Source organism: Wyeomyia smithii, chromosome 3, assembly GCF_029784165.1.
Source record: "Wyeomyia smithii strain HCP4-BCI-WySm-NY-G18 chromosome 3, ASM2978416v1, whole genome shotgun sequence".
Taxonomy (NCBI): Eukaryota; Metazoa; Arthropoda; class Insecta; order Diptera; family Culicidae; genus Wyeomyia; species Wyeomyia smithii.
The window spans coordinates 268026508-268170686 of NC_073696.1; the positions used below are offsets into that span (position 1 = coordinate 268026508).

The 144179-nt window shown below is 40.6% G+C and overlaps 3 protein-coding genes across 3 annotated transcripts; 1 reads left to right on the top strand and 2 right to left on the bottom strand.

Moving 5' to 3' along the window:
- Positions 1-13537: 13537 nt before the first annotated feature.
- On the top strand, positions 13538-31454 carry LOC129729275 (uncharacterized). Its single transcript, XM_055687787.1, has 4 exons — positions 13538-13652; positions 14308-14402; positions 16676-24203; positions 24391-31454. Exons 3-4 carry the CDS (start codon positions 16689-16691, stop codon positions 24949-24951), a joined length of 8076 nt encoding a protein of 2691 aa, XP_055543762.1. The 5' UTR covers positions 13538-13652; positions 14308-14402; positions 16676-16688; the 3' UTR covers positions 24952-31454.
- Positions 31455-32159: 705 nt separating this feature from the next.
- On the bottom strand, positions 32160-67902 carry LOC129729276 (uncharacterized). The gene is made up of 4 exons (XM_055687788.1): positions 67144-67902; positions 53287-53409; positions 32914-33054; positions 32160-32321 (listed from the first exon to the last, which is right to left on the bottom strand). The coding sequence occupies exons 1-4, from the start codon at positions 67900-67902 to the stop codon at positions 32160-32162; spliced, it is 1185 nt and encodes a 394-aa protein (XP_055543763.1).
- Positions 67903-67907: 5 nt separating this feature from the next.
- Positions 67908-70141, bottom strand: LOC129729277 (uncharacterized). Its single transcript, XM_055687789.1, has 4 exons — positions 70066-70141; positions 69795-69954; positions 69602-69752; positions 67908-69371 (listed from the first exon to the last, which is right to left on the bottom strand). Exons 1-4 carry the CDS (start codon positions 70139-70141, stop codon positions 67908-67910), a joined length of 1851 nt encoding a protein of 616 aa, XP_055543764.1.
- Between the last annotated feature and the right edge of the window lie 74038 nt (positions 70142-144179).

Consider the following 144179-nt stretch of genomic DNA (forward strand, 5'->3'; position numbering starts at 1 on the left):
CTTATCCTACACATGCAAAATGTGCCAAAAACAATATCGATAACGAATTCTCTCAACTAATCTAGATGATCGAGACCGCTATTAGCCCTAAGGCTAAGCGTGCGATATTCTGTGTGGGCGAGTGAATGTAAATATCACGGGACGGCAGAATGATTTTTTGCAGTAGAACTTCGTCTTTGCGAAGGCTTCTGAGACACCCTCTCTCTGCAAATCGTAGCATCGTAAAGATAGCTTCGTGGAAAAATCTCAAAACAAAATTGATAAGGTCTAATTATGGCCGGGTGACCGGAAAATATCGTCTAGTATCGTACTGTCTTTTGGAAAGAAAGCGTTGCATTATTATTTCAAAACACCCAATTGGAGAGTAGATTCGTGCCAGAAACTCGAATGAATGTTGTGGATTGAACAATAAGTACGTTCAAATTCTCAGTTTGGAAGCATTATAACGCTTCCGATAACAGGAACAAATTTTTATGAAGTTTCATTTATTGGCATCATCACTATAAATGGAAATGTTCGTATTATTAAACTTTCAACCGTTACAACTTTTGTTTTCAACACCAAGGCTATTAGTTTAGTTAGGATAAATGCCACACATTTCGAAGCACTGTCAACTTTAATTTATTTTTTCTTTTTGCATCTTTGGTTCGACAAATTTCATTGGTTTGAAACACATAGCATTACTTCCGGATTTTGTTTATATCAGCTAATTGTAGACAAACAGCAATTTTTCTCTAACACACCTCTTTAACGATAAACCGCTCATGAATACAATGTGTTTTTCCGCCTTTCTGTACCCCGATGCTAAAGGGGGGGCTTAAGCGCCACTCTGCTTAGAGAGACCACCCACCACGATGATTGCCCTTAGGGGAGGGTTCCTTTTTATTCCTATACTAGGGAGAGGAAAGCAGTTGGCCGACTCCAACACCTATCGCGCTACTCCGAAAAATCAGAAAAATCACGTCAGATGACCTTGCGCACACATTAAACCCCGTGCCTTTAAGCAACGGTTGAAATACTCGCTAGACAAACCGGGAGAATTGTTATCATCACGGGAAAGGCCCTACACTCAAACCAGTCTAAGAATCGGAGAGATCGTGGCTGATTTCAGGGTCAAAAATCAACACAAAAAAATAACTAGGCAGGACTACGTCGACCGAGCCACATGGAAACCTCTCACAAGACACTACGGGGAATAGCGCACTATATTAGCCAAAAGTCATAAGTTTGGTTTCACAATTATATGAGATTTATTCAGCATTCCCTAATTTAGTGTCAAACATTAGACTTAATCATTTTCTTCGCTAGGTCTAGTCTTTCTTCTCCCTTTCCTTTTCCATTTAAACTATCTATTTGCTCTCCCTAGTGTGCGATCTTACTTTCTTCCATTCACGATTAACAAATTTATCGCACAATTCTCTAGGGTCTTGGCCCTTCTCTTCGGTCATATGCGCATAGACAATTTCTAGGTTGTGTACTCACTCGCTGCTGCCTACCACTCTCGATGGATTTTATCTTCCACTTCATTGGTTGGTCAATTGCCTGCTAGGGCCAACATGGGGTCCCCCACGTTGCTTATCGGCTCGGCTGCAACTGCTGCTGCTGCTGTGAGGATAAAGTTAATCCTTTCTTTCTCCCTCTCTTGGTTCTGCTTTTAGCGCGCTGCGCGCGCCTGCTGATTGGCGTTGGATGCTGTGCTGTCGAAACCGGGCTGGCTTAGCTTATCCTTCTCGTCTGAATGCTCTCTCTTACCAGGGCGCACGATTAAGGTAGCGACCCTCTTCCGGCCTTGTGAATCGCCGGGCGGATTCTCTGGTCCTGGCGTTGGCTCTATAGCGGTTGCTGGTCGGAACTGGTATTTAGTGGTGCGGTTGCGGCAAATCTATTGAAGAGATAATAGGCCACACGTGGCACTGTGAAGCGACCGCTTTTTTCGGTTAGAATTTGCGGCTTACCTTTGAATCGCACAGATGCATACACTATTCGCACACACTAGCTACCCTATCTGAATGGGTATAGCTTGCCTATCTAAGAAAAAGCAATTTAGCGATCTTGTTCGAAAGTTTTATGCGGTTAACACTTTATACCTTTTCACGTACACGACCGAACTAATTACAAATCACTCCTACCACCTCCACTAGCCAGACTAAAATGAAGTGTAGGGGTCTAAGAGTCCTCAGATATAGCGTTCTTCGGTAACTACGTTACCGGAACCTGCTTTGCGGATATCTAATCGCGCTGAAAGCACGAAAGTCAAAATTGGGCGAAGATCATCTTCTTCCCGCGATCAGCTATCATCTATCCCAACTGTCCCAGCCCAAAGGATAGAGAGGAAAAGATTCTCTCTCCCACCGCTTAGGTCGATAGACTTTCTCGGCTGGGTCAATCATCGCATCAGCAGCATCGGTGGAGAAAGGCAATTAGCGCACTTGAGCACCGGGGATCTCATTATTGGAATATTATGCCAATTACTATTCTGACTGTGGCTTTGCTTGCGGTGATTGAATAAACCTAATTTAAACCACCTAGCGGTCAGACTCAGCCTTTCTCATTCAGACTTATTATTTGTAAAAAAAAGATTTAAATGAATGCTTAAATCCAATAAAGGTATATTCACTCTTTGGGTTTTAAAATATTGATGTTGTAATTGAAGTATAAAATATGAAATTTGACGTAATGTTAGCGCTTAAGAAATAGCGAAATAAAAGAAATCACTCTTAATTTCGAACAATTCAATCACGAGCGATACCGGGAACGTTCAAATAGTACGACACCACATCTAAATCATGTTGAGGCCATATATATTGATCAAAGCAGGTATAGTGTTGAATAGTCTTTGAATTTCTTTTCTTTCCATAACTGTTGAACAGCATATCAAATTGTTCTGAAGTTTGTTGTTTGTAATTTTGAGAGATGACTCGTTTGTATGACACTAGTTATGTTCAAATAAGTCGTGTATTACTTGAGATAATAGACTTTCGTTGTTTTAACAATTTAACACATAACGGTTGCTTAAGTTCGATTATAATTAAATGAAAAAGGAACGTATAGGGCAGCCAAACTTTGAAACCACGTGTTCAATCATAATTCATCAGTTAACCCTTAACTAGCCCGTTCATCTGATATCAATATTGTTCAAATCGGTTGTGTAGTTTTTAAGATAATGAAGTTTCGTGATTTTCACATTTCGATACATTACAGACGAAGTTACAGTCCGATTACAGCAAAATTCAATAGGGTGTTATGAGGCAGCTACACCTTTCATTTGACACTAATTTTGTGGAAATCGGTTCAATCATCTATGAGAAAAGTGAGTGAGTCCAAGTAGTCTTCGGAATATGTTTCTTTTCATAGCTGGATTTCACATTTTCAAACATAACAGGCAAAGTAATAATCCGTTTGCAAAAAAATCAATAGGGTCTTATCGGGCAACAAGACCTTCCATATGACACAGATTTTATGAAAATCGGTTCAGCCATTTCTGAGAAACATGAGAGAGATTAAATAATCTCCAGAACACGTTTCTTTCCATAACTTCTGAACCACATATTCAATCTTCATAAAATTCAAAAGTTAAGAGTTTATCAGGTAGCCCGTTCATTTAGAACCAATTTAAAATCGGTTGTGTAGTTTCTTAGATATTGATGTTTCGTGATTTTTACATTTTGATACATAGCCTCTAAACTAGAAATCAGATTACAATAAAATTTAATAGGGTCTTATAGGATAACTAGACCTTTCATTTGCAATTAATTTCATTGAAATCGGTACAGCCATCTCTGAGAAAATCGAGTGAGATTGGGAGAGCGTTACACACTCACATATACAGAAAATACTCAGCTCGTCGGACTAAGTCGAGTGATATACGACATTCAGCCCTTTTGAGCACTTTTATACCTTTAGTTTTTGCAGTGATTGCTATACCTTTCTAAGAGAAAGGCAATAGGAGAAAGGCAATTATTGAAATGATAGAAATGACTTTTTATTTCAACTTCAATCCTGAGCAAAGCCGCAAACATTGAAATAGTACAAAATAAAATTTAAATGATGTTGAGGCCACATATTTTGATCATAGCTATAGTTTTGAACAGTCTGCGGGTTACGTTTCTTTCTATATCTTCCAAACCCACATGTTTAAACATTATGAAATTCATTGTTTGAGGGTTTAAAAGCCCATTAATTTGAATTCAATTATGTTCATAGCTTCTGAGATATAAGAGCGATTTTCACATTCTGACGCAACGCCAAAACTAAAAGTTTACAATTACAATGAAATTCAATAGCAACCTATGCGGCAAATAGACCCTTCATTTGACACCAAGATAGAAAGAATCGGTAAAACCATCTCTGAGAAAAGTGAGTGCGAAAAAAAAGGTGCACATACACACGTACACACCCACACACAAACATATACACCTATACATGCATACATGCAGAAAATGCTCGATTCACATTTCACATTTCACATTTTTATAAACAACGGACAAAGTTACGATCCGATTGCGATGAAATTCAATAGCAACTTATGGGGCAACTAGACCTTTCATTTGACACTAATTTTGTGAAAATTGATTCAGCCATCTCTGAGAAAAATGAGTGAGTTTAAACAACCTCAGGATAACTGTTCTTTACATAAGTTTTGAACCATTTGTTCAATCATAACGAAATTTAAGAGTTAAGGGTTTTGAAAACAGCCCGATCATTTGAAAACAGTTTTATTGAAATCGGTTATGTGGTTTCTGAGATATTGATGTTTCGTGATTTTTACATGTTGATACATAACCTCTGAGCTAATAATCCGATTACAATGAAATTCAATAACAACCAATGGCGCAACTAGACCTTTCATTTGCAATTAATTTCATGAAAATCGGTCCAGCCATTTCTGAGAAAAGTGGGTGAGAAAAAAAAGTTGCACATACACACACACACATACACACATATACATACATACATACAGAAAATGCTCAGTTCGTCGAAAGGGGTCGAGTGGTATATGACATTTGGCCATTGGGAGCACTTTTAAACCTTTGGTTTTTCCAGTGTTTGCTATACCTTTCTAGGAGAAAGGCAAAACGGTTTATTTGGAAAACCGTTTTTAAATATTTAAAGTGGAACTTTATTCGAAGCATGCAAATATTTAGTAACTAACTAACTTATAAACAATAATTAATACAAATTCTTTGTACATGTACTCGCTACATTCTAACAATAATTTGAAAAAGAAAACAGGTAATTGATTTGATGAAATGGCATTTGTTGGCAATAATGAGATATAACAGACAGAAAAATTAAAGACAACGTGGTTTGCCCTTTATTGCACTATTAGTTGATGTGAATCGATTCAAAGATAAGAAAATTAAGAGAATATATTGCACATGAGCCATTTCGATAAGAAATTCGACACTTGTTGCCGCTTATTCTATCACTCCGATACTTTTAAAGAATTTTGAATTTTTCGTTCGTGTGAGTTTTATACTCTTACGCACAAAATGTATGCATTCATAGGACAAAAAGATGGAGTTTGCTTGTGTGACTACAATCAGGGGTGGATTAACGCGAAGGCGAAGCAGGTGGTCGCCTGCTCGTCGATCATCGAGGGGCGCCAAGAATTAAAACTCGAATCATAATAATATTATTGAAGTTCGGCAGGTTTAGTTGACTATTGTTTTTAGACTGGTATTCCAAAAGATTAGCTAGTTAATGAAAAATTGTAGAATAACATTGGACTTGGACTCGAACGGGCAAATTCTAAGGCAAACGTTAATGAGGGATGAACAGTTTATCGACAAATCGATCTCAATGATTGCATGTCTTCATTGCTTAGCAATGTCTACTATGCCTTGCTTAGCAATGTCTACTATGCCACCCCCTTTTGATTGTGGAGCCAAACTGTTCGTCGCAGGACTTTGAATCAGCGCCTTCGTGAAGATGTCCGCTAACAGCTTTACGGTTTAAATTGATTCCGTTTGTAGGCATTCAGCTGCGATGTGGTCGTATATAAAATGGTGTTCGATGTCAGGTTTAGAGCTATCCCTATGAAACTACGGTTGTCCTCATAGATCGTCACCGGTCGCACAATCTTAACACCAACATCATCCAGATATCCGGCTTATCAAACCACTCCAGCATTCCGCGTCGAACACTCGGCAGAAACGGACGTGCAAAGTGGTCGTTCTATTACAATCGGGTCCGTGTGTACGAATAGCCAAACAAAAGAGTGTATTATTCAAGGCCATCAGTTGACAGTCGAGTCCGTGTCGCTGTGCTGAGTGATCTCACACCCGGCTCACTGCTGGTGGCTGTATTGGTGCTGCTGGCTGCTTTGGGTGCAGCTTCGAACGATCGGACAACCACTGCTGGAAGGAAGAAGTAAAGAGGTACGTGTTCTTGTCGGCGCTAGTGCGCTACATTTAGCGCAATGGATATAGATCCCTCGTCTCCCGTGCCACCATCCCCGAACCCCCCTGACCCTGACCCTTCTGTTACCCCCTCCCCTGTTCATTCTCCAGTCCCCACTCGCCCCAGGCTTTACCCGGACGGATCTCAACAGGGCAGCTATACTGTTTATTTTCGTCCAAAGGCAGGAGTGAATTCAAAGCGTTTAAACATACTGCAAATTGCTAAAGACCTGACGAAGGGGTACAAGGCCGTGACCGAAATTTCCAAGGTCCGACCTAACAAGCTCCGTGTCGTGGTCAGCGATCTGGCACAGGCCAATGCTATCGCTTGCTCTGAGCTCTTCACACGCAAGTATCGCGTCTACATACCCGCACGAGACGTGGAGATCGACGGTGTCATAACCGATTCGAGTCTGTCTGTCGAGTGTATCCTAAAAAGCGCAACCGGTTGCTTCAAAAATACCGAAACACAGGCGAAGATTTTGGATTGTAAGCAATTGCGGTCCATGTCTCTCGTCGGCGGTAAAAAAGTTTACACTCCGTCAGACTCGTTTCGCGCTACGTTTGCCGGATCTGCACTCCCTAGCCACGTCTCGATCGACCGGGTTCGTCTGCCTGTGCGATTGTATGTACCCCGTGTTATGAATTGCACCAATTGCAAGCAGTTAGGCCACACAGCCGCCTACTGCTGCAATAAGGCACGATGTAGCAAGTGTGGGGAGACTCATGCGGAAGATTCTTGCAGTGTTAATGCTGAAAAATGTATTCACTGTGGGGAAAACCAGCATGAGCTCTCCACATGCCCGGTGTACATGCAGCGCAGAGATAAAATCAAGCGGTCACTTAAGGAGCGTTCAAAGCGTTCTAGGAAGAGGAAAAATGTTTCTTCTCCTAGACTTCCCCGTAAAGGTCCCAAGATTTCCCAAAGTGTAATGAAAAGTACGAACAGTGCTGCGGAAAAACCGAAGCAAACTCCTCCTGGGCTTGCAAATTTAAAGTCCCAGGAGGAGTTCCCAGCACTGCCAGGAACATCTAAAACCCCAGTTGTTCCTTTTGCACATCCAGTTGATGAAACAAACTCTGGATTAGTGAAATTTTCTGACATTGTGGACTGGATTTTTGAAAATTTCAATGTACCCGATCCAATTAAAAATTTTCTTACAGCATTCCTCCCAACAGTTTGATCATTTTTGAAGCAGTTGACTGCCCAATGGCCCCTCCTTGCAGCGATTGTATCCTTCGATGCCTAATTCAACTGCGTATATGAAGGATTCTATCTCTGTCTTACAGTGGAATTGTAGAAGTATTTTACCAAAAATGGATTCGTTTAAAGTTTTGATAAATAAAAACAAATGCGATGCATTTTCCCTTTGTGAAACTTGGCTTACTTCAAATATTGATCTCAACTTCCATGATTTTAATATTATTCGCCTTGATCGAGACACCCCATATGGAGGAGTACTTTTAGGGATTAAAAAGTGCTATTCTTTCTATCGTATTAACCTCCCCTCGATTCCAGGCATCGAAGTTGTCGCATGTCAAATGACAATACAAGGTAAAGAGCTTTGTATTGCCTCAATATATATTCCTCCCAGAGCACAGGTTGGGCAACGGCTGCTCTTTGATTTAATAGAACTTCTTCCCTCGCCACGTTTGATTTTGGGAGACTTCAACTCTCATGGCGTGGCTTGGGATTCCCCATACAATGATAACCGCTCCTCTTTAATCTATAACCTTTGCGATGACTTCGACATGACTATTTTAAACAACGGTGAAATGACACGTATCCCGAAACCTCCAGCGCGCCCAAGCGCTTTGGATCTATCCTTATGTTCGACGTCGCTACGGTTGGATTGCACATGGAAGGTAATCCTCGATCCTCACGGTAGCGACCATCTGCCTATTCTTATTTCAATTAATAACGGGTGAACTCGCATGCGACCAATTGACATTCCGTATGACCTCACACGGAATGTCGATTGGAAGTTATACGAGGAAATGATTTCAAAAGCGGTCGAGTCGATTCAACATCATCCACCACTTGAAGAATACAACCTCCTCGCGGGCTTGATTCTCGACGCCGCGTTGCAAGCCCAAACGAAGAAATATCCCGGCGTAACGATTAAAGAACGGCCTCCCACTCCGTGGTGGGACCAAGAGTGCTCCGATGTCTACACGCAAAGATCCGACGCGTTTTTGGCCTACCAGAAGGGAGGTATACCTGGGGACTATTTACTGTATTCGGAGCTTGATACCAAGCTTAAAATCTTGGCTAAAGCAAAGAAACGCGGATATTGGCGTCGATTCGTGAACGAGACGTCGAGGGAGACATCGATGAGCACTCTTTGGAACACAGCCCGAAGAATGCGGAATCGCGTAACGGTCAACGAAAGCGAGGAGTCTTCAAGTCGGTAGATATTTGATTTTGCCCGGAAAGTATGTCCGGACTCTGTTCCTGAGCAAAACATTGTTCGCGATGCGTCTCCGGGCTACGACGCGATAGAATCTCCTTTTACTATGGCATAATTTTCAGTTGCCCTCCTGTCCTGTAACAATAACGCGCCTGGGTTAGATAGAATCAAATTCAACTTGTTGAAGAATCTACCCGGCAATGTCAAGAGGCGCTTGTTGAACTTTTTCAATAAGTTCCTGGAGCAAAACATTGTACCGCAGGATTGGAGGCAAGTGAAGGTGATCGCCATCCAAAAACCAGGGAAACCAGCTTCTGATCACAACTCTTTTAGGCCGATTGCAATGCTATCCTGTATCCGGAAATTGATGGAAAAAATGATACTCCGTCGTTTAGACCACTGGGTCGAATCAAATGGTCTACTATCAGATACTCAATTTGGCTTCCGCCGTGCCAAAGGGACGAATGATTGTCTTGCGTTGCTTTCAACAGATATTCAGCTGGCGTATGCTCGCAAAGAACAAATGGCGTCTGCGTTCTTGGACATTAAGGGGGCTTTTGATTCCGTTTCTATTGACATTCTTTCGGGTAAACTTCACCGACAAGGATTTTCTCCAATTTTGAACAATTTTTTGCACAATTTGTTGTCCGAAAAGCACATGCATTTTACGCACGGCGATTTGGCAACTTTTCGCATTAGCTACATGGGTCTTCCCCAGGGCTCATGTTTAAGCCCCCTTCTTTACAACTTTTATGTAAATGACATCGACGAATGTCTGGCAAATTCATGCACGATAAGACAAATTGCAGACGACAGTGTAATCTCTGTTACAGGAGCCAAAGCTGCCGATTTGCAAGGACCATTGCAAGATACCTTGGACAATTTGTCTGCTTGGGCTTTACAGCTAGGTATCGAATTCTCTCCGGAGAAGACTGAGATAGTAGTTTTTTCTAGGAAGCATGAACCTGCTCAGCTTCAAACACAATTAATGGGTAAAACGATTTCTCAGGTTTTGGTACACAAATATCTTGGTGTCTGGTTCGACTCTAAAGGCACCTGGGGTTGTCACGTGAGGTATCTGATGAAAAAATGTCAACAAAGAGTGAATTTTCTTCGTACAATAACCGGACAATGGTGGGGAGCCCACCCAGGAGACCTTATAAGGCTTTACCAAACAACGATACTGTCTGTTATTGAGTACGGGTGTTTCTGCTTCCGCTCCGCAGCAAACACACATTTGATCAAACTGGAGCGAATACAATATCGTTGTTTGCGTATCGCCTTGGGTTGCATGCAATCGACCCATACGATGAGTTTGGAGATCTTAGCTGGAGTACTACCATTGAAAAACCGCTTCTGGAGCCTGTCTTCTCGTATTCTTATCAAATGTGAGGTCTTGAACCGTCCCGTGATCGAAAATTTTGAAAGGTTAATCGAACTTAATTCTCAAACCCGTTTTATGACATTGTATTTCAATCACATGTCCCAAAATATTAACCCTTCTTCGAATATTCCAAATCGTGTCGACTTATCAAATACTTCTGATTCTACTGTGTTTTTTGATACATCCATGATTGAAGAAACTCGTGGAATCCCGGATCATTTACGCGTGCAGCAGATCCCTAAAATTTTTTCCAATAAATATCGAAACATCAACTGCGACAATATGTACTACACTGACGGATCACTTCTTGATGGGTCCACTGGCTTCGGTATCTTCAATAACAATTTAACCGTCTCCCATAAGCTCGATAATCCTGCTTCTGTTTACGTCGCAGAATTAGCTGCAATTCAGTACACCCTAGGGATTATCGGAAAAATGCCCACGGACCATTATTTCATCTTTACGGACAGTCTCAGTTCCATTGAGGCTCTCCGATCGTTGAAAGATGTTAAGCACTCTCCGTATTTCCTGGGGATATACGGGAACATCTGAGTGCTTTATCCGAAAAATCGTTTCAGATTACCTTAGCGTGGGTCCCTTCTCACTGCTCGATACCGGGCGATGAGAAAGCGGACTCTTTAGCTAAGGTGGGCGCAACAAACGGTGATATTTATGAAAGACCAATTGCCTTTAATGAATTTTTCTCATTTGTACGTCAGAATACGATCATCAGTTGGCAAAATTCTTGGACCAAGGGGGAACTGGGAAGGTGGTAACATTCCATAATCCCCAAGGTATCGACGAACCCGTGGTTCAAGGGGTTGGATGTAGGTCGGGATTTCATTTGCGTGATGTCCCGGCTTATGTCCAATCACTATATATTTGACGCGCATCTCCGTCGTGTTGGGCTCGGGGAGAGTGGTATCTGTGCCTGTGGTGAAGGTTATCACGACATAGAGCACGTTGTTTGGTCATGCCCTGTACACCGTGACGCCAGGTCTAGATTTATAGCTTCCCTGCAGGCCGAAGGTAGGCAGCCGGCTGTTCCTGCTCGTGATGTCTTGGCGAGCCGTGACCTATCCTACATGTCCCTTATATACGTTTTCCTGAAATCCATCCACGCCCCAGTTTAGTCCTATCCCCTTCCGCCTACATCCAACCAAACGACAAGAACACGTTAAGACCCCGGAACCGGAAACAGCAATCAGACCCGCACGATACTCTCAAGGCCCGATGGAAACAACCCAATATGCCAGTCCGTAATATCTTGGCCCAGCAGCGGAACAAAATTAATATGCTGCTTACCTATGGCAATGAAAACCATCAAACAGCAAACCTGTGCTTTTAATGCAAAATATTCTAGCTTTAAGTTAGATTTAGTTTCAGCTCGTAGTCGGCAGCGAGGATAAAAAATTTGCTTTTAGTTATTAAGATACTTTAGAAAGTAAGCTACCAGAGAATTGGCGCCGTTAAACATTGAATTGTATTTGTGCCGTGTCAAATAAACTATAGATGAAGAAAAAAAAAAAACCACTCCAGTTACATCAGCGCTTAATGCCATGTGCTTGTTGCTTGACCCCGGAACTGTGGCCGTAAACTTTGAACAAGAAGCCACTTACTGATTTGCGAACCAGTGAGTCCGTCTCAGTGTAAGGGAAACAATCTTCGTTAAATTTGGCGTCTCTTACAATAACGATTTTGCTCGCCAGTTTGTCCCTAAGCTGGTATTCGGTATTCGGAGTGTAGCCAACCAATACCATTTCTCGGCTTTTGGGCTCTAATATCGTTTCTCTGCTGGTTCAGGATACATGTCATAGCGTCCGAAAATCCGTATCCTGTCAAAGTCAAGTTTTGCGTTCATTTGCTTCTCCGCAAGATTTACGTTTCCAGCTAAAGCCACGTCGTAGACAGCATCTTCGTAGCTTTTGAATTAGACAGCATTGAACGTAGCCTCTCAATCATCAGCGTCTGATTGAAGCGTTCAGTTATCCTGTAATAGTTGAGGCTTATTTGAAAAATGTTTGCGGCCTTGGTCCACGGTGAGACTTTTATTTGCTACTAAGCTAACGGCTCCCAGCGCTGCTTAGTCAAAGCACATGAATCACAGAATCCAATCGAATCCAACTTCTTTACAAAACCAAAGGTCATCTCGTGTTTTGCAAGGTTGTTCATTGCTTGTTGACTTGCATGAGACATACGACGATACCACAACTTACTTATCTCGGCTACGCTGTTATTGGCTTGCCCAAAAGAAACTACTTCCAATATCAGCACCTACATATTGCCTTGTAGGTACACCCACCGATCAGGTCACCGTGTTATTTTGTCCTGGTCTTCGCGAACAGGGAGTAGTAGTTCGTAATAGTGCTAATTGCTTTCTTATGTCGTTTTCGTTCTTTCGGTGTAGCTACACCGCGGACTACACTTTGTCCTATAACTGTTTTTCCGTCATTTTTCAGTAAATTGGCAAATTTTTCGTACAGTAGCAGACAGAAGACAATGGCGATAATGACCAAAACAAAACCAAGTGATAGCTACCTCTGGTATAAAGAACACCATTGCAACTGCTCGGAAAGTGTTTTTTTTCAGCTGCAAAGTGTATTTCTTCTATTATTTTATTCTATATTATTTTAAAGCCTGCCACATTTAAGCCGCCGTTTGATTTTGCCGAGCAAACTCGAATTTTCATCCGTTGTGAATCCAACAAGAATTGACTTGACCTTGTAGTCGGTTTCATTCCACTTCTTGAGAGCATCGTCTGCCGCTGAAGCTGGTTTTGTGTGCACAGATGAACCTTCAACTGCATCCAAATGATGCTCGACTAGGAAACACTAATTTTCATAATCCGCTCCGGTTAGCTGCGGGATGCGTTCTTTCGAATTGCCCATAACCTTTAGGATAACTTCAGACTTTGATTCGGACAAACAAAGACGACATTAAACAAATGTTAACGAACAAGGAATATTTTATTAAAAAACGATTTTACGTCTTTTCAAAAGCGCTTCTTAACTTCTCAAGAACTGCCTGGCAGTGCCTACTACTCAAAAAATGCTCATAACATAAACTTAACAATGCTGACCAGGGGGGTGCCAAATCGATTTTCGCCTGAAGCTCAAAATACCCTTCGCTCGCCCCTGGCTACAATTTGAAATGAAAGTCACACACTGTATCAAAGTATACGAAAAGTTCCAGATAAGCCAGGGTTTGGTGGTGAGAAAATCATTATCGAAAATGTGTGCCACGTATTTAAAGCGGTTATCTTATAACACCCGTGAAGATTAGAAGTGCACACCGAAAGTCGACTCACTGTTCAATCAGTCTTCCATTTTGAAAACTGTCGTCGGAAAGTGAAGGTGATCCTACGATTTCAAGTGCACACGTAATGAAAAATCAAACGAATATACATTAGTAACAGAAAGTGAAAATCTAATGAAATAATAAGAGGTATCAGATCAGGTATAGACATGTGGCAATTGCAAAACTCCAATATTATTCATTTACCGTTTAAAACGATATTAGTGTGAAAAGTGTAGTCTATATTTGAATTATATCGGTGCACCGGTACAATTATATAAAAGACAGTTAGACACATACTAAGGTCTTTTTTATGCGGCATGTTTTCAATGGTTTTTGATTCCAATTAGTAACCATTGACTGATTTGGCCTAACCTTTTTATTATATTTTCTGATGAAAATCAGATCGATTTGCAAGTGTAAATAACACTGCTATTGGTTCTTTTTCGAAAGTATTAAGCAGAAATGATTAAAGCCGTGAAAACAGACTTTGGGTTCTATAGAATAATCGAATTTTTTGAACGATTGAAGGTGAAAACAGTTTTGAAGATAATAGAAAACATCTTTTGATTATTATATTGTGTTAGTTATTCTAATCAGGTTTTCTTTCTCAATAGTCGTTCATTCTAGAAACAAACTAGAGGACTAGAAAACCTTGTGATTACTAAGCAGAGCCAAACAAAACCATTTACAAATCTGTTTTAAATGTCGAATGTACCGCTGATACATTGTATCAGTTAAACGTTAATCTTATCATGACGTTGACAATCAATGGTGCATAACTATATACAGTTTGTTTTTTATTTTTATTTTTCAGTTCAAAACCTGCCGTGTAAAATCCAGATAAAAATCATTGGTGTTAACTCAGTGAACAATACGACCGAAAACGTTTCATATATTTGTACAATACGAGTAAGTAGACAAAAACTAAAAAAAACTAAAAATAACTGTAGTAGAAAATAAACCGATGATAATATAGTGAGGGACTCTTTTAGGTAGATTTGTCGCTAAAGTGACAACGCTGAATAATTATATTCAACTGGCAAGTCCTACTAATTCACGCAAAAGTTCAAGCCTTACGCAGCCATTGTGTCCTCTCAGTTTACACATTTTCTGCGTTATTAACGCACAAATAAATATGTGGAAAACATAACGCATTAACTGCACAAGGAATACATAGACATTATTCAAATCCAAATGTGTATCACTACTACACGGCAAGGCAAATCGTCGTGCGCCGTTATTCACGTACAACCAGAGCCTCAGGCCTTTGTCATACTATACGCCAACGCGAGCGATCGAGCGAGAAACCAGCCGTAGATTAATGAACAGCCGCATGTAGAGCTGTTTATTGACCCACGGCAAGCTTTTCGCCCGATAACTCGCGTTGGCGATTAGCATGACAAAGGCCTCACACTACTGAGCAAAGCGACGCACTTACTTGAAGAGAGCAGCAAATCGTGCTGAAATATTTCGCCAGAGAGATGGCAAACTGGTTTGATCTTTTTCACACGAAAGGACAATACGCGCAAACACAAAAGAAATCACTGCAAAAGAAAGTAGACAACGGTGTTTACTATGCATCTCGAAACTGAAAAAAAAATAATCCAGCCGTACGTCACGCATGTTTGCTCTTCGAATTATATCGAATTGATCTCAGCAGTGTACTCCGCGCGGCTTTCTGCTATGCATTCTCTCTAGCGTGATTCACCACTCTTCTCACGCTCAGCTGTGGTGTAAGCAAGGTTGCCACATTTATACCTGTATTTTTTTTTTGACAAAATCTGTTTCTCTGTATCTCGGGCCGATAAATCTGTATCGAGAAAACTAAGAATGTTGGATGGAAAAATTCTTGCTTTCAAAATATATGTAAACATATTAGTGTTTTTTTTCCATTGCTTTATCTCTTTTTTTGGTCTTAAACTTGCATTAAGTAAGGCGATAATTAAATGTATTAACTGATGATTATTCATTTTTCTCTACGTGATGTTTCTACATGTTTTTGATTAATTAATCTGCATCGATACCAACATAAACAGTAAGCCGATAAATCTACAGAATTAACGGCTACAGTCGACAAACAGATAAACAGTAACATCATAGTTAAACGCAAAATTTAACATATCCAATGTCTACTCTTATTATTATTGCTTGAATGTTGTTTATGAATGATCTGGTTCTTGAAAATGAATTGATGCGGTGATATAGCAATAAACTTATAAGGACCTCGATTATTAGCAACCAATCCTTATACACTGCATCAACTAAAGCAGGCTTCTGGAAAACGTTACCAATACCACCACAAACCATTATGACGATACCAACACAGATGAAATCGTTCTAAGCGAAGTGGTTCGGAGAAGTCAAATACATTCAAAATACGCTAGAGCATCAAAGGCGTTATGCCCAACGCACATGCGTTGTACTGGTTTCATGATAGATCATTAAATGCTCTAAGAAAGCTTATAAATAATCTGGTTACACACACTATAACTTTTGCGTTTGCAAACCTAATTTTTTTCTCAACAAGTTACTATTCAAAAGTGATCCATAATTTTGTATTTGATGAGTTGTAATAAAATAAATATATTCTCTAAGAAATATTTATAAAACATGGAAACAAATACTCAATCAATTGAAAGATTACATATTTCTGTAACTGAAAACCATTTATAGATTACTTACATACAATAAAATTGGCCAGAAATGATTTTTTTAAATTAATACATCATTTTAAGTGATCCATAAGTGTGGGGAGACTGCAATAATTATAAATTATTGCAAGTGATTCGGTTAAAAGTAAATTTTTTTTATTAAATAAACGCAGGTAGTTGAATCGGAACTCAATTTTCTACATGTTGATGTTACACGATTTGTATAGATTACCAATCAAATCGAAAAATTCAGGTTGAAAAAACAAATCAATTTTATTCAATTTTCCCCCGATGGATTTTTTTAAAACCGGTTGATTTTGAAAGGTATAGACCCAAACTAACTTTTGGTGAAAGAAAATCCGAGGTACATTAAAGTATGATAATCCGGCATTTCGGACACACCGTGCGTCGTATCTCAGTTTCTTATTATTTTTATTAACTTTAGTAGTGACTTTTTCATCAATAGAAGTTTTCGTAGGTCAAATCAATTCAGTAAAAAGGAATCTACAATTGTTTCAAATCTTCTTACAGAACAGCTGAAACGATGACTGACTCATACAAAAACTTGAATGATGATGATGAGGCAAAGAAACGTCCGGGAACATCAGAAGGAAGGGATGGCTTTTCGTATGAAATTGCAATACTAACACTCGTGTTGCATCGAGCAAAACAGAAAGAAATAAATTCATTCCACATGGCTTCCAACATGGATGGGGTTGGGGCCTTTGACGATTTGGTATTCATCGATTATTCTGAACCACGTTGGGGCCTATTTCTGCAAGCCAAACACAAGGGGAAATCAATTACCCAGGACGCGCTTTTGGAAAAAACAGGTGATTTTAGCATTTGTAAATATTTCGATAGTTATCAAACAATTAAGAAAATCAAAAAGTTTAGAGACATAAATGTGACTTGCGTTTTGTACAGCACCGGTGGTGTTGCTTACAAAAATATTGAAATGAAAAACAACATAAGTCAACCATCGATTCCTATAAATCGAGGATACAGTTTAGATGATTTAATCTCCAAATTTGAAATTGAAGGAAATAAAGCCAAACCTGAAAAGTTTCAGTTAAGTAATGACGTGAATAGTAAGTACGTAAATAGTTTATTGCAAATTACTGTTGAAAATCTGGCAAACAAACTGATAGAGCTGGCTTCGAACAAAACTGGCTCGCTAGCCGGAGATTTGGTGGACTATCAATTTCTATTAGCCAAAGAGGTGATAGATGTTAATACAAGAAAAATTAAACCCTCGTTTTTCGAGAAAAAAGTGGAATTTTGGTCCGTATTCAGGGAGACTATGAGAAAAAAAGTAGCGAAAGAATTACTTGCAAATTTAGAACCTATAGAAAAAATTGCAATACTTAAAGAAATAACCAAAACGCCAACAAGTGAATCCATTAGTAAGGCAATTGAACTTTTTATCAAATATATTCCAAAGAAAAAAAGGTTAGAAATAATAACAGGGTGGCAGAAGTGGCCCGAACAGTTTCAAAAGCAAGTTAAAGAAATTGAAAGTTGTTTAGAAACTTTGGAAGTTGAAAAAGAAATAATTGACGAGGCAATTAAGTTGGCCTGCATGAATCAATTAAAATCACTGGAGTTTAAAAATTTTCCTGCAAGTTTTGGCAGGATTGATAGTGTTTCGTTACACGATAACAAACAATTAGAAGAATTGGCAGCACAGTTTAGGAAAGCTTTCCGAAGCGATAACAGTACTGAAGTACGGCTTTCTCAATTGCAAATCAAGTTAGAAAGACTTTTCGGGTTGGTTGGCAGTTTGCTGATTTTTGACAGCGAAAGCAAAACTTTCAAATTCAATTATGATTCAGAGCTGTGGAAACCGTTTTCCACGAATTTAAACCAAGCTAAAAGCATTCGATTCGTGAATGATGTTGCCGGTTTAACATTGATCAATGCAAATGATAGAAAACTTGTGAACGAATTTCTTGACAATATGTGGTTTTACGTTAAACAACCTAAAGTAAATCAGTTAAAGGATCTGTTGAAATTAGAGATATCTAAAAACTGTTGCGGAGTCACTAATCTTCGCTTGAGTTCAGAAGATGATACAATTTTCCGCTACGTTTACAACCAGACTGAACTATGGTGGACGAATCCTGAGGGAGGATGGTTATCCAATGAACACCAATATTTCGAAGAGGCAATTTTAACTGTTTTGGATGGCCTTTTTAACGAAAAACATCAAAAGTTCAAAGCACTAGAATTTAGAAGCGATGTTGTTGATGGTTTCAAATTTGTAGATTTGACGGGCGGAGCTGTTAACATTGTGACAGATCACCCTCTTATTACCAGCTCTAAATTATCTCATTATTATGGGAAGAAACAGGTTCACTACCTTATCGACTGGGAAATCGTAAAATCTCCCGAGTGCGCCGAGAACTTGAAAAAGGTGATTAAAAGTTATGGTCTCAATCCGGGCAACAAATCCCCAATAATAATAGTCGTTTCAAATAACAAAGTTGATTTTTCATTGGATTGCTCGTCATTTAAAAACTGCATTCTGATAAGTCCGAATAAAATAATATCATATATTTTTACTGATACTTGCAATGGTATGACAGACCTGACGCGTGATTCACAAGAACAAATTTTAGCGAAAGAAACTATAACCTTTCAAGGTGTGCCAATTCGTTTGAATGATCTAATAACCACTGAAAAGCTACGAGAGGCAATTGATGCAACAACGCTCTCCAAGTTACTTTTCGAGCATAAAATAATTAAAATAGGCAAAACACCAGGGTCTTTTACTGCCGAGGGTGTCGAGGATTACTATGTTCAACGCATTTTGCAACGCCATGGAACTTTTCTAATGGAAACTCTGAGAGATGGTTCGGAATTTTTCATCACTGAATCAAGCAATTTTGAAGAAAAGCATTCCACACCAGATTCAGATGTTGTGATAATTTCTGATAGTGATGAAGCTTTTAAGACTCTATGTAGTAAATTCAACAAACGAAATATTCACTGGGTGAAAAAAACAAGTGGTAAATTGCAATGGCAGAAATCGTGTGGCTCCTTGAGAAAGCTTCGCAACATTGTTTCAAACTTTATTCAAGATTTTGAAGTAAATTATTTTAAGCCGCCCTCGGTAGAGCTGCTAGTAGCAGAACCTGGAATGGGAAAATCAACGATTTTCTCCTTCATAGCAAATGAAACAAAACAGAAAAATCCCACTTTCTGGGTATCAAATGTGTGCCTTCATGATCATTCGGGAGTTTTTTCTAAATGGTTACAAACTCGAAATACTGAGAACCAATCAGCTCAAGAATTTTTGTTTGATGCATTAAAAAAGAAAAGGAAAGAAAACAATTTGGATGGGCCGGCTATACTAGAAAGAGAAATATTCTATCATTTATATGAGACGAAACAGATCATTATATTTCTTGACGGGTACGATGAAATCAGTCCCAACTATGAGAAACAAGTGTCAGCCTTGATTAGTATGTTGAAAAAACAGAACATGAAAAGCTTGTGGATTTCAACTCGGCCGAATTTCAAGACTAAGTTAGAAGAAGAGTTGAACGTTTTTTCTTTAAAATTGAAACCATTTGAGGAAGAAGATCAAAAAGAATTTCTGAAAACGTACTGGAAAGTCAATATCAAAAACGAGTTGAGTGAAAAACGTTTGGTTGAATTCTGTTCTAGAATTTTATCACAATTTTCTCACACAATTGGTGATCAGCCAACACAATTTTGTGGTATTCCTCTACAGCTACGAATGATTGCTGAAATATTTACTGGAAAGTGTAAAAAATGTTGTGATTCATCTTGTCGTGAAACAGTTGAAAAAATGATGGGCAATATCGAAACCACAATGAGTTTGATCGATCTTTACGATGAGTTCTTTAGAATTAAATTCGAAGTTGTACAATACCAAGAAAAGAACCGCATGGATCTCGAGTCGATATACGTGAAGCAAATAGTGAAAGATCAAGCTCCTGGTGTATTACAAACTCATCGAATATTGGCAGTTTTTACAATTTTACATGAAGAAATGCGAGAAAAGTTTCTCTCGCCGGACGAAATCTTGCAAGGTAATCAGTTATTGGAAACGGTCTCTGACTCACGCGAAAAGACCGGAATTGTTTATCGAATCGTAAATGGTCAGCCTGTTTTTGTTCACCAAACCTTCGCTGAATATTTTTTCATTGATTGTTTTTGGCAAAAATTGATGACAGTTGAATTTGAATCGGAAGCCTTAGTTGATGACTTAATATGTAATGGTAGAGTTCAAGTTTGCCGCTTTTTACTGCAAAAAGTCCACAAAGAACGAACGGTTCACGAAAATCCGTTGAAACCTGAATCATTGATACGATTCTGTAAGGCTGTTGTTCAAATGCGTATCTCGCATCATGAATGCCCAGCGTTATTGGAAAAATATGAACTACACAGTCAAAGCTCTGATATGATGATATTACTTAAAGTTGTTGACTCATCCATTGTTTTATTGAAAGAAAAAAACTGTGGCTCTAGTGCAATTGTTTCTTATCTTTTGCCTGAAGACCGGGAAATTCTTTTCTGTGCTTCGATATCAAATAATTTAATAAATTTAGTTAAGTGTTTGAAGGATGCTTTTTCGCCTTGGAACATAAATGATACTTACATATGGGATACTCTCAACAATGAACAATACAAGAAAAACGATTTTATGGATGACTTTGACGATTTCGATCGTCTAACTGCTTTACATGTTGCTGCGGAGAAAGGCTATATAGAACTGGTTGAACATTTAATCGAAGTTGGAGCGGATGTTAATGTCATTTCAAATGATCGTTCAACACCGTTGCAAATGGCTTTGGATTACAGACAGATGGAAATAGTCGAACTGTTGGTTAAAAACGGGGCGAATGTTGATATTCCCGATTGGAACGGAGAAACTGCACTGATGCTGTCATTGCAAACGAATCTATATGATACAGCGGAAAATTTGATAGTTCATAGTGACAATATTGAGAGTACAGATTCACGAGGATTAACAGCATTTCATTATGCTGCAAGAGAGGGCCATGCTGGAATATTCGCAAAACTGGTTGCAGCAAGTGCAAATGTGGACGCTACTACTGAAAACGGGGAAACAGCATTAATGATTGCTTCTAGTTTTGGGCATAGTGATGCGGTAGATGCTTTACTAGAACGAACCAATAATATTAATACCGCAAACTCAAGAGGATGGACGGCATTACATTATGCTGCAAAACAAGGAAAAGTTGAAACAATCAAAAAACTGTTGACAACAGGAGCAAATGTGGACGCTATTACTAAGAATGGGAAAACCGCATTATTGGTTGCTTTCGAATTTGGGCACAGTGATGCGGTAGATGCTTTAATAGAACGAGATAAAAATATCAATGCCGCAGACTCAGAAGGATGGACGGCATTACATTATGTTGCAAAACAAGGAAAAGTTGAAACAATCAAAAAACTGTTGACAACAGAAGCAAATGTGGACGCTATTACTAAGAATGGGAAAACCGCATTATTGGTTGCTTCCGAATTTGGGCACAGTGATGCGGTAGATGCTTTAATAGAACGAGATAAAAATATCAATGCCGCAGACTCAGAAGGATGGACGGCATTACATTATGTTGCAAAACAAGGAAAAGTTGAAACAATCAAAAAACTGTTGACAACAGAAGCAAATGTGGACGCTATTACTAAGAATGGGAAAACTGCATTATTGGTTGCTTTCGAATTTGGGCACAGTGATGCGGTAGATGCTTTAATAGAACGAGATAAAAATATCAATGCCGCAGACTCAGAAGGATGGACGGCATTACATTATGTTGCAAAACAAGGAAAAGTTGAAACAATCAAAAAACTGTTGACAACAGAAGCAAATGTGGACGCTATTACTAAGAATGGGAAAACCGCATTATTGGTTGCTTTCGAATTTGGGCACAGTGATGCGGTAGATGCTTTAATAGAACGAGATAAAAATATCAATGCCGCAGACTCAGAAGGATGGACGGCATTACATTATGTTGCAATACAAGGAAAAGTTGAAACAATCAAAAAACTGTTGACAACAGGAGCAAATGTGGACGCTACTACTAAGAACGGGGACACACCATTAATCGTAGCTGTCAAATCTCGGTGTAGTGATGCTTTGCTGATAGATGCTTTGTTAGAACGAGATAAAAATATCAATGCCACAAACTCAGAAGGATGGACGGCATTACATTATGCTGCAGAACAAGGAAAAGTTGAAACAATCAAAAAACTGTTGACAACAGGAGCAAATGTGGACGCTACTACTAAGAACGGGGACACACCATTAATCGTAGCTGTCAAATCTCGGTGTAGTGATGCTTTGCTGATAGATGCTTTGTTAGAACAAACCAATAATATTGATGCTGCGAACTCAGAAGGATGGACGGCATTACATTATGCTGCAGATCAAGGAAAAGTTGAAACAATCAAAAAACTGTTGACAACAGGAGCAAATGTGGACGCTACTACTAAGAACGGGGACACACCATTAATCGTTGCTGCCAAAGCTCTGTATAGTGATGCTTTGCTGATAGATGCTTTGTTAGAACGAGATAAAAATATCAATGCCACAAACTCAGAAGGATGGACGGCATTACATTATGCTGCAGATCAAGGAAAATTTGAAACAATCAAAAAACTGTTGACAACAGGAGCAAATGTGGACGCTACTACTAAGAACGGGGACACACCATTAATCGTAGCTGTCAAATCTTGGTGTAGAAATGCTTTGCTGATAGATGCTTTGTTAGAACAAACCAATAATATTGATGCTGCGAACTCAGAAGGATGGACGGCATTACATTATGCTGCTAAAGAAGGAAAAATTGAAACTATTAAAACACTGTTGACAGCTGGCGCAAATGTGGACGCTACTACTGAGGACGGTGACACAGCATTAATGATTGCTTCCGAATTTGGGCGTATTAACGTGGTACATACTTTACTAGAACGAGATGAAAATATTAATGCCACAAACTCAAAAGGATGGACGGCATTACATTATGCTGCAGAACAAGGAAGAGTTAGAACAATCCAAAAATTGTTGACAACAGGAGCAAATGTGGACGCTACGGCTAATAACGGGGACACACCATTAATCGTTGCTGCCAAATCTTGGTGTAGTGCTTCTTTGCCGATAGATGCTTTGTTAGAACGAACCAATAATGTTAATGCTGCAAACTCAGAAGGATGGACGGCATTACATTATACTGCAAAAGCAGGAAATGTTAAAACAATCAAAAAACTGTTGACAACAAGAGCAAATGTGGACGCTGTTACTGAGAATGGGGACACAGCATTAATGGTTGCTACCAAATTTGGGCGTAGTAACGTGATACATACTTTACTAGCACGAGATAAAAATATAAATGCTGCAAACTCAGAAGGATGGACGGCATTACATTATGCCGCAAAAGCAGGAAATGTTAAAACAGTCAGAAAACTGTTGACAGCAGGAGCAAATGTGGACGCTACTACTGAGAACGGTGACACAGCATTAATGATTGCTTCCGAATTTGGGCGTAGTAACGTGGTACATACTTTACTAGAACGAGATGAAAATATTAATGCCACAAACTCAAAAGGATGGACGGCATTACATTATGCTGCAGAACAAGGAAAAGTTAAAACAATCCAAAAATTGTTGACAACAGGAGCGAATGTGGACGCTACGACTAATAACGGGGACACACCATTAATCGTTGCTGCCAAATCTTGGTGTAGTGCTTCTTTGCTGATAGATGCTTTGTTAGAACGAACCAATAATATTAATGCTGCAAACTCAGAAGGATGGACGGCATTACATTATGCTGCAAAAGCAGGAAATGTTAAAACAATCAAAAAACTGTTGACAACAAGAGCAAATGTGGACGCTGTTACTGAGAACGGGGACACAGCATTAATGGTTGCTTCCAAATTTGGGCGTAGTAACGTGATACATACTTTACTAGCACGAGACAAAAATATAAATGCTGCAAACTCAGAAGGATGGACGGCATTACATTATGCCGCAAAAGCAGGAAATGTTAAAACAGAAAACTGTTGACAGCAGGAGCAAATGAGGACGCTACTACTAAGAACGGGGACACATCAATAATCGTTGCTACCGAATCTTCGTGTAGTGTTGCTTTGCATCTAGATGCTTTGTTAGAACAAACCAATAATGTTAATGCTGCAAACTTAATAAGATGGACGGAATTACATTATGCTGCAAGAGAAGGAAAAGTTAAAACAATCAAAACACAGTTGACAACGAGGCAAATGTGGACGCTACTACTAATAACGGGGGCACACTATCAATCTTTGCTACCAAAGCTTGGTATAGTAATGCTTTGCTGATAGATGCTTTGTTAGAACGAACCAATAATATTAATGCCGCAAACTCAGAAGGATGGACGGCATTACATTATGCTGCAAAAGCAGGAAATGTTAAAACAATCAAAAAACTGTTGACAAGAGGAGCAAATGTGGACGCTGCTACTGAGAATGGGGTCACAGCATTAATGGTTGCTTCCGAATTTTTGCAACCTGACGTGGTACAGACTTTACTAGAACGAGATAATAATATTAATGACGCAAACTCAAGAGGATGCACAGCATTTCATTATGCTGCAAAAGCTGGATATGTTGAAATAATCGAACCACTGTTAACAGCAGCAGCGAATGTTAATGCTACTACTGAGAGCGGAGCAACAGCTTACGAGATTGCCTCAAGAAGTAATCATTCTGAAGTTGCACGATTACTGCTAACAAGAGCATCTCTTTTCAACACTGCAGACTCAAACAACTGAATTGCCAAAATAGTTCCAAAGATAAGGAGCCTTCCCACTCTGGATATCCTCGCTTCTGTGTTGGATATATTCAAAAGCTAAGCTTTGAATCGAAAAATCTTTATTCGAACTCAAATCACAACAGTATGAAATTTAAATTGGGTCCCTGTTTCACTCATCGATGGATTCCAACAGTATTGATCAATATCTCATAAGAACATGAGCGGAACAGAATCCGAACACAGCTTATTGGAGTCTAGCAATTTGAAAATGTTATTAGATTAACTTTTTAAAACTCCTCGAAAAAAAATTATTGCACGTCTCTATCGAAAATATATATAATATATGGGTCATTCCATGTCAAGTGATCAGGCAAATGCAACGACCCTCTCCGATTCGCTTCAAATGAATAAAATAACTTGTTTTAGGTCGAAACTGAAATATTCAGAGTTTTGGGTCAATCGGACAAATGTTTTGGAAAAACATTATATCTCAGACACCGTAAGAGCTACAGATAATCTAAGACACTTTATTTAAAGGTTTTTAAATTTACAATCGAATGGCATCATAAGATTTTGCAAACAGTGTTGCCAATGTTGGTATTTTCACGTTTAAAAACTAAAACTTCGTTTATCTCAAAACACCCCCAATTTTTTTTTTAAATCTGATGTCACCAATGTGTTTAACGGAAAATTTTACATAAGAATCACCTATCCACAAAATGCAATATGTGCCGTTGTGAAGATATTCAACTTTTAAGATAACGAGTTCGTTAAATTCACACAACAAATGTGACCAAATGTTGAAACGCACTCGAAACAAAATCACTATTTCACATCTCAAGTGTGGGTTTCTCATGACCTTTTTTATGGTTTATTCCTGTGTTTTCATAACGTGGTTTCTGTCAAAACATACGCAGGTTGATTTGAGTTTTCACGACAGTGAAAAAAATTGTGTTTAATAGGTTGGAGTTTAAATAGTAAGTGTACAGCTGAAAATCACAATCGATCGCACTTAACATCACGAGAATGGCTATTGTTCAAAGTTTGGTGTTCAACGTTTGCAAACTATATGTGGAAGCCATGAAAAACAGTTTGGCCAATATTTCGCAGCTAAACAGAAACAATGCTGCAATCCGCTGAATTGCCATGGCGGTGCTCGTAAGAAAAATTTAAAAATCAATTCGTCATGTTTTCATGACAGGTTTCATGAAAACAATCAGGAAATAGTAGAAGGTCGAAAAACATGCATCCAATGTGATGCAGCACTGAGAGCGGAGGTTGTAAGGATTAATTCGCAAGATAGAATAATGGATCAAGAAATAGGGGTAGCAATCGGTGAAAATAGTATACCTCGGCACAAGTAATGTTACAAGCATTATAGTTAGCATTCATTATTTCCTTGTTATAGACACTGGTGAGTTGGATCATTAAGCTGAGAATTGAAAACTCCGCATGAGCTGAGTAAAAGGATTTTCACACTATATTTTTTACAACATGAAAATGTTGGAAATGAAGTGATTAGCTCACTTCTGCGATGTTATTATTGTTTTGTTTTATTTGAAATTGTTTTGAACCTGTTTTAATCGTTTTTTTTTTGCATAGTAAAGACACAGCTGTTTGCCTTAACACGGTTTTGTAATCTCCTGTTAGTGAGTCGAAGGTCAAACGATCGAATAAATACAGTGGAGAAAAACTGCTCAAGGCATCCAAAGCTTTAAAAAATCTTTTGAGGCTGTTTCAAGTCAGCAAAATGAAGGTTTAGAAAGTACTGGAGAGGAAATGGTTCGACAACTCAAAGAAAAATTTCAAATTTGTAATAAAACGAGCTATGAAATCCGCCAGTTGTTAGTGCTGCCAGGTTCGATTCAGTTAAATCTGTTCCAGGGATCCAAGAAATTCATTCGGCGACACCTTAAGCTGACGTCACCATTGTCAAGCTCTGATCGGGTATCTATTTCAATTCAACTCCAAAAGTTGAACAAAGGCGTCACGTACTACAAAAATCAAACGTTAATTTCTGATAAACCTGTTAAGTAATTAAAATTAGTGAAACGCACGTTGTACTTTAATGGCTGTTAATTCAGGTTCCATCAAGTAGAATATGAGAAACCAGTTTTTTAAAATTTGGAGCGGTGATTTAGTTTGGGATGCGTTTTAATAAGGCTTATCGCATTTGTAGGCGTATTGTTGGAATTTAACGAACTCGTTATTTTAAAAGTTAAATATCTCCGCAACGGCGCATATTGCATTTTGTGGATAGGTGATTCTTATGTAAAATTTTCTGCTGAACACATTGGTGACATCAAATTTAAAAAAATTTGGGGGTGTTTTGAGATAAACAAAGTTTAAGTTTTTAAACGTGGAAATATCAATATTTGCAACACTGTTTGTAAATTCTGATGATGCCATTCAATTGTAAATTTAATAACATTTAAAAAGAGTGTCTAATATTGTCTGTTGCTCTTACGGCCTCTGAGATATGATGTTTTTCCAAAACATGGAAAATGATTTTTTGTCAAAAAATAAAAAAATGGAGGGCCCCGCAATTGGAGGGGGGTTGTCCGATTGACCCAAAACTCTGGATTTTTCAGTTTCGACTTAAAAAAAGTCATTTTATTCATTTTGAAGCGAATCGGAGAGGGTCGTTGCATTTGCCTGATCACTTGACATGGAATGACCCATATATTGATTAAACTTTGCACCATTTCGATTAGCATGGGTCATATCTACAAACATTACTAATCTGAACAGTTCCATAAAAAATGTCCAAGTTAAATTTTTTTTCTTTAATTGTCATTTTTGATTTGACGGAAATTTTGAATAGACGTTTCTATGGGCAAAAAATGCCATGTTATGCTATTAGTTTAATTTATTGCCGACTTTTTTAATGCTTTCAATCTTATCTGAGTTTGGTTGAACACCCCGGTTTGCGACTATGTGGCCCAAAAGTCGAGCTGCAATTTGAGATCAACTTTTTCTAAAGCTTTTAGATTTTGTTTTGTCTAAATTGAATGTTATTTAGTTCCGGCAAGAGGAAAAGCCAAGAAGGAATCATTTTTACAATCATCAGGTTTCAATCTAACCCTTTGTAAAACAGGTGTACAGTTTCCTAATGATTGATTTACAAATTCTTATTTTTCCCCTAAATATCTGATATCTGTACATACAGATTACAGGTTTTTGCAAAAACATACAGATTCTTACGAATTTTTTACTAAACTTACAGATTTTTGTATTGGAAATCTGTGAAAGATTTTTCGAAATTCAAAATCGGGTTGAAATGTGGCATATCTGATCACAGGCACCAACAGAGTCGTCCAAAGGCAAAGAAAATAACACTGCTTCGGCCTATCCCTTGTGCCATCCAAATCAAACGAAAAACTTACAAGCAAAATGTCACCAACACTACTGCTTATCTTTTGATTCCCGTCTCTTTTCTGAACTATTGTGTAAGTGCAAGAAGCGTCACACGGGAGAGCAACGGTCATCCTGCACTCGCGCTTCTCTTGCTTTTCTATTGCGCTCACAGACACAAATTTATGGCAAGCGCTCGCCCGTCGCCACGGAAAAACTGGCTTCTCCCATGCACTATCACGGATTTTAACATTGGCGTCACATTCACCGGTAGTATGAAACCGCCCAATTTCGTATAACCCTTTTCTCCACCTTTTGCACTTAATGAAACTGCGATTATGCGCCGGGAAGAATAGACAAATAAAATGCGATTGACATTATGGCACTGTTTTAACCGTAGGCACGACTTTGCTGCAACTCTCAAACATCGAACTCTCTAACAGCCAACACAAATTGAATGTCGTTGTCCTTTAGGCCGCAGTCGCGGATGCATCACGAAACAGACTCATAATCTGCGAAGGCACACCGAGGAAACAGTTTTTGGCATGCATATTTCAGCATTGTAGATATAATAAAACATTTGATCTTTTCAAAACAAACAAAATTAACAAAAAATAAGTGTTCCTCGATACAGATTTTTTTAACAGTTCAAGATGTTTGTTTTGCAGATTATATGATTCTGTAATAAGTGCTTCAATGAATGCCTAGAGGGTTTTGATGTAAAATTTCAAATATGTTGGTTTTTAGCCAATATGAAACAGGAACTTTTTAGCTTTGTAACGTAACGGAAAACGGACAGTTTTTTACTTCATGGGAATCCCTTACTTTTATTCAAACTAATATTTCGTCTCTTTATACTCAAAAATTACTTTAATTTGACACTAGAAGATCTAAGCTAGGTCGAATGCAACTTGAGTTGCGAGCGGGTTAAATTTGCGTTGTAACGTCGCGAGATTGATTGTTGATCTCTCCATAAAATATGCAGTTATGTCTGATAACATACCTAATGCGTAGTTTACGTCACGTCAATTTGGTGAAATGGGTTAGTGTTTTATATCATTTGACTCATTCATGAGTCATTCATGAGTGATGTTACAATCTGAAAAATGTCAACATCATGATATTTAATTGATCACGGGTTATCCGCAAGTTTTTACGCGGTTTGAAAAACAACCTTTGCACAAATTAGATTTTCCTGTTCAACCGCCTGGTCTAGCTCGATTTCTGATGTCAATTAGAAACTTTTTTCAGGTGCTGTATATACGATAATATTTCGAAATGTTGAGATTTCGAAACATATTTTACAATGACCATCATTAGGAGTTATGCGAAAATTATTTTAATGAGTACGTTTAAATACCTAGGTAACTTTTCGACTAAATGTTACGGGACCGGAAAAAGCTGAAAGCGGCATTTTTGTGTTATAATTATAATTTTTAAAAGGTATCTTAAATGTATTGGCATCCAAAACACATTTGTAAACTTATTTCTAACATACATGTTGTTGGATAACTTGCTAATTTATTCAGTCATTCTGAAAAAAATTAAAGAAAAATTAATTTAGTATGTTTTAGTATGTTGTCATATGAGACAATTCTGAGATTATTATTAACAAATACGTCACTTATGAAAAGAGCTATTCTAATTGTAACTCACATTCCTTCACTGAAGATCCTTAGATTTGAGTTTTGTCCTGCATTCTAAAACATTTAACATTGAACGTAATTTGTAACGTAGTTTATGGACAACCCATCAGCCAAGTGCATAAAGTAGAAGTAGAAATACATAGAACTAGTTTTCAAACTGTTTCTTATGAAAATGTAGAAGTAATATGCGATAAATATTGGATATCGATTGATTCATATTTTCGAGACGTTACAACAGAGCGAAAATACCCCTTGCTGAAAAATAAGCGTTGTAACGTTACGAAAAATGAAAGCTAATCAAAAAAAGTTGTTACCAGTCATAGGCACTCTAAACACGGTAAAATGTTCGATTGTTATTTGTTGTCAAATCATAAGATTCCAAACAGAGCAAAGTTTTTTGCCTTACGGAGAAAAGGCCCGACAGCTCAATTTCTCGCGCGTTGTAACGTTACGCTATATAATCACTCCCCAAGGTAGTTTGAACAAAGTAAACAAATGTCTTATAGATCATTTCTCTAAGACTCTGATTACAGCGTGATATATTGTTGCGTGACTTAGAGCGCGCTCCGTACATTCTCAAAGTATACGGAATAGAAACCCATAACAGTCCCATGTAATTCTTCTCCACTTTTGAGAAAAACCCTCAGAAACTTCTCCACATTACGTGTACTCTCGAGCAACCATAAAAAAGCTATGTTTGTTGTTGAAATGATGAAAAAATATTTTTCATTTTTATTATTTTGATTGCATCGATAGGAATGCGTTTTACTCAGCTGTACGTTTTCGGTAGTGTGACTCTTTTGCGTTTATGGGCATTAAATTTGGAGGGTGTTGAGGGATAATTTCTATAAAAATTAAACTGTGATTAAAATCTACTGCAGATACGCAGTAGTAGTGTGATATTCATCACAACTCGATAATACTATGCATAAAACTTCAGAAAATTGGTGTTCAAAATCCGTTCAGTGGCAGCAAGCATTTGTAAGCATTTGAAAATGACGGTTATAAGCATGGGCCAAACCGTTATTTCTAGATTTTAAATTTAATGCCTTGTTAGTGTATGAAAACTGTATGAAATTTCACTGGAAATATTAAAAAATTTGAGTCAATTGAGCTCAAACTTAGCTTCTGCCATTGCCATGATCACACGATGAAAAAATCCGGTTAATATTTGTCAGTCGAGCTGTAGAATTCTGGCCATTTTATTTGTTATTATTTACAATAGGAATTTTGTGCTGAAGTACGAAAAGAAGGAAAAGTGAAAAACCAAGTATATGGTAGCCATTCGAAAAATGCAGCACATTAGGTTAATGTAGAACTTGACCAATTATAGGATCGATAAGGTTAAGTTCATAGCCCTTACCCGTAGCCAAAATCATTCAAGAAGAAATAAATAATGTAGAGGTAGCCATTCTTGCAAAAAATAAATAGCATCGACTGTTGAAATAACTAATCAAATAGCTTGCATGCAATGAAAAATAAGTGTAATAAAGGTTAGATATTAAAATAAAACTCATTTGTGCAAAGGAAGTAAACGAAATCAGTTTATTTATCCGAAATGCCGTCAAAAATACTTGGTAATTTACTCTATGCCTTAAATTTTTATGATGAAGCTCACTCGATTTTGTTTGGGATTTACTTACCTTACCTAGCAGACTAGAGCCGGGGTGGCTCGTGCTGTATCAAGAAGTCGTCTCCATCCCACTCGGTTCCGGGCTGTATGGCGCCATGCTCCCAGGCGTCTTATCACTCGTATGTCACTTTCAATCTGATCAAGCCATCGTGTACGCTGTGCTCCTCTGTTTCTGGTGCCGGAGGGGTTACTGAAAAGGGTCGTTTTCACCGGGTTGTCGTCCGGCATCCTTGCGACGTGTTCGGCCCATCGCAATCTGTTAACTTTGATCAGATGTGCAATGGGGGTCTTTCCTAGCAGCGCGTGCAGCTCATGGTTCATGCGTCTACGCCATTCTCCGTCTTCAGTCTGTACTCCACCGTAGATGGTTCGCAGCACCTTCCGTTCGAAAACTCCAAGAGGACTACCGGTCTAACTAGTGTTTTGTACAGCTTCAACTTTGTACGGTGCCGCACTCGATTGGATCTCATTGTCTTACGAAGTGCAAAGAAGACACGATTTCCAGCTTGAATGAGTCTCCGGATCTCCTTGCTGGTGTTGTTGTCAGCGGTCACCAGCGATCCTAAGTACACGAGCTCTTCTACCACCTCAAGCTCATCGCCGTCTACTGTGATCCGGGGTGGCAGGCTGACATTGTTCTCTTCTTCTTTTGAGCAGTCCAATACGCTTAGCTTCCGCTTTTAGTCTGGTGTAGGTTTCCTCCACCATCGCGAAGTTTCGTGCTATGATGTCGCAGTCATCAGCGAAGCCGTTAAGCTGAACCCGTTTCGTAAAAATCGTATCACTCGTGTCGATGCCCGCTTTTCGTATAACACCTTCGAGGGCAATGTTAAAAAGCAAACAAGAGAGTCCATCACCTTGTCTCAATCCTCGGCATGACTCGAAGGGACTCAAAAGCATCCCGAGACACGCACGTAACACACCACACGGTTCCTGGTAGCCTCGATCAGCCGCGTCAGTTTATCCGGTAAGATATCCTTGTTCTCGTGCATGATCTGCCATAGTTGTTCTCGATCAACTGTATCATAGGCTGCCTTGAAGTCGATGAAAACGTGGACGCGTTGTACTCACGACATTTTTTCAAAATCTGTCGGATTGAAAAAATTTGGTCCGTGGCTGCGCGGGCTCCCATGAAACCCGCCTACTGCCCCACGAACCTCATTGTTAAAGGTGTTAGACGTTGGATTAGAACTTGAGAGAGTACTTCATATGCAGCGTTGATAAGCTTAATGCCACGATAATTGCATCACTCCAGCTTGTCGCCCTTCTTATAGATGGGGCAGACGACTCCCTTCATCCACTCTTCCGGCAGTTTTTCCTCTTCCCAGATCTTGGAAATGACCCAGACCCAGGAAATGGTCCAGCCATCCTCGAGAGAAGCTGCGCCGAGCTCCTCTGCAGTGGGTAGTGCCGCTTCAAGCTGTTGTGCGTAGACTTCGGCAGCTTGCGGGTCCCGTAGCGGCTTGATGTTGAGCCGCGGAGATCGGCTCTGTCGACAGTTTTGAGCGCATACAAACCGCCACTAAGTAGTGGTCCGAGTCAATGTCCGCACCTCGGTAGGTGCGTATGTTTGTCTTCCCTTCCGATTTGAGCGTTCATATCCCCGATGACGATCTTGATGTCCCGCTGCGAGCAGCCGTCGTAGACGTCCTCCAGCTGCGTAAAGAAGGCTTCCTTTTCACCATCGGGTCTTCCTTCATGTGGGCAGTACACATTGATGATGGAGTAATTGTAGAACCGGCCTTTAATTCTCAATACACACATCCTGTCGCTGATCGCCTGCCACTTGATCACACGACTTTGCATCTTGTCCAACACAATGAAGCCGGTACCCCGCTAATTTGTTGTGCCGCCGCTCTGGTAGTACTGGACCCTGCGGTCACACATCCTCCGTACAGTTTCTCTTTTCCGACAAAGTTCCTGCAGCGTTATGATGCCGAAGTGACGGGGTTCCAACTGATCCAGTAGGATCCTGTCACCACCCGGGATGTTCAGCGATCTACAATTCCATGTTCCGAGCTTCCAATCAATGTCCTTTTTTCGTCGCCTAGGTCGTTGCCGATTGATCCGATCCGTTTCCTCTTCTTGATTATTCGTAGTAAAGTGTTTTTGCCATGCTACCTTACTAAGGTGGCGATGGCTAGTCTCGCGACGGGGCTGCCGTCTTAGATTTAGCTGGCGAGACACCACTCCGGGTCAGACGCTGTTGTACGCCGCCCCTAACATGGGGAAACAGCCTCGTACTTTTCCCCTTACCAGTCAGCATACGACTAAAATTTTCACCGGGGGTTGGTCACCCGATCTCCGCTAAGGTTACTCGTATTCCGGTCGGCACCTCGTTGGGAAAGGAGTAGCTGGACAGAGGTGAATGACCACAATAGGGTCTCAAGTGACACGTGTCCAACCATTTACCAACCATTGTTTGGGATTCAATAGTTTTTGTTGTTATGGTGGTTTAGAAGCTACAGAGGTCTGATTTTTTTTGTTCTCGCTTATTTTCCGTCGGTTTATTTCCGCCACTGTTGTTTGTGGGTGGGTTGATTTCCGATTGGTGTAGGTCCCAGTTGAGGTTGTAGGTTGATTGTTGTGTACACCCTTGGGACACCCGTATGCGACCGTGATCGGTTGGAGACTGATCTCACCGTCATTGGTGAATCGCGCGATAATTCTTCTCGGTGATATAGGTCGATAAAACGATATCGATCTGCACTCCGACAGCATCCTGGACTGTGTAGAGTAGAACTGTGGCTGCATACGTTGCATAGTACCTTCCTATATCCACATCCACCCTGAAGTGACAGGAACTTCTGAAATAAATAAACAAAGACCTTTTCTTGCATTGGATGGAGATACTTAGCCGTGATTGTTCTAATTGCTTGTCATGTGAGCCGAATTTTCGGTTTTTGTAGAAGGTTAGATTGCAGAGGCCGTTGCAGATACCCAGTTGCAGCTTTTAGAAGGTTCTACCTTGCAGTTGAGACAAGTATTCTATCCGCCAACGCTTCCACAAGTACTGAAGCTGCTGTTGTATGAGTTGCCAACGACTCAAGCGATTGAGTTTCACGTCCACTAACTCTATGTGCACTGCCTTGCGACGTATGCTTTGATCGGGGGTCGCTTCCGCCCATCGTGAAAATTCACGGGTCCAAAATAGTCCACACCGGTTTTGGAGAATGGCCTAGCTACTGTTACGTGCACAGTTGTTGTTTTAGTAACGTTGGTTTTGCTCTAAAGCATCGCTAACATTGGTCGACCACCTTTCTAGCTGTTTTTCTTTCGCCCAGTGGCCAGGATCGTGACCGAATTGTGCTGAGAAGCAGCTGAGGGCCTGCATGCAATAATGTTTCGTGATAGTGTCTAAAAAGTATGGTAGTAAGTTCATGTAAGTTGGGTGTCTTCTGTCATAAGTCTCTTGCGAGTGCACTGACCTTCCACCTACTTGTAAAACTCCGTTTCAATCAATCGTAGGATCAAACCAACGTAAATTGGACTTGCGAGAAACTGCCTTGTGGTTAGTTAACGCCTTTAATTCTTCCGTAGACGTTTCTTATTGGATTCGCTGAATTATAACCGCCTCTGCCATCCTGAGTTTTACAGTAGCGGGAAATCTATTTGGCTTTGAATTGACCCTTTTTACATAAATTGCTATCAAACGTAACCAATATGGAGATATCATCTAACTACTCAGAGCTGTGCAAAAAATCTTCGTATGTCTCGCAGATTTTGCACGTCACCAATATTTGAGAGGAGTAAGAGACGAACGAAAGAGAGATTTTCTGTCTGAGAGACAGAGATCAGGTGCTACTCGTTTCTTTGCGAGCAAAGCACACGTCGTTGGGAGACTGTATATTAATTTCTAAAGAGACTAGTAATGCGCTATTCCCATTGCCTCCGGGCCGTGTCCGTGTTCTCTCCGGGATTTTTATGCATTCACACTGCTCCCGATCGCATCTACTCGAGTGCCTTCCGTGCACTCTCCGGGCAACACAAAATATCGTCGGCAATGATATTTTTTCTCTCGCACGGCGGCAACTCGGCGCTGCCCCGGTCTCGGTACCGACGATATTTCATGTTGCTCGGAGAGTGCACGGAAGGCAATCCGGTAGATGCGTGTATGTTGTAGAGACATTTTTCGCGTGGAGTCATCAACATTTCTCAGCCAGAGCACGGCGCAGGCACGGTTCAAACACGAAGCAGTGTGAATGCGTGGAAATCCCGGAGAAAACACGGACACGGCCTGGAGGCAATAGGAATAGTGCTCAAAGAATACTGCGACATGAGAACTGCACTTTCTCGTCTCTTTGGAAACGAATATACAGTGCGATCCGAGCTGCTCTTACTCGTCTTTTTAGGAATTAAAATGTGCAGTCTCTCAACGCACAGCGGCAGGTCTCTGAAGAAAAGTCGTAAAAAAACCTAAAATACTGGATCCGTCAGCTGAATTATTTCTGGGAATTTCTATTCCGAATCACCCTTGTCGAAGCCTGACCTACCCCGAGTACTGCAATCAGTGCAGTAAAATTTCGTGTCACTCATTTGAAAATGTTAAATATAAGCGAATCGGTAAATCCTAGCAACCATCCCTTCAACGTGATGTTCACTCATAGAAACCTTGATTTGACAGGCTAAATTAATTCATTCAGCAACAGCAGCAACACGCCTACTCTTATCAACTCATTCGAGTGACCACACTTTTTTTTTCGAGATATCGCACAATCTCAGCAACCATTTTATTTCCTGTAGGTTGAAATCAGCAGCATTTCATTTGAGTCCGGCATTTGTGTTTCAGTTGATTTTCGCGAGTGGAAAAGGTTGTAATATGTATTCCAGGATGGACACGTGGAATGTGTCTGGCCCCTAAGTGGTATCCGCGTATCCCTTGGCGATACCCCTTGAAGACTTTAAAGTACTCCCTTGGGTACACGTACCCCCGGTTGAGACCCGCTGGTCTGGCAGAATCTCTTGCTCCCTGTATTCTAACTGCATGTTGTTGATCATTTTCCGTAGTTCTGGTAGATGGTGCTCTTTCCGCCATATTCCGATGTCGATTTTCACGTTATTGCGCCGTCTTTGAAGCTCTCGATGTTGACTCTGCCATCTACTGAAGACGTCTTCTACGGTGTTGTTCAGTCTCCGTTTCTTTTGTTATTGTAGCTCTCTCCGCCATTTCTTAGAATCTTTTATCCCACTGTACCATAGATTCGGATGCTCTAGACGCTTCAACTTCTTCACGAAAAAAAAACTAAGTATTTTATTGTTGCCTTATTATACATACACACATACTAATTATCAATATAAATATAATATATACCTTAATGTTTATTTAACAGAATCGCTTCATCTACGTCTTTAATTTACAGGTACTACAGATTTTACTAACTTACAATGAACTCAAATTACACTGAAATTACAAAATAAATATCCTGAGCTCACCTCTGATAGTGAGAATCGATGCTTGCTATGTCTTCTCGTTATACTTTTTTGTGCAAATAATATCAATTTTATCCTCATGGTTTGCATGCATTTATAAATAATTTGAAGATAAGGATACTATCTTCACATTTTCCTCAAGTTTCGAACCACTTTTAATGCTGAAAAACAGCCCTCATCATACCAAACGTTCGGGCACCTCTTTTCGACCTTGGGGAGTCAACTCTGTCTAACATCAGGGAGTATTTGAATATTTTCTTCTGATTTTCACAGCGTTTCAGATACCAGAGGTCGCCATCTTGAATTTAAAAAAACGCGTTAGACACTCGTTGTCATTTTCTGAACATAGTTCTTTTTCTAGAAATATCTACATCATTTGAACATTTCATTCAGTTTTACACCGATTGGCAGAAAGCAGAAATCGCGAAACTGATTTCAAAATAACGTTTTAAAATAGTCAAGCATTCTTCTCTATTCAGGCAAGCTTTCTAGAAAATGTAAGTCGTCATGTGGGATTCAAAAATTGGCGCCGGACATGAATTTTTTTTTATTCTGGACGTCATCTCGATACCAAAAATATACATATTGCAGAGCATATATTTATTTATTTATTTATTTATTTTTTTAATTATAGTGACTTTAACCGTTAGTCATTCGTCACTTAGAGCATATAATTGTTTTTCGCGAAATTCTGAAACCAGGAGTCGCCATCTTGAATTCGGAAATGTCGTTGGACTCTTATTTCTGGTTTCTTAGGGTCATCTTGGTTCCGGAAATACCAATGTTAAAAGGTTTGTAAACGTTTTCCACAGTTTTATACGGCTTCCCAGAAATCGAAAGTCGCCATCTTTGTTTTAGAAAAACATCAGACATCATATCCTTAAACAACAAAGCTATCGTACTCATTCAAAAAGTTCCCATAATGCGCTGAAAGACCTGACTTTCTTATCAATTAAGACCCCCTCCCTCCTTGATAGTTGCCCCTCTCCGTTTACGACATAATGTTCTAGTCTTTTAAAATCAATTTCTGGCCTCCAGACATTACCAAAGGCCTGAAAATACATCGATCCATTCAAAAAGTTCTTATAATGCATGAAGAAACTAGATTTTCTCTAACAATTAACACCCCTTCCTCATCTGGAGGTTGTCCCTCCCTCCTCCCAATATTTCTTTGACCACTTTCTTTGTACAAAAAACACGTATGCCAAGATTGGTTGAAATCGGTTCAGGCATTCGAGAGTTATGCTGGAACGTACATCCATACATACTAGGGTGGGGAATCGTTATATGGAAAAAACGAAACTTGATAGCAGAAAGCCAGAACCAAGTTTTTTTTTGTTCTATTTTTGGCCCCAAACAATCCTGAATTTATTGGAAGTCGATTGGTTTTGTCTCCGCTTGGCACATTGCATTTTAAATTCATAGGAGATTTGTATGAAAAAACCAACTTTTTTGCATTTTCCATTCTAAAGAGCTCAACATGGCTCAAACCATAGGTTTCATGACTTCAAATGGTAGGTTTTTTGATGCCCAACAACTTGGCCGAAGACACTAAAGAGCTAGGGTTCGCCAAAAAAAAAAATCATTTTTTCTGCCAACACTGCCAGTGTACCGGCATCAGTCAGATTTCCATCAGAAGTAACCTCTGAAACACGTTGTAGATTCTATTTACGCCTAGAATATTGACCTAAATTTGTTTGCTTGGTCTAGCTGAGTGTATAAACTCGTTACGACAGGTTACTTCTGAAGGCAATTCTACTGACACCGGTACATTGGTAATGTTGGCAGAAAACAAGATTTTCTGCATTTAAATCGACATACTCAACTTTGAACAGCTACAGCTCTTTTTAGGGACATCCTAGCTCTTCAGTGTCTTCTGCAAAGTTGTTAGGCATCTAAAATACTATTCTTTAACATAATGTAGTGCATTATTAGAGCATTATTGAGCTTTCTAGAAAGGTAAATGCAAAAAAGTGGGTTTTCCCATATAAATTTTCATACAAATTTGAAATGCAATGCGCCAAGCGGAGACAAAACCAATCGACTCCCGGTAAGTTTAGGGTTGTGTGGGGCCCCAAAAGGAACCAAAAAAACTTGGCTCTAGAAAATCGATCACTTTTCCCCACATTAATACATACAAACAAAACTTGTCTTCTATATAAATAGGTTCATAGATTCATGGAATAGTCCAATTTCTTTTACAAAATTCTTAAATCCAATTCATCGAAATAGACACACTATAGCGCTTATTAACAGAATTGCAGAAATGTTCGCAGCTTTGCTCTCTAACGCCCAATTGAAAAGTTTATTTTTCAAGCGAATGCATAGTCTCTTCTCACAGAGAAAGAAAAAACGATCAAGTGTCATTTTACTCATTCACAGTCTGTGTGCGAAACACCGTGCTTGCAAAGTGTTCTGGTGTTCATTTCGTCATGACGAAGCCAGCGCTTTGACAGAGCATTTGACAACTTTTCTTTCCGATGTGGCAATACTAGCTGACCCAACCCTCTGGTGATGACCTGGCCCCTGGTGGGTACTCGCTGTGGTTGGCTTGGGCAAACAAATCTTCTCGTTCTACCTGTCTGCTTTTCTCATATGCGGGTCATGCAAGCTTTGAGGTTAGTATGCAGAAAGTGTGTGATTTGCTCTCAAATGTTGACTCAATTTCACTTTTCCGTATCACTGTGTATGTGAGTTTGTTCGTGTGCGTAACCCGTTGCTCAGATTCTTGTTCGAAGCTTGACCCAAATGTTTGGAATGTAATTGCAATACTCCTAGATCTGGTTAATGCTTACTGGGGCAGGTGCTAGCCAAGAATTTGCTACATTTTGAAGCCTCCAGGATGTTTTGTGTTTGCTTTGGAACGAGTGGCTTCCGGTAGATTCTTTGATGGACCTGACACCATGTTAGGATGATTTCCAAGCCTTACGAAACAATCTAATTGTCATTGTGTAGAAGAACATCAATCTGCTCGGTTTTTACGAGCATAATGTTTCGTCTGTCCTTTAGAGTGTCACACAAGACGGATGTTCAGGTTAGATTTGTAGGTTCTGGTTGTCAGACACTGAAAAAGTGTACTTTTTTTCGATAAAAAATTAGTTAAAGCTAACATTCGTTGGGGAAATATTTTGCCGTTGAACAAATTAACTACAGAATAACAAAACTTGGTTTATTTTTCAGATTGCCGCAAAAAATGATTTTTTTTTCACCAGTGAAAAACGAACCGAGGCCTACTTTTGATACTGCACCTGAATGCACCAAAAGGTGCAACCAAAGCTGCAAGTCCGGACGGACAGTGTAGGCATTTTTTTTCCTTTTTTGAATGCCTTCTTAGTTAAGCGTTTTTGCTTCTGGTTCTGGTGCTGATACTATGGAAGCTTGGCCGAAAAACGGTGCGTTTTTCCGACCCGGTATGATTTATGATTGTAATTGAATTTTCAATTATTTCACCCAACTTCGCGCTAGAACAGGTTCTGGGTTAGGTTTCTACCTGACTGGTACACTCTAAAGAGCGCAAATTTTAGAGCCGACGGTTTACAGTTGATAAATCGTTGAGGACAATCTGTGAAGTTTAGAATTCCTATATTCACATTGTAGTCAGCACCGGAATGGAACACTGAAAATTACCGTGATTTTCTATCTACAGAGCGGAACCACCAACAAAACGGTCCGATAGGTAATGGTCATACGGCAACCAATAATAATACCGCATTAAATATATAGAATTTGCTGGCGAATTTGAGGGATTGGTTTCGTGGTGCGGAAACTATTATGGCTTTGTTCGGTGCACCAAGAAACAAATGCCTGCTGCACACTAACGAATCGACCGGAAGAAGTCGTTTTGAGTCTGAGCAATTCCCATGCTTTTGCCTGCAACCTGACGCGAGGCGATACAAGTGTGCGGGTTCCTACATGTTTGAATGCAAATAATTCACCTGCGGTTGATGTAATTGTTCGGTTCATTTGTGTCATTATTTTGCAGGCTGTTTACGAAATCTACTGGAAGAACCACGTGTACCGCGAGTGGTGACATAGAAAAACGATATTTTCTCTGAATTTGTTTGTGAGTGTATGCGGAATTAAAATGAAATCGATTTATCGGAACCGAAACGGTGAGGTGGAAGATACAGGAAGATACTTTCATTCTTACATTCAACTTGAGTTATCTACCACCCTCGATTGATGCTGGTTTTTACCGATGCCGTGTTCGACTGTATGTACCCCCTCCCTACGATGCTTCCATTGCTTCAAATTTGGACACAAAAAAGAAAATTGCAGAGGAAACCGTATTTGTCCAGAATGTGCTGAATTGTTCCACGACAACACCCCTTGTGTTCACCTAAAGAAATGTATCTGCTGCCGCGGAGACCATAGCGCATGGTCTAAAGATTTTCCCATGTATGTGGATGAGGTAGAAATTCAACGGATTAAAGTAGCTGAACGAGTATCGGCGAAACAAGCCCGAGAGAAAAGACGACTTCAAGCTCCCTTGCCAGTTTTCACCACAATCAAACCGCATTTCAGTTTTGCCAGCGCAGTGGCATCTGGACAACAACCATCAACCACGATACCGATCACAGACAAGTACCAACGAACTCAATCGATGCCAGCTACTGAGTTACCCAAGACACAAACCGACCAAGTACGAAAGCAACGAAACGGACCCGAAACAAAAAGCGACGAGTCGAACAGAACCAAAGTAAATCCCAGAGCGAACTTCGAACCAAAGGATCAAACCAGAAAAAACAATCAGATGAGTACTCAAATAATAATTAACAATAATGAAAACAGTACGATTAACACAGAAAAAAATGATATCAGAACAGATAATACCAGTTTACAAAATCTTTCCCAAGTAGTTAAAATGTCAATATTTTCAGACCAAAGTGATGAATTCCTAGATTTAGATGATATTAAATTTATTTAAATATTTTTTCAGGATGCTTGGATCATTGTACCTTACTTTACTTTACTTTTTTGGCTAACGGACCGTTCACCGGTTCAGGGCCGAACGAATTAGAGATGTCCAGCTTCTTATGTCTTGTGCAGCCGTTCTCCAGTCTCCCCGTACACCAGCAGATCGTGCATCTTCTTCCACCGCGCACATCCACGGCGTGCGAGGCCTACCACGGAGTCGAAGGCCTCTTCCTGGTTCTCTACTGAAGATAGTTTTGGCGGCTCTCTCGTCAGGCATCCTGGCTACATGTCCAGCCCACTGCAGCCTGCCCCGCTGTATTACCTTCACTATATCAGCATGTTTGTATACCTGGTACAACTCGTGATTCATGCGTCTGCGCCACACTCCGTCTTCCAGTTTACCGCCAAGTATCGATCGCAGAACTTTACGCTCAAAAACTCCGAGCACTCGTCGATCAGCTTCCTTCAGCGTCCATGCTTCATGTCCGTAAAGGGCCACCGGGAGTATCAGCGTCAGCTAGTTTTGTGCGAGTTTGCAAACTACGGGACCTTAGCTGGTTACGCAGTCCGTAGAAAGCTCTGTTCGCAGCTGCAACTCGTTGTTTCACTTCACGGCTCACATCGTTGTCACATGTCACAAGCGTACCAAGATAAACGAACTCGTCAACCACTTCAAATCGTTCCCCATCTATCTCCACCTCAGCACCAACACCACGAGGACTCCCACGCTCTCTGCCAGCTACCATGTACTTCGTTTTGGCAGAGTTAATGACAAGTCCCAATCTCGCTGCTTCTCTCTTAAAAGGTACGAAGGCCTCCTCCACGGCCTTACGGTTGATACCGATGATATCGACGTCGTCCGCAAAGCCAAGAAGCATGTGAGATTTTGTGATGATCGTACCGTTTCTTTCGACGTTTGCTCTTCGTACTGCACCCTCAAGAGCAATGTTAAACAGTAGGTTGGAGAGCGCATCCCCCTGCTTCAGTCCATCCAACGTTACGAACGCGGCTGATGTCTCGCCAGCTATCCGCACGCACGATTTTGATCCCTCCAGTGTCATACGACTCAGCTTTATTAGTTTCGCAGGGAAACCGTGTTCCAGCATGATTTGCCACAGCTCGTTTCTTTTCACTGAGTCGTATGCCGCCCTGAAGTCCACAAAAAGATAGTGAGTCGATAAGTTGTACTCCCGGAACTTATCGAGGATCTGTCGCAGGGTGAAAATTTGATCCGTCGTGGAACGCCCTTGTCGGAAACCAGCCTGGTATTCGCCAACAGAAGATTCCGCTAGCGGTCTCAATCTGAAGAACAGGATACGGGAGAGCACTTTATATGCGGAGTTGAGCAACGTTATCCCTCGATAGTTGCCACAGTCCAATCGATGGCCCTTCTTATAGATAGGGCATATGAGGCCTTCCAACCAGTCGTTCGGCATTTGTTCGTCCGCCCAGATTCTTAGTATTATCTTGTGGACCGCATAGTACAGCCGCTCGCTTCCCGCTTTTAGAAGTTCGGCCGGGATACCGTCCTTCCCAGCGGCCTTGCCGTTTTTCAGCTCACTAATCGCCTTTTTCACCTCCTCCTGTGTTGGTGGCTCCACAGCTTGTTCGTCACTCATAATCGTCATCCTGTTCCTGCTCTGCTCATCCGGCTCCTCACCGTTTAATAGCGCCTGAAAATGCTCCTTCCACCTGGCTGCAACCGTCGGTTTATCAGTAAGCAGGTTGCCGTCCTTGTCATTACACATGACCGGCACCGGGAAATTCCTGCTTCTGACTCTGTTGACAGTTCTATAGAATCTCTGCACGTCGTTTTGAGCATAGCTGTCCTCTGCGCTGGCGAGCACCTGCTCCTCGTACTCGCGCTTCTTCCGACGGTGGGTTCTATTTTCAGCAGCTCTTGCCACCCTGTACCTCTCTCTGTTCTGACGCGTAGCCACAGTGAGCATGCGGCTCCTGGCACGGTTCTTCTCATCTGTCGCTCTCTGGCACTCGGCATCGAACCAGCCGTTAGGCTGCCTTCCACGCGTCGTACCTACCACCTCTCTCGCAGTTGTTTCGATGGCGCCGTGAATACTGCTCCACAGCCCATTTATGTCTTCCACTCCTTCCTCCTGCTGTTCTGCGATCCGTTGATCCAGCTCTCTGGCGTATTCTGCTGCCACGCCATCAGCTTTCAACCGCTGAATGTTGAAACGCGTCGTCCTCTCTGTGCGAGATTTCAGCACGTTCGACAACCGTGCGCGGATCTTACAAACGACGAGATAATGGTCAGAGTCAATGTTTGGTCCCCGAAAAGACCTAACATCAGTAACATCCGAAAAGTGCCGACCGTCAATCAGTACGTGATCGATCAGGGAGCAGGCTTCTCCATTTGGATGCCTCCAGGTGTGTTTCCGAATATTCAAACGTGGAAAATAGGAGCTACATATGGCCATTCCTCTGGCCGCGGCAAAGTTTATCAGCCTCAGGCCGTTTTCATTGGTTGACGAGTGGAGGCTATGCCTTCCAATGATCGGACGGAAGAATTCCTCCCTCCCAACCTGTGCATTTGCGTCTCCGATGACGACTTTTACGTCGTGTTTCGGGCACTCGTCATAGATTCGCTCAAGCTTGTCATAGAACTCATCTTTGACTTCATCGGATTTGTCGTTTGTCGGTGCGTAGGTGTTGATTAAACTGTAGTTGAAGAATTTGCCCTTAATCCTCAACACGCATATACGGTCATCTACGGGCCTCCACCGGATGACTCTTGTTTTCTGATTTCCCAGCACTACGAAACCGACGCCCCGTTCCGCTGCTTTGCCGCCACTGTAGTAGATGTGGTACTTGAAAGAAGTGCATGCAATAGGGTCTACTGCACGGAATTCTCTTTCTCCGGAATTTGGCCACCGAACCTCCTGAATCGCTGCGATTTCGACTCCCTGCCGCTGTAGTTCTCGAGCAAGCAAGCCAGCCCGCGCCGGTTCATTGAGAGATCGAAAGTTCCAAGTACCCAATTTCCAATCGTTTACCTTAATCTTTTTCCGTGTTCGTAGCCTCGGTCTTTGCCGATTGATCCGTTCCGTATTTCTAAAATCGTTGTTCGTGGTTGATGAAAGGTTTCGGTATGCTACCTTACCAGAGTCCCGATACCTACATCCTGCTGATGGGGCTGCCATCTTAGGTGTAGCTGGCGGGATACAGCATTCCATAATTCAGCCGCCCGCTCCGGGTCAGACGCTGTTGTACGCCGCCCCTATGGGGATACAGCCGCGTACGACCCCCTTCCCAGTCAGCATACGACCATAGTTTCCACCGGGGTTGGTTACCCGATCTCCGCTAAGGTTACTCGTATTCCGGTCGGCACCACGTGGAGGTTGGGATAGGAGTTGCTGGACAGAGGTGAATGGCCACATTAGGGTCTCAAGTTACACGTGTCCAGCCATTTGCCAACCGGATCATTGAACCACCCTTCCCAATTACCTATGGACCCTTGCATTATCTAGTGGAATTGTAATGGATTCTACCAGCACTTCAATGAGCTAAAACTTCTCATGAACGATTTAAATCCGTATTTGATCTGTATTCAAGAATCCCATTTCGACCATCGTAAGATTCCAACACTAAAAAAATTCAAAATTTTTTATGAAATCGACCAGTTCCACTTACGAGCGTCAGGTGGAGTGGCAATATGCGTTCAGGAGGGTTTTCATGTCAGGAAAAATAGAATTACAAACAGATTTACAAGCAGTGGCTGTAACTGTTTATTATCCAGTAGAGTTCACGTTATGCAACCTATATTTACCACCAAGTCTACAAGTTTCTAGACAAGAGTTAGAACAGCTATTTAGTCAACTTCCCTCACCATTCCTATTCCTATTCCAATTAATTATTATCAATTAATTAATTTAATCAATGATTTGAATATGAATCTTTTCAACGACTAGATAGCTACTCATTATAGCCTAACAAATAATACATTTTCTGCTATTGATTTGACCTTGGGTTGCCCCTCACTTTTCTCTGTGTTCGATTGGAAAGTTCACGTTGACCTGTGCTCTAGTGACCATTTCCCGATTATTCTTACTGCACTCAGTCGTAATCTGAGTTTTTCGAAAAGAAGTCGTTGGGTTACAAACGCAGCTGATTGGAAAAACTACCAAGATCTCATAACTCAAAATATTAATACTAACAAGCCCGAACGGTCCCAAGAGCAAATTGAGCAAAGTTCTCTCGATCCTTGATTAATGCAGCAAATGAAACAATACCAAAAACATCTTTTGCCGTTACAAAGCTTGGTGGAACTCTGAAATTTCAGAGTGTATCAAAAAAAGAAAATAGGGCTTTGCGAAGATACAACCGAATAATGACCACAGACAATGAATGTGCATATAAAAAAGCAAAGGCGAAGGCAAGACGGCTGATGAGACAATCACAGCGAAAGTCATGGCAAGAATTTGTACCAACGATATCGTTCAACACTTCACCCAAGAAGATTTGGGCCAAAATTCATAAAATTAACGGAAAAGTGATAAATAATTTCGTGGTAGCGTTAAAAATCAATGATCAACTGATCACCTCACCAGATTTGATTACCCAACAGTTAGGAAAGTCATTTGAACAATTGTCGAGTACTACAAACTATTCTGAAGGTTTTCTTGAACATAAAGCATTAGTTGAAAGTCTAGAAATATCATTCGATGAACATGAGTCAAGTGAATTAAATAAGCCATTCAGTTTTACAGAGCTTGAGTTGGCTTTAAAGAGTTGTAAAGGATCATCAACAGGACCAGATGATATTCATTACCACATGCTAAAAAACCTTCCAGCTGATGGGCTATATTATCTTTTGGAAATCTATAATAAAATTTGGCAGCAGGGTTTTTTTCCTGACCAGTGGAGAGATTCAATTATAATCCCGATCCAAAAACCTGACAAAAGCCCATTAAATCCGCTTAACTACCGAACCGAACTACCGTAAACCGAAGACTGTTGTGGTTTCTTGAATCAAAAAACATCATAGATAAAAATCAATAGGGCTTTCGAAAATACCGAAGCACAACCGACAATTTAACAACCCTTGAATCAGATATACAAGAAGCGTTTTCGAATAAAGAACACCTTGTGTGCATATTTTTGGATTTAGAAACACTTTCTGAACTCGGAGTTCGCGGAAATATGTTACATTTTATCGATAACTTTCTAAAAGATCGTATTTTTCGTGTCCTTAATGGAACCAATTACTCAGCAACATTTACCCAGGAAAATGGAATCCCTCAAGGGTCTGTTTTGAGTGTGACTTTATTCTTAACAGCTGTTAATTCAATACAACAAGTGTTTCCACCCACTGTAAAACGTATTGGTTTTGCTGATGATTTTGTTGCGTACGCGAGTGGAAAATCTTGGTCTATAATCCAAAAAAAAGCTCCAATCAACTATGCATAATCTAGAGAACTGGATTCTCCCCAGCGAAGACCAAAGTAATGCATTTTTGTAAACGCATCAATTGCAACATAAACCCGAACATAACACTTTTCAACCAACAAATCGAAGTAGTGGAGTCTCACAGATTTTTAGGATTGATTTTTAACCGGAAGCTCAGTTGAAACATGCATTTGAAAAAACTTAAATGTAACGCATCGCATTCGCTGAAAATTATTCCCACACAGATTGGGGCTCTGATAGGAAGTCATTAATAATCCTTTATAAGTCTCTTGTACTGTCCAGAATTGATTATGGATCAATAGTGTATGCAACTGCAAGACAGAGAACATTGAAACAACTGGACCCAGTACACCATTTGGGATTACGTTTGGTTACCGGAGCGTTTAGGACTAGCCCGACTGCGAGTATCCTTGCTGAAACTGGTATGATACCTTTGAGCTATCGCAGAGATCTCCAATTACTGAAATATACAACAAAAGTACTATCAATCGAAAGTCATCCACTGCGAAAACAGCTCGTTAATCAACTGACAAAACGAAACTCAAACACACAAAATTAACAAATCTTTCGCTATTAGAGTTAAAGAGTGTCACGATAAATACCAGCTACGTCTAACAAACATTTTAAATCTATCGTATCACAAATACCCACCATGGAGCGATAAACCAATCAGAGTTGATAAATCATTGACCATTTGGTCGAAAAAACATTCGCCTATGATTTTACAAAAAGAGTTCAAAAAAATATCTGAAATTTATTATGATCACTGCTTCATCTATACAGATGGTTTTAAAAATGAAACCACTGTAGGATGTGCTGTGTTTTCAGAAGAATATGTAAGCCAGAAACGTCTGTTATCAACTACATCAATTTATACTGCGGAATTGCAAGCGATTCTTGACGCTGTAAAATTCGTAAGTAAAGATGACAAATATTTTAAATACCTAATTCTATCCGACTCCCTGAGTAGCTTGGAAGATCTAGAAAACATTTACAATGACCACCCATTAGTAGTGAGACTTAACAATTAATTTGTCATCAATAATCACTCCAAGATACTTTATTTCGTTTACGCGATCAATCGTCTCACCATCAATTGCAATATTTACGTCTGGTCTGGAGTTGGCAGAAGCAATGATTAAGTACAGTCCCTCTACAATTATGGGTCAGTCAACGTGTTGTCTGAATGTTCAAAAATGGATATGAAATCGGAAAAATTATCAACTACGAATGTTTTACTATCTATCTCTGTGTTCTGATGCGTACTTTCGATCAACAATTAGTTTCACTGCAGTTGATGCGTGTAAATCGGTTGGGAAGAAAAATATCACTTACATAGCAAAATACACAATTATGGGTCATTTTTAGCATTCGAAATCATTTAGTCTATAAAATCGTCAAAATACATAACGCAAGTTATTTTACTGTTGTAAAAGCTTGATAACAAGTTATTTTATTCAGTCTTGATGCATTATCATGTGAAAGTAATAAAAACTGCCAAAATATGGACTGACCCACAATTGTGCACCGCACAATGTAACATTACTACAATTATGGGTCACTTCACTTATTGCACCCAGCAGAATTATAGTTTTGAGTGACATTTTCAACTTTAAATCATTTTAATCGTATAAATGAGGTTACAAGTAAGTTACAAAAAATACCACTGCTAATGAAAATTATTCTGTTTCGTGAGAATAGACGTATTTGCGTAAAAGTGACCCAGAATTGTAGCTTACCCATAACTGTGGAGGCACTGTACTTAGTTTTACTAATAATCAATTAGTATAGTTCAAATTAGTTTAAGATCTTGATTCAAAAGTGCCACAACGTCGTTAGGATTCTTAGCCGCAATGAACAGAACAGTATCATCAGCAAATAAATTGATATCGCAAAACCGTAGAACTCGCTTCATGTCATCAATACAAATAATGAACAAAATGGGCCCTAAAACACTTCCTTGCGGTACAGCAAGTGTATTAGCAATGGAATCCAATTCAGAATCATTAAAACGAGTCTTCTGAGTTCTAGCACACAAATAGCTTTCGAACCATTTGTATGCTGTCCCTACGATACCAAAGCGCTCCAATGTTTGTAACAATAAGGGCCTAGAAATTGTTTCAAAAGTGCGTTCTAGATCCAAAAACACCGCAAAAATAGTTTCTTTAGCCTCGATTTTTTTTTTCATTTTGCCAGAGTCACACGGTTCGCCGTTCTCTTTAAACAAGTGCGTCGATTTGCTCTCTAGTGGGAGAGTAGTTGGTGTGGCAGTGCAAAAAATTCACCTACAGACTGGTGATTCTCTGAGGAGAATAGACAAGTATGTTTACAACGAATGTGCAGAAGCTCTTAACTGTGCAATGACAGCGTGGTTTTTTAATCCGCCAGCAACGCCGGACATGCGTGGAATATGGGAGCGAATGATGCGGTCGGTGAAGGAGAGCATGGAAGCGTTGGACGATGGGCGATCCCTTACGGATGAATTGCTTAGCGGAGACTGAAGACATGATCAACTCTCGACCGTTGACGTACATGCCTCAGCCAATGGAGAAGCGATTACCCCGAACCGTTTTCTCAGAGGAACAGTAACGGTAGCTGATCAGAGAGTAGATCGTTCCGTCAATGCTGCCGAAGCCCTGCGAGACGCCTGCAAGAGGTCCCAGGACTTGGCCAACAACGCTTGTTGGAATATTTACCAACCATAAATAGTAGAGTAAAAAAAAAAATAACTGCAACCAGAAATGATACAAATAATTAATTTTAACTGAATCTTTGTTTAAAATAACTTGAATAAATTGTAACTCTAGTTTGACCTGTGCTACAAAAACACTGCTGTGAAAATTTGACTTCAACGTTCCTATCCGAACACAACCATTCGTTGCTGTTTACAATGATTTGAGTATAAATATCTTTTATTGCTATGATCCCGCACCTTTGAGTTGTCATCTTGAATCGCACCTTTGGTAGGTAACTATAGACCATTTTTCGAACTGACAGGTGTCACGGATCCTGCTGATATTGATGCTGCTTCTACGTGCGTTATGTCAGCGGTTCCGAGTTTTCTGTCAAAGTTTCATTCATGAATTGAGTGCAGAAACGTCTCGTAAAATGGTCTATAACCCATTACGGTAATAATATACGAAATCATAGTAGCCAAGTTTATTTGTTTACATCAGCGGTTCTCAACCTGGGGTACGCGTACCCCTGGGGGTACTCGAAGGCCTTCAGGGGGTACACGAAAGAAAAATCAGCAATGGCGGACAAAGCCATTTTTTTCTAAAATACTTCATTTGTTTTTCAATCTTGCTCTTAAAACATGACTGTAGCAATCAAACAAACCATAGTTCAATTTGAAACCTAAACAAGACTACCACAACATGATCTGCCACTACTCTCTCCGGCTCTGCGAAAACATTCTAAGCCAGGGGGTACAATCGATATGAAAAATATCGTCAAGGGGTACGCGAACAAAAAAAGGTTGAGATCCGCTGGTTTACATCATAGAACCAGTGCTTTGTAAAGGATCGCAAGTTGACTGTTAAAACACGAATGCGATCGCCTTCCGCAGTCAACTTGTCTGCTCGGCATAGTACAGCGATCGCCCGGAGAAAGAGCAGTCAAAGTGGAATTGAACATTTTTTTAGTTCCTAGGTGGCGGTCCTTCGCTATAGCAGCGCTCGTTTATTTCGTTCAATCTTTCATTATGTATACGTTCAAGGCACAAAGTGAATAGGGCAGTTGGTACCATTTCAACAGCTTCGCTGAGTTGCGGGACAGCGAAGACGGCACCGAAGGCGGGAAGTTAAGAATGAAATAATTTTCGGTCGCTTGCGCGGCAATTAACACATGTGATTTGCTATTTCCTAATTGTGTGCTATGCATCTGAGGTGGATGGCCTTTGAAGGTGTAAAAGAAATCATATTTTCTAATCAATATTTTGTACTGTAAAACGGGGTATCATTGATCAGCGGGGTAACATTGATCAGTTTTACTCTTCTCATGAATAGTTGAAATAAAACTGCCCCGTGATTACTTTTGCTAAATTTGAGTAAAACATCTTAGTCTTGTGTCATTCGAGATCTGAACAATATTGCATTGTTTGAAATTTTTTATTGTTTTGATAACCAAATTTTAAAATCAATTTGATCGTTATATTTCCTACTCTCAGTAAGTGCCAAAAAAACACTTTATACTAGTCGAATATTAAACATTACGTATTCATTGACACGTTTTCCAGATCCGTTATCTAATTTTCTCAATCAACTAGGAAAAAATTTATGGAAATTTATTACATTTACAGTTAATTAATTTATATATGTTAAGAAAGTCCAGTTTTATGCTCTAACCAAGACATCATCCTGGCCTACGCCGTGTTTGGAAAGGCCTTGCATATATGATCAACATACGTTTTCTGCAACGATTGCAGACTTACTTTTACTTTTTTTACGCGGTTGGTTACGCGGTCCGCGTATAAAAAACCGCGTAATTTTAGAAAATCACTTGAAAAAACTCCATTCAATAATAAGATCCGATTAAAAATAATGGCACGTAAGTAAGTATAAACTTGAAAAATGATATAAAAATGGTAACGAAACACACAAAATAAGTTTTAGTGCTTCTAAAATGAAAATTCATTGAAGAACATGACAATAACTTTTTTATAATAATTTTGCAACATGTTTAAGCTTTCGTTTCTTAAACGGAAGTAAATCGCAACGACCCTGACTCGTATCGTTGTAAAATTATTAATGTATTTTTGTTTCTTCTCCCCGAATCAACGGAAATTGCCTGTTTTTTTGATAATAACAGCAAATATATTAAAAATATGCATTATTTAGATTAATAAAACAGAATATCTTATTGTCATGAACCATACGATTGATTTTTACTTTATTGCATTTACTTATACTAAACTTATTTCGCGTAAAAATAATCGTCACTGTGCTACAGAGAATTAGAACTTCTTGAGTGATCTAGTGTAGGTTGTAGATCTTGTTGAGTATAACATTCGCCCATACTAGAAATTTTACAAACACCCTCAAATTCTGAAGTTAGGGTCAAAATACAGTTTTTTGGACCTCAGCGCATATAATATTTTTTAACTCAGTCATTTATCAACCGATTTTTAATATTTAAACAGTTTTAAAAAGGGGACAAATAGAGCTTTCAAAATATATACTTGTTTTTACTAATATCAATAAAACATGTTGAGTTATTTGAGTTTAAATATAAGTTTTTAGATTTTTCAACGCAGTTTTTCGACTTAATTTGAAATTTGCCGTCTATTTTTTTAAGAAACATACCACAATTGTACTAAAATTTTGAAAGTATATTTACTTTCGAATCAAATGAAAGTAGTTTTGTGAAAATCGGTTGGTATTTGGCTTAGTTACATATTATTTTAGAAAACCAGTATTTTTGGTTTCTATCGCTACAAATGATAAAAAAAGCAAAAACTTTTGATGTGATTTAGTGTGGGTTATAGTTTTAGTCAAGTGTTACCTGCGCGTTTACTTGAAGTTTTTCAAAAAACCCCAAATTTTGGAAAGGCGAAAAATAGAAATTTTGATATACATAAATATGTTTAAAGAGTTTACCTATATGTGATGAATAGTTCTAAAATAAATAAGATGATTTATAATTAATAAAATAAGATGATTCATATTTTTTTTAAATTTTACCTATATGTGATAAATAGTATGTTACACTCAACAAGACCTATAACCTACACTAGGTCACTTCAGAAGTTCTTGCATTTTTTTTTCATTTGTAGCACAGTGTAATCCGCGTTATGTCAAAAAAACCGCGTAAAAATAATCCGCGTTATTGTAAAAAATCGCGTGAAAAAAGTCGCGTATAAAAATACGGCGTAAAAACAGTCCCCAGTGTACTCGCGAAAAAGTGAAAAAACTAATCAATGTTACCCCGTTTTACGGTATATACCTACCTTATTGCGTTGTTGCGAGCACGAATGGTGATTTTTCTTTAAATGCTGTTTATCAATATACTCCGATAACTTATTTTGATTTTTGAATTTCATAGATTCAAGTGCACTAATGCAGTGCAGACCCTGTAACAAAACGAGACGATCAAAAGAATTGGAATTTTGTATTAAAACGTAATTGTATTTGGATACGACGGCCATGTAGCATGTACCACTTTCACTCTATGAAAAAACAACGGATACAAAAGTTGCGAGCGATTTATTAAAAATATATATATTTAAAACTTGTTCCAACCACAAATCGTATTTCTGACAACAACGCGAATGTTAAGCATCATTTCGGAATTCTCTCGCTACGCCTCAAACGTAAGAATGCTTTAGACTGATTGACTGTTTTTTCGGTCGATCATGAACATAAACGAAAAACGGAATGGTAATGCAGACAGAACATTGTACGAAGTTTCCCGAACGGCCTTGAATACCGAGGCCGTGCTCCTTTTGCGGAAACAACGCATGCAGCCCGTTGCATATTCGTGAATGTTGAAGACTGATCGACTGTTTTTTCGGACGATCATGAACGCAAACGAAAAATGGTATGTGGATGCCGGTATGACGGACATGAAAGACAAAGCGGCGGTCCTTTTGCGGAAGCAAAGGTTGCACGCAGCTCGTTCCATATTCGTTCTGCTTTAAACCGTTCTTTGAAATTGAACATGCTGCAGATACAAGTTGAAAATGAGCGAAGGATCGCACAAAAAGGAAAGCATGTCACTGAACGAGAAAACGTTCAAGCGTCTTTTTAAAAAAGGATTTTTTAAAGCTCTGCATAGAACTACAGGAATAGATTATCTCACCGCATCTCTACAACCTCACTTTTCTGACAGCTAGTGGTAACTTTGTTTGCGTTTCGGATTTTATGCTTTTTGCTGCTGTTGTGGAAATGTTGGTCAACTTATGTATAGTTAGTGGCATAACATTTAAAGGGCATTTTGATCACAATTAAAATGATCTGCTATAATTGAGAACAAAACTGCATCACCCGAAGGTAAAAAAAGTTACCAGTAGCTGTCAAACTCAGGTGCGTGACATCACCGTGCGATGGTCTAAAAGCGGTGGTTGAAACAATAACCCCTTTTTGAAACAGAAAAGATTTAGATAGGTAACAACGATCAATGAGGTAAGCATGACGTAAAACCAGCTCTAGTTACACTACTCGAAGCCTCATTTACCTAGGCTTAACCCGCCAGATTTCAGATTTTGCAACTCTGTTGCTTGGTAATTATTCACTCATTTCGCCAGATAAACACCAGTTTCTCAACAGTGCACTTACGGATCAACATGAAGCCGCCTAAAACAACCGTTTTTACCGTCAGCAAATTGATCAGATACACCATGCGCGCACTCGTCTGTATCTGTGTAAAATTCTCGGGAGAAATTATATTATCGAAACATGACTTTTGCATTTGCTGTTCGTCCTCCTCCCCCGTTAATACCCAGCATCGGCCGAATGTTGTTTCATGTGCACGGTTCTGGACCAACAAACGATAAAACGCGCCCCTCGGGGGGTTGTCTGAAAAACCTGAATCGAATTGTGCTTGTTCTGATTGATTGGATAAAATTCCGCATAATAATCCACTCGTACGTGTGCTCCACGTTATGGGACTGTTAACGGGGTTTTGTTAAGAGTTTCGGCTGAATGGTTCAAAACCAACAACCGATTGTGATGTAGTAAATCGATAATGTATTTTTCGATGTATCAATTAGAGCTCACTGTAAGATAAAACCTGTATTCTCCCAAGTGAGTAGCCCTCTTGGGTACACTTTTTATTGTGTTCACTGTTGAATATTTCACCATCAGATCTTATGGTTCCCTTGTTCACATATGAATTACAATAGCCATGCACAAAAGTGTTGAAAAGTCCTTATCTTATGCTAGAACGACGATGTCATGTCCTTTCTGCCTCCGGCGACTTTCCACTTTTCCTGACAACACCCGTGCCATCCGGGAACAGGAAGAGGAGCAGAAATTAAAGGGGCTAGTATTTTGCATGCAAAAGCCACTTAGGCGGATCCACTTGTCCTACGTCTCGGTCGTGTCGGAAGGCTACAGCAAACATCGTTGTCCAGGTGAAAATGTGCTAATTATAAAATTGCTGCTGCTGGTGACAGATTCCAGACCTAAGCATCCAACATCATAGACGGGGCGAAAAGGTCCGCCTTCATAGTTTATTCAACTAGCGCATTCTCGTCACCTTCTCGGTCCTCTTGTCTCATCTTTCACTCGTATTCAATGCAGATTTCTGCTCTAGGTTGAAAAAAAAAAAGACACGGCATGGTGAATCCAAGCATTTAGCTACCTCTTGAAAGGTGTTGATTAAAATGCACCACAGCTAGATAAGCTTTTGTAAAATTTGATCCTAATTAGTGATTTTGAGGTTTTTTTTTTCAAGCGGCGTTTCGTTAAAGTTGCTTTGATGGTTCATAAACTTTACGATATTCAAAAGAAATTATTGTAATGAATCGGACGATTGACGGATTTTTGACATTATATCTCACAGAAATGTCGTGAGTACCACGTGCCCACACATCACAACTTCATCGAATTTACGGCGGCTTATGATACAGTCGATCGAGAACAGTTATGACAGATCATGCACGACAGCGGATTTCCGGATAAACTGACTGGACTAACAAGGCCACCATGGCGTAAGTGATGTGCTACGTGCGTGTTTCGGGGATACTTTCGAGACCCTTTGAATCGCGCAGAGGGTGAGAATAGGTGATGAACTTTCCTGTTTGCTTTTTAACATCGCCCGTGAGGGTCTCGTGCCTACTCTTCACTTCGATCGAATCGAGTGCGTCGACGCATTAAGGTGACGCTGTACAAAACCCTGATAAGACCGGTAGTTCTTTACGAAATCGAGACAACAACGTTTCTCGCGGAGGATCTAAACGCCCTTGGAGTTTTCATTTATGACATTTATGACATTCATGACATTTATGACACTCATGACATTTATGACATTATAATATTTTTGTCATTTCTAACTTTTTCGACATATATCACATATATGACAAAGCAACCTCTCAGAATTCAGTTAAACTTTGGGGGTGTGCATGCTTTACTAAACCGAGCATATTTTTTTTTAGGAAACTTATCTGCTCTAAGAAACATTGGAAAAAGCTGTTTTTTTTGAACATGTTATATCTTGCTAATAACAAGAGATAGAGAATGGATGTCTTCTAGCGAATCATCTGAATTATTTCAAAATTATCTAAAAATATTCGAAAGATTAAATTTGAGATCACTAAGAAAAACTTCGTTTGAAAACAAAACACTTATTTAAAAGAGATAGGTCATCTCAGTTCATTTTTCAAATAAAATTTTCGATAGACTAAAACTCGATAAAAAACTCGACGATAGAATAAATTTCCTAAAACTTTTTGAACGATTCAAATGGGGCACTCTCGAGATAAAAACTTTATGCGACAAAAACTTTCTCGTGTCCAATACTGTTTTAATTTGAAAATGTTTCATGGACATGAAATATATGTAAGTAATATAAAAGTAAAATAAAAATTATATGAGTTTTTTGTTGAAAATATGACCCAGTATTGAAGACTCGATCTAACGTTAAAATTACTTAGTCAATCAGTAAAGAACATTTGTAAACAAAAATAACAAAAACATAAGTTTCGAGTTTTTTTTTTATTTGACATTTATTTGACACGGCACAATACAAATTAATGTTTTACGGAGCCAATTAAATCTAATGCCTTATGGTCTAAAATATCTTATAAGCTAAAGGCAAATTCTTTACCCTCGCTGCCGACTACGAGCTGAAACTATATCTAATACTAATACTAACATGTTTTTTTTTTTGTTTCGCTGTTAAATTGGCACCTTGATGCTCTTCAAGTAGCTATAAACATGTAGCATGTATGGCAAGTTTCGCTGAGCGAGAATATCACGAACTGGAACATAGGGCTGTATTCCTCGGGCCCTGAGGGTATCCAAAAGTAGAGATCTGGCGCCGCAGAATTCAGCACACACCCAAACCACGTGTTCAATGTCTTGATACCCCAATCCACAAACGCAATGATTACTGCTCGCCAGCCCAATACGCAAGAGATGTGCATCTAGCCCGTAGTGGTTGGACATAATCCGAGACATCATGCGAATGAAATCTCGTCCTACATCCAATCCTCGAAACCAAGGTTTGGTGGAAACCTTGGGGATGATGCTGTGTAGCCACTTCCCAGTTCTCCCTTATCCCACGAGGCCTGCCAGTTGACAAGTGTATTCTGACGTGGAAATTTTAAAAATTCATTGTAGGCAATTGGTCTGTTGTAAATATCACAGTTTGTTGCGCCCACCTTAGCCAAAGTATCCGCTTTCTCATTGCCCAGAATGGAACAATGAGAAGGGACCCACACTAAGGTAATCTGAGAAGATTTTTCGGATAAAGCACTCAGATGTTCCCGTATTTTCCCCAGGAAATACGGAGAGTGCCTTGCATCTTTCACCGATCGGAGAGCCTCAATAGAACTGAGACTGTCCGTAAAGATGAAGTAATGGTCCGTGGGCATTGTTTCAATAATCCCTAAGGTATACTGAATTGCAGCCAATTCTGCGACGTAAACAGAAGCAGGATTATCGAGCTTGTAGGAGGCGGTAAAATTATTGTTGAAGATACCGAAGCCAGTGGACCCGTTGAGAAGTGCTCCATCGGTATAAAACGCATTGTCGCAGTTGATGTTTTTATATTTGTTATAAAGTATTTTAGGGATCTACTGCACGCGTAAATGATCCGGGATTCCACGAGTTTCTTCCATCATGGATGTATCAAAAAACACAATAGAAACAGAAGTATCTAATAAGTTGACACGATTGGAGGTGTATGAGGAAGGATTTATACTTTGAGACATGTGATTGAAATACACAGTCATGAAACGGGTTTGAGAATTAAGTTCAACTAGCCTATCGAAATTTTAAATTACCAAGGGGTTCAAAACCTCACATTTGATGAGAATACGAGTAGTCAGATTCCAAAAGCGGTCTTTTAATGGGAGAACGCCCGCCAAAACTTCCAAACTCATCGTATGGGTCGAATGCATGCAACCTAAGGCAATACGTAAACAGCGATACTGCAATCGTTCCAGCTTGATTAAATGGGTGTTTGCAGCGGAGCGGAAGCAGAAACACCCGTACTCAAGCACCGACAATATCGTTGTTTGGTAAAGCCTTATGAGGTCTCCTGGGTGGGCGCCCCACCATGATCCAGTAATTGTCCGGAGAAAATTCACTCTTTGTTGACATTTTTTCATCAAATAGCGAACGTGACATCCCCAGGTGCCTTTCGAATCGAACCAGACACCAAGATATTTGTGTACCATAACCTGAAAAATCGTTTCACCCAACTGTAAGTGGAGCTGAGCAGGCTCACGCTTCCTAGAAAAAACTACTGTCTCAGTCTTCTCCGGAGAGAATTCGATACCTAGCTGTAAAGCCCAAGCAGACAAATTGTCCAAGGTATCTTGCAATGGTCCTTGCAAATCGGCAGCTTTGGCTCTTGTAACAGAGACCACGCTGTCGTCTGCAAGTTGTCTTATCGTGCATAAATTTGCCAGACATGCGTCAATGTCATTCACATAAAAATTGTAAAGAAGGGGGCTTAAGCATGAGCCCTGGGGAAGAATAATACGAAAAGTTGCCAAATCGCCATGCGTAAAATGCATATGCTTTTCAGACAACAAATTATGCAAAAAATTGTTCAAAATTGGTGAAAATCCTTGTCGGTGAAGTTTGCCCGAAAGAATGTCAATAGAAACGGAATCAAAAGCCCCCTTAATGTCCAAGAACACAGATGCCATTTGTTCTTTGCGAGCATAGGCTAGCTGAATATCTGTAGAAAGCAACGCAAGACAGTCATTCGTTCCTTTGGCACGGCGGAAGCCAAATTGAGTATCTGATAGTAGACCATTTGATTCGACCCACTGGTCTAAACGACGGAGTATCATTTTCTCCATCAATTTCCGGATACAGGATAGCATTGCAATCGGCCTATAAGAGTTGTGATCAGAAGCTGGTTTCCTTGGTTTTTGGATGGCGATCACCTCCACTTGCCTCCAATCCTGCGGTACAATGTTTTGCTCCAGGAACTTATTGAACAAGTTCAACAAGCGCCTCTTGGCATTGCCGGGTGGATTCTTCAACAAGTTGAATTTGATTCTATCTAACCCAGGCGCATTATTTTTACAGGACAGGAGGGCAACTGAAAGTTCTGCCATCGTAAAAGGTGATTTTATCGCGTCGTGGCCCGGAGTATCGCGAACAAAGTTTTGCGCAGGAACAGAGTCCGGACATTCTTCCCTGGCAAAATCAAATATCCACCGACTTGAAGACTCCTCGCTTTCGTTGACCGTTATACGATTTCGCATTCTTCGGGCTGTGTTCCAAAGAGTGCTCATCGATGTCTCCCTCGACGTTTCGTTTACGAACCGACGCCAATATCCACGTTTCTTTGCTCGGACCAAGCTTTTGAACTTGGTCTCAAGCTCCAAATACCGCTTAAAGTCGTCGGGTTGACCTTTCACCCAAAAGAAGGCCTTAAACGCGTCGGATTTTTCCGTGTAGACATCGGAGCACTCGTTGTCCCACCACGGAGTGGGAGGCCGTTCTTTGATCATCACGCCGGGATATTTCTTCGTTTGGGCTTGCAACGCGGCGTCGAGAATCAAGCCCGCGAGGGGGTTGTATTCTTCAAGTGGTGGGTGATGTTGAATCGACTCGACAGCTTCTGATATCATTTCCTCGTATAATTTCCAATCGATATTCCGTGTGAGGTCATACGGAATATCAACTGATCGCGTGCGAGTTGAACCATTATCAATTGAAATTTGAATAGGCAAATGATCGCTACCGTGGGGATCAAGGACTACCTTCCATATGCAATCCAACCGTAGCGATGTTGAACATAAAGATAAATCCAAAGCACTGGGGCGCGCTGGAGGTTTCGAAACGCGTGTCATATCCCCGTTGTTTAATATTGTCATGTCGAAGTCGTCGCAGAGGTTATAGATCAAAGAGGAACGGTTATCATTAGAAGGGAACCCCAAGCCACGCCGTCAATCTCAACTACGCGAGCTGGAATGTACACGTGGTACTCCCGCGTGAAGAGCTCACAAGCAGCAATCTCGTTTGCTTGCTTGAGGTCGGACACCAAAACACGCAGCTTATTCGGGCGCACTTTGGTAATTTCAGTCACGGCTGTAAACCGTGCCAGATCTTTACATATTTGCATTGTGTTTAATGCTTTCACTTTCGGCCGGAAAAATACAGCCCCAATACCAGCTTTGCCCTCCGGATACTGCTTAAGCCGATGGGGAGTTTCCTAGTAGCGACACAACGTACAGTCTGTGGCGTACGGTACCAATAGGCGATGATGCGTTCCTTTGTCTTCAATAGACGACGGCAACGAGCAGCAGTGCACACGCAATACAATGCACGGTGACCTTGAAGGCGATTAACTGGTCGGCACTATCGAGATCGAAATGAAATTGCGACCGAACACGACGTGAGCACAACTCGGAATGATGTTTCGAGTTTTGTTAAGGGGTTATATACCTTTCTGGTCGAGAAAAACGAGAGAAGTTTGAATTTATGTTTAAGTGCCTAGCACCATTTTCATTGCATCAAAGTGGTATTTTTCTGAAAGTACAGTTTATCAACAACAAGAAAATACGTTTGATTTTGAGATATACCAATTATTACTGGAGTAATGGCCGTTTCTCCGAAACGCTATTTTTTTGCAGAGGCTTGCGGTGATCCTGATAGAGAGTCAGCGGATCAACCGAAATCAAAAAACTCATATTATTTTATTTAGTTTAGAAGTGTGCCGGGTCCTTGAACGATCGCTTTTATGAGTTTTTTGTTTTCAGCGCAAACGGGAACGTTTTTCCCAAAAAATGCACGTTTTGAGCGCAAAAAGTTGCATTAAATTTTTTTTTGCGGCAAAATGTAACTGTATGTGGCAAAAAGCGGTCGTTCAAGGACCGGCGAATTTTGTAACGAAGATTTAAAAAAAAGATGAAGGAAATCGGTTCAGTAGTATTCCCGCAATCAGGATCACGGCAAAGTCATTTTCCGGAAAAAACTATTCCGAGATAATCGCGTGTAAAGTTTCAAGTTTAGCTTATGCGGCCGTGGCGAGGCGCGTTGCAAATCGCTCTAACTTTCTTCCTATTGCTCAGATCTTTATGAAAATTTGTGGAAATGTTTTCAAGATGTTGTGTTGGAAGATAATGTAATAATTTTTTTTCCGGTTTTTTTAAAACTAAAAAGGTATATAACCCCTTAAGCAAGAAAATGGCATGCATCCAATATATAGCATAGGAATTCGAACTAAAACGAATCAAACAATTAAAGCTACTAAAAATGCAGCGCATTCCAATTGAACACGTTACATTGGTATCTCACCTATATTCGCGTGTAATTAAGATGAAGCCGTCATAAGGCCTAATCAAAGCTGCATTCAGTAATTCGCACATCCCCTCGGGGTCACATTTCTGCATAATTTACACCATCAAGCTACGAATCCATTCGATTCGCTTTTTCCAATCGATCGGTTTTAATTAATCAATGAATAGCTGAAAGCTTTCAGGCATCGCGAACTGCATTATATCGGCGCAAACATTCGCCCAGTCCATTCAAATGGGATCTGCATTACTACAGGTGCTATCCAATAATGTCCAATCGACGCGAACCGAACACGAATTAGCTACTACAAAACTATTCGCACCGCAGTACCCGTAAATCCATTCCGAATGAATGAACGGCCATCGAATGAACTAAGCTGAATGGAATCGAAACTTTCATCTCGGTTACAATTACATCGAACATGGCTTCGCTAAGAGCATTCTAATTGAAGTACGTGCACCTGGAATGAAGTGCGGCTCTATGTTTTAGAAAGCCTGTTACACTAGAACTTCCTAATGGAGCAAATGCTTTGAAAACAGTTTGCCGGCTGCCGGGAAAAGCCTCTGCGGGTTGATAATTTTCACATAAACATTGGTGGACACTTTCATCCGAGCACATTCGAAATTGAATCCAGTCTTGTCCGTTGATAATTTCGCAATTGAAATGCGCTGTTTGCCAGTCTCTAAATTGTTTCATACCCCATATCGTTCGCATCATTAGAGCAAATCGTTAGACCAACAGAGCTTTTTGATAGACAGCAACATTCGTTATTAAGCAAAATATTCCTGTATGGAAAAAAGATGAAACGAAAAGAAAAGAACGAACTCATTTGTTCCACTATCCGACCAAAATCTGGCCATAAATCGTTCGACCGCCCTTGCATAGCCCAACCGGGGGCTATTTTATTCGAAGCCGGCGTCGGATTGCAGGGCAGACCCATGTCTATTCCAATCATATCCCATTTGCAGGTCCAGTGATTTTTTTCCATTTTGTACAGAGCGGGGGCAAAGTTTGACTGCCAACTTGCAGCCCTCTGCAAGTGAGAAAGAGGGGAGAGGGTAAGTATTCAAATAAAGATAAACAAATCCGATGGGGAAAATTGAAAAAGAAACAGTTTTCGATCCATTTGCCGTCCCATTTGTGATTGCAACTGACCGTTCCCAGTATGAAAAATAAAACAAAACAAAAAATTGTAAGTGAAAAGGATGGTCAGCGGTAAGCTGACGCTGAAATCCCCCGAAACTGAGTACATGATCATGCATGGATGATTTTTCGTTGGTTGTTTTTTTTTTTCGCTTTTTGCTGACTATAAAGGGAGCTGGACTGGGTACAACAAATTTGGTTCCTCCTGCCTGTACGTTTGGGAATCTTTTGGGAGTTGCAACTTTTAGATATCTCATTGGAAATGAACAGAATAAACAAGTTATGATAGACTGGAGTGATTCGGGCAGTGATTTGCAACTTGTCTGCCGTTTGAAGCTGCGAGATAGGCTGGTCAACGGGTCATTTGCCCGCTTACTCTCGAATCATTGATTTGTTTTGGTGCAATTGGCAGTAGGCAAATTTTGCTAACAGGACGACTCTAACTGCCTTTTGCGGTGCGAACCCGTGTAATTCCATCGGTTTCTGGATGTAACTTCTCAATCCTTGCTGTCAACCATACAATAGGTAGCGATCTATCGTCCATAGGAAGAAACGAGTTGACCCATTCTCAACTTGATAGGCTGTAAAGTTGCCGAATATTCCAGATGCCTTCGCTTCCATACGGTCTGGAATTTCTTCTAGACTTGTTGCCATTTAGTGAATCGATTGCAAGGGCTCTTTGTAACATGAACATCAAAACGGATTTGAGTACGGAGCTTCAACCAAAAAATAACTTCGTCGTCATTAAAATGCGACAATAGTGCCTCCATGTCGTAGTAAGGGAGTAGAGGAGTGCCAAGCACCGCCACAAATATTTCGACGTTTCGATTTTTATTAAATCATTTTCAAGGATTAGAAAGACCGCTGGGGCTGTTGAGTATCAACAAATCTTTTAGACGCAAACCGATATTTATGCGTTTTGAAAGGTATCTATTGGTTTGCTAATGGTTGGACACGTGTCACTTGAGATCCTATTGTGGTCATTCAACTGTCCAGCAACTCCTATCCCAACTTTAACGTGGTGCCGACCGGGATACACACAACCTTAGCGGAGATCGGGTAACCAACCCCGGTGGAAACTTTGGTCGTATACTGACTGGGAAGTGGGAACGTACGCGGCTGTTTCCCCATGTTAGGGGAGTCGTACAACAGCGTCTGATCCGGAGCGGGCGGCTGAATCATGAAACGCGGTGTCTTGCCAGCTACATCAAAGACGGCAGTCCCGTCGCGAGACTAGGTTTCGCTGCCCTAGTAAGGCAGCATACCGAATATTAAATACTACGAACAATCCAGATATAAATACGGAACGAAATAATCGGCATGGACCTAGGCGAACGAAAAAGGACAACGATTATTGGAAACTCGGTACTTGGAATGTAAAGACTCTACTCGAACCGGCACGTGCAAGTATCCTGGCTAGAGAGCTGCGGAAGGTGAATGTGGAGGTTGCAGCTATCCAAGAGGTGCGGTAGCCGAAATCGAGAGAACGCGAATTCCGGGCAGTAGATCCTATTGCGGACACTTCATTTAGGTACCACATCCACTAAAGCGGCGGCGTGAAAGCAGAAAGAGGAGTCGGTTTCGTGCTAATTTTTTTTTATGTGAAATATGGTTTATTTATCTTGGTTTAAAAATATTCATCAAATATTTTAAAACAATTAGTTATCCAAACTCAGCGTGAATTCCAATTCTCCTACATCGATTCTGTTATTAACGTTTGAATTAATAAAGTTGATGTATTTTACAAAAGTTTTTAAAATTTTAATTTTTTACAGTTACTGAAATGTTTTCCAAAACTGGTCGCAGTAGATCGTCGAAAGATGGTCTATACCATCCTTCTAGCAATGTCGTCATTCTTCGTTGCACGTACGCCCACGCAGCAGTCACTCGAGTGCACTCGAAGAATTTGTGTTGGATATCTTCGATGCCTATCGTGCAGTGCTGACAATTTGGACCGTTGGCCCGACCGATTACAGGCATCAGGCGGCGATGTTCCGTTTTTTCGTTGACCAGCATGTAGAGGTCGCTAAGGTAGTGAGAGGATAGTCTGCTTGAAGAAATATTCCCCCATATTCTCCTCCAGTTCATGTTGGGTCGATTTTGTTTAACTCTTGGTATTTCGGTTTGATCCAAGTAGTAGCGATGCATTTGATCGCTAGAGGGATTTTGTTGGATCTGCTGTGGAAGCAAAGGAATCTGTTGGGCGAGGATTTGGAGACACGGCAGGTCCGCCGGAGGAAGGGTATTTTGGATTAGAAGGGAATTATAATAGGGAAGGGATTCGATCTCTTTTAGGTGGCGATTGATCAGTAGCGCTTTGCATTTGATCGCCGGAAGTTGCAGTTTTAATCCACTCTGTTTTCTGTTACGCGCCAACTGGTGCATTGGAACTCGTGCTGGCAGTCCGCAAAATAGAAACGTCCCCATTTCGCTGTCAACTTTGCTGTGTGTGCACATTGTGGTGGAATCACAGACGAAAGATACCACACCTTTGACGTGATGAAAGTGTTCAGCAAGATTACTTTCTGCTGCAGGTTAAGGGTCCGCATGCTATGCAACCATAATAGTTGCGATACTCTGGATACTAAAGCATACCAGTTTAGTTTCACCATGCTTCGCACTGAGTTTGTGAAGATTACCCCAGCACTTTCACGGTGTCATTTGTCTGCAGACCCGGTACCGTCAGTGGGTTCCCATTGATCAATCTAATATCGATTGCCACCGTTTTCTGCCGATTTAACTTTGCTCCGGATACGATCTCGAAATTATCGAACAGCTGATATAGCGATTCCGTGTGGATGTAGCGATCACCGTGACGTCATCAGCGTAAGCAACGCACAAGTCTCCACCACAGACACGCTCCAAGCGCGTGAGTAGTGGATGCAGATAGAGAACAAACAACAGCATCGACAATGGGTGTGTGTTACTGTCTCTGCTATGCGACTGCTTCGTTTGAAGGTTGCGAAAAAAGTGAAAGATTGGATAGCAAAACCATCTGACAGTATGTAGATACTCACGTACTAGATGTGTGCCAATATAACAGTTCGCACAGTTGTGATACTCGGTTATACACCAAAAGGAATGCATACGTTCAATTTATTTGACTGTTTATTCAATCCTCAACATACTCCCGCCCCTACACCAGTGTTTCCTTCAAAGGGTAATAAACATAACTTTGCAAGCGATCTTTTGATTTCACCTCTTGAAGTCAAAAGTGTTGCCACCCTGACACGTCCATCCGGTCCTGGGTGAACTTGAATTACACGTCCTGTGATCCATGTACACGGCGGTAAGTTATCCTCTTTGATTAGGCACAACTGACCGATTAGCAGATCGGGTTCCTTACGAGACATTTCTTTTGAGCTTTGTTGCAGGTTGTTCAGATACTCGAGTCTCCATCGTTCCCAAAACACATGTAAGTTTTTCTGTATTTGTTCATATCTCGTTAACCGATTTGAATAGTTTTGAGAATAGTCCCTCTCTGGCATAGCATTTATTGGCCCTCCAGTTATAAAATGTCCAGGTGTTAAGGGGTTTGGCTCGCTGGGATCAGATGACATGGGTGAAATTGGTCTTGAGTTCAAACAACCCTCTATTTGTTTGAATAAAGTCAATATTTCCTCATATGTGGGTATTGTAGATCCAAGTACCCTACGCATATGATGCTTAACACCTTTGACTCCTGCTTCCCATATTCCGCCAAAAGCAGGTGATCGAGGAGGTATAAATTTCCACTCGACTCCTTTTCCCTTGCAAAACTCCTGGATGTCTGGCGCGACCTTGTAATTGAAATTCTCATTTAATGTCTTAATCTCGTTTCTGGAGCCCACAAAATTAGTAGCGTTGTCGCAATAGATAGTTCTACTCCAACCCCTTTGACCAGCAAACCTTCTTAAAGCTGCTATGAAATCGGATGTTGATAGCCCTGTTACTAGTTCTATATGAACTGCTCGAGTTCTTAGGCAAATAAATAGTGCAAAGTATACCCCGTATGTTTTTTGAGTCCGCACAAATACTTTCTTGGCGTTGAATGGTCCACCGAAGTCAATCCCACATGTCTGAAATGGTCTGCCTGGATTCACTCGTTCACTAGGAAGCTGTCCCATAACTTGATTAAGCGGTTTTGGATTGTTGCGGTAGCATTTTAAACATTCGTGTACCACTCTACGAGTTAAATTGCGACCATGAATAGGCCAATATTTCAATCTCATCGCATAAAGTAGACCTTGTGCTCCTACATGTAGATTTTCCAAATGATAATAAACGGCCAACAAATATGCTAACTTGCATTTCGATGACAAAATAATTGGGTGCTGCTGGTTAAATTCCACACCGGCCGCCTGAATGCGTCCTTCGACGCGAAGAACCTGACGATCATCTAAGAATGGTTGAAGAGTTATGAGGGTGCTAGAACTGGGCAACGATTTATTTTTCTTTAACAGTTGAATCTCGGTTGCAAAGTATATAGTTTGTGCCATTCGAACAATGCACAACTGAGCATCATCTAGCTCCTTCAACGTAAGTGGCCCTGTTTCTCTTTCAATTTGCTGTATGTGACAGTTTCGTTTGAAACGCAGACAGTATGCTACAACTCTCTGCAACTTTTCTAATTTCGAATAACGATCCAGTAATAAGTAGTTTACTTCGCAACGAGAGTCTACTTGTTGTTGCTCTTGTGTGATCATGACTCTTGATGGCCTTTGAGTCCACGTGCGATCGCGTCCTTCGAGGAATGCAGGGCCCTTCCACCAAATCGTGCTTTCCGCTAGCTTTTGTGTAGACGTTCCCCGGGATATAAGATCTGCTGGGTTCTCCTTTGACCCGACGTGATTCCAGTTTTCGATTGGTGACATATCATTTATCTTCCTAACGCGATTGCTGATGAAGGTTGGCCTTTTCTTTGTCGGATTGGATATCCAATCTAATGTGACCATCGAGTCAGTCCAGTAATAGATCCCGTGTACTTCGATCGCAAGTGCTTCCTTGGCTTTAGCCATGTGTTCTACCAGCAAAGTTGCCGCTCGTAGCTCCATGGGATGGTTGTATCTTCTGTGTTCGTCTTTTTACTGCTTGGTGCGATTCGGGATTTTGAGCACAACAGCCTGACATTGATACCTTCTTCATTGGCCGTTCTTACGTAAATAACCGCACCATAAGCACGTTTGGCTGCGTCTGCGAATCCGTGAAGTTCTACTAAGCAACCTTTGCTGTGTACGTATCTAGGAATAGAGATTCTGTTAATTTCTTCCACCTGCTTACAGAACCATTTCCATTGATTCTTAATTTGTTCTGGAAGTTCTTGATCCCATTCTAGCTTTACCGACCAAATGTCTTGCATTGTTAATTTGCCATGAAGAACGATCGGACTTAGAATCCCTAGAGGATCGAAAATTTTTTGCACCTCTGACAATACGTTTCGTTTTGTGGTTCTTGCGCTCATATTTATGTCTGCTCGAAATCCAAACATATCAGCTCTTGTATCCCAAAGCATTCCCAGAATTTTCACTATTGAAGTGCTCCCATCGTCAGGTACTATTGAAGGATCGTTAGCTTTCCATTTATGTAGCTCAAAACCTGCACTCTTCAGAATCGTGCTCATCTCGTTCTTTGTTTGAATCAACCTTTCCGGGTCATCATGTCCTGTCAATACGTCGTCCATGTAGAAGTCCGTTTTAATTACATTAGAGGCTTCTGGATACCGTTCCTCGTTCTCGATCGCCAATTGTTGTAAGCACCGAGTCGCTGCAAATGGTGCCGAGCAAGTTCCATATGTGACAGTATTTAAGCGATAGGTGTTGACTGCTTCTTCTTGTGAGAATCGCCACAATATTAGCAGCAATTGCCGATCATCTACGTGAATCAACATTTGCCTAAACATTTGTTTTACATCTCCTGTCAGTGCGTAACGATGACTTCGGAACCTTAGAAGAATGCTGAAAAGTTCTTGTTGGATTGTTGGTCCGCTCAGCAAAACGTCGTTCAACGATAGTCCGGTTGATGTACTGGCAGATGCGTTAAAAACAGTTCTCAATTTAGTAGTCTTGCTCTCAGGTTTAAGTACAGCGTGATGAGGCAAGTAAAACATAGGTTTATCATTGTCTATGTCGTCTTCTTCAATTTTTTCCATGTGCCCGGATGTTAGATAGTCCTTCATGAAGAGTGTATAATCAGTTCTTAATTTAATGTTTTTCTCGAATCGTTTTTCTAGCTTGAGCAGCCTATCTAAAGCTAAGCTCCTGGATTCTCCGAGCTGTTCGATATTTGTCTTTGTCGGTAGTCTCAACACGAATCTGCCATCCTCACTTCGTCTGGTTGTATTAACAAACAGTTCCTCGCAAAGAATTTCTTCCTCTGTCAATTCTCTAATTGAAAGGTTAACTGTTCTCTCATTCAGAAACCAGTTCACGTCATTGCCAGTGTTTACGCGTGCTACTTTACCTCCAACTATCCACCCTAGCGCAGTATTCTGTATGAACGGTAATTGCTCACTTATTTGTATGTTTCCGTTTCGTAGTATGTCAAACAGAACTGAAACTCCCAAAAGCATATCAACAGGACGACTTAAATGAAATTCAGGATCAGCCAGGTTTACATCGTTTAAATCCCAATCGTTTATGTTCACGTCGTGTGTCGGTATTGCTCCGGTTATGGCAATAGCGAAGGCATAGCGTCTAGAACTTGGTATCTGTCATTTACAAATTTTTCCAACTGTTCGTAAGTGGGTGGTTTCGCTCCGGAAGCTGCTGATTCCCATTCCCTCCTGGTAGCTGAGTCCAACTTATTCGCCATTAGATGTACTAATATGGCGTCCCACGCATCCACAGGTTGCTCCAAAATCTTCAAGCACCTTAAATGTTTCCGTGCTGAGTCAAATAATTCGCGTAATTACACTGCTGCTTCAAAGGCCACCGCCTTCAGCTCAAAAAGCTCGCGAGTGTGCTGTTGGATGAGCAACTTTGGATTATTATATCGGTCAACCAAAAGATCGTACGCAATACTGTAGTTGGTCTCGGTAGTCGGTAGCAAATCGATAAGACCCAGTGCAGCTCCTTTTAACGATAGTTTCAAATACTAGAACTTTTGTATCGTAGGCAGTGAATTTCTTCGGTGAATCAATGAATTGAATTTGTCGATCCATTCCAACCAATTTTCTCCAGTACCGCTGAAGGTCGGCAAGTCCACTAATGGAAGACGTACCGAATCTCTGCTGAAAGTACTAGTAGCTGCCGGTCTCATATCTGGATCAGCTTATCAAACGTCGCCAGACCTGTAAGATATTTAACCTCAACCTCCGCTTTTCTGCCTTCTCCGGCATCCATTGTTCGAGATTGCTTTGAGCTTGGTCATACGTCTTGTAACAGTCCTTCAACATGTCCCTCCTGGTTGCCAGAAGGGCGATCTCATTTTAAAAAATTGCCACTGTTTCGATAATCTGCGTTATGCGCGATGCCGCATGATTTCGCTGAATCACTGCTCTTTCCAGCTCAGACTGAATAATGGCATACGTCGGTTGTTCCTGAACAATCTCTTGTTCGATGTGTTTTCCACTACCCCCAGCAGCCAGCGTGTCTCCGGAATTTTCCATGATCTAGTGAAAGAGAAAGTCGACGAAATGCTAAATGTAGTGTATTGCGCGATTGATTCATTTTTTCCTTGTTGTCTATTTTATAGCTTTGTGTTTTTCGATTCGTCCACCATATTGCAAAATATGTTACAGCAATGGTGCCGTTACTGATTCGCACAGGGCTAACCTCAATTTTGAGCCGATTCCGTTTTTTGTCCAACCCACGTGTTGGACCCATTTTTTTTTATGACCCAGATGTCATTCATTTCTCTAAACCTTATGACTAATCGACTTTAAAATTATTTCTTCTGATAGCTTTCTGTGTCTAAAGCTCAAACTTGCCCGAGTTATATAATAACCCTGGCGGTGGTGAACAATGGTAGGAAAATACAACGATACGACCCTTGCGTCGTTTCAGTTGTACGAACTGAATCAGAATTCGCCGATTTTCAGCCCAGGCGCTGCGAAAGTATAACCTAAAAATCGATAAGTATAGCAGAAAAAACGACCCACGTGTCATTTCCGATGAGTCCAACCCGTGCGTTGAAAACAATATCCAGCACGGCACTTCAATACGACCCACGTGTCGTTCTCTTTGCTCAATTAACCCTGGCGTTAAAAATTGCTGGAAGGTGCTCAGTGCTGCCTACCAATTGGAAGCTTCGTTCCTAAATTTGGTTATCGTGAAAATAAATTTACCTCTTCGATAGACGATCCGGTTCGAAGGACCATAAAATGTGTGTTACTGTTTCTGCTATGCGACTGCTTCGTTTGAAGGTTGCGAAAAAAGTGAAAGATTGGATAGCAAAACCATCTGACAGTATGTAGATACTCACGTACTAGATGTGTGCCAATATAACAGTTCGCACAGTTGTGATACTCGGTTATACACCAAAAGGAATGCATACGTTCAATTTATTTGACTGTTTATTCAATCCTCAACAATGGGTCTCCCTGTCGTACAGAGCGTTCGATTCGAAACGGTTGTGACTAGTGTCCGTTGACTAGCAGACGAGAGAACGAGGCAGCACTAGCGAATCTATACATTAGAGAAATGACAAGACACTCACCGTTAAGGCAACTGTCAACATCAAAACGGATAACGGCAATGCAAAGAGCCATCCGACGAAGTCCTGGTTCAGTCCCAGGGAGAGAAGGGTGCGATTCAGGAACTCATGAGAGACACGATCGAAAGCGTGATCAAGATCAAACGAAATCATCTTTCCTCTTTGCTTTCTCGCGATCAGCTGGGCCATGCGATCTTTTAGAGAAAGCGTCGCTTGGAAGATGGAACGGTCGGTGTTTGCACACTCCTGCGCGTCGCTCAGTACTCGGTGTGTCCGGAGAATGTGTTCCAATCGGGTCTTCATCACACGGGCGAGAATCTTGTAGTCCACGTTGAGCAGGCTTATCGGACGGTACGCTCTCGCTGTCCCATCACCACCACGCTTTTTAACTGACACAATTGTACCATCGGCGAATTCTGAAGGTAGCTCATTCGTCATAGCTTCATTGATAACGAAGTAGAGTTCTCTGTAGATGGCGTCGAATGTCCGTAGGTAGAATTCTACCGGCAGCCCATCGATGCCTGGCGATTTTCGCTTTTGCGACGTTCGGATTGCATTTTGTATTTCTTCGACTGTGATCTCTGTCATCAGGGCAGCGTTGTCTTCGTCGTCCTCGAGTATTGCTCTGTCGGTACCAAAAATTTCCCCTCCTGCCTGTCTTGTTTCTCCAGGCGCATGAAGCTCCCGGAAGTATTGGTGCATGTGTTGTTCGATCTGTTGGGATCCCACAATTTGTTCCCCACTCCCCGTTTGCAGCTGTGTGATGATCTGAAAATGAACTGGAAGGTGGAGATGTTCTCACCGGCAACAAGCGGCGCTGTAGTGTGAGCATTTCCGCTTTTATGCGACTTATGGTTACCAACATGTTTGGGTTTTGGAAGTAACCGTCATATGCGAGCCTTAGTTGAGCATATAGCCGTTGATGTTCAGCATTAAACAAGTTAAATGCTTCGCTGGATTTCCAACGGAAAAAAGGATTTTATTTTTGGCTTTGCGTGTGATACCCACCACGCCAGCCAGGTGGGAAAGTTTCTTCGTTGCAGGGTCCAAAATTGCCATCTGGTTTGGAAGTCGCTGATGTTTTCGATTGTCAAGAGGTGAGGACGAAGGGACCAGAAACCGCGTCCTTGATCACGGCCGAGGTGGGGGAGACAGATACGTGCTGTGAGGGCTTTGTGGTCTGTAAAAGAGCATACATGCGTAGCCGCACAGCGTAACTGCTCGCATAGGCCAGTGCTCACATACATGCGATCAAGTCTGGAAGCAGCGTTGTGTGTGACGTAAGTAGGGGCGTGTGTTGCGGGGTACAGTTTCAGCCACATATCGTGCAGTTGGAGCTGCTGTACGGTCGCTTGGAGAGCGGGGCTCGTATTAGCACTTGTGGAGTCGCTCGAGCGAAGCACGCCGTTGAAGTCGCCGGCGAGGATGACGTGTTGCGTATTGTGACGAAGGTAGTAAGCGATCGTGCCGTTGAAGAAGCTCTCCCTTTCCGCACGGGCAGCTGTACCCGAAGGAGCGTATAGATTGCAGAGAGTCGTATTCTGCACTGCACCCGCAGAGCAATGAGGCGGCCATCCAGACTCTTCTCCACATGTGAGAAGTTAATGTGGTCTTTCAACGCAATTGCCGTTCCCCGCCTTGCATGATCCACATTACAAATCACGTTAAAGCCGGGGAGGGAGAGTTGCTCGTTCTCCACCTCTTGGAGAAAAACGATGTCAAGTTCTAGCGTTCGTACGAGGTTCCGAAGTGCGCCGATCTTCGTTATATCGTTGATGTTTATGGAAGCGAGGTTGTAACTGGAGAACTCAGCCATTACGACAAAATAATATTCTCATCTCTCTAGTCGTCGTCGTCCCCTACGCGAGGTTTTTTTTTTCTCCAGTAGTTCGAGTGCGATGCTGCCTTCTGGAGCTGGACGAGCCAATGGACGAATCAGTTTCGCTTCCATCAGTCTTATCACCATAAGTCCTACGTATTATTCCCGCAGCAGCGTGGGATTGTTGACCTGCAGGAGAAGTCAACGACCCGCCGACTGGGTAAACAGATTGGTTCGAAGTCGAGGCTAACGAGGGGAACCCACGATTCAATGTTTCGTTTCACAATCATTTTTGCAACTCGAATACCCGTCGAGATGCCGGGAAAGTCGACATCGGCTCCATATTGCTGTTCTCGTATCGCGATAACATCACCGTATCTACTCAAGAAATCAGCAATTTTCTGGTCCATCACATCTTCAGACAAATCGTAAAGCCTTACTTCCACTGCTCCTCTAGGGTAATCCTCAAAAGGTATTTTTTACCATCGACTGCAATATCGTGTTTGTTGTCGTGTTCCTCTCCTATTCGCTGCGCCAATGCTAAATCCACGACTTTCACAAAAGAAACTCCCAAGGTTCTACTGTTCTGTATTCGTAGCACTTCACCTTGCTTCAGACCCAATATGGTCGCACAGAAACTATGCACTTTGGCATTGTCCGGTTTTTTCGGCACGTTTGAAAAATCTATGCGGAAGGTATTTTCTCGATCGAAAGACACAGTTTCAACTGATTAACGATAGCTTGCGTTCGACTTTCACAGCACGGTAGCGAAAACGCGTGTGTTCAGTACGGAAGTTGTACGCTCACTTGCTAATTGGAAAACAGATGAAGTGTGTCATTAGATGGAGGCCGATCAGTGACCGTAAATGCGTGTTGAGAATTAAGGGCAAATTCTTCAACTATAGCCTAATAAATGTGTACGCACCGACCAACGAGAAACCCGATGACGGAAAGGAGGAGTTCTATGAGCTCCTGGAAAAGACATACAATGAGTGCCCAGGACACGATATAAAGATTGTCATCGGAGATGCAAATGCACAGGTCGGGCAGAAAGACTTCTTCCGCCCCGTAACTGGTAGAGAAAGCTTCCACTTTACAACGAACGACAATGGCCTGAGGTTTGTTAATTTCGCTGCAGCTAGGGGGATAGCTATCTGTTGCACTTATTTTTCACGCCGGAACATACGTAAACACACCACGATGCACCCGAATGGAGTGCTTTGCTCTCAAATTGACCACGTTCTGATTGATGGACGGCACTTTTCAGACGTTACAGACGTGAGGTCGTTCAGAGGAACGAACGTTGACTCGGATCACTATCTCGTAGTAGCCAAAATCCGCGCCCGGCTGTCCAACGTGTTGAAATCCAAGGCAACGAGGAGGATGCAGTTGAACATCCAGCGGCTATCAACTGAAGGAGTGGCTGCAGAGTACTCGCAGAAGGTTGATGAACGGATTGAGGAAAGAGTTGAAGGGAACCTGAATGAACAGTGGAGGCACATCCACAGTTCGATCAGCACTACAGCACGAGAAGTGTTTGGTACAACTGCGGCAGCTGCGTCCAATGAGTGGTTTGACGCTGAGTGCCAGCGAGTGACGGAGGAGAAGAACCGCGCCAGAGGTCACATGTTGGCCACAGCTGTGACTCGTCAGAGCTTCTACAAGAAGGTCAACGGAATCAGGAATCGAAACGTGTCAGCCCCTGTCATGTGCCACGATAGGGAGGGGAACCTGATAACCGATAAAACAGAGGTGAGGAAAACAGTGGAGTCGAAAGGAGCAGAATGACTATTGAAAAAGATGATCAAGCTGTGGATCCACCATCGATGAACGAGGTGAAGAAAGCAGTGAAAGAGCTGAGAAACTGCATGGCAGCCGGGAAGGACGGCATTCCCGCCGAACTCTTCAAAGTCGGAAGTGAAGAGCTGCATCGTGCCATCCATCGGACGGATCATGCTGAGATCTGATGAAGAATTGCCCTCGGATTGGTTGGAGGGCCTCATATGCCCGATCTACAAAAAAGGTCATCGCCTGGACTGTAGTAATTATCGGGGCATAACTCTTCTAAATACCGTGTACAAAATCCTCTCCCGCATCCTGTTCCACAGACTGAGGTCGTTGCAGGAGACCTTTGATGACGAGTACCAATACGGTTTTCGAGGGGGACGCTCCACGACGGACCAAATGCTTACCTGCGACAAATCCTCGATAAATTTCGAGAATTCAACTTGCAGACGCACCATCTGTTCATAGACTTCAGGGCAGCGTACGATTCAGCTAAGAGGCAGATTATGCTCGAACATGGCTTCCCAACAAAGCTGATTAGGCTGTTACGTGCCACCCTGATGGTTCTACATCAAGCGTCAGGATAACCGGTGAGATATCGGACTCTTTCGTGACGTTAGGTGGTTTGAAGCAGGGTGATGGGCTTATTGTTCAACATCGCATTGGAAAGTGCTATGCGGAGGGCTGGTGTGTAGAGAAGCGGCACCATCATTACGAAGTCGCACATGCTTCTCGGTTTTGCGGACGATATCGACATCATTGGTATTAACCGTAGAGCAATGGAAGAGGCCTTCGGACCTCTCAGGAGGGATACTGCTAGATTGGGGCTTGTCATAAACTCTGCCAAAACGAAATACATGGTGGCTGGCAGAGTGCGTGGTAGTCCGTCGGAGGTTGGTGCTGCGGTGGTGCAAGATGGGGAAACAGTTGAAGTAGTCGACGAATTTATTTACCTGGGAACATTAGTGACATGTGACAACAAGGTTAGCCGTGAGATAAAGAGGCGGATAGCAGCCGCAAACAGGGCCTTTTACGGATTGCGTAACCAGCTGAGGTCCCGCAGTCTGCAAATCCGTACTAAACTTGCACTCTATAAAACACTGATTCTTCCGGTGGCTCTCTACGGCCATGAATCATGGACGCTGAAAGAGGCTGATCGGCGAGCTCTTGGTGTTTTTGAGAGTAGGATTTTGCGTTCAATCCTTGGCGGCAAACTAGAAAATGGTGTTTGGCGCAGACGCATGAAACATGAAGTGAACCAGGCATACAAATCGGCGGATATAGTCAAGCGGATAAAACACGGCAGGCTTCAGTGGGCCGGGTATGTAGCGAGAATGCCGGATGAGCGTCAAGCGAAGGCTATATTTAGCAGGAATCCCGATAGAGGTCGTCGACTTCGGGGTAGACCCCGCACTCGTTTGATGTGTGCTGTCGACGATGATGCACGCGAAATAGGTGTTAGGGGTGATTGGAGGATAGCAACCCCAGACCGAGGGACATGGCGACGTATTCTAGGTTCGGCACTGGATCGATAATTGGTCTGTCGCCTTAAAAGTAAAGTAAGTTAGAACAGTAGAAGTTCAATGGAAGCTGGGGGTACTTTCTACACTGATCACTGATTTATAAACTAACTTTAACTCTTTCAGTTTGCACTACATTTTTAATATTTATTCAAATTTATTTTAATTTAATTTGAGAAATTCATTATTTGGTACCAGAGCTTGACGAAGTCCCTTTCAATTGAATAACATTTTCGAGCACTTTGTTAGTCACATTAAAGCTACTCGAATGCTCTTGCATTGAGTTTGACAGTCGAAGGGCTCGAAAACAAACGAAGCGATTTTAGATTGTGTGACGTTACCTGAAATATGTTTAGCAATAAAACAAATATTGGGAAATCATATAGTTCATATTTTGGTCGTAACCTTTCCATTTAATACTTTTCCTGCGGTAGAGATTTTTAGCAACGCCAATACTGGTTTCAAATCCCTGAATGGCTTCAAGGCTCAGTGAGCAACAACAAAAATAAAAAATAAAGAAGCGTTACAAGTGCGGGAGAGCCTTTTAATACCTGGGTGATTAACAATGAGAATGGTGTGGTGGAAAAAAACGACGTGAACAAAAGACAACTTCGTCAGCACGAACTCTTCTTAATTGGGATGACTGCTTTTCGGGAAGGCTGCGAAATCGATGAGCGAGGGATTTTTCCAAAGGGCGATTGGTTTAGACAACCAAGCGGCGCTCATTCATTCGTACGCGGACAAGTCAAAAATGTGAAAAAAGTCATAACTGACGATGTCAGTAATGCCAATATCGGCAAAAGTGTTGAAAATGAAAAATGTCAAATGCCCAAAATTTATCATTAGTTTGGAAAAGGTGTTCATATCTGTGCATGAGAGTGATGAAACTGGTTTCATAAACACGTCAGTCAGTTAACCGAAAGTCAAATGAAATCTACTGATGGTAAAAACACAGACTATATAGTCAGTGATAGTCTGTGGTGAAACTGTATACTTCACAAAAAAACTCTTATAATGAAAAGTAACGAATTTGTTCCACATAAAAAAAATATCCAACGAGCAATTGCATCAGAATCTACGAAACAATCCTTTTGAAGCTATCCGTACGATTGCGTATCACACTTTTTCTGTGCTAATTAAACCTGAATGTTCAATCGACACTTTCTCAAACGCGCCGGCACCAGCTAACGTGTTTCATTCATCAAAATTCTCCTCCTAGACCGCGTGCATCAAATTGTCTATTACAACTGTAAACAAAAACAAAAATCTTTGAGTAGGATTATTTTCAAACGAAGCGAAGAGAAACTCTCAGAGTTGCACGGAATTCCCGCTGACTGTTGGTCGAAAAGTGTTGCACTTTTTTCTTCGTACATGGCCGCACGAGCGGCGGCTGTTCATCCGCTAGATAACTTTTCAACCGACGCGCTGATGATGGCCGGAATTAAAATCCACCCGCCGAAATGGCGATGCCATCGATAGCAGCGCGTTTTTCTTTTTTTTTTTTTTTGTTACACTTCACTCTCCCTGATGATACAAAAAAAAAGAATAAAAGAATCTGCAAGCGGAACAGTTTCATTTAACGAACCGTTACACATGGTTAAGGGTGACCAAATAGAAAATTATTGATTGATTCTATCCAAGTTCGAAGAGACGATTTGAGAAGATTTTATTTTTATAAGGTTGTTTTTTCTTAAAGTGCTGAACGCAAAATCATCGATTATTTTAAGTATTTTGAAAAATTGTTGGCAGGTCTACTATTATGGTTGATTTTTTTTCTGGAAAGTATTTTCCACAGGCATAACCAACACTGATTGAATTGTTCAACTTAGGACGGTCCCCTGTTGTTAGAAACTGCAACACAACACATTTTAACGTTCCACTTGAATTTTTACAAGGACTTTTTTACCATAAAATAAAATGCAAATGCCAAATTGGAGTTGTTAGTCATTTTTTTTTTGTTTCGTTCGAATAAACCTTTCCATCGCGGGGACCAAACTTTCGATTTTTATTCGTTGGTTTTAAACTATCTTCCGGCGAAATTTGCAGCCTCGTTTTTCCTTCCTAAACGTAGTAGTTTTGCTTGTTTGAGTGAATCTAGGCTTCCATACAGGCTGACTATTTTCTACTGGCATCAATTTGTAATTGTAAAAATTCTAGGCTGTCACACACACATCCGCACAGGAAAATCAAATGAAAATAATTCCCCGAAATTCGTGAAACACGCGGGTAGAAACACTGTTAGAAAAATTTTCTAACCTCAAACTTGATATTCAAATGGAATACCGTTGCGAAATTGCGACTAGCGGGTTCTGTTCTCTCCTTTTCTGTTAGTTTAACATTTTGTACTGTGAAACTCAAGCTAGCGACTCAAGCTAGCGACTAGCGGGTTCTGTTCTCTCCTTTTCTGTTAGTTTAACATTTTGTACTGTGAAACTCAAGCTTCGCCTCTACGGGAGCTCTATCGACTGTATCTAATCTAAATTGAAAAGCTAGCCAAAGGCTAGCCCGTAAGCTAGAGTGCAGAGTGAAATTGTGAAAATTGGATTCGCGCATCCACATTCTCGAAGCATCATCAATCTGCGAAGCTGGCTTGAATGGCCCGTTTTTTGCGAAAATTCAGGGGCTAAAAAACCGGATGTTAGGTGCAATAATATGTGCCGGTTTCAGTTCAATGAGTGAGATTCAACGGAGATTGCAGAATATCTGTTCAGGTGGTCCAGTTCCAGGCGGTTCTCCTGTGGACTGATCGTAAAGCACACACTACACCAGTCTCTAATTACACTTCACGCTGATAAAGCAATTTGTCGCCAGAGCTGACACCGGCGAAAACTCCCATCCCCTATTCACGTTCCACTAACCTTCACCGCTACTGGGACTCTGGCCTGAAGCAACACGGCATCGGAAACAAAAGCCATCGTAGACAAAAAGTAAATCAACACAGCATAAATAACGTGACCGGAACACTTATTATTTCGAGACCCTTCATCCCATTGAACTCGACGAATCGGCGGCGGTGGGTTCCACATCGGCAGCCGGAAACGGATAGATCCGACTGAAATCCTTTTCCGGTTACCAAACACTTGCTGGCGGACGGTTCCACCAGTCGCTGACGACATCATCACATTCAGCCCAGCTCTGGGTCAGCCGAACCTTTAGGTCTAGGTGACACCGCAGATGGTGACACCGCACACCCCCAGGAGAGTAACTGAACTGGACACTGGTGGGCCCAGAAACGTTGTCGGCTTCGCTGTTTCCTGGAACGGGAAATCGGCGACAAAAGTGACACTTTAGAACAGGAAGAGAGACAACGAGCGACATTGACATGGCAAGTTTTCTGAAAATGACAATAACCGAAATAGGTGGAACGTTCTGCCGGGTTCGGGCAGCATGAAAACGTGAACGGAATGTGAGTCAAGGTGGGGCATGATTTTTAACTCTGAACTGTTTGCTAACGTTGAAGAACAACTTCACATCAAATTGGAAGAATATCAAGAGATTATAAACAAAAACAGATAATCAATAAATGCTCTTATATCAAATTGAAGCCTTTTTCTCACGAAAATTGACTCTCAGTACAAACAATATGTCTTCAACGATTGTTGAATATTACACGTCAGGTAAAATATTTTCTCATTTGAATTTCAGTTGCTTCTGACATGAACCACGACTTTGTGTGAAATTAAGTGCAATATTATTTATATTTCAGATGTTTCTGACGTAAACCACGGTTTGTTTGATAATTTTGTGCAATGTTATTAAAATTTGCGTGGAATATTATGAAATTTTCTATCATTAGCGATGGAAGTAATTCTTTACATGCGATTCGATATAAAGTTTTTTTTACTGTGTAGTTACAAACTGATCATTAACAGCCCAGGGATTTCCTAAAACTTTTTTCCTAGTGAACATGGATAGATCGCTCTTATTTTCTCAGGATTCGTCAATAATAATCGAAGTTTATCAAGAATATATCTCATTTCTGCTAGTGGGGAAGGGAACGTTGGTTCAGGATTCACCATGATAACTTATGTGATCATACAAAAAACTCTCAACTGTCTCTATTTTGCAATTTCCTGTTGATTCTCTGTTCTGCTGACAGACTCGAGAAGCACAATTGGTTTATTGATATTTGGTAACGGTTAAGACCAACAGACTGCTGTTGGGGCCGTGCACCAGGCCGTGGCACAGTGGGGAATCGCTGGCCATCAGCCAAAAAATTTTTTTTCCGTTAGCTATTTCATAATCTTTTTCCATAATTGCTATAACATTCAAGTGTCTAAATCCAAAATTTGGGCGCAATATCATGAAATCTGAATTTTTTATGACTTTTCAAAGCTTGACGAACTGACGTTTTTTGTCTTTTTTTGAAAAAAAAGTATATTTCTTTAAAACGCTCTGTAGCTTTAATGACAGCTTTGATTTTTTTGACGTCAAAGGAAAAATTGTTGTAAATATTGTGCAAAACAAACCCTTTTCATTATATATTGTAAAATTTGGTTATAATAGGCCTGACACTAAAAAGAATTTAAAAAACGTGATTTTTTGTAGAAAAGCAGCTTAAAAGTTTGATTGCCGCAGTTTGCCACGGTTGTGACTACATTCAAAATTTACATAAGAACGTAAGCTTTCAAATGCATACTGTCCGCTGTAGCGCAAAACTGCGCAAATTGTCACTTGAAAGAAAAAAGCGATAGCAGATTTTTTTAGTTTTTATTTCTGAAGCTGAAATTTCATCCAGGATTCATTTCAATCATAACCATGATACCCCATTAATGAAAATTTATGCTTTAGTACTCAATCCGTAAGTATAAAATATAAATTTGGGCAAAAATCACAAAATTTTTCAATGAAAAGTTATGAAATAAGTGGTAAACAAGAAAACTGTAAACAAATCTTTATGAAATTTTAATTATGTCAAACTTTATCACTTTCTGCAAATTAAAAACAATATTAAACACATTCAGCCTTTTTCAATTTATGATCATGAAATTCGCTAAACTGATTGAAGTGTCAAATACTAGCAGCAAATTCATACCATCAAACTCCGGCTAACAATAGCCCGTTTCGATGCAAAAGTAAAGCACACATTTTGCTTTATGAGAAAAAAAAAAAAAACAAAGAACAGTCGTCGCTCTCCGCATTTTTTCGTATTTATTCAGAACGTTGTGTCATTCCAGTGTCTTGGTTTTCAAATCTATAAATTCGTTGAGTTTTATTATGAAGCCTTCAACTTCAGCGGCACCACCTAAATCAATGTCTAGTAAGTTGTCAATTCATATTGTTATACATGTATTTAAATGTCCTCTTTCAACCATTGAAACCAGATTAGGAAGATAATATATATATGAAACAATGAAACATCGAAAATTACTAGAAGAAATGAAAATTGCAGCGAAAGACATTTTTCCTGCTGATAAGTATAATGAACTTCAAATTTTCTGGAAACAATTCAACACAAGATTTAAGCGATCACAGCAGAAGATGATAGTGATGATGACTTTATCAATTTGTAATTAGTTTGTATTACTTATGTTGTTTTAGTTTATTTAAAAAAATATCTATATTTAGGCAAAACTTGTTTAGTTCGAGGGGTCGTCCATAAATTACGTATTTTTCCATTGGGGAGGACGTCCGGTGGCACTACTTGTGGTCAAAGATCAAATAATTCTATAAAAAAGGAAAAAAAATGCCAAAAATATTAAAAATTGGGTTTCGTGCTTTATGGACGCCCTCAAACAAAAAATGGATGCCAAATTCGTGTTCAGCGCCCCAAAATTATGTAAATACCAAGTTTTTGTCGCATTTATCGACACTTTTTTTGCTTGGCCAGCCTTTGTATGGAGTCGCCCCACTGTGCGTGGTTTTGCCGTGGAATTACGTCTGACGGTAGCATATAGTGGGGTAAAAATTCAAAACCCAAAAACATCGAGAGTGTCACGCAAATTGACCACTTTTAAATGTTTTCTTTATTCTTACAGCAATCGATGGAAAATGAGCTAAACGTCCACCAAAATGCGGCAAATTGTGATTTTGTGATGCTCACAACTGACGCTAAAGTATACAAACGATTTGGATTTATAATCGATTTTTGATACCGGAAGTTTAACTCTCAGTAGTTATGTATAAGAGCATACTCATACAGAAATCTGCTCTTTATTGTTTACCCAATCACTGTGCAGACGGACCAACCGGCAGACATCAGCACTGCATAACATGTCTGAACATAATTTTGTCCCGATTTCTCGCGTCGCGTTTTTTTTTCAGCCATTTGGTCAACTGCGAGTGTGCTGGTAGAGCTGTTTATTATAGTTATGTCTTGTTTGCTTGCTTGCAGTATGTGCGGAGCGGAGAATAACAAGAGAACAAGAATCATCCCGTGTCATCGGTAAGTGGCAATCCAAGATCAAGGTTTTTTTTTCCAAATAAAGTCTTAGCAATGTTGCTAGGAATATGTTATCTACGCCTGGCTATCTCATGCCCTGAGAGGGTTAAGCTCTGTTGAGTTTCGAAATAACTACGTGAAGTGCTCCCAGTGAAAATGATTCTCTTTCAGGGGATCACGAGAAAAACTTCTCTAACACTTTTCTTTTATGAAGTGACCCTCTGCTCACCCTCACACCAAAAAGCTCTGTTGAGCCCCCTAGTAGTGGACACGCAGGTCTTAACCATACAAAACAAGAATTATAACTGGGTTGTTTAGCTTTATCAGGGTTTTTTTATATCATCTGACCAATACCAATGTTTTTCAAAAATTTTCTATCGTTGTCTTTAAATTTTTAAATCACGAATTAAAACTGCTCGAAATCGCTAAAATGACAGTCCGTCCATATACCAACTGTCATTGTAGCGACTTAGAGAGATTTTTATTCATCATTTTCTGAACATTCTGGAATACATAAAATCCTACTGAAACTGTTATATTTGCATACAGTTAAGAGCTGATTATATTAGCTTCCTAAAACAGGAAGTGTATTTAATTTTAACTCTGCAGAGCCTGCCGCAGGCCACGTAGCAAATATTGGAAATTTTCCTAATTTTGACCTTCAAAAACCTCAAATGTAAGCACGTGTAAACACATCTTCTGATAGTGTGCCTGAGAGCCCTGTTTGTGCTGCTCAAGAACCAATGTTAAAAGTTTGCGGAAAATTTGCGTTTTTGTAGAAACAGCTGTTTAAAAGTTTTTTATTTTTTCTGTATATTTTAAATTAAAAAAAAAAAACACCAATTTGGTCCAGACCACAATAAGAATGCGCAAAACTAGTATAATTATTAGTTTGTATACACGGATGAGGTTTTTCTATATCCGAAAAAAAAAAACTGAATTATGCCTCAATTCACATGGTTTATGGACAGTCCCTTGTCACTACAATACTTTCTCATATGACTAAATCATCTACAGTAGAAAATTAACAATTTGACAACAAAAAATAATTTTGGCCGTAAATGTTAATTTTCCGACCATTGTGCAGTGGCGAAAAGAATTCAGGTGAATGAGAGGTTTTATTGAGTAGAATGAGAAGAAAGGAAAAGGAGCTAATGCGGTGGTGCGAGGATTAGAGATAAAGAGAGCGAGCGAAAAAATAGAAAAAAGAGAGATTTGTAGAAAGTGAGAGAGAGAGAGAAATAGTGATAGAGATAGATAGGGATAAAGAGAGATAGAAAGGGATAAATAGAAAAAGATAGAGATAAAGAGAGATAGGGAGAGGAAGTGATAGAAAGAGAGAGCAAAAGATTGAGATAGATAGCAAGAAAGAGAGAGCGAAGGCGAAAAGAAAGATAGAGAGAAAGAGCGATAGAAAAATAGAGAGACAGAGAGAGAAAGCGATAAAGAGATAGAGATAGAAAGAGCGACAGAGAGAGAGAGAGAGAGAGAGAGAGAGCGATGGAGATAGAGGGTGATAGAGAGATATGATAAGAGAGGGATAGAGATAGAGAGATAGAGATAGAGATAGATATGGAAAAAGAGATAGAGATAGAGATAGAGATAGAGATAGAGATAGAGATAGAGATAGAGATAGAGATAGAGATAGATATAGAGATAGAGATAGAGATAGAGATAGAGAAAGAGATAGAGATAGAGGGATAGAGATGGGGATAGAGATAGAGATAGAGATAGAGATAGAGATAGAGATAGAGATAGAGATAGAGATAGAGATAGAGATAGAGATAGAGATAGAGATAGAGATAGAGATAGAGATAGAGATAGAGATAGAGATAGAGATAGAGATAGAGATAGAGATAGAGATAGAGATAGAGATAGAGATAGAGATAGAGATAGAGATAGAGATAGAGATAGAGATAGAGATAGAGATAGAGATAGAGATAGAGATAGAGATAGAGATAGAGATAGAGATAGAGATAGAGATAGAGATAGAGATAGAGATAGAGATAGAGATAGAGAAAGAGATAGAGATAGAGATAGAGATAGAGATAGAGATAGAGATAGAGATAGAGATAGAGATAGAGATAGAGATAGAGATAGAGATAGAGATAGAGATAGAGATAGAGATAGAGATAGAGATAGAGATAGAGATAGAGATAGAGATAGAGATAGAGATAGAGATAGAGATAGAGATAGAGATAGAGATAGAGATAGAGATAGAGATAGAGATAGAGATAGAAGTAAAGAGAGAGAGGGAGAGCGATAGAGAGAGAGAAATTGAAATTAATGAAATGAAATGACGTGCCATCGTGCTCTGCGTTCCGTTGAGGATGATGTACTCAACAACTCGCTATTGCAAGCGGTATTTTCTGACTGCTGGAAGAAGTTAGATATGCTCTCGGTTCAAAAATAAGGTAACAAGCACGAGCTATCCAAGAATAACCTCACTATCCGCGGGATCAAAATTATTTGAGATTCTCGTTGGTATGCTTGTCATTCTCCTCAGTATGTGAAATGAGCGGAGAAAAAATTCACCGCGCACTTCCCTGCGTGTAGCAAATGCTTTCACCACACTGCTTTTTTCTCCACTCTGAAGTGTCTCAACCAGCTTACAGAGAGACAAACACACTTCCAGCTCACCCCACATCTGATAGAAACAAGAGAGAAAACGCAGAAGTACACCACAGTGTTCACTGGCGAGTAGTCCGGAAGGTGAAAAAAAAACCTACCGGACAAAAGTGTAGTCCTCGTGTAACTACACCGTGAAAGCGAAATCAACCAGGGTAAACTCGACCGGCACGAGCAACGCAGTCTATCTTTTTCCTCCCAACGTGACGTGATGTGTAGTCTCTCGCAAGAGAGAGATTTCAGATTTCACCGCGGTGCTTCCAGCAAACTCTCCAGATAAAAATCGTCCGTCGTTCTCTTCTAGCATGTGCGTCGATTTGCTCTTTAGTGTGAGAGCAGTTGTTTTCGCAGTGCAAGATGTTTTCCTGCACTCTAGAGATTTTCTACGGAGAAAAGACAAGCATGCTCGTTGGCAACGTTTTACTTCGTGAGTTCAAGACATATATCTCGATAGGCCAACATGACTTTTACCGATCGACAACAACTAACTTGCTTCACTTTACATCGAATTGTATTTGAAACATGGAGAACGCGATGCAAGATCTGGAAGCAGCGTGGAGCGTCCTAGTGTATCACACTATTTCGCCTAAGGGCTGAAATCAAACCTTGTTGACTGCACACTTTTCATAAAACTAGGCACAACGAGTCAGAAAACTTCGTTTACTTGTCGGATGTGCCTCAAGGGAGCAACCTCTGACCACTGTTTTGTTTTTTTTTTTTTCAATTTTCTTAAAAGCCAAAGATATTTGTGTGCTGCTTGATGCGCAACTATCCTTCTGGCGCCACTTCTATATTATTGCACAAGCTAGCAAGAACCTGAGTTTCATTATGAGAATAGCCAATGTTATAATGTGTAAGCCTTGAGTTCGAAATTATAGTTATAGTTGGGCTTAGTCAGTGTCACCTTTGTAGTAATAATCTGCTATTGGTGGACATGAATCATAACATATAAGTTTTTTAATCAAAGATTACGCGTACTGAAGGTTCCCAATGTCTCAAATAAGCTTGTGGGGCACACCCATAAAGCCCAAAAAGGCAGATGACGAATAACTGAACACAAATATATAACGCATTCCGATTCAACGTTGATGAAATTTTCTATGAAAAATACGCCCTTTTAATTTGTTTGTCTTTTTTTTTGGGTAAACATAAAAATATGGCATGAACTCATTTTACATATCAGATTTTATTCAAAATTTTAAAAATTAGTTATTCTTATATTTGAGTAGATTTAGTTCAAAAACATAAAAAATATACTAATTTTTGATTTTTTTTTGCATTTAAAGTAACACTGATTTGATTCTCTGGTATTTTTAACAAAACTAGAAAATCGAACAACTGTTTTAAAAGTTAAAACTTTTTGAAAATAAGATATTGCGAAAAAACTGTTTTTTATGGTCACCCTATTTCGGAACTCGTCACTCAAAGTTCTTCAATTGTGCTTAAAATTGCAGGGATTGATATTCGTCGAAAATAATCAAATCCGTATTTATTTGTTGGGTCATTAGGGTGATTGGGAAGCTTTACAAAAAGCAGTCAAAACCAAATCAATGAAAAACAATTGACTCATGAATTCAGCAGTTGCCAGATTCTGAAGAGGTTCGAAAAAGAGGCCAAAATGTCAAATTGAGCTTCGTCAACACGATTCTACAGTATTTCAAAAGAAATAAAAAAGCATAGGAAAAATCTTACATGACAATATGTACACCTTTCCCCTACACGTGCAATAAAATTTTGGGAAAATGTGACAGCACTTTCAGACATCATGAAGCGAAACAATTTGACAGGTAAAACGACTGGGTCTGATTTCGAGCAGTTCAAAGGCAATGGGGACCGAAATTGGCAACCAATAAGAGGAAGCTCGAAAAAGGACACAGCCAATTTTCTTTTAGGTTAAATGAACACGGGGGTGTGGGGTGAATAGATAGTGTTAGAGGAATGCGTTCAAACTGGAAGAAGCATGTAACTCAGTCGCATTTTCAACTGTGCAGGGTGTGAAGACTTTTTTTACAAAAAAGTTCGAGATTTTGTCGGAATCGGAAAAATGCAATGAAGAAATATGGTTATACCTAAAGCTGAATAAAAACATGTATTTGTTAGCTAAACATTTGGCCAAAATACCTCGTCACCCCAATAAAGTTCATCTAAAAAAGATCAGCTCACACCGTCGGGTGCTTTGATTCGAGAAATACTTTAGTAGGTAACACTTGAGAAATAATTCTGAAAAAAAAAAAATCCACTCACTAATTATGGTTTAATGGATCCTCCAATCAATGCAATATTTTTGTAATGAATCGTTTGAACCTTCCGGTGATTATTTCGGAGCTCATTTGCGATTAATTGTAGACTTTTTTTCCCCGCATCTCGCCTCCGCGCAAAAATCGCAAACATATCCTCATTATGTGAAGTGTGTAAAAATGTATCCACTGACTCATTCCGGAATTAACGTCGAGCAGGATTACGCCATTGATCGCACACGCTCGATGAATAATTGAAGCTCCCCGACTGTTTGAATAGCTGAACGTTGTCGGTTTCATGTGGGTGTTTTTTTTTCTCCCTTCATTCGCCACATCCATGATACCTCTAGTCAATGAAAGCAATTCCGGCTGAACCCGGCCCACCTGACCTGATAATTTCTGGTCTCATAGTGCAACGTGAAAAAATCAAACTACAAAAAAAAAAAACTGTGTACCAGAATTGCTATTTACCCACAGTGCCCGAACACCCATTATTATTTTCCGCAACGAACGCACTCGGACGCATATCCGGTTCCAGGTCGGGATGCGTCGTGTAAATTTAATGTGTAAAACATATATCAATTAATGGCCGAATCGGATTCGTTTGCAGGATTCCCGTGAACCGCTCTTTTTCTCTCTGGCTGGTAGGTATTATTTACCGTTTTACATCTACACGGACTCGGGAAAGCGATCCAATGGTGCACCGGACGAAACGACTGATAGCGGATTGTGAACCCTAGCTTCCTCACACCTTCCCTCTCATAAAAGTGTATTCAATTCGTTAGACTCGCTGTAGTTCATTGTGTCGCGATTGGGCTTCACAAACGGGAAGACTGACTATATTGTATCATGGCTTCGAGCGAGAATTTATTGGATTATTATTTTAATTGGATAATAATTGTTTATAGTTCTAATTAGCGTCACTATAAAGCGATTTATATGATTTGGTTGTTACCTATGCTCGTACTAATGCTGGTGCCCAAAATGTTGACAGCAACAGACGTGTACGCGATGCTGTTTTATTACCACGTTTGATGCTTGCTGATTATGACGATAATAATGAAAGCGTGAATACTGGCAGCAGCTTTTCGGGGATTCAATTTCTATTAGGAGCCGCTCTTCGTCGCCGCATCGATGATGCTTCCGATGCCTGACAATTCGCTTATAAAGCCGGGAACGGCGAAATTGGATTACAACAATTTGTGCATCGCGGATGAATCCCGTCGACAGCTAATCGGTTTTGAATGAATTATTTAATCAGGGAGCAGTTATGAGTTACGACTAAGATTGAATTAAGTGAACGCAGCAAAAGCTGTTTCCAAATTACCCTAAAAACCTTGAAATGACGTGTAAATATTTAAATACATAATATTACATTTTTTTTTTACTTTTGTAAGTTCAGTTCTTTTCCGGATACGAATCAGGGCAATCGGACGCACTTTATAATGGTCCTATTTCAAGGAAAAGCAAACTCGATAACGAGATTACCATTCATCGCCATTTTTTATAGGAGTGAACTAGGCTCTTTGTGACCGACCGACCGACCCCAGCACTCTTGGCGTTAGTTCATTCCGCCGGGAGGGAGCGAAAATGTAGTGTGCATGTTCAATTCCGATGCAGATCCCGACAAGCAGTCGACGGGATGGAAGAGTTCGGGTGTTGCCGATAATTTCCCGTATTGCACCTCCAGCTAGTGTGGAAGGCAAATATTTATCGGAAAAGTTTCACTTTCCTAACCGACTTCGAGCAGTTCCCGATTTCCTGATATAGTGTTCTGGAAAAAAACTGTGCAGAGTAGGTGTATCTTACGTTTAACTGCTTCTGATTGGTTTACTTATTTACCAAGCAACGCCATTCTGTTTATTCATTTACGCTTTGGTACACATGTTAGGAAAACCTTTGGTCTAACTTTCCGGTGTTTTACCTTGACATAACATGGCTTTGATCTCTTCGAATCGCCCAGAATAGAAGCAAATATTCCACCAAACTTTTTATTCCATAAACTGAACCCAAATTAGTATTGCTTGGCTAAATACAAACAGTACGAGTATTTTATTCTAAAAATAAAGCAACTGAATTGGAAAAAAATGTCCTTAACATACCGAGAAACAGACAGCAGGAGGAACGGTAATGGATATTGCTTTCTCCGTCGTCGTAAATACTAATGTGTATGCTCGAACAATTTGTCCATACATTTACTGCGTCCTTTTTTATGCTACTGGTAAAGCAGCGCTTTGAACATCAGAAACTGAACCGGTTAGAAAACAAAGAGGAGAGTTTTTTTTTCGTAATGAATATAACGAAACAGTCATCCAGCCTCTCTACCAATGGGAGTTGTCAATGATGAAGACATGAAACGTAAAAAAAACTGACCGTCTAGGACTGGGATATGATGTGATAAAATGAATTTCAGCTGTGAATGGTAATGATGAAGGTCCTCTAAACCCTTGAGATTGGCCCATTTAATGTTTATTTCTGTGTTGTTTTATATAGCGTTGTGTATAGCGAGCAACTCATTCGAACCACTTTGCATCAAAATAACAAAAAAATGAACTAGTTTTTCAACTGGTTTTGTGAACTAATGAATCATAACGCTCTAAAAATAAAACAAACCTGGACTTATTAATTACAGTCATTGTTCGAGAAATAATTTCCAGAAATATTACTAGCTGACGCATATGTCATGAAACTAATCACGGATTGAAAAGCTCGCCCATTCACTGTGCATAATGGTTATTAAAATCCAACCATTTGACGAGCGTTATTTGCGCTGTGGTTAATTTACCAACTGTACTCTCACTGCAAAGTCAATGAAAATGTATGCCGTTAGAAACGCAATTACCGGTGGTGGCCTGTTGACTCAGCTGTCGAGCACGTCATTATTTAATATTGTCAATAATTGGTACCCAATAAAAACCGAGAAACCGAGAACAAAACAATAATTTTCGAGCATGTGATGATAATTGCTAACAAGGGGCCTTTTTTCCTCTCTGTTCTGTTTGTTTGCCATAAAAGCTTGAACTATTGCCAGCTCGGCACGGCCTCGAGCCCTAGCAAGGGTTTGCATACGCTTCAACACCTGCTTTGGACACAGTCAAACCGAAGCTCTGATCCAAAAAAAAACCACAACTGGCCTGCCCCAAAATAAAACCACTTCGGCATCGAGCAAATAAAAGCCAGCATAAATTTGTTATAAAACACCTTCTATCGTTTGAATAAATCGCAAAATTTTACAACCCGCATTGCACTACAGGATATTACAGCTCCAGCTCCAGTCGTTCAAGGGCTAACTTTTGCCCTGCCGTTACGCCAATCTCCCGAACCCAGTCGCTTTCCCAGTTTTATGCGCGCGGTTAACCGGCAAAAACTTGAGCCAGACTTGTGGGCACACACAGGAATGAAAGCGAATATCTATACTGTACCATAAAAGGCGACTCCTGTCGGTGATTGTATTACACACGCCGCTCTGTACGCCGGTGGTGGTGGTGAAAAAATAATCACCCGAAAAGCGTCCCGAACACGCCGGAACACTAGACTATCAAATTGCCGCCCAGCAAACCACATCAGAGTGGAAACTTTCGCAGTAGGTACCAACTTTCGCCGCCACGCCGTGGGGAAGAAAAAGTAAGAGGAGGAAAAAAAATCCACGAGAAATGACTCAGTCCGGTCTCTGTGTGGTTCTTTTTTGTGTGTAACTACACATATAAATATATTTCGGCCTCTAAAATACCTCACCATTTCGAGTTCGTTCGGTCCGCCCCGGCAGGAGAACGCGTGAGAGGATATGGAAATTGAGTCCAATAAAAGAATAACATTATTCGTGCGATAGTTTTACAGTGCTTCGGGACCACCACTAATATAGATTTATTATGTTAGACAGCCACATGTTTATGCTGGTTAAGGTACGAAAAACAGAACAATATCCAGCCGAAATTTTTCGATACAACCTTCGAGATTGCAGCTAAATGCTGATCGCGAAAAACGATAATATTTTGATCAACGTCCCCCGTCAATACCATTGAGGGGAGAAGAAAAAAAGACAGCACAAATGAAAAGAAAATATAAATGCTTTCTGCCAAGGGGCTGGCAAGGTAGCTTTCTGGCGTAAAAAACATCTATCCTAAATCATTTTATCTGCCGCCAAAATTTGCTTTACTTAAACTTGTTACAAGCTGAATATACTAAGGTCTGTGCTCGAAAAAGAAATGCACCATTTTTATCTGTGTGTAACGCTTATGTCCGTGGGTAAAAATTGATGAAAAGCTGGGTATAACTAGTTTGGAGTGTATTATTTTCAATCTCATAACAATCGATTCAGTGATTATTGAGATGTCATCGGAACAAGAAGAAAATCGTCAGAGAAGTTTGCGCGATGTTATGGAAAATCCGAATGCGGCCTTGAGATGGATCGGAAGACAACTGGGAATCACCCATACAACTGTGTCTCGGGTGGTAAAATCGTTTGAGAAGTCCAAGACTACCGAGCGGCTGCCTGGAAGTGGAAGAAAATCCAAGACAGTTGACCCTGTGAAGGCTCGGAAGGTGCTGGATTATTTCAAGCGTAATCTGAACCTTTTAATTCGCGACGCGGCTCTGAAGGCAAAGTGTTCTGCCTTGTTCGTTCAGCAAACTATAAAACTAGTTTGGATTCGTGTAATCAAGGTCTGGAAGGCACCGAACTGGACGACGTGATCAACGAAACACGGCGGCCTACAGAGGGGAATCGCCTGCCAACGACCCAAAAATGAAAATGCGAAATTCATTTCAATTATATTTCCTATAGTTGTATACTATTGAAGTGTCAGAATCCAAATTTTTAGAGCATTACGACAAAATTTGAATTTTCTATCAATTTTCAAAGTGAACTGAGCGTTTTTTAGCGTTTTTCTTGAAAAAAATGCAATGTTGCGAAATTTGCTGGAGCCTCAAGGGTAACTTGTATCTTGATGATATCTAAGGAAAAGTTGTCTGTTAAATAGTGGAGAATAAATCCTCTTCATTGGATAATGTATAACTCCATTGTAATACTCAAAAAAATAGGCAAAATCAAAAAATTACGTATTTTTTGCATAAAACAGCGCTTTAAGTTCAGACGGCAGGGTTTGGCACTATTGGCACTGGTTTTAAACGAGAGCTTGGAAAAAATGTTTTCAAAAGCATCTAGTCTGATTCTGCGCAGAGTTGCGCAGAGTACTCTTCTTTCGAAGAGAAACAACAAGTGTTCGGCACATATCGGATTTTGAAAATGTGAATTTGAATTGCACACTGCAAACAGTCAACAGAATAACAAATGGCTCGTATTAGTCTGATAATAACAACGTTTTCAAACATGTTTCAGTATCATTAATCACACTGTTTTCATACCAACAAGTTTAACCTATCAATATTCCGATATTTAACGCAGTATCGTAACACCAGCACTGAGTACCAAAATCATAATTTAAGTTTGTATCATACCAGTCATATGTAAAAACAATCGTATAAACACAAACCATGACATAATAAATCGACTGCTAAATTCTACAGAACAAATAGTGAATTATTATTTTGACGTTAGATACTACATTTTCAAAACTCTCATGTATTAAATATGAACACAAAAATGTAGATGAAGGTGAAAGTGAATAAAAAGAATAATGCGATAAAAAGACCCAATTTTATAGTCACTTTGAAAAAAACCAAGTCAAAAGTAATTTTCATCACAAAGCATATTTTTCAATTGATATTTTTTTCATTTTCTTTTCTTTTGTTATGGATTTACAATTACGTTGTCCATTGATGTGAACTTTTGTTGTAAATATTGTATTTTCTTAATAACTGAATAATATCTTTATGTTATTAACATAACATCAAATTCGGACTCAGCGTCCCAAAATTATATAAAAACCATGTATTTTCTATGATTTGAAGACATTTTTTTGCTTGGCCAGCATTTGTATGGAGTCGCCCCACTGTGCGGCTGAATCCCGCGCAAGGAGACTATATCGAGACTGTATCGAGAGTGGTTAAAGAAACCGATGAGTGTGGTTATGGATGACGAGACCTACATCAAGGCAGACAAAAGCAGCTGGACTTCTACGTTGCCAAATCACGGTTTGATGTTCCGAAAGACATAAGGAAGAAGAAAGTGGACAAAGTGGAAAGTCTGAAAAAATCATTTTCAATTGACAATTATATTAGGTTACAGTGAAGCTGTGAGCCATCACTTTTAATTGCAAAGCATTTGTTTCATTTTCGAGCACTTTGTGAGTCGAATGAAAACTACTCGAATTCTCTTGCTTTGATTTTGACAGTTGAGGGGCTTGACAAAGGCAGGGGGCTTCCGAGCGAGTGAAGGAAATCATGACGATATGAAACAGAGAATGTTACAGGATGCCAGTGAACAACAAAAAATCTCGGAAATATTGAACGGAGCTTACGTTATGTATTTATTACGGCGTTGCAGCTTGCGGTATTAGAAAACTATCATCATACGACGTGATGCGGTGCTGGTGCTAATTTCAATTGACGCACTGAAGGAAAAGAAAGAGTCTTTCTCTACGTCAATTAAAACAGCCATCAGTTTTATTTAAATGATCCGATGTACACCAAACGAAAAAAAAACAGAAACTGTGATTAAATCTCTTTGCCAGCAAAAATGTTCATCGTAATCCGATGACAGCAGCTGGACTGGACTGGACTGGACTGGACTGGACTGGACTGGACTGGACTGGACTGGACTGGACTGGACTGGACTGGACTGGACTGGACTGGACTGGACTGGACTGGACTGGACTGGACTGGACTGGACTGGACTGGACTGGACTGGACTGGACTGGACTGGACTGGACTGGACTGGACTGGACTGGACTGGACTGGACTGGACTGGACTGGACTGGACTGGACTGGACTGGACTGGACTGGACTGGACTGGACTGGACTGGACTGGACTGGACTGGACTGGACTGGACTGGACTGGACTGGACTGGACTGGACTGGACTGGACTGGACTGGACTGGACTGGACTGGACTGGACTGGACTGGACTGGACTGGACTGGACTGGACTGGACTGGACTGGACTGGACTGGACTGGACTGGACTGGACTGGACTGGACTGGACTGGACTGGACTGGACTGGACTGGACTGGACTGGACTGGACTGGACTGGACTGGACTGGACTGGACTGGACTGGACTGGACTGGACTGGACTGGACTGGACTGGACTGGACTGGACTGGACTGGACTGGACTGGACTGGACTGGACTGGACTGGACTGGACTGGACTGGACTGGACTGGACTGGACTGGACTGGACTGGACTGGACTGGACTGGACTGGACTGGACTGGACTGGACTGGACTGGACTGGACTGGACTGGACTGGACTGGACTGGACTGGACTGGACTGGACTGGACTGGACTGGACTGGACTGGACTGGACTGGACTGGACTGGACTGGACTGGACTGGACTGGACTGGACTGGACTGGACTGGACTGGACTGGACTGGACTGGACTGGACTGGACTGGACTGGACTGGACTGGACTGGACTGGACTGGACTGGACTGGACTGGACTGGACTGGACTGGACTGGACTGGACTGGACTGGACTGGACTGGACTGGACTGGACTGGACTGGACTGGACTGGACTGGACTGGACTGGACTGGACTGGACTGGACTGGACTGGACTGGACTGGACTGGACTGGACTGGACTGGACTGGACTGGACTGGACTGGACTGGACTGGACTGGACTGGACTGGACTGGACTGGACTGGACTGGACTGGACTGGACTGGACTGGACTGGACTGGACTGGACTGGACTGGACTGGACTGGACTGGACTGGACTGGACTGGACTGGACTGGACTGGACTGGACTGGACTGGACTGGACTGGACTGGACTGGACTGGACTGGACTGGACTGGACTGGACTGGACTGGACTGGACTGGACTGGACTGGACTGGACTGGACTGGACTGGACTGGACTGGACTGGACTGGACTGGACTGGACTGGACTGGACTGGACTGGACTGGACTGGACTGGACTGGACTGGACTGGACTGGACTGGACTGGACTGGACTGGACTGGACTGGACTGGACTGGACTGGACTGGACTGGACTGGACTGGACTGGACTGGACTGGACTGGACTGGACTGGACTGGACTGGACTGGACTGGACTGGACTGGACTGGACTGGACTGGACTGGACTTGACTGGAATTATTTGCAAAGAAGAAAATCATCACAATTTGTATCTTCAATAATCCGGTTACCTTCAAATATCACCTCTTGCAATATTCAAGGAAAAGGGTGATTTTTTAAGAATTTAAATTTTTTAAGAATTTTTTAAGAATTTAAAAATCACAAAACTGAATGAAATTTTTTTTTTGAGCCGATAAATTTGTTTATGCCATTTACTTTTTAAAGATAATTTCATTCAAATGTTGGCCACGGTTACGTTTTAAATGGTACATACCAAAAGTCCAATTTCGAGTCACTTTTTCGAGCATTTCGGCTGGTATCTCGCGAATAACGCGTGTAATGTTGTCTTCCAAGGCTGGAATTGTTGTTGGCTTATCCGCATAGACGAGAGACTTAACGTAGCCCCACAAAAATAATCTAGCGGTGTTAAATCGCATGATCTAGGCGGCCAATTCACCGGTCCATTTCATGAGATGAATTGCTCACCGAACTTATTATGGTACGTTGCGATGTGTGGTACGTTGCTTCGTCTTGCTGAAACCACATATCAACTAGACCCAGCTCTTCCATTTCCGACAAAAAAAAATCAGAAATCATCGCGCGATAGCGAGCGCTATTGACCGTAACCTTGCGATTTTGATCATCTTTGTAGAAGTACGGACCAATGATGCCGCCAGCGTGTAAACCGCACCAAACCGTGCATTTTTCTGGGTGCATTGGCGATTCTTGTATTGCCTCTGGTTGCTCTTCGATCCAAATGCGGCAATTTTGCTTATTAACATACCAATTTAACCAGAAATGAGCTTAGGTCACTGAACACAATTTTTCGGTAAAAAGTGGATTTTCGGCAAGTTGTTCATGTTACTGTGCTTACACCCTGATGGAGCCAATGGAAAGATATTCGGCTCTGGTGAAGCGAACGCTTTCCAGAACGTTGCAGGATGTCAAAGAAAATCTCGAAAAGGTATTATAGATTTCAGCGTAAAGCGTAGGTTACCTAGATATCCACTGTAGTTGTTTACGAGAAAAATTGGTAACCTAAGTAACCACTACAGTGCTGTAGATTTATGTCAATTATGTCGGAATAATTCCACATTTTCAGTATGATTTTTCCGTATTAACAGAAACTGATTTGGCAACTCTTGATTTTCTTCAACGCAGTGAAAACAGATGAAAATACATACAGTTGAAATTTAGAAATTGCAGAAATCCATCTCATATATTTCTGCTAATTCAAGCTTGTTGTAGGTAATTTGAGGTGAACATTTCAAAGATTAAAGTATTCTTAGTGTAGTGAGTGATTTTGCTTAGTGATTAAATGAAAAGTGGTCCGCTAGTAATGAAAAAAACTTTGGTTGGCTTCAGAACGAGTCCCGTTGTAGCCGTATAGAACGATGCGCGGATTTTGTTTTCTGAGGTAGGTGATTGGATTAAATGAGTTTTCGAGGGCTGGAATTGTTGTTGGCTTATTCGCATAGACGAGAGACTTAAGGTGAAACGGGACGTGGTCGCGATCAACTCGAATTTTGCAATCTAATTTTTTCTTGATTTATGAAGACTACGTACATGAAACTTTGATCAATTGTTTTCATAACTGTTGCATGCCTGAAGTAGCAATTTGAGTGCTGTTTATTTAGTGGAAGCCGAATTTTTTACGATCAAAATACAGAAGTAAAAAGAACTCTAACCTCAAAATTGCATAGGAAAAGGCCACAATCCCGTTTGACCTTAACGTAGCCCCACAAAGCGGTGTTAATTCGCATGATCTAGGCGGCCAATTCACCGGTCCATTGCGTGAGATGAATTGCTCACCGAACTCATTCCGCAATATGTACATTGATTCGCGCGATGTGTGGCACGTTGCTCCGTCTTGCGGAATTTGAATCAAAGCCGAGTTCTGAATTCACGCTAATTTCATGAACAAATTATGTTTGAATCTATATAAATGGCACTTAATTGCAACAACAATAAAACAACCAACATGTTAGATACTTTTAGAATCGACGAGGGAAGTCATTTTTAGTTGATTTTTTGTGCAGGAAGTTATATCATAGCTTGAGTATTCGAAATTTGATGCAGTACGGTAATTAAGTTTAATTCTTTTTTTCTGATTTTTTGCTAATAAAATAAAAAAAAATTTTTCGGTGTAAATTTATTTTGGAAAACCAAAATCATCATCTACAGTTTTGCATACTTGACAACGATCACACCACTCTATTTCTAAACATATTTTATATCATGAAAACCATCTTTTTATAGATCCTATTAAGAATTAGATTAAAAAAACGAACAGCACAAAAAAATTTCTTCAGCCCATAGGAACAACTGTGCAAAGTTTAGCCAAGCCGACATGGTCAGGCCGACCATTTCAGGCCTATGTTGCGTGGAATTGTACAGAAAGGGAAATTCTGTTGATGCTGATTTCCTTAAAGAATTTCATTTCATTTGCGTAAATTGGTATTTTGATTTTTTAATCTGAAGAAAATGAAGGGGACTCAAGTGTGAACCTTGGGGCACCCTAGAGTTGGGTTTGTAGATTTTCACATATCTAAAACGTGATGTACCTAGCTGAGACATATGATGAGCAACCCGCTTTGACACGTTAGTGATTTTGTCGTGAAATCATATACTTTTAGTCGTATGAGAACGTCTGATTTTGTACTTTTCTTTTCATTCAAAGAAAATGGCGACTAAAGCGCATCGATAGTTATGAAAAGTTTATGAAAATACTGCTGGAAGTAAAACCATGTATTGTAATTTGTTCCCTCGCATTAAAGACGATAATTCCTATGTTGATGACTGTCCGCGTCATGGAAGGCCGAAAACCTTTTCGACTTCAATTAATATGAGAAGAGGTGCGAAAAAGAGATTCTAGTGCATAATAACGCTCGGCCTCCTACTGTCAAAGTTGTTAAAACTTACACAGAAACGCTTGAATGGGAAGTTCTACCTCGATCGCCATATTCTTTAGATATTATGCCATTTGATTGCTTTTTGTTCCGTTCGACAGTACATGGTCCGGTTGATCAGCGGTTCTGGTCATATGAAGACATAGAAAAATGGCTTGATTTGTGGACAACTTCAAAAGACGAACTCTTTTATCGTAACGTTATTCGAGTTCTGCCAGAAAGATAACGTTTGCGGTAAAAAAATGGACAAAATTGCCGATTTTTCATAGGTTTACCTTTAATCGCACTGACGAAACTACTCGTGCATCATCAGTCATATTAACCCATGAGTTAGCAAAAAAAAGTTGACGGCTCTATCAGTCAAACTCTAACTGTGATGGCGAAAAAAGTGAAGCTACTCCGTTCAGAAGTGAGCGCGTTCAAAGAACGGTACCCTGCCGCGTCGAAAACGGTCATCGTGCGGCACTTTGTGGACGCCGGGGATGCCCGTTCCGGCATCTACAACATCTTGACACTATTGGACAACGATCAGAGCATCGAAAAAAAAACCCGGTTCCAGACGGCCAACGACCCTGAGCGACAAGAAGCTTCAAAGGATGCTGAAGAGGAAGCTGCGTGCACTTGGCCGGGAGGTTGGTGCATGCGGTAAAACAGTGAAAAAGTATCTGGAGGACATGGACATGCAAGTCAGGAAGCGGCAGTCCCGTCCACTGGTCTCGGAGCTGCAGGCAATGATGCAACGACAGTGGTTGAATAAGATAGTAAAGTCGATTTCTCCGGCGAATCGCGACGTGGCAGTGGTGATGGACGACGAGATCTATCTCACCCTGGATGACATTGACTGGCAGGCTACTTCGTATTTCACTTCTTCCACGAAGGCAAGGAGCTCCGAGGCGACATTTATTTCACACACCAAGTTTCCTAAGAAGGTGCTGCTGTGGCTGACAATCAGCGAGAAGGGGATGTCAAAGCCGCTCATCTTTCGCTCCATAAGGGCGAATACACGGTGTTCTGGCCACACTTGGCGTAGGCCCACTACTCGAAGCGATCGTTGGAGGAGATGGAGCGGCTGAATATCGATGTGGTACCGAAGTCGGCGAATCCACCCAACTGCGTCCCATCGAGAATTTCTGGGCAAACTTGAAGCGCAAGATCTATTCCAACAATTTTGTCGCGAAAACGGAGGAGGAATTGATAAAAAAAAACGAAGAAAGAGCTTAAAAACATACCTACTAGGGTGGGGAAAAGTGATCGATTTTCCAGAACCAAAATTTTTTGGTTACTTTTTGGGTCCCAAACAACCATAAACTTACCTGAAGTCGATTGGTTTTGTCTCCGCTTGGCGCATTGCATTTCAAATTTGTATGAAAATTTATATGGGAAAACCCACTTTTTTGCATTTACCTTTTTAGAAAGCTCAATAATGCTCTAATAATGCACTACATTATGTTAAAGTATAGTATTTTAGATGCCTAACAACTTTGCAGAAGACACTGAAGAGCTAGAATGTCCCTAAGAAGAGCTATAGCTGTTCAAAGTCGAGTATGTCGATTTAAATGCAGATAATCTTCTTTTCTACCAACATTACCAATGTACCGGCATCAGTAGGATTCCCATCAGAAGTAACCTGTCGTAACGAGTTTATACACTCAGCTGGACCAAGCAAACAAATTAAGGTCAATATTCTAGGCATAAATAGAATATACAACGTGTTTCAGAGGTTACTTCTGATGGACATCTGACTGACGCCGGCACACTGGCAGTGTTGGCAGAAAAAATGATTTGCAACATAAATTTCGACATACTCAACTTTGAACAGCTCTAGTATTTTTTTGAAACACCCTAGCTCTTTAGGGTCTTCGGCCAAGTTGTTAGGCGTCAAAAAACCTACCATTTGATGTTATGAAACCTATGATTTGAGCCATTTTGAGCTCTTTAGAATGGAAAATGCAAAAAAGTTGGTTTTTCCATACAAATCTCCATATAAATTTAAAATGCAATACGCCAAGCGGAGACAAAACCAATCGACTTCCAATAAATTCAGGATTGTTTTGGGCCCCAAATAGAACAAAAAAAAACTTGGTTCTGGCTTTCTGCTATCAAGTTTCGTTTTTTCCATATAACGATTCCCCACCCTAATACCTACACACATGTTTTCGTCCGTCATGGCGAATGTTCCGGTAAACTGCCGGGAGGCCGCTCGCAAGGGCGTAGAATTTTTTTGCAAATAAGATAATATAATTACCATTATTGAGAAGTTTATCCAACTCAATTATCTGTCTTAGTTTATTTTTCATCATCATCCGAAAAAGTCTATTTTTTTACCGCAAACGTTAGGACAAAGCTGACAAAAGAAATAAAAAAATTTTTGACATTGAGTTGGAATTCCTGAATTACATTTAATTATTCACCAACAAGTAATAAAATCCAACGGAACAAACTCGCATTGGATTCAAGTCACTCCTGGTGTCCTTTTAGGTTCTATTTTCGGATCACTTCTGTTTATTTTATATCGAAGCAACTTCTTCATTCTCAAGAAACTAAGAGTGTTAATCTATGCCGACGGCATGGAGTTCTTTTTAGAGTTGAAAAATGATGATTACCTTTATCGTTTCTCGTCCATCACATGAAGCACGTTGTGTGTTTATGAACACTCAATCATGTAAAGAGCGTCATGAATTTACTAGTTTTAATTTGTCATTGAGGAGGTTTCAACTTAACACTGTTGATATCGAATATTGGGTCAAGTGTTAAAAAATAATGTAATTGGCTCCAAGTTCCGGAGGAATAATGCTGAAGGCAGTGCACTTAGACTTTAAGAAATTTCAATCTTCCGCTTCGTACAATTTTTCTCCTCTATTAGGATAACGAATACACTCGAGAATAATTTGTAGAGTCCCTCCCCCCCCCCCCTTGTTCTCAGGTTTGTTTCGTGGGTTTCCCCATTAGACACAATTCACATGAGCGGAGGGCGAATATAACAAATCGCTGTGCTGAGTTCCACCAGCCAGAAAAGTGAAAAATTGTCCCCACGAGATTGCAAATGGATGATAGTCGTTAAATAACACCATTAGAAAAGTGCCTACCGTGCTTTAGTGCGGAAAGCGCAAGTGGGAGGAGCAAACGTAAATAAATATAAGGAAAAAGAATCTCCAAAGGAATTCCCACGCAGCGCTGCGGTGGAGAAGGATTCAAGTTGGCGAAACAATTCCGTGGCGTGTTTAGCCGCATCTTTCTTCGCCAATTGAAACAGATTGCTGTCATTCTGGAGTTGATCTCGAAAATAGGATTACCGCTCTCACCGACTCCACCGCACGGCCATGGCCGCTTGCCAACGGTACTCCGCGAAGCCGTATTAGTTTTAGTTACAGATCACATTCCGGCATGGTGCTTGGTGTCTGGTGTTGGCGCTACCGGGGCCGCTTTTCGCTCGGCTGACTTTGGGATTCGTTCGTTGGCCGAGTTGCGAGAGTACGTTAAACATAAATTTACATCCCTGCTGCTTCCAGTTTCCAGCCCGACAGCGGATCCGGTTGTTTTATGGGATTTTCGGCTGAAAACCATGCGATGGTTTTTTTTTGTTTTCCCTCTCAGCTGTACGGTCTCATGTTGTTTTACCTGCTGTCATGCTTGCGTTTTAGTGCGCTTTCCACAACCCGTCACTGCACGTGTCACTGTTGTTGCTGCTGCTGCTGCCAACGCTGGTTCACTGTGGGCTTAGGGAGGACGGTTGTATTGTAGCAGCCCGCGTGGTCGTGGAAAATGTTTATACCCTTCGCGCTAGGTGAAGGACATCCAACAGCGTCAACGCTTCGGTCACCTGGTTGGTCGGTCGGTCGAAATAGCTACAGCTTCCGTTCTCACGGTGCCCACGCTTGCAAAACAATCATTCTTGTAGCGAGCAGAGTGTGACGGCACCGATTTTTCGGCACAGTGTAGGCACATGTTATACTAAAAAAGATCCGTTACAATCTGTAAGTGGTGGAAAATGTAGCAGTAAAGTTTCGATCCAATCGGGTTTCGGATAGAAGCAATATTTGAATTCACAATTTAAACTCGATGAACTCAAATTCATGAAACCCAAAAACCGTGCCCAAAGTCCGCAAGCTTCGCGTGTTGAAAGTTTCACCGTTTCGCTACTGTTGTGCCCAAGCTGATGAGCAGTACATAAACATAAAATTGAGTTTTTGTTGTTTTGAACCTATTCCAGGCGGATTTGACAGATGCTCCCTGCTTGTCGCCGGCAAGCTCTAACACGATGGTGCAGCACAGCTCCTCGTCATTGTCATCGCGCGCGCAACGCTCGAGCAGTCCCGTAAAACCTCAGCGTTGTCACCCGAACCCCGACCGTGTACTGCCATAGAAGCTGCAGTGTTGCTCTTCAAAAAATCAGCCCAACGACGACTAGTGAGTGGGTGGCTCGTGGTTGGGCACTCGAGATCCGCTTAGTTATGCATTCTTCTCGTTTAGCTTTCCATCCGTCCGTAAGCGGAGGGGCACCCAGTCCAACAGCGACAAGGGCGTTGATGATGCCCGGATTCAACCAGCTGACAGACTCCAGACGTGGTTTGCCGTTGTTTACACAATGCAGTTGGTCAATGTTTTTGCGAAGCCAACCACTTTTATGAATCTAACAATGTAATGAGCGCCAAACAATGCTAATTACTCAAATGTTAGCAACTAATCCGATAGCCAAGAAGCCGGGAAGAGCACACAAAACATTGCGCAAATGAACTCATTTCCATCATAACGTCAAATGGCAGAGTTTGCGTTCATGTTCGCCCGAATGAGTGGCACTTTCACTAAATTAACTTTCGTGATCCCTCGTATATTGCCCCCGTATATAACTCTATAAACAGCCAAGAACGATTTCCCTCCCCAACTGACTACGACACCAGCGAGAACGACGACGTGACGTGTTTATCGCGAAATGATGCAAAATGTAAGCCTCGTCACGTAACCAGATTTATGCTTTTATATAGAAATCAGGCAACGCAAGGTAGGTCGTAAACCATGTGTCAAACCGAACCCCATCCCTTTCCTCCGTTCACCCTAGTTTAGACAGAACCAAACACCGCGCAGAAATGTAAAAAAAAACTGGGCCGCATTTACATCACTGCCGAGCAAATAGCTCTCGGTTGACTGGCAAGCAAGTGGCAAGTGGGTGCTGTGCCTTTTGACACGGGACAAGATTCTCGAAAAAAAAACCGTCACCATCATCATCATCCTTATTGTTGGCTCTATTGTCTTGCCGGGAATCGGTGAAGCGTAATCCGTGACACCCTGCGGGACGACGTCGTCATGTTTGAGAATCGCGCAACGAAGGTGTTTTCGGCTGCGATATCGGATTTATGCCTTTCGTGACACGCAATCCCTTCGCTAACGGTTTCGCTACGGGGAGATGATGGAAGTTTTGGATTTTTTTTTTGTTCAAATAGGTAAGTATGGTGACATATGCACAGGTTTGTTTTTTATTGTTGACCGTTCCTGGAATCTTTTTTTTCGCTTGCAAGCACTAGAGTGCCATATAATCTGAGCTGTGAGTTCAAGGTGTTTGAGCAATTCTCACGAACTTTGGCCTCGACTGAAATTGAACATATAGTTAAATGTCAATAATGTTAGATATGACACAAATGTCAAAAATTTAAAAAATGTTATAAATAATAAAATGTAAAAATATGTCCAAATTGTCGAAAATTAAAATAATGACAAAAATAGCTTTCGGGTCTTTCGATGAATATTTTAAGGAAATAAAATTCTTTGCGTGATAAGGGTAACGTAAAAATTGCCAATGGAAACTTATCAAACTGCTCAGAAAAACACTCAGACATTCAAAGGTTTCGTTCAAATCATAGCTAACGAACGCCGGAATAATTAAGTAAAAACGTGTCATGACTGTTAAAGTTTTGGCTACTCAAATATATCCTAAACAAATGTCCAAAGAATTGATGAAAATGTTTTCTAGAATTTGAAATAGGTACTTAACAAAATAAGGTAATTTAGTAAAAATGTTTTTGGAATATTCTAAAATTGTTTAAAAATGTCCCAAAAGTTTCCTGGATGCAGACTCAAGAATGTCTCAAAACAGTTCCATAGGGATTCTAAGTTTGTTTATAAAATATTCTAAAAATGTCTCAAGAACGACCTGAGAGCTTAGCTAAGCTTAGCTTGACTGACTGCACATATCAATGGTTGCACTCCGTGATTGATCCGAATCAGTAAAATTGTACAGTGAATCAACTAAATGGGGTTGAGAGTGACCGACCATTCTCATTGTACAAGTTTTAGTGACTCAATACTTTAAAGGATCAAAAACGACGCCGGCCACGTCCTTGCAATCAGGTGTTTACCTCTGCATCTCCACAAAGGTCAGAGGAAGGAGGTTTTTGTTAGGAGGGGAGGGCTCGTTGGATCAGGATTCACTTTGATAAGTGATGCGATCATACATATACTTCCTATCTGTTTCTATTTAGCTATTTTCTGTTCATTATATAGTCAGCCGGCTGACTAGAGAAAAACAACTAGCTTATTTATATCTGGTATCGGTTTAGACCAAGAGACATTATCAATGCCTTTGGGGCCGTGCACAGGTGTGCATGGTTTATTTCAATGTAGCACAAACTTGTTTAAATTTATTCATTTAAGACCGATTTTCACAATTTAATGTTATTGGAGCCAAGCATATTAGACTACGCGATGTGGATCTGATTTAAAACAATAACTCGTAAGGAGGCCAATCCCGAGTACTAGAAACGCAGAAACGCACTTCGATAAACGTGGTTCTTTCAAAGGTATACTTTGTGTAGCCATTAGATTATTCAAGATATTTATAGACCAAACGAAACCTACTTTGATTTGCGACACTCTTATATCAAAGCAATTGGTGAAGCAATTGTGAACAATCTCCGGCAAAACGGACAGCCCGAGACCGAGTTTATTTCTAAATCTACTACTGCGGCGATGATATTTGACGTGATCGAACGACGCTGCGCGCAGAGCTTGCTCATTGCGGGAATATCTTTCTTGTCAAACACCGCGATCCTATGCGAATGACGCGCGCCAAAATCATATACCATCCGAAGCATCTAAGTATGTATATAAGTGTCGAATATTGTTCCGGAATAGCTTCAAGAAAGCATGCGCACTTCGGTAGACGCGGTCCTTTAGAATATATACATCGCGTAGTTAATAAGGTAATCTCGATATTTATCGATCGGACGAAACCAATTCTGGTTTGAAACGTGATTAAATAAAACCAACGAACAGGCAGTCTCGAATTAAACGGTCAATGTTAGACATGAAGAAATATCTTAAGACACATCGGGAAGTCACTACACTCTAGAAACCCTTAGATGTGCTTAACTAAACCGAGCCGAAGACGCGTTTACACCGGAGCGTTATGCATGGCAGCACTATTCCCTTCTACGACGCAGACGCACAGGGACACGGTGTTTCACACCGGTTCACTCTTATAATAAATAAACTAAGATACCTACTGAGTATGGAAACTGGCAAAGTTTCATGCCTTCAAAGCCTAAAAACTAGGAAAAATGCAAGTATGCATATCAAACAAAATAAAGTGCTAAGTTTATTAACAAAATGCCAAAACAATCGCAAACACAATTTAGTTGTCAGAGCGGGGGCCTAGTGTGGTTGGTAACGTCTCCGCCAACCACGCTCGACGCCTGGGTTCGAATCCCACCGCCGACATAGGTGTCGATGGTTGTGAGGTGGCGTGATCTACTCACAACCAACCCAACTCTCGTCTAGATCTAGATTCAATCCTAGCCGACACCGGGAGATTTTCTGAGGCGAAAAATCTCTGGGAACACGCCTTCCATCGCATGAGGAAGTAAAGCCGTTGGCGCCGGTCCGTTGATAAACGGGCCGTGAGTTAGGGTCCTGGGTGTGGAGTCGCCTCCCTGGGCGTCGGTGATTGGCCACAACAGTGGCGGAACTAGACCGACGGAAAATAAGCGAGAATAAAAAAAAAATTAGTTGTCGTGGACTATCGTCAGCCAGACCAAAACGGTTATAGTAAAATTAAATAAAAATTGTGTATGTGTATTACAATTGTCCAAAAGCTAGGAAAATCATAAAACAAAAGTATAGAACTAGGTAAAATGTCCTTAACCGACCAGATACGATCAAATACTTGTCGAGCGCGATATTAAATTTTCAAACTATTTTTAAGCTATTTTGTAAAACTGCCTATTTGCGAAAAACTTGACCTCCACACACAAACCTCCAAGCCCCACACAATCGCAAGCCGAACGCAAATAATTGGTCGTAGTACCAAAAAAAAAATTTTAGAGCGTAATTTTGCTCGTGATTTGGTGCGCCATAAGACTAACTTGGACGTCATTCAATTTCATCGCATGCTCTTTGAATACTGAAAATTTTGTATTCAAAAAATCAAACTGGGTCAAACCATAACAACGCGCGCGTGATGGTAACTAGAACGTGTTCATTAAGCTTACTAATGTGTGTAAGAATGAGCTAACTTACCCGTTAAATTCAATATTAAGTAAAATTCCATGCATTCCGAGCCAAAAATTCCAAAAAAAAAGAAAAGATGCATATGAGACACGATAAAAGATCTTTAAATGCTGATATTGTCAATATCATAATACGGTCGACATTGCCTTGTGTCCCCCCGACTTACGAGACTTTAAAATAGTCACTTAAAAATTGTCATCAAGATTTGTCCCAAAGCTAGGAAAGTAATTAAATGAAACTTGACAAAATGCCCACAAAATGATGTCTAAGTTTTAGTTATTTGAATCTTGGAAATATTAAAAATGATTCGATAAACCCTACTTATATTTTATATTCCATGTCGCACTTAGATATCAGATAAGCTGTAAAAATGACTGTAACAACTCGAAAATGAAAAGAAAAAATAAAACATCCTCCGAAATGAACCGTTGTTCGATATAACAAAAACTACTAGCTCAGGCTAAAGTCCGCCAAAACAACTAACCTTTTGATAAAGTCTGCGCAGGAAGCAGCAAACTCAGGCACAAAATTCAAATTTAACTGGAAATATTTGCATTTCAGTATTTCAGCCATCAACGACGAATCATCAAGCACACACCCGGAAGTATAACAAAATCGCTGCGTACGTACGCACACAACAGCCAAACATCACAATTTCATTTTCCTCCACTTCAAAGCAAAATCTCTCCATCTCTTTCATTCACTCAGTAGAACACACTGCTTTTGCGGTGATCACTTTTTTCGCACCTATCAACAAACACTGCTTTTCAACCACAAAACACAACTACCAACATGCCAATATCTTCTGGGTCACTTTTCACCACGATCCTAGTATCTTATATATGAAATAATTTCTTTTCCACACGCGACGGATCATCCCGAATCACTTCGACAAGTGAAACATAATTTATATTGCAAAATTTCTTTTAAAAACTATCAAATGAGCGGAGCGATCTTTTCCCCATCATTTATTGATGGACGTGCTGCCAGTTCTCCTGTCTCAAGAACGACCTGAGAGCATCAAAAAATGTCCCCTGGTAATCTCAAATTGTTTCAAAAATGTTTAAAATATATTTCGATTTTTTAGAATCGTAGCGCTAGCCCTGCTATTGTCCTGTACACTAAACAGTCGGCTGCGAAGTCTATGTAGGGAAAGGAGTGATAAAATGGACACCCTAAGCTATTTCTCAATTTTCTCCACAATTAAACACTAAAACGTCGATCGCGCACAATCACTGAGCAACTAATGATTGATGCGTAGTAGAGATACTTTAATATAGTATTTTTAGAAGTTTTCTTGAGCTTTTTTTAAAAAAGTTTTTTGGGGGTAAAATGGAGAGGTGGAATTATGGACACTTTTGAACGTGAACGTTACTTATCGCTTCACTGGTAGCAAAATGTTGTTCGATTACACGTGACACAGTTATGCATTCACCTACAGTTTAGTTTTCACCGGTTGTCGTAGAATTATTAACAATATATGACCTTATCCGTATTGAAGGTGTTGAATAGTCGATAGGTGAGCTTAGGAATATACAGCAGTGATCAATAAATGGTTTCGTTCGGGTGGTGATCCGGTGTTGCTGCTGTTGGTTCGCTATTTGTTTGGAGCTGAGGTGTTGTGATGCTGTTGTTTGTTGGTTTTGACTGGGCGACAGGTGTTGATGGTACGGTTAGAGCTGGGTTATAAGTTGTTGGGTCCGAAGTATGAATTATCTGCGTTGAGTGGGCTATCAAGTTTATTAATTTTTATTTAAGTATTTTATCGTATTGATGTCTGTTCGTGTGTATGTGTGTTGTCTGTATGTATGTGCCGCAAAACACTAACGCACCTTGCTTACAGAAGGCAATATCCGATTTTAATGATCTTATATGCAAACGAAAGCTACTGTGCTCCCCCAGACTGCTACCGTGTGGATTTTTGATTAGTGGCTCAGTTCTCGAAATATTGTTCAAAGAGAATTTTTTCATAAGACATTTAACTTTTAAGGCAAAATTAATGGCATGGAGAGCCATGTGTTATATACCAATCGACTCAGCACGACGAACTGAACAATTTCTGTATGTATGTGTATGTGTGCTTGTATGTATGTATCTGTAAATATGTTGTTTATATGTATAGTATATCAGAATCGAAACAAAAATATTACAAAATAAACGCTCATTTTACAGAACGCATATTCCGATTTTGATGTTCGCATGCTCAAATGAACGCCCTAGAGCTTTTTAAAAATCATACTGAGTGCGAATTTTTATTGGTAGCTTGATTGAACTGTAGAAATTTGACCGAAGTATATTTCAGACATGGGATAATTTACTTTTTGGATAATTCATCTCTCTCTCCCTGCTTTCTCTTCTTCTCTATCCCTCTTTTCTTTTTTTTTTTCGTATCGCTATTTATTTCTTAAAAGAAAACAACAATCATCGACAACATTGCATAATTTTTACACTCTTCGTAGTTTGTCTTAACTGGTGTAAATAAATTACCCTTTAGCTTTTTCTTAAAAATTTGAATTTGATTTTAGAGGAAACTGCAGTGCTCACTTAGCTCCTTTTCTGCCTTGCGAAGCATCCGTTCTCACTTTCTTTAAAATATATATTAAATTGTACGTTGAACCCAGATTTAAGAATAAGAATCTTCTACAGCTTTCGGGAGCAAACATTGTAGCAAAATCTGATCTCACAGTGTTCAAATGTAACACAATTAGCGATGCAAATATTTTGAAAAGCTTAACCAAAGATATATAAACCTGTTTACGTACGAATATGTTAGTGCAACCCGTTTGCCATGCTACATTTTGAACAGCTGGAAAACTTTTCTGTTGAACATTCATTCTATGTTTTAAATTCAGTTTTTGATACACTTTTCACTCGTGACCAGGAATCTACAGTTGATGGTGAACGTAATTGGCAAAATAAGGAAAAAGTGTTGAGAAATTGTGAATCTCGAGCTGAACATATACACGTTTACTAGTGTGCGCAGGCGAAAAGTTACTTATCTCTATGATATGATACACTATGCTCATGTAGGATATAAATATTGCTTTCTAATTTAAGACTAAGTGCAAACAGAGTATATAAGGGCATCAAATGTTGAGTTGACAACCTGGAAGGAGCGTCCAACATAGCTTCGGCCCTCACAAGTTCCTATCTCGCACCTCCACGAGTCATATGATTACTTTAGACTGCCGGTTGAAACATGGATACAACTGGTCGGTGTTGCCTGGGCAATGTTGTCATCCGACAATAGCTAAGTGAGAAGGTGCGACGCGATCATTGGCGCGTAAACCATATTTCGGCGGTAGAGGAAATGCTTCACCAACCCGAGCGTCAGTTCACCAGACGCTCGGCTCAAAACAGCGTCTGATCTCCATGTTAGGAGCGGCTGATCAACGTCCTGGTGGCAGCGTGGGACTCTAAACAGAGCCGACACGATGGTCCCCCGGCAAGACAGGGGGTTGGGGAAGGCCCAACAAGCCGCCCCGGAAAACAACATGTTACAAACAACGTAAGAGATAATACGGATCAGAACAATCGGATTAGACCTAGGCAACGAAATAAGGACTAGGATTGGAAACTTGGGACATGGAACTGCAAATCGCTCTGCTTTCCAGGATGCGACAGGATAATCTATGACGAGCTACATCCACGCAACTTCGAAGTCGTAGCGCTACAGGAACTTTGTTGGACAGGACAGAAGGTATGGAGAAGCGGGCACCGGGTGGCTACTTTCTACCAGAGCTATGGCACAACCAGCGAGCTGGGAACCGGCTTCATAGTACTGGGTAAGATGCGCCAACGCGTGATGGGGCGGCAGCCGATCAACGCAATGATGTGCAAGTTGAGGATAAAGGGCCGGTTCTTCAACTGCAGCATCATCAACGTGCACTGCCCACATGAAGGAAGACCCGACGACGAGAAGGAAGCGTTCTACGCGCAGCTGGAGCAGGTTTACGATAGCTGCCCGCGACGGGACGTGAAAATCGTTATTGGGGACATGAATGCTAAGGTAGGCCGGAAGGCAATGTACAGACCGGTAATCGGACCAGAAAGCCTGCATGCCGTGTCTAATGATAACGGCCATCGGTGCGTAAACTTTGCGGCCTCCCGTGGTATGGTAGTCCGAAGTACCTTTTTCCCCCGCAAAGATATCCACAAATCCACCTGGAGATCACCCGACCAACAGACAGAGAAGCAAATCGACCACGTTCTAATCGACGGCAGGTTCTTCTCCGATATCATCAACGTTCGCACCTACCGCAGTGCGAATATAGATTCGGATCACTACCTAGTAGCTGTGTGCATGCGCTCAAAACTATCGACGGTGTATAACACCCGCCGAAGTCGAACGCCGCGACCAAATATTGAGCAACTGCGGGACGCTGAGGCTGCACAGGAATACGCGCAGCAGCTGGAGGCAGTGCTACCCACGGAAGAGCAGCTTGGCGCAGCTACCCTTGAAGATGGTTGGAGGAGCATCCGATCCGTCATAGGTAGCACTGCAGTAGCGCTACTAGGTACAAGGGCCCCGAATCATAGAAATGACTGGTTTGACGGCGAATGCAAACGGTTAGTCGAGGAGGAGAATGCAGCACGGGCGAGAATGCTGCAACACCGCACGAGAGCGAACGTGGAACGATACCGACAGGCACGGAACAGCCAAAACTCAGTCCTCCGAAGGAAAAAGCGCCAGCAAGAGGACCGAGATCGCGTAGCGATGGAAGAGCTGTACCAAGCTAACGACACTCGGAAGTTCTACGAGAAGCTGAACAGCTCCCGTGAAGGTTTCGTGCCGCAAGCCGATAGGTGCAGGAGCTTGGACGGCAACCTCCTTTCTGACGAGTGTGAGGTGATCGAAAGGTGGAGGCAGCACTTCGACGAGCATCTAAACGGCGATGCAGTAGAGCGCGAGGACGGTATGGCAACTGATCTTGGTGCACGAGCAGAAGACATCAGAATTTCAGCCCCCGATCTTCTGGAGGTGGAGGAGGAGATTGGTCGGCTGAAAAACAACAAAGCTGCTGGAGTGGACCAACTTCCCAGCGAGCTATTGAAATACGGTGGAGAAACACTGGCTAGAGCCGTGCACTGGGTCATTGTCAAGGTTTGGGAGGAAGAACGAGTACCGGAGGAGGAGATGGAGGGTATTGTGTGTCCCATCTACAAAAAGGGCGACAAACTGGAGTGCTGCAATTACCGGGCAATCACTCTGTTGAACGCCGCCTACAAGGTACTCTCCCAAATACTTTGCCGTCGACTGTCACCATTTGCGAAGCAGTTCGTGGGGCACTACCAGGCGGGATTTATGGGTGCCCGCGCCACCACGGTTCAGATATTCGCGGTTCGGCTGGTTATACAGAAATGCCGCGAATGAAACGTGCCCACACATCATTTGTTTATCGATTTTAAATCGGCGTACGACACAATCGATCGGGACAAGCCATGGCAAATTATGCACGACTACGGATTTCCGGATAAACTGACGCGGTTGGTCAAAGCGACGATGGATCGAGTGATGTGTCTAGTTCGAGTTTCGGGGGCACTCTCGAGCCCCTTCGAAACCCGAAGAGGTCTAAGGCAAGGTGATGGTCTCTCGTGCCTACTGTTCAACATTGCGCTGGAAGGTGTCATTAGAAGAGTAGGGATTGACACGAGTGGTACGATATTCCAAAAGTCGGTTCAATTGTTTGGTTTCGCCGACGATATCGACATTGTAGCTTGGACCTTTGTGAAGATAGCGGATACGTACATCGGACTAAAGGCTAAAGCCAAACGGATTGGACTGGTCATCAATGCATCGAAGACGAAGTATATGAAAGGAAGGGATTCACGAGAGGACAGCGCTAACCTCCCACCTCGAGTTGGAATTGGTGGTGATGAAATCGAGGTGGTTGATGAGTTCGTGTATCTGGACTCACTGGAAACTGTCGACAACGATACAAGCAGAGAAATTCAACGGCGCATTATGGTAGGAAATCATGCATACTTTGGTCTACGGAGGACGCTCCGATCGAGTAGAATTCGTCGCCGCACCAAGTTAATCATCTACAAGACGCTGATCAGACCGGTAGTCCTCTACGGGCATGAGACATAGACTATGCTTGTGGAGAATCAACGCGCCCCTGCGGTTTTCGAGCGGAAGGTGTTGCGTACCATCTCCGGTGAACTACAGATGGAAAACGGAGTGTGGAAAAGGCGAATGAACCACGAACTGCAGGAGCTGCTTGGGGAGCCATCTATCGTCCACACCGCTAAGATAGGCAGGTTGCGGTGGGCTGGGCATGTTGTAAGGATGTCAGACGACAGCCCGGTAAAGATGGTTCTTGAAACCAATCCGTCAGGGACGAGACGGAGAGGTGCACAGCGGGCAAGGCGGACCCTACGCAGACTGCAGAGCTGGCGAACTGCAGCCATGGACCGAGTGGAATGGAGACGACTCTTACGTACAGCAAAGGCCACACCACGGCTTGGGACTGTTTGGCAAGGTAAGCAAACAGAGTATACATGTTATTCCGCTTCTCGTTATCGCAGCAAGTTTTATAAAATCTTCATTTCGAATTTTATCATACAGCCTAGACCTTCGAAAAGAATAATGTTCTCGACTACACTTTGAAAATCCAAAATTCACAAATGTCGTGAAAAACCTTCATTTTGAGATAATGCATTTAAGATAGAATGAAATTGACAACTTTCATGAATATTTTTTTTTTTGCTGATTCATAATTCTAGGTCCTGCGATTTCTAAAAAGAAAGCGAAAGTAATATTCGAACCTGGACTATGACGGTTAAAAAAAAAAAAGAACTGCATTAAACTAACATACATGTTTGCTGTTCTAGTATGAAATCAGCATCATTGATATCTGTTACTGTTTCCTCACGTTCGTTTATTTCAAGAAAAAATTTAAGGTGCTTCTAGCTAGCATTTAAAAATTGGTTTGTGTTCGAAAAAATAACACTCATATACTCTAGTGACAACATCGATAATATTTGCGAAACCCACGTCAAGCTTTAATTTCATGATCGTATTTGGTTCGCCCTCTGAAAACTATGTTTTTAATTCGTTTCATTCATTATTGGAATTGGACTTACGTTGGTATACGATTTGTGGTTAACTGGTCTAATAAGTATGCAGTCATTCGTTGTTTTGCTTTCGTCTCGATTAGACGCAAATTGTTTATCTCCGTTTGAGTTCGCAAAATAACAATACACGAGTTATCGTACGGGTGTTTTTTTGTCGATTAGTTCTTGTGCTGCGCGATAACAATAGCCTGTTGTATATCGGCAGAAACATCTGCACACTGGTAGGGGCAGGCTACCCCGCCAGTGATTCGATACGCAGCTGATATATCAGCAAGAATAATTCTCCCGCACCGCTGTTACCCCGCTAGCAGCACGGACCATCATACGATCGAGCGAGTGGAAGTCAACTACAAGTGGCATCTACAAGGTCGCGTGTAGGACACGGCCACTGCGTCTCAACACGAAGCTGGATCGTCATTGTTTGTTCTGCGGAGACGCTCGATTAATTCTACTATCAGCCGTGAGGTCGTGACTTAGACGTTCGGTGACGTATTACCTTTAGAATTTTTACTATTATTATCAATATTATTACTATGTTATAATATTATTATTAATATTATTATTGATATTATTATTATTGTTATTATTAATATTATTACTATAATTATTATTATTATTATTATTATTATTATTATTATTATTATTATTATTATTATTATTATTATTACTATTGTTATTAGAACTAGTATTACTGTCTTTTTTTTTTATTTGATCCATTGTAGATTGAAAAATTGTTTTTAAAATTTAACACCAACTACTTGAACCCCCCCCCCCATATTCGAATATTTATCGTTTGTGTGCGGTAGAGCGTGACGCTCCCGCAAAATGGACGACATGCAGGTGCAACTTTTCCTGGAGGTGGAAACAAACGGGGAAGAAATTGAAATTTCTCCCATCAGCTCACCCCTACCTTCCCCTGTGCCCTCCCCTTTGCCAAGTCCTGTACCAAGAGTACCGGAAGTACGGGTAAAAGCTTACCCAGATGCCGCTGGCGGTCCCTACGTTGTTTTTTTCCGGCCCATAAAGAAGCCATTGAATATTATTCAAATTATCAAAGACCTGGCAAAACATTTTTCGGCCGTAACCGAGATTACGAAGGTGAGGCCGAACAAACTGCGAGTTGTCGTGAGTAGCTTGAAGCAAGCAAACGAAATTGCTGGCTACGAGCTCTTCACGAGAGAGTATCGCGTGTACATCCCTGCCAAGGATGTAGAAATCGACGGTGTGGTTACCGAGGGGAATCTCACTGTCGATGACATTTTGCGTCATGGAGTTGGCTGTTTTAAAAACCCCTTGATGCAAAGTGTAAAGATACTGGATTGCAAGCAATTGCATTCAGTATCCATCGAAGAAGGGAAGAAGAAATTCCTCCCTTCGGATACCTTCCGAGTAACATTCGCCGGATCCGCGCTGCCGAACTACGTCCGCTTGGACAGGGTTCGTCTACCTGTACGCCTGTTCGTACCGCGGGTCATGCATTGCCAAAACTGTAAGCAGTTAGGTCACACAGCCACCTACTGCTGCAACAAGGCACGCTGTAGCAAGTGCGGAGGCAATCATGCTGAGAACGCTTGCAGTGGGGATACTGAAAAGTGTCTTTATTGCGAGGGAACTCGGCATGACCTTCCGGCATGTCCCGCGTACAAACAGCGCGAGGAAAAAATTAAGCGTTCCCTTAAGGAACGATCAAAGCGCTCTTTTGCAGAAATGCTTAAGAGGGCTGAGCCACCCTCGACAGGAAACATCTTTTCCTTTTTGCCAACCGATGAGGGTACATCTGACGATCCCGTCGAAGGGTGTTCCTATGCCTTTCCAGAGGGATCTAGGAAGAGGAGAATGCTCAACTCTCCTAATCTTTCTCGTAAAGGTCGTAAGATAACCCCTAGCGGAATGACCAATAAGACAACACAAAAAGGAAGCGGTGAAGAAAAACCGAAGCAAGTACCCCCCGGTTTTAATTTCAAATCAAACCAGGAGTACCCACCGCTTCCTGGGGCACCAAAAACCCCTCGTGCATCCATTTCTCGATCAGAAGACATAAAAGAAACAGGGTTCATAGAATTCTCTGATATTGTGGACTGCCTATTTAAAACATTCAACATACCAGATCCCCTTCAAAACATTCTTCTTGCCCTTCTCCCAACAGTGAAAACCTTTTTGAAGCAACTCACAGCAACTTGGCCCCTCATTTCAGCTATCGTATCTTTCGATGACTAATACGTTGAAACAGGTAAGGAATTTTGTCACTGTGTTACAGTGGAACTGCAGAAGTATCATCCCCAAATTTGATTTATTTTCACATTTGATAAACACATACAATTGTGATGCATTCGCGCTTTGTGAAACTTTTCTCAATTCAAATGACCAACTTAATTTCCACGATTTTAACATCATTCGTCGAGATCGAGACTCACACGGTGGAGGGGTACTTTTAGGGATCAAAGAGTGCTATTCTTTTTTCAGAATCGACCTCCCCTCGATCTCGAATATTGAAGTTGTTGCCATTCAAACGAATATGAATGGAAAAGACCTTTGCCTTGTTTCGTTATATATTCCCCCATCCGCGCGGATTGAACAGAAGCAACTCCTTGATATAGCAGAATTGCTTCCCGCACCTTTTTTGATTTTGGGAGATTTTAACTCCCACTGTTCGCTATGGGGGTCGCTGTACGACGACAACCGATCTTCTTTAATTTGTAACTTGATCGACGACTTCAATATGACACTTTTGAATACTGGGGAAGCGACACGTGTACCTAATCCACCAGCACGTGAAAGCGTGCTTGACCTATCCCTCCGCTCGACATCACTTGCGTTAGATTGCCAGTGGAAAGTAATCAACGATCCCCACGGTAGTGATCATCTTCCAATCGTTATATCAATTGCTAATGGTTCAACTCCCCCGAACCCAATCAATATTTCCTACGACCTTACACGTAATATTGATTGGAAGCGTTATGAGTCTATTACAGCGGAATCTATCGAGACTCACGAGAAACTTCCTCCGGAGGAAGAATACGCGTTCTTGGCTGGCTTGATAATCGACGCCGCGACGCAAGCTCAGACGAAACCGATACCCGGGGTAACGATTAGACAACGCCCTCCCAACAAATGGTGGGACAAAGAGTGCTCTGAGCTGTACGCGCGAAGGTGCGCGGCGTATAAGGACTACCGGGAGTACGGCACTGTCAACCTACTACGAAAGTACGAGGCACTGGGCAGGCAGATAAAGAGCTTAGTAAAGGCGAAAAAACGCGGGTACTGGCGGCGGTTCGTAAGCGCGTTGTCGAGGGAAACAGCGATGAGCACTCTTTGGGATACCGCCAGGCGCATGCGGAACCGTGACGTTTCGAATGAGAGTGAGGAGTATTCAGATCGCTGGATACTCGATTTTGCCAAAAAGGTCTGTCCGGATTCTGTACCGGAACAGAAAACCTTTCGCGGCGCGTTTTTAGCAAATACGGAATCCATTTTCGATGTTGGAATTTTCAATGGCTCTCCTCTCGTGCAACAATAAAGCTCCAGGGTTGGATAGAATCAAATTCAACTTGTTGAAGAATCTACCCGACTCCGCAAAAAGACGCTTGTTGAATTTGTTCAACAAGTTTCTTGAGCTAAATATTGTTCCGCACGACTGGAGCGAGGTAAAAGTCATTGCTATTCATAAACCCGGAAAACCTGCCTCTGATCACAATTCTTATAGGCCGATCGCTATGCTCTCTTGCCTTCGGAAATAAATGGAGAAAATGATCCTCTTACGGTTAGACAAATGGGTCGAAACAAATGGTTTACTTTCAGATACTCAATTTGGCTTTCGCCGGGGCAAAGGGACGAACGATTGCCTAGCGTTGCTTTCTACCGAAATTCAACTCGCCTTTGCTCGAAAAGAGCAAATGGCTTCTGCATTCTTGGACATAAAGGGGGCTTTTGACTCTGTCTCTGTAGAAGTTTTAAGCGCGAAACTTCATTCGCAGGGACTTTCACCAAATTTGAATAATTTTTTGCTCTATTTGTTGTCAGAAAAGCATATGTATTTCTCACATGGCGATTCGACAACTTCCCGAATTAGTTACATGGGCCTTCCCCAGGGCTCATGTTTAAGTCCTCTCTTATATAGTTTTTACGTCAATGACATCGATGAATGTCTTGCAAATTCATGCACGCTAAGGCAACTTGCAGACGATAGCGTTGTATCCATTACTGGTAGCGAGGCTAGCGATCTGCAAGGACCATTGCAAGATACCTTAGACAGTTTGTCTGAATGGGCTCTTAAGCTGGGTATCGAATTCTCTCCGGAGAAAACTGAGTTGGTCGTTTTTTCTAGGAAGCATAACCCAGTTCAGCTGCAGCTCCTACTAACGGGTAAAACGATCTCTCAGGTTTTAGTCGCTAAATATCTCGGGGTCTGGTTCGACTCTAAATGCACCTGGGCTTGTCATATTAGGTATCTGGCACGAAAATGCCAACAGAGGATTAATTTTCTTCGTACGATTACCGGAACCTGGTGGGGAGCCCACCCAGGAGACCTTCTAAGGCTTTACCAAAGAACGATATTGTCAGTTCTTGAGTACGGCTGTTTCTGCTTTCGCTCCGCCGCGAACACGCACATTATAAAATTAGAGAGAATACAATATCGTTGTTTGCGTATTGCCTTGGGTTGCATGCAGTCGACTCATACGATGAGTCTTGAAGTGTTAGCGGGTATTCTTCCGTTGAAACATCGTTTTTGGAATCTCTCTTACCGGTTGCTAATTCGATGCACAGTTATGAACCCATTAGTAATTGAAAATTTCGAGAGGTTGGTCGACCTTCAATCTCAATCCAGATTTATGACTTTATATTTTGACTATATGGCTCAAGATATTAATCCTTCTTCATACGATTCCTCCAATGTCGCACTTTTAGATACTTCTAATAATGCTATATTCTTCGACACCACCATGAAACAAGACATTTCTGGTATCCCGGATCAATTGCGACCCCAAGAGATCCCTAAGATTTTTTCGAATAAGTTTAAACATGTTAGTTATGATAAAAGGTTTTACACTGACGGATCTAATCTAGATGAGTCCACTGGCTTCGGTGTTTTCCACGAAAATTTTACCGCCTCCTACAAACTCGATGCTTCTGCTTCCGTGTACGTCGCAGAACTTGCTGCTATTCAGTACTCTCTTGGAATCATCGAAACCCTACCCACAGACCACTACTTCATCTTCACAGATAGTCTCAGTGCCATTGAGGCTCTGCGATCGATGAAGCCTGTGAAGCACACCCCGTATTTCCTGGGGAAAATACGGCGGTTTTTAAGTGCTTTAACAGAAAAAAATTACCGGGTTACCTTAGCGTGGGTCCCTTCTCATTTCTCGATTCCGGGTAATGAAAAGGGTGACTCTTTTGCTAAGGTGGGTGCTATTGATGGCGATATTTATGAAAGACCAATTGCTTATGATGAATTTTATAGCATTTTGCGTCAGAGAACACTCAACAGTTGGCAATCATCATGGAACTTAGATGAACTGGGACGGTGGCTACATTCCATTTTTCCTAAGGTATCGACGAAAGCATGGTTCAAGGGGTTGGATGTAGGTCGGGACTTCATTCGCGTGATGTCCAGACTTATGTCCAATCACTACACGTTAAACACGCATCTCTTTCGTATAGAGCTTGTAGAAAGTAATCACTGCGTTTGTGGCGATGGCTACCATGACATCGAGCATGTTTTTTGGTCGTGTACCGAATACTGTGGTGTTAGGTCTGAGCTTATAGATTCCCTTCGGGCCCGAGGGAAACAACCGAACGTACCCGTTAGAGACATTCTGGGAAGCGGTGATCTCCAGTACATGACACAGCTATACTGCTTTCTGAAAAACGCTGACATTAAAATTTAAAATTTTCTTTGTCTATTTGTCAGATTAAGGATACAAATATGCTATGCTGAAGACACGGAAACGAAGAGCCCGCATCTATGCTTTCACAAATATTTTGAACCCACAACAAACAAGAACACAATTGCTCTACCAGTTGAAAAACAAAGTTCCAAAATAGTTTTAAGTCAAAATTGTATCTCCCCTCCTCTCACCTTAAATCCCCACTAGCCTGTAGTCGGCCGCGAGAATAAAGAAAAGGCCTCCCTCTTTTCCCTGCTAACGTAGAATTAATACGAATTGTACTTGGCTCAGTAAAACAGAAAATGTATCGTGCCGTGTCAAATAAACTAATTTAAACCTTAAAAAGTATGCAGTAATAGGTAGTTAGTATAACAAAGGTTTCTGCACCATTAGGTGGATCAATTCATGTTTTTTTCTTGAGAGTGAGTTAACTTTAAAAAAGGACAATTAAGTTGAAATAACAATTAAAACCCATTGGTAAACCCCGCCTCAAAATATTATTAAAATATGATAGATTATTATTATCTTCAGACTATCAATTCAATTCATTTGATACATCTATAAAAATATATATTTATTAAACGAAGAAGAGACAAAAAGAAAAGAATAAGCCTTGAATAAATAAATTAATTAATGAATCAAAATATCCAACGAATGCCTCAAGGCAATCTCAATTCTGATCGATATTCTCCTATTTTCTTTGAATGTGTAGCCAAGAAAAAAAAATAGACGAGATCTCAGAAATTTTACAAAATACTAATGTTCTCAACCATTTGGATATTGATTCATATAATATTAAGATATTATGGCGCTAAATTTATTGACACCAATATACCGCATAATTCAATTATTTTAAGAACAACTAAGCTGCAGTCATGTGCCTCTGAAATAGTTTAACAATACAAAAAAATTAAGACGAAATCAAATCAAGTTATGACAATTTTTTAACCCTCATTTAGATTAGGGTTCGACTCAAAACGAGCAGTGAAATTTTGATGAAAAGGCAAAAAATCAAAGCAAATAAAAAATAACCATAATCAGCACACCTAACCTAATCGGACCAAAAACAAATCCGCTCCCTTCCTCTTATGTAATTAAATAAGGCTCCCACGCCGGGGCTGTCCCTAATTGATAATGACAGAAAATAATTCTAATTACAAGAGGAGGCACCGGAAAAAAGAAGGCAGAAAAAAATCACTGACTCAAATCGGGATGTAATTAGATGTTGTAAGAGGATACCGAAACAGCATTTGGGGTTTCTTATTCGGGGAACGGCGGGCGTTCGAATTCATTTTTAATGCCGGTATTTTCGTTTTGCTTTGGTTGAAAATAACTCGAATTTTGATGTGGGTTAGTGTAACCTAATGGTGTGAACATAATCGTATCAGATTTAAAACAGCTTTGCATGAGGAAGCTGGAACGGAAACGCCATTTTAGCTAGGCCCTTACGGGCTTTCAAACAAAGCGCTTGTTAATGAGCAATTCTTAGAAAAATTGATGGGTTGTCAGAAGAAAATACGCAGTCTAAAATTTGATATGTAAGGGGATTTTCCATGTACCTACGAGTCGAGTAGCATAATTGGTAATATGGAAGCTGGCAAGCCGATACCAGTTTGGAAAAGTATCGACATTATTAGATAATAATGAAGACTCCATTGTCGCCCCGGTCACGTTTCATCGTGAAACTCTCCAGTTCATCCGAGCGCACAACAGGCTGTGTAGCGGAAAATTAAATGCCCTGGATATAGCACAAAATTTGACACACGATGAAGGAATTTGTGCCGCTGGTCGCTGGCGAAAGATTCCCCACTCGCACGTCAAATCGATTCACCCACTAAACTCAAACCGGGGAGGGTTTTCCCGTGTCAATTAAGGAGAAAAACAAATTGAACCCGTATCAAGCATTTATCTGACATCTTTGGCAGATTATATGAAACCAGCGACCAGCTGAAGAGGGAAACTTGCCATTCAGGAGAAAAAAAAACTTTACTGAAGAATGATTTGTTTGAAACATTTTTGTTCCGTGTTTTTTTAAGAGATTGGTAAAATAACCTCAATCGCCAAAAAACCATATCGTCGAAAGTCAATTTGTGGCGCGCGTATATTTTTCGTTATTATTATTCTTTGAATAATTTTATTTGCATGATTTATTTAACAAGCCATTCGCATCCGACATTTATTTTTTTTTCGCATCCGACCGCCGAAAATGCTGGCAGCAGAAACATGTTTGTGGCTTTTATGGAAGTGTACTTTGGCTTCACGGTCCATGAAAACGGCTGTTTTTACCTTCTCCAAACCAATAACGGTGATTAAACAGCGTTATATAAACATGATAAATTTCGCCAACACTTCGCGCTAGCCTGCCTGAAGGCAAACTGTTGCGAATGGTTTAACGCGTTTTGAAGTACGTGTGATTTTTCATCATTACCGGGTGTCGTTTTTTTTCCTCCTTTTCCTTCCCTGGAGGTAGGATTAAAATAAATCGAATCCGAGAGCGCAGGATGTTTTACTCTGGTTTGACCATCTCTAAACTGACCGCACGCTTTCAATGCTCTGTGTGAATGCAACTGATAACAGCATGGACACCTTCCGGTCGGTGTCAGTAAGTTTGCCCGGTGTCATCCGATCCGATAGAGTGCATATGCTTCTGAGTTTTTTATATAAAATTTTTATAAATACGGAAGCAATAAAATACAAACCTCTGATAAATCATCTCCAATACAGGCGAAACAAGCGAAAAAGCCTTTTTAATAAAGACCTAAAAAAATGAATGAAAAAATAGTTCGAGCCCAATCTCTCTCTACTTTAAAGAATCGGGAAAAAATAACCTATCAAGCTTCCACCCTAACGCTCTTTCATTGCTTGTCATTAATCTGCCTACCAGGAACGGAGGTTTTCATAGGAAATGCTTAGTTTGTTTGAAGCGCGCCGCCCGGTTCAGTATTCTGTGCATTCCACCCGCCAGAAGAGCAAACATTTGGAATTCGAGCCAGAAAAGAAAACCCCAAAAACATCCGATTGGATTTGAGTGCCATGAATGGAAACATTTCGCCCCCACTTCGCGGGAAAAAAACCATTCCGCTGATTAGAATCAACAATGTGGACTAAGGAATGTGACGCGCGCGCCTTGTTCAAATTCAGTCAGTCCTCCAGAAAGTAGAGTAGGTATATGGAATGGTTTACTGAATGGAAGCTTCCGGTGGGCTGTTGTTTGTCTTTGTCGTTTCTCCCGTCAGTTATTTTGGTGCTTTTGAATCAAAGAAAACAAAACGGTAAATGTAGTAACCTTTTGAACCTTTTTCCTTTCCTCTCCCCTGACCTGGATCACATTCCAGGGAAAATTTTCGCTTTTGTTTGATCGCGATACTCTTGCGGGTCAATTTCATTGACATTTTGGTTAGATGTCTGTAATACAAATCGGCTGAGAAGTCGGGAAACATTTTATTATTTCGCAAACCTTTTTTGCCGGATGATTGTTGATGTGACTTAATGCTGTCGGTTAAAGTTGATTTTTCTATCCCCAGCTGAGTTTCGTTTTACCATCAATTGAATTAATTGTTTTATTGGTAATTCACATCATAGCAATACCTTTTGAGAGAATTCACTCCATTGAAAATAGAAATCTACCGAAATCAACTGAAAGTAATGCAAAAATCAGTTAGAATACTTTTCGTTGGAATTACTGTAGATTCGAAAACAATCGGTGTAAAACATACTGAATAGGGTTTGCAATATTCCCGGAAATCGATTTCCCGGGAAACGGGAATGAAAAATCTCATTTCCCGGGAATTCCCGGGAACCGGGAAGGGAAATTTTTTTTAGCAAAAATGAGATTTCAAATGAAGTTTATCAGTAAAAGGCAACAAACAATTGTTTACAATTTCATTCTAAATTCTCATGAAGAACAAAAAACAAATGAGATACAAAACACTTGAATATGAATTGAATAACATCAGAAATTCGTGATCGATTTTTGTAGCATATATTCGCAGAAGAGGAGGATTAAGGGTCTTCATGTCGTCAAACAATCGCTTCAGATCCGCTGACAATTTTCCTTTAAGCTCGAAAATGTTATTTATATGTCTTCTGTAAAACTTTGCTCAAGTCTGCTGAAACTAGAATACTTTCAAATTACCGATTGCAGCTCTTGCTACATTCAATTGAAAACTGGTGTCTGATTCTTTCAGTTTGTTTAAGAGAAAACTAAGTGTTAGGCAGGCATTAGACAAAGAAAATATTTGCTTTATTTGGTACGGAATTTTTGAGCAAAATATTTTTTACGCTACAGTAAACATGTACGATTTACTCGAGCGGTAGCAAACCTAATCGCTTTTTTTTATCAATAATATTTGCTATGTCATTGCGATTTTTATGAATAAACTGCGTCTCAAATCTAGTCTCAAATTGACAGAACAATATTTCAAACCCTTTTGGAGTTTATATCACCGTTGATTAGAGCGTAAGATTCCGAGGAAGAATTTTGGTTAACTAGCCCCCTTATTTCGTTATCCGATCCACAAACCGGAAAGAAACGATAGAATACTGAATAATCAGGTCAATACAACTTAAAATAAGTCAGTCTTAGAGCATATGAATGCCTAATAATTAACATGCAAAGATGATTTTTACGTTGAAATATTATACTGACTTTGAGTTTTATTAAATGATTTATTTCAGGTCGCATCAGTTTTACGTATTTAATTTTATTGCACTATTGCATAAGAAACTATAGTGAATTTTACAAAATTTTTCGCGGAACTCGGGAGTCCCGGGAATCAATATTTCTGTTCTCGGGATCCGAGAATCCCGGGAAAAGCTATTTCCCGGGATTGCAAACCCTAATACTGAAATTTTCTCCGCAGGCAGCAGAAATTCAGCCTAACCAATTGAAATTAACACAAAATTCATTCAATTCATTCACATACATTCACATTCATTCGAAGAGGCCTTTCTTTTGGAAAATACTTCAATCACAGCAGAATTTGGCTAAATCATTGAAATCCCACTTGGAAAGTTGCAAAAATCGAAGAAAAGCAACACGAAAATCACTCAGAAATAATGCAAATTTATACAAATAAAAATGAAGTTCTGTCTGTCTGCTGCATATAGACTTGGAAACTACTGAACCGATCTACATGTAGGTAGGGGTTTCTGATGCCGGGGAAGGTTCTTTAGATAGTTTGAGACCCCTCCCTTCTCTGCAAGAGGCCCCCATTAAACTGTCCCAAAAAAAAACGATGTTGAAAAAGTCAAGCTGCTTAACCCTAAATTGAAAGATACTGTTATTTATAGAACTTTGTAGTACATTTCGACTTTCTAATAAATCGGTCTCAGGTTGCTTAAACGTGATTTATGAAAAAAAATGACTTTGTAAAGCTTATAAATCACTCTTTTTCGCTTTTTGCAATATTTTTTTTTATTTTTTGTAGGGTTTATTTTGAACATTTTACATGGGAGCAATTCTCGCTGAAACCGTTCCACTGGTGACATAAGGTCTTTCAAAAAGGATATTTTTATGCCTAAATGATTGAAAGTAGCGAAAAAATGAGAAAACCACTTTGGTTAGTTCATATTGATGGACCCCTCGAGCACAAATCGGTTAAACGGTTTTTACAAAAATTGATTTTTGAGCAATTCTTGACCTTTTTATTGATTTATTTCTCGTAAATTTGTCATTGAACCCCCTACAACCAACACATCATTTCCAAGAAGAATGATAGAGCTTTCATTTGAAGTAGAAAAAAATTGGCCGCCATCTTGGATCTCGTCGCCATCTTGAATTTCACCAGAAAAACGTGTTTTTGAGTAAGTTCGCAACAAAATCCTTAAAAATCTCTCCACGGGGAACATTTGGTCACAATGAACCCGTTGCCTCGTGTATTAATAGGTTTAGTCGTATAAAAGAACTTCGCAAAAATTGAAGACAAAGCTAGAAAGGATAAGTTTTTAATATTATATTCATATATACCTTAGTTCGTTAAGACTTCGAATCAGATGAAAATTATACCCAAATAAACAAATAAACAAATAAACATGGATGGCCCCTAATACACACTAACTTACAGACACACACCACAGGCTCAGCATGATTTGATATTGGCCGCACGTCATGCGTTGTACTGTTTGAAGATCGATTTTGAAAAGTGACCAGAATGACAAGGTAAACTCAATGCTCACCTAATGTTTTGAATGTATCTTAAAGCATTTTCTCTCAGCTTTCCAATGGTGATGTCAAATTCAGAATCGGTGGTTGCGAACTTGCTCAAAAACACGTTTTTCTGATGAAATCCAAGATGGCGGCGAGATCCAAGATGGCGGCCAATTTTTTTTCTACTTCAAATGAAATCTCCATCTTTCCTCTTGAAAATGATGTGTTGGTTGCAGGGGGTTCAATGACAAATTCAAGAGAAATAAATCAATAAAAAGGTCAAGAATTGCTCAAGATTCAATTTTTGTAGAAACCGTTAACCGAATTGTGCCCGAGGGGTCTAACAATATGAACTAACCAAAGTGGTTTTCTCGTTTTTTCACAACTTTCAATCATTTAGACATAAAAATATCCTTTTTGAAAGACCTCATGTCACTAGTGGGACGGTTTCAGCGAGAATTGCTCATGGATTGGTTCAGCATTGCATTCAGTTATTCGACTCATAGAGCCCATTAAGTTTCGCAAAAAAGTAAATTTTTTCCATAATTTTTAGATAAAACCCTTTAAAACGCATACAAAAAAAAATTACTGTCAAAACTTGGTCAAACAAACATGTGTGTGAATCGGCCATTTTTTCATTAAACAGTCATATCATGTTTCTTTGTCAAGTTCAACTCGTACAGATTATTTAAAGAAAAAATATTGACTCTAGCTTCCAATTTAGCGAATGCGAATTACAGGACCTTTCTCTTGACTTCTTGCGTCAAGTTTTGTATAGCCTTCTCGGTTAATTTGTTCGTCGCAATTGCTAACTTTGTCCATCTCGCAATTGCGCTGAAACAAAAAATTTTTTTTATGGTATTTGGTCTTTTTCAGATGTTTTCCAGACACCGGAAGCCGCCTTCTTACAATTCAAAATGTTGTCAGAGGTTTTTTTGTGGCTTCAGTGCATCATAACAATTCCGGAAATACCCATATTGGGTGGTATTTGGTCATTTGCCGCTGTTTTTCAGAAACCGTAAGTTGCCATCTTGGATTGAAAAATGGTATTTGGGAACATGCCAGAAGAAGCAAGGGTGTCGAAACATTATGGACATGTTTGTTACACCTAAAAACATTCACCTGCCAAATTTGGTTCCATTTAGCTGATTAGTTCTCGAGATGTGCAGAAATTAGTGTTCGATTTGTCTGGAACCCCTCCCCTCCAGAAGAGAGAAGGGTGTCAAACCAATATGGAGATATTCGATACTCCTTAAAACATCGAGCAGAAATTTATGTTTCATTTGCTTGGAAACCCTCCCTTACAGAAGAGGGAGGGGTGTCGAACCATTATGGACATATTATCTCTAAAAAACATTCACATACCAAATTTGGTTGTATTTTCTTGATTGGTTTTCAAGCTGTGCGAAATCAGTGTTCCATTCGTATAGGGCCCCTCCCTTCCAGAGGAGGGAGGAGTGTCAAACCATTATGGATATATTTGTTACCCCTTAAAACATGAACCTGCCAAATTTGGTTCCATTTAGTTGGTTTGTCCTTGAGATGTGCAGAAATTTGTGTTTCATTTGTATGGAACCCCTCTCTTCAAGAATAAGAAGGGGTGTCCAACTAATGTGGACATTTTTGTAACCCTAAAAAACATCCACATGCCAAATCCGGTTACATTTGCTTGATCAATTCTTGAGTTGTGCAGAAATGCATGTTTCATTTGTATGGGACCCCTCCCTTCCAGAGAAGGGAGGGGTCTCAAACCATTATAAAACCCCTACATACAAATTTTCACGTCGATCGGTTCGGTAGTTTCCGAGCCTATATGGATCAGACAGACAGACAGACCGGACTGCATTTTTATAGGTATACTAGCTGACCCGGCAAACTTCGTCTCGCCTATTTTAGTGTTCAATTTAATAATTTTAAACATTTCAAATTCATTGATTCCTTGCGATTTGCATTTGAAATGATTGGTTTTATCGGAATGACAACATCCTCGACTTTTGGCTTTTATACATCACCTCTATTCCGGAAATAAATTGAATGCATTTCAGTTATTTTCGTTTTTTTAGAAACTGAAAGTGGTCATCTTCGAATTCAAAATGATGTCCAGGGTCAATGCTTGGCTTCTATACATCATTTCGATTACGGAAATATCCATACGTAGTAGTATTCGGTTATTTTCGGCTGTTTCCCAGAAGTTGCCATTTAACAATTCAAACTGGTGTCTGAGGTCAATTTTTAGCTACTTGCATCATTCTGGATCCGGTGATACACATATTGGGTGGTATTTGGTCATTTCAGGCTATTTTTCAGAAACCGTAAGTCGCCATCTTGGATTTTAAAATGGCATTAGCAGACAATTTTTGGCCTCTGAGCGTCATTCTGGTTGAAGAAACACGCATATTGGGTGAAATTTTGTCATTTTTGACTGTTTTCCAGACATCGGAAGTCGCCATCTTACAATTCAAAATGTTGTCTGAGGTCGATTTGTGGCTTCAGTGCCTCATAACAATTCCGGAAATACCCATATTGGGTGGCATCTGGTCATTTGCCGCATTTTTCCAGAAACCGGAAGTCGCCATCTTGGATTTAAAAATGGCATTTGGAGACATGCCAGAAGAACAAAGGGTGTCGAAACATTATGGACATGTTTGTTACATCTACAAATATTCACTCACCAAATTTGGTTATATTTGCTTGATTGGTTCTCGAGCTGTGCGAAATTTGAGTATCATTTGTATGGGACCCCTCCCTTATATAAGAGGGAGGGGTGTCAAACCATTATGGATATATTTGTTACCCTTAAAAACATCCACCTACCGAATTTGGTTCTATTTACTTGGTTAGTTCTCTAGATGTGCAGAAATTTGTGTTTCATTTGCTTGGAAACCCTCCCTTCCAGAAGAGGGAGGGGTTTCGAACCAATATGGACACATTTGTTACTCCTAAAAACATCCACATACGAAATTTGATTGTATTTGGTTGATTGGTTCTCGAGCTGTGCGAAATTCGTGTTTCATTTGTATGGGACCCCTCCCTTGTTGAAAAGGGAGGGGTGTCAAATCATTATCGATATATTTGTTACCACTAAAAACATCCACCTACCCAATTTGGTTCTATTTTCTTGGTTAGTTCTCTAGATATGCAGAAATTTGAGTTTCATTTGTATGGAACCCCTCCCTTCCAGAAAAGGGAGGGGTGTCGAACCAATATGGACATATTTGTCACTCATAAAAACATCCACATGCCAAATTTGGTTCCATTTGCTTGGTTAGTTTTTGAGATGTGAAGAAATTTGTGTTTCATTTGTATGGGACCCCTCCCTTCCAGAAGAGGGAGGGGTCTCAAACTATCATGAAAACCTTTCTCGGCCCCTAAAACCCTTACATACAACTTTTAACGTCGATCGGTTCTGTAGTTTCCGAGCCTATATGGATCAGACAGACAGACCGACAGACAGACAAACAGACAGACTGGACTGCATTTTTATAGGTATAGATTTAAGCATAGGGGAACTGTGGATAATAGCAAAATGCCCTACTGCAATAATAAGAAAAATATGCATTTTTTAACAGTAATTCAGATACCAATCTCTTATATATCACATTTTTAACTCGTGTGGATCATATAAACATTCTATGGTATATAAATCCTACGAAAATTGGAAATTTTATTCTGAGGCCCATTTCTTACAATTTTTACAATCTTTTCCGTAAGACATTGCGCTACCAGTTAACCAAACAAAATGTTTATACTGATAAAAACAATTGCCGATCTAGTAGTCTTGGGTGCAGCAATACATTCGTGCATAGGTTACACGCGCATCACAATTGTCAAAACGTTCGCGGTATAATACGCAGTGTTAGTTTTGTTGTGCTTTGCTCCAAAAAAAAAAAAAAAAAAAAAAAAAAAAAAAACAGCTAAAATGCTACGTAAGTACGTAAGGAAAACCGGCCGGCGGATTTTACGGCAGCAATGAAGACGGTGCGAACGGGGCTGTCGAAGAGGCAAGCTTCAAAAGCCTACATAATTCCAAGCAGGACCCTTACGCGGTATCTTGGTAACGGCTGCTCTAAAAATGGACATTTCCCAACTTTCTTACCGCTCGGAAGTATTTCTTCTGTGTTTACTACTGTTCAGGATGACGAATTAGTTGAACACATTATGAAAATGAATCTTTACGGCCGTGGAGTGACACGAGAGGAAGCTTAGCATTTTAACTAGTGAAAAAAAAAAAATAAAATAATTCATCCCTTTTGCCGGAAGAAAGATCTAGCGGAGCGTGATTGGCTGGTGGGATTTCTGAAGACACATCCGAAAATTTCCCAGAGCCAACATCTCTTGCTCGCTTGAAGAGATTCAATCGATCCGTTGTTGATCACTTTTTTGATCTCCTCCAGAAGATTTATAGAAGTGATCAGTTCCCCCGAATCGAAGATGGAACGCGGATGAGATTGGTTTTAGTACCGTGAGTATCTAGTTAATTATTAAGAACTTGTGTGGCAGGTAGTGTTAGAGCTTATTTCGTTTGCATAGGTTCCAACAATAAAATGCAAATTTTCAGGCAAAGAAAGGTGCACGGCAAGTAGCAAGAGCAGTTTCTGCAGATCGAGGAATAAATACTACAGCCATAATGGCCATGTCCGCTACCGGTGAGTATGAGTGCGCCACCAGCCCATCTTCAATTACTTGCGACATGTATTTTTAAAGTTAAACCAATTAATACAAATATAAATATTTTAAGAATATGTTGTTTATTTTTAAATCTACAACTGAATATAAATTTTCGGTTTGTTTGTACTGTTTGTCACATTGTTTATATGCTTACAAGAAACTCCTCAAAATAGTTAAGTTAAAAGAACTCCAAATTCGACCTATTCCATCACGATTATCGAATAATAGAAAGAAAAGAAAACTTTCAAAAATTCGGGAATCATCCAAGAGTTACGCAAGGGGCATTGAGCATGTGAGTTCTGATTTTTCTGTTTAAAACACCGACGTGCGACCGGAATAATCGATTTAGAGACTATCTCTGCTGTTTCGAGTCATGCTGGTTGTACGTCGCTATGAAACAGGAAGCGCATTTTGCCCATTTGTTGTGTCGCATTTTTACCCCTTGTTGTGGTGCGTTTTGTATACACATATAAGCATTTTACCCCAAACGAATCTGAGAATAAGGTTTCGATAACCTTTTTGAATTTCACGATTTTAACGTGTTTTATTGATTTTTATGCTGCAGGACGAATCTGTTCGGAAAAAACTGTTTAAAGTTTAACCTAGTATGTTTCTCTAACCACATTTTGCATTGACGAGTGCATAATGTGAGATTCTTCTTGACATGGGCATTTTGCCCCCAGTTCCCCTACAGCGGCAGCGCCGTCACGCTACCAGTTGTAAATATTATACCAGAATAAATGTGCAGAAGTATAGTGAAGATTGTGCGTTTTCGTGGTGTGTAAAAGAAAACTTCCCCTTGAGCCTTAATTGCCCTCTGTGATGTCAAAAGGCGAAAGAAACAATGGCTTTTCAAACCTCTTGAATAGATGGCCTGCCACACGAGATAATTCTTTGCAAACTTTAATAGCTGAATGGGTTCGAAAATCCCTGCCACCTTTCCTTTTCCAGTTGTTGTGCTTCATCATCCTGTACCTGTAGCACGCAATCAAAATTCATCAGCATCTTCACGTACAGCCGTCGCGATCGTTGTCTCGCCGACTTGATCTGCTTATCGTCACGTATTGAAGCCACCACCTTTTTCCAAGTCGTCAGTCCAGTTCGTTTTTCAGCTCGACTAACAGTTGTGGACGACTTGCGTACGACATCTCGGACGGAAATGTTGGGATTCCGCTTGAAACTGCTGACCACTGTTTTCGTTCGTTTTTGTGGCTTTCGGATTTCGATTCACCTCCGCTCCTGTTTTCCTGGCAATCGACATTGCGTTGATGATGGTTTATGTGGCCACATTCAACGTTTTTGCCAACTTGGCGTTCGAGTAGTTTGGATTTTCACAATGCGCGATAAAAAATTTTATTTTCTTTTTCTATTCGCTCCTTGTACTGCACCCTCCAAGGCAATGTTAAACAGCAGGTTTGAAAGCGCGTCCCCTTGTTTCAGCTCATCCAACGTCACAAAAGCGACTGAAGACTATTTGTACGCATTACCCCTCCAGCGTCATTCGAATCAGCTTAATCAATTTCGTCGAAATAACGTATTATCTGCCACAGATCATCGGAAAAACGCACTTTCTGCCAAAGACCATTTCGTTTAACTGAGTCGTACGCCGCTTTTAAGTTCACAAACAGATGGTGAGGAACTGTCGCTGGGTGAAGATTTGATGAAATTACGGGCATAGATATGTCACGAGTGCTCAAGAATTATGGTGTGAGGCTAGAAGGGCTGGCTAAATGCCAGCCGATTAGTAATCTCCAGAAGCTGAGAGGGGTTCTTCATAGAACCCCGATAATGTAACATATCATAAGAGAAAGCGGATGTTGCGGAGAGTTGGACGCTCGGGTGTCGACGGACGAAGGAGGCGTCAAGCAGAGACGAAGACTAGAAGGAGGCCAAAGACAGTAGGGGAACAACGGGCAACACGGACAGGGCGGGCATGGTGGACCGTTGCTCATTTCTATATAAATAATTGAAATTATCACAAATCATTTATGACAGTCACATTCCAACAGGATTCTGGGAGTTTCGAGATATTATGTAGATTGAAACAATAGTTAGTTATTTGAGAAATAATCAAAATAAGCTCACCCTCAACAGCAAAGCAATGTGATGTAGTATTCGCCGTGTCGAATTCAAGCTTCTGCTGCGGTAAAACTTAGGAAAAATATATTTTTCAATGACATTGGAATAATTAAGCATATTTGAAACATGTGGGTGAAGATAGATCAGTGAAAATATTATTTTTTTGGAAATCACATCGATCCAAAACATTGTTTGCCTCTTGGGCATGACGGTCAGTTGTTGTGTGGGCAAAATGGTCAGTCTGTGAAAACGACCATAGCAACATTTATTGTCCTTTTTATCAGCATTCTTAGGATGCGAGAAGACACCCAAAGTCATTAACTCTCATTCGAAATAAAAATCATCATAAGAAACGTTGTTAAAACCTGTAAATATACTACATTGTAAATGAGATGAATGATGCCATCTGCGCAGCGGACGGTAGGCTTTAAACACTTTTTTGCGCAGCGCGTCGTCCCGTATAGAAAAGAAATTTGCTTTACTCTTTCATAGGTCCGTTAAACCCGCACAGCCGGTCCGTTTCACATGCACGTTGTGAAATAGTGGTTTTTCGAGACTGTTTTTATTTCGCTGAAAACTAATATAAAATCACTCTGAACAGGAAAAGTTTGCATTGTTTTATGAAAAGCACTAGTCAATGTCGAATATCATGAATATCGTCGGTTGAAATGGTTTGGCTTAAGCAGAATAATGAATGATTTCCTTAGGGTGACCGTCTTGCCCGTTGTTCCCCTACGACTTGAGGTCGAGCTTGACACATGCAACGATTAGGCCAATGCAATCCCGCCATAATTTCAACGCAATGCGTCAATTTATTGGGCGATACACATTGAGGTTATTGGAATGAGCTCTTTCTTCATTATTAGAAGACAGGGGAAACCAAGCAAAAAATGGCAAAATCCCAAAGGATCAGAATGCCACGGTTTAGGTTCTGTTTCGTTCACACAAATAACCTTTTTATAGTTCATCACGAACATGCGAAGTATTTAAGCAGGTTATTAGAAACCCTACACGGTCGGTGAAGAGCAACTAGCCAAACGATTTCTTTGTATAATAAAACCTCTGGCAGCCACCGAACCTTTGGCTAGGTGTCCATAAAGTCGAAATTAACAACCAGGCGCGCAAATTTATTCGCGGAAGACGACAGATAAGCAATATAAGGATATCCAGAGAAACTGACGGAATCTTCCTCCGAAATTCATGCGATGGATTCAACAGTCCAGACCTACGTCAGGATGTTGTCTTGGCTAGAGCATAGAACGTAAGAGGCTAGAGCTGGTCTTATGATACTTCCGTTGTTGGAAAGGCCTTGCATATATGATCAACATACGTTTTCTGAACACAAACATTTTACAACGATTGCTGACTCACAAAATACTTCTGGCAACTTTCGCGACCAACGTTTTTGTTTTTCATCATCGAAAGGTAAAGTTACATATGGCATAAAAATGTTTCGCAGTACGCAGTGAGAGCAGTCAAGGAGAACGTGATGTCAATCCGGGAAGCGTATTTAAACATGTTATCAAAGGATTTTCTAACATTTTTAGTTCAAAAAGGTTTCATAACTATTCCAAATTGAAACTGATCAAAGTTACCCCAAATAAGGAAAATTGAAACAAGGACGAAAAAAAATGTTTTTAATGTTCGAGATTTTCGAAGGGCTTTAAAAACTAACTTCTCAAGTTCTAAGGATGCCATTACTGGTTCTAATAATATGAAACTTGTAATTTCAGGTGTGAAATACAGGGGAACTGTTCCACTATTCATCTCAGCCCATATATTCATCTCATGCAACATGAAAACACAATTGAAAACAGGCGAAAACGGATATTTTTTTGAAGTAGAATACTTCTCTCAGGAAGTTCGGCTACATAGGGATGTGAAATGAAAATCTAAAACCGAAAAAAGTGAAGAATATGCCCAATTTCAAATGCTAATAAATCGGTTAGTATTCGATGGATTTTCTTCGTTCTTGCAGCAATAGATTGGAAAATCTTCTAAGATACTTCCCAAAAGAAGATAATAGCAATTTTATTATTCACACTATTGCACTATTGCAAATAGTCAAGCCTTGTCAAAACGAGAAATTCGACCTCTAAGTTTTAAATTAGTTTATTTGACACGGCACGATACATTTTCTGTTTTACTGAGCCAAGTACAAAAATTCGACCTCTGCTTGGTCTTTATATGATTGCTTCCCAAGCACGGTCGACAGAATCATATACCTTGCAATTTTAAACATGCTATTTGGTCTATAAAAGAGTCTGATTCAGCCGAAGCCGCTCATAATAGTTCTAGACAGCGACAACAGCAGTCGTCCTCTTTTAGCAGCAGCAGTGCAGTGGATACCAGCGATGGCGGAAAGCGGCCACAACTGTGGCATGGCTATGGATAGCGCACTAGTTGCAGCGGATCTCAGCATCGATAGCGGCTGATGCAGTGAGGCACTTTAGTGAAATGCTGTCTCTGTACGATAGTGGGCACTAGTAAATGCATTCAATGAAAAGTTGACTCATTTTGACAACACGTAAGCCGTCTAGTTTTGAGTGTTTTATCAGCATTTCACTGTTTACTTTATCACAACGAATACGTTGTTTGCACTGTCAGTGATAACGCAAAGATGTAATCGGCTTCTTATCCGATTCTAAATTGAACAACAAATTGTCCTTTTCAGGATGAAATAAAAACCTGATGATTAAAGCGTTAATGTTTTCTCTTTTCTCTTGAGTTTATTTACATTTTTAAAAAGCAGTTCGTAAAAAGTTATAAATTTAACTCAATTGCCGTGTCTCAGAACGTACTGAATTATCTTTTCCTTCAGTAATGAGCACGACATCCGAAAAAATTTCATCTCAAAATTTAAAAATTGTCAAGCCCCAACCATGACAAGCAACTTACTACGTTATTGAAAATGGTCAATCCTTGTTGAAGCGTAAAACTCGATCGATCTGATTAGTCAACGTTTATTTACTAAAAAAAATGACTGATACGCAAGCAGCCGGGTTATCTTTCTTGTAAAAGTATTCTACTTCAACCTTGCGGTCGTGGCTTCGCACACAACCTTCCTGTTATTTGAAACAAAATTCATTTTTCCTTTTTTGCTTTTAATTATGGAAATTACAAGATAGTCGTTTCTTTTCAAAGCTGGTAGCGATCAGTTTGTTTTTGCGAATTTCGGAATATTTTCTGTGTTTTCTACAGACATGGATCATACGAAGTTTTATGAACATTTTTCCTCCTCGTACCGAAAAAAAACACGAAACCTTCGAGGCAAAGTTCAGTTCAAATCGTCAATCAGTTCGAACGTATTTTCAAGCCGCTCCCGACCTCGCGCGTACTAAGCTATTCTTTGTTTATTATTGTTTGTTTGTTTATGTTTTCCTGTGTCGATTATTGTGCCGATTTTTTGCAATTAACGGCAACATGAGCAGAGTCTGCAAAATTTGTGCCAAAGATTCTTTTATCGATGTGTTGTGTCGGATGTACCCGGAAGTTTCATGCAACTTGTGTCGAAATACCGGTGACCAGCAGCTCTGTCCGCATTAAAAAAGCCGACCAACTTCGTTTTTGCTTCCGTGCTGCGAGGAATGCCAATCGTTAGTTTTACGACATTTGGAGTGAAAACGCTAGCGGAGCAACAAAAGCTGATTTTAAAGCAGCAAAAAGAATTGGTCGATGCCAACCAACGCATTGCTGCCGATGTAAGCAAACTTAATGTGATGGGTGCGCTGTTTTCCCATATGGAACAGCAAATTAAAGAAACTGTGTCAGTGGTCAACCTCAACACAACCACAAAAGTTAAAAATGCTGTGTCAACATTATCGCGAGACATCGAAGCCGCTAACAATACGAAATCAAATGATCTCGTGGATTTAAAAAACCATTTGACGACCCTCTTTAACATATCTTCTGAGGCAACGAGGGATCGTATCGATAAGTATGTAAAAGATCTTACAGACGACTTAGAAAGGGAGTTGAAGCGTATTGCTAAATAAGTGCACGAGTTGAGCTCTGCCGCAGTAAATAAGGCAGCACACTGCACTGAACACAGCCCGGCTCTATCACACACTGCAGAGGAAGCGTCTAATCTGCTAAAGGAAAATGTTTTATCTGAAGTGAAATCTCTCGGTGATGCGATATTGAACCTAGAGCCCCAATTGAAAAACGCTGTCAATCAGGATATTAAAGCTCCCCCTAAAACACTTCTAAGTTTGCAAGCTGAACTTCATACAGAAAATGCTGACAAATCAGGATGGTGCCTCATAGGCAGTAAAAGAATTTGGAAACCGGATTGGACCGACTATGACGAACGAAAAAAACGTCGGATGCAGCAGCAAAAGAACAACAATAACAACAACAATAATCGCAACAAACACAACAGAAACAATAACAACAACAACATTAACAACAATAACAACTACAACAATAATAATTTACAACAACAGCAACTATGACAACAGGGGAATTGGGAAGGTGGTTACATTCCATAATCCCCAAAGTATCGACGAACCCGTGGTTCAAGGGGTTGGATGTAGGTCGGGATTTCATTTGCGTGATGTCCCGGCTTATGTCCAATCACTATAGATTTGACGCGCTCCTCCGTCGTGCTGGGCTCGGGGAAAGTGGTATCTGTGCCTGTGGTGAAGGTTATCACGACATAGAGCATGTGGTTTGGTCATGCCCTGTACACCGTGACGCCAGGTCTAAATTGATAGCTTCCCTGCAGGCCGAGGGTAGACAGCCGGCTGTTCCTGTTCGTGATGTCTTGGCGAGCCGTGACCTATCCTACATGTCCCTTATATACGTTTTCCTGAAATCCATCCATGCCCCAGTCTAGTCCCGTTCCCCTCCGTCTACACCCAACAAAACGACAAGAACACGTTTGAACCTTAAGCACAAAACCAGCAACCAGACCCCGCACAATAGAACCAGGACCCAAGGACTACGAGCCTCTGTCCCAACTCACGACATCGTGGCTCAGCAGAACGAATCCATACATGCCATTCGACGATTATCAGACGACCATTGAACAACGAAACACTGATTGGAAATCCCATGCTAGTCTTAAGTTAGACTTAATTTCAGCTCGTAGTCGGCAGCGAGGATAAAAAATTTGCTTTAGTTTTTAAGTCATCAGATATAATTGGCGCCGTTAAACATTAAATTGTATTTGTGCCATGTCAGATAAATGTTATGTGAAGAAAAAAAAAAAAAACTATGACAACAATCAGAATTACAATCGCAACCTCAATAAAAACTACAACCGACTACCGCCTGACCGTGTGCTTCTCGCCGCAGCGAAGGACCAATTTTACCGACCTCCACCCAATCTTCAGCTTATTTCTTTCCAACGTGGTGAAGTACTGAATCCGTTCCCGGCAAGTTATGAATCATCCTTCTTCACACCTACTACCTCAACGCGCCCGTACAACATGACGACTCCTGGGACCTACTCAGCTGTACCGTGTCCTTACCATCTGGCTGGTAGCCACAGCAATAACAACAAGTTTAGGTCAACAGGTTCTCCATGTGATGGATGTTTTTGTAAGCATTCGTGTTTTCAAAATCAGTGACGCTCTCCACAGAGAAAGAAAAAACAACGCCAGCAGTCAATGAAGTTTTAATTTATGCTCAAAATTTCAACAGGATGCGCAGTGCGCCCAAAATAAATCACATTAATAACAGAATAAGTGGATGTTCATTAGACTGAGGCACGGTTATATGGGAAAAAAGCGATGGTGTAATTTTTTCGCTCCCATGCACTTTTCGTGTTCCTTATGGGTCCTATAACAACTGTGTAACTTTACAGATCGATCGGTGAAACGCCCGATTTGCGCCCGATTTTTAAAGCTTTCATACGATTTTATATGGAAAAAACCTGAATTAATCCACCTTGCGGTCAGACCCAGCCTTTCTCATTCAAACTTTTAATTGTAAAAATAGATTCACATGAACGCTTCAATCCAACGTATATTCACTCTTTGGGTTCTAAAATATTGATGTTGTTATCTATACATATAAAAATGTAGTTCGGTCTGTCTGACTGTTTGATCCATATAGGCTCGAAATCTATCGAACCGATCGACGTGAAAATTTGAATGTAGGGGTTTTTGGTCCCGATAAAGGTTCCTATGATAGTTTGAGACCCCTCCCTCTTCTGGAATGGAGGGGTCCAATACAATCCAAAACATAAATTTCTGCACAACTCAAGAACAAACCAAGCAAATGAAACCGAATTTGGCATGTGGATGTTTTAGAGGGTAATAAATATGTCCATAATGGCTCGACGCCCCTCCCTCCTATGGGAGCACAAGTTTTTGCACAAGTTTCTGCACATCTCGCGAACTAATCAACTAAATGGAACCATATTTGGCAGGTGAATGTTTTTAGTGGTAACAAATATGTTCCATAATCGACCTCAGGCAACATTTTGGATTGTAAGATAGCAACTTCCGGTTTCTGGAAAACAGCCAAAAATGGACGATTTCCACCCAATATAATAATATCCGGATAAAGAAAGAAGATTTTGAATTCTAAGATGGCGACTTCCGGTTTCGGAAAAACAGCGGCAAATGACCAAATACCATCAATTTGGATATTTTCGGAATCGTAATGATGCACTGGAGCCACAAATCCACTTCAGACACCATTATGAAATGTAGGATGGCAACTTGTGGTTTCTGGAAAACAGCCAAAAATGCCCGATTTCCGTCTAACATGAATATCTCCGGATCTAGAATGATACACAGCAGCTGAAATCGACCAAAGACCCCATTTTGGATTCTAGGTTGGCGATTTCCGGTTCCTGGGAAACAGCGGAAAATGATCGAGTTACACCCAATATGAGTGTTTCTCTAACCAGAATGACGCTCAGAGGCCAGAAATTATCTTAAATACCATTTTTAAATTCAAGATGGCGACTTCCGGTTTGTGGAAAACAGCGTAAAATAACCAAATTCCACCCAATATGAGTATCTCGGGAACCAGAATGATGCAATGAGCTAACAATTGACCTCAGGCACCATTTTGAATCGCTAAATGGCAACTTATAGGAAACAGTCGAAAATGACCAAATTATACTCAACATGGATATTTCCGTAATCGAGATGATGCATAGAAACCAAACATTGACCCTTGACACCATTTTGAATTTAAAGACGACCACTTTTAGTTTCTGGAAAACAACCAAAATAACTAAATACCTCTCAAAGTGGCCAGAAAATCTGCTGAAAATGACCGAATATCACCCAATATGAATATATTTAGAATTAAGGCGATGTACAGAAGCCAAAAGTCGAGGATGTTGTCATTTCGATAAAACCAATCATTTCAAACGATTTGTCTTTTGACTTTGATTATATCCTATGGCCGACTCGTCTTTCATTTGCAGACTTCAAACACATCGCAAGGAATCAATGAAGTTGGAACGTTCAAATAGTACAAAACCACATTTAAATTATGTGGAGACCACATATATCAATCAAAGCAGGTATAGTTTTAAATAGCCTTTGAATTTCTTTTCTTTCCATAACTTTTGAGCCACATATCAAATTGTTATGAAGTTTGTTAATTGTAAGTTTGGGAGATGAATCGTTCGTATGACACTAGTTATGTTCAAATAAGTCATGTAATCTTTGAAATAATAGACTTTCGTTGTTTTATTAACAATTCAATACATAACGGTGGCTTAAGTTCAATTATAATCAAATGAAATGGGAACGTATAGGGCAGCCAAACTTTGAAACCACTTGTTCAATCATAATTCATCAGTTAACCCTTAGCTAGCCCGCTCATCTGATAATAATATTGATCAAATCAGTTGTGTAGTTTCTGAGATAATGAAGCTTCGTGATTTTCACATTTTGGTATTTTACAGACGAAGTTACAGTCCGATTACAGTAAAATTCAATAGGGTTTTACGAGGCAGCTAGACTTATGAGTTGACACTAATTTTGTGGAAATCAGTTCAGCCCTCTCTGAGAAAAGTGAGTGAGTTCAAGTAGTCTTCGGAATATGTTCCTGTTCATAGCTGGATTTCACATTTTTAAACATAACAGGCAAAGTAATAGTCTGATTGCAAATCAATAGGGTCTTATGGGGCAACAAGACCTTCCATTTGACACTGATTTTATGAAAATCGGTCCAGCCATCTCTGAGAAACATGAGTGAGATTAAGTAGTCTTCAGAACACGTTTCTTGTCCTAACTTTTGAACCACAAGTTCAAACTATATGAAATTCAAAAGTTAAGGGTATTTTAGGTAGCCCGTTCATTTGAAACCAATTTTGTTCAAGTCGGTTGTGTAGTTTTCGAGTTAATGATGTTTCATGATTTTTACATTTTGATACATAACCTCTAAACTAAAAATTCGATTACAAAGAAATTTTTTAGGGCCTTATGAGACAATGAGACCCTTGATTTGCAATTTATTTCATGAAAATCGGTCCAGCCATCTCTGAGAAAAGTGAGTGATAATTAAAATCTGCACATACACACACTTACACATACACACATACATACAGAAAATGCTCAGCTCGTCGAGCTGAGTAGATTGATATATGCCATTCGGCCCTTTGGAGCACTTTTATACTTTCGGTTTTGCAAGTGATTGCTATACCTTTTTAGGAGAAAGGCAAAACACTTTTTCAAAACTTTTTCTATAGAGATGTCCAGTTGGCTCCTAAAAATATATCAATACATATTTATAGGAAATTTTCCTGGGAAAAACAAAAATAGCGACGAAGTCAGGAACTTTGAGTACTTTTCGCATTTGCATGAACAAATAAATAACGTATCTGTTAAACAAATAACTGTTCAAGAAGTCCTCGCAACACTAAAAGAACTGGATGCTTAAAAAGGTCCAGGACCAGATGGAATTCCACCCTCACTTATGAAAAATCTTACTCCCGCTTCCGTAAAACCCTTGTTTTGGCTTTTCAACTTATCCCTTACGTCCGGACATTTTCCATCAGTCTGGAAAAAATCTTTCCTCTACCGATTTTCAAGTCAAGTAAGAGATCTGACATCAAAAATTATCGTGGCATTGCAATAATATCGTGTATCCCCAAACTATCTGAAGCTATCGTGAACCAAAAAATATTTAATCAGGTAAAGAACCGCATAACGTGTAACCAACATGGTTTTTACAAAGGAAGGTCTACTTGAATTTGTTGATTTCTCTCAGAGGCAACTTCGTGGAAACTCTATACACGGATTTTAGTGAAGCTTTTGACAGAGTAGATATTTCCATGCTTATGTTAGGTTAGGTTTAAGGGACACGTTTCTGTACCAGTAAAAACGATATCTGGAGTTCCATAAGGCTCCCATTTAGGCCCTTTGCACTTCATTTTATTTGTTAATGACGTTACCCTTGTGTTGAATCGTCTCAAAGTATTGATTTAGGCCGATGATATGGAAATGTACATGGAAATAAGAAACAAATCAGACATCCAACAATTCCAACGAGAGGTTGACATTTTCTACATTTGGTGTAAAAAAGTCTTCTTGATCTCAACGCAAAAAAAATGCAATATTTTATTCTACACAAGGAAAAGAAATCCTGAACATTCCATTTGAACTCTTGAACATCAAGTTGTAGAAAGGTGTTATCAAATTAGAGATTTAGGAGTAATTATGGATTCTAAGTTAACATTCATTGATCACTACAATACGATCATCAATAGAGCCAACAGTATGCTAAGTTTTATAAAAAAATTCAGCTATCATTTCGAAGACCCGTACACTATAAAAACTCTTTTTGTTATATATGTTAGATCTATTTTAGAATACTGTAGTGTTGTTTGGTCGCCTTATCAATACGTCCATTCCAATAGAATCGAATCCGTACAAAAACAGTTTTTTTATATGCACTAAGAAAACTAGGTTGGAATTCATTTCCTCTCCCTTGTTATGAATCGCGTTGCATGCTTATTAATATAGAAACGCTTGAAAAAAGAACGCTCATTAAGAACGCGTAAAATTTTTGTATTAAGAGTCAGTTCGCGAGAGCCGCAACCGCCTTTCTGGGGGACGTTGTTTTGATGTTCTCCGATTGGGCTGAAATTTTCAGCGCTTGTTTGTCTATTCAAGGTAGAAAGTTTTGCAAAATTTCAATTTTTTTCATTGAGGTTAAGTGGGGTAAAACGGCCCTTGAAAATGTTATGTCCAAAAACGTCCAAATACTAAAAAGTGCAATAACTCCTGCTAGACTTGATGGATTTTTCAAAAAAATTGTGGTATTATTCTACACTAAAAGTACTTCAAAACGCATGGTAACAATATAGGGTAAAGAGGTAAATTGACGAAAAAAGGCATTTTTCTTTTAAAAATTGTCAATTTTCAGGGTCATCCTACTCTTTTCAACATCGCTAGAAAAAATACCTGAATATGGCATTTTGTAGAGCAACTCAAGAGCTTCGATGTCATGTATTAGTCAAGTGTGCCAAATGGGGTAAAATGGCCCTAGAAGGTTTTTTTCAAAAAACTGTCAAAATCACTAGAATCACTTTAGTTCCTGCTAGACTTAAAAGATTTTACTTAAAATTTGGATTATCACTGTACCTTACCAGAGCTACCTACTCTATCAGAAGGTAGGCAATTTGGGGTAAAACGTTCCTTGAAGATTTTTTTTTCGAAAAATGCCGTCAAAATCACCAATACTGCAAGACCTCGGGTTAGACTCGATAGATTTACTGAAAATTTAGATAATTACTCTAAGTTAATACGAACTTAAAGGCAAGATGACAAAAATGACAAATAGATTTACATAAGGGGCCATCCACATACCACGTGGACAGCTTTGGGGGGGGGAGGGGT

Bases quoted from the DNA above. Each gene is read 5' to 3' on its own strand.
- LOC129729275 (XM_055687787.1), top strand. From the start codon at position 16,689: ATGACTGACTCATACAAAAACTTGAATGATGATGATGAGGCAAAGAAA. The intron at 24,204-24,390 runs TGACAGCAGGAG...AGGAAAAGTTAA, and splicing joins ATGTTAAAACAGAAAACTGT to AACAATCAAAACACAGTTGA.
- LOC129729276 (XM_055687788.1), bottom strand. From the start codon at position 67,902: ATGGCTAAAGCCAAGGAAGCACTTGCGATCGAAGTACACGGGATCTAT. The intron at 53,410-67,143 runs GTAGGAGCACAA...GTTTTGTTACAG, and splicing joins ATCATTTGGAAAATCTACAT to GGTCTGCACTGCATTAGTGC. The intron at 33,055-53,286 runs GTAGGTATATAC...AACTGTCGACAG, and splicing joins GCTCGCAACAACGCAATAAG to AGCCGATCTCCGCGGCTCAA.
- LOC129729277 (XM_055687789.1), bottom strand. From the start codon at position 70,141: ATGAGACCGGCAGCTACTAGTACTTTCAGCAGAGATTCGGTACGTCTT. The intron at 69,955-70,065 runs GTACTGGAGAAA...TATCGTTAAAAG, and splicing joins GGACTTGCCGACCTTCAGCG to GAGCTGCACTGGGTCTTATC. The intron at 69,753-69,794 runs GTAATTACGCGA...GAAACATTTAAG, and splicing joins GTGGCCTTTGAAGCAGCAGT to GTGCTTGAAGATTTTGGAGC.